The following is a 137,429-nucleotide window of genomic DNA, read 5'->3' as shown; positions in this document are numbered from 1 at the left end:
CCGGTCTTTTCGCATGGTAGCCTACTCAGGGTGTACGTCTAGCAACGTTTTTGTATTTCCGAACATAAGTGGAATTCATGTATAATTCATTTTGCGACCTGTGATTTTTTTTCCCGAAGATAACGTTGTCGTACTGGGAAAATATTAGATCACATTTGACCTTATCATAGGAACACCATATATTTAGGCCCTATTCGTTTAGAGGATTTGCAAAGGAAAAGTGTAGAAATATGAAATCCTGTGAACTGTATATTATAGCAACGTTCGTTTCAAAGGAATACACCCAAGGAAAACTGTTAGGAAAATTTCCTATCTCTTCACTATTAAGGGCAAAATATAGGAAAAAAAGAATCCACTCCAACCTCATTTCACAGTACTAGAGGAAAAATTCCTATGTTTTTGAATCCTATAGGTTTGCACATACATTCATATCTTATTTCTATATTTTTCCTATTCCTACATTTTAGAAATCCTATGAACCGAATAAACCCTTACAAAGAGGTAGATCGATAACGAGGGATTTGATGAATTGACTATGGTGGCCGGCCGTGCTAGGGTTTTCACCGTGACTACTTTGGCGGTGACAATTAAGACATCAAAGAGAAAAATTGTTCTTGGGAGAATGAAGAGGGGTAGGGCTGCGTTCGGCTGGGTGAGGGTAAGTTAACTTACTCTAGCACGAAAAACATAGTAATAGATTAGTATATGATTAATTAATTATTAAAAAAATATAAAATGGATTAATATGATTTTTTAAAACAACTTTCCTATAGAAAATTTTTAAAAAAATACACCGTTTAAGAGTTCAGGAAACGTGCACGTGGAAAATGGGAGTGATAAAGTTAACTTACAGGGTGGGTGAAGAATGTGGCCTAGGAGGTGTTGTTCCTTTCGGTTGGTCATAGACATAGAAAGGTGAAAGTGAAGAAGGAAAATGGTGATAGCAGTGGCAAAGCTCAAGTAGAGGAGGTTAACTAGCGATGGCGATAGCCTGGACTTGAGTGACGCTGAATCACTAGATATATGGGATAACTCTCTCCATACCTCTTTCATATCCAGAAGCTCCCTGTAGTTACCACTGTTGACTTACCATAGTCGTTACTCGTTACTATGCACTCGAACTCTTACTCTTGTATTAGTGGGCTTCCACATATCAATCAGTGTAGGATAAATGGTAATGTCACAGTATCGCTTGGGTGCACAGTATTACAAACAACAATTAGATGATGGTCACGTAGGTACGTATCAATATCTCTGTACTCGGCTCTTACATGGCCTTTTTTGTCCGAGCAAGTGTCTACGCGAGTCCAAAGACAACAATCACCATCTATGTAAACTTATATGAACCCGTTGTAAATAATAGTGGGCACTTATAAGTGACAGTAATTATCACTGATAGTCAACTTTAAGTATGCATGACAGCAACTTAAAAGACATAGGGGCGTTGGTTTTACTAAGACCACGTTCTAAAAGGCATATCGGTTGTACTAATACATCGTTTCCTGTGAGCACATTTTTTAACTTCTAAACAGTGAATTTTATTAAAAAAAATTGCTTTTTATATATTAGTACTTTAAAGAATAAATAAATCATTTTAATTTTATAATAGTTAACATTTAATTGCATATATAATGATATTTCTCGTTTTATGTATAAAAAATAGCTCCAGCATACCGTTTATTTAGTATAAATATCGATGAGTGATGCATATGGTGCCTGGGTCTAATAACCGACACGTTTAAAAATATATAATATAATTGTTAAGTTTATTGACCAGACGACATTTACTTATGCAAGTTTAAGAACCACAATTGTATCTTACTCTTATGGAATTATTTTATGGTTTAGTTTAGAATCCGCCGAGATCACGAGAAGAAGATTAATCAACGCAGTTTGTTTCTGATGTTTCAACTATTTTCACTCCATTGTTCATGGATTTCTGAAGAACAATTGTTTCAAGAATTTTATATTATGAATAGGATCAACTTTAATTTTAATTTTATTACTAAATCTCAAAAAAAATTTCACTGTGTGACCTTGGCTACGCCAGTATCGGTGGTGTGACCAATAGATTCATACAATGGAAATAGTTTTCTTCGAGTTTTAGTAATAAAAAGGGATTTTAAAAATAAAAAAATTCATCAACTTTCATGCGGATAGTTTATCTAGCTGTGAATAAGATCGACTTTCATCCGGAATAAAACATTTTCACGGGGCGGCTATCGTTTGGTGAGCGTAGCACGGTAGCAGCGCCGCACGTTGACAGCCAGTGTGATGAGTGGAGTGGGGGTAGCAGCAACTGCGTGGGAGACAGTGAACAGTGCGAGCAATGCCGGCGAGGCCAAGACGAAAAGCAGAGGGAGTAAAAAGGCCTGGTTTAGTTCTTAATTTTTTTCAAAAACATCGTATCAAATTTTTAAATACTTAAATAAAGTATTAAATATAGATAACTAAAAAAATAATTGCACGGTTATGAAAAAAATCTCGAGATGAATTTTTTGAGCCTAATTAGTCCACGATTAGCCATAAGTGCTACAGTAACTAACATATGCTAATGGTGGATTAATTAGACTCAAAAGATTCGTCTCGCAGTTTCTAGGCTAGCCGTAAAATTTGTTTTTTCATTTGTGATAAAAACCCTTCCAACATCAGCTCAAATTCTCAATGTGACTAGCAAAATTTTTTATTTTGCTATCTAAACGCAGCCTTAAATGAGGGGTTCTGTCCTTGAGCGTAGCTCGGATTTTGAGCCTGGGAAAGCGTATGGGTACGAGACGGGGCCGAAGTAAATGTGGAGTTCAGAGACGAGTTCCTGCCTCGCTGCGATCCACTGCTCCCTGCCCGCTGCAGCGGCAGTCGGAGACGCAGACGCAGGATCGCGGGGAGGAGATGAGGGCTCGTGGTTGAAGGGCTTGGGCTGGGCGCCATGATGATCTAAGACCTGTTTGATCTCTTAAGACTTTTTTTTTTACCTATCATATCGAATATTTCGACACTAATTAGAAATATTAAATATAGATCATCAATAAAATTTACCTCAAGACTATTTCGCGAGACGAATCTATTGAACCTAATTAGTCTATGATTAGCGAATGTGATGCTAAAGTAAATATTTGCTAATCATAGATTAATTAGGCTTTAAAAAATTGTCTAGTGAAATAGCCTTTATTTATAAAATTAGTTTTATTATTAGTCTATATTTAATACTTCTAATTAACGTCCAAACATTTGATATGATAAGGGACTATAAAAAAGTCTCTGATCCAAACAGCCCCTAATCCGAACAGGTGTTTTTGAGGATCCCAGAGTGCCACTGTTCGGTTAATCTGTTGGTACATGTACCGGTGGCTGTTCCTGTTGTTGATGCTGCAGACGGGCACTGTAGCAATTCGATGCAGTGTACCCGCCCTTTTCAGTCAGACGATCCAGATGAGCCAAATGTACCACGTTTTTTTGTTCTCCAAGGCGATGCAGTGTAGTTATCTCATCATGCTGTGTGATGGGGAAGAGGGCAGGCATGGTACAGGAGGAGGGGTATAGATACATCACCCGAAGGTAGAGATGTCGCAAATAGTGCAGTGGAGTATTATCATCACGTAAGGAATCATGATCAAGTTCTCTCTTCAGTCCCCAAAATTTTCTTAGAGCAAGTTCAATAGTATAGCCAATTACAAGGTCAAATTCATTTATAGTCAGTCTAATAGTCAATTCATATAATAGTTACCTACAAAGCATTAATATATAGTCTCATATATCATACTCACAGTGTGTCTTGGAGCTCGTGCTCCAACTAGCTATAAATTAGTATTACCTCCGTCCCGAAATAAGATCATTTTTTAGTTTTTACATATAATGTTTTCACTCTTCGTCTTACTTGAATTTTTTTTGTGATTAATATTTTTATTCTTACTACATGCTAAAACATGAATAGTACTTTATACGTGACTAATTTTTTAAAGTTTTTTACAAATTTTTTAAATAAGACGAATGGTCAAACGTTAGACACAGGAAAACGAAAAATAAAGTTATTATGGGATGGAGATAGTAGTCCGCTACTTTTCTTTCTTTTTTTATCTCTTTAAAATATATTTACAGGTGGCTTAAAGCTTGCTATTGTATTGTATGATGTTGTTGTAGTAGGATCGAGGTTCTCTAGTATTGGTCATGATCTGCAACACTGTCCATTTCACATAGCGTCACTTTCCAATGCATCAATTCTGGATAAGCAATTGGTGGTCCAAAGTTCAAACTAAATATTGGTCATGATCTTTATTTTTCGCTTTTTTATATTTGTGAGCCAAAATTTAAATATTTTAACTTTAAATTTAGAGTTTATTTTAGATTTGTTTATAAAGGTTTATTTTTCAGTATTAGTTTTTAAATCATTAAGCATATGTATATATAAGTTTTATTCATAATTTTTTATTTATAAATATGTCACAAACAAATCACCCTCAGTCTTTGAACAATCTCTAGGGCTGCGTTCGGCAGCTCCCCTAGTTAACTTATCTCCTTTGTTTTTCACGCGCACGTTTCCCAAATTATTAAATGGTGTATTTTTTAAAAAAATTTCTATAAAAAGCTGTTTTAAAAAATCATATTAATTTATTTTATATTTTTTAATAATTAATAATTAAAAAATTTCTATAAAAAGCTGTTTTAAAAGTACTCTTCTGTATTTTTAGTAGATGCCAATATTTGCTTTTTTTACACATTTAACCGTTCATCTTATTAAAAAATATAAATATAATTTATTTTGTTGGGATGGGATTTATAACTAAATACAATTTTTTAGGTGCAACCAAATTATTTTGGGATGTCCATTGGGTACAAATCAAATGACTAATATTAGTTGTACCTCTCATGGGTGAGTGCCATTTATTATACCATTGAAATTGAATTAATATTACTTATTATATAATAAGAAATGTATTAGTGTTTCCTTGTTTAAAAATACAAAGATTTAGTATTGTTAAAAATATACTTGTAATTTTCAGACTTGCAATATTTAAAATTTAGAGTATCATGGCTGCAAAATAAAATTTATATTCTTTTAAAATATATAGAGCAATATAAATATTATTTTATTCTGAAAAGTCGAATATTTTCAATTTTGGTTAACACATTACACTATAGCAAATAGAGGCTTCAAATCCAATCGTAGTTTTTCTCCAAATTTTAAAAATATGGTTAATATATTTCATTTTTTTGAATATTTAAATGATTCCCATTGTTTAGAATATTTAAAAAAAAATCAAATGACATGTACGCATGCACGCATGATTTGAAAATATGAATGCATGCTAGGTGTGATTTGGTAAATGGTGTGCATGTTTAACGTAGGCTAATTATGTGTTTTAATAATTTACTTATTTAGCAATGGCATATTAATAGGAATAATTAAATATTTCTATTGAATAAAAAACCAATAATCAACGCTTAGGATTACATAGGAGTGTCTTAGGTAAGATGGGGCCCTTTAAAACACCTCTAACTAAATATATTTTAGGATAACTTACAATTTTTATGTTTGCATAAATGCTTCGAATGAGATGAATGGTTAAACATGTGAAAATATTAACATCAGCGACTACTAAAATATGAAAAGAATATACTTAACAATTTGCACGTGTACCATGCTTTACCCTTTTTTCCTCGACAAGATACATTAGACAAACTCAGTTTGTAGAACCATTAGTCTCGGTTATAATCTAAATAAAGATCAGGGCAGCAAGCTTGTACGCATGGGGGCTAAATCGGGGGAACGCTAGCTCTGGCATGCGTGCGGGCATCGGCGGTCGGGGGCAAGCCGAGGACGAAGAGCGGAGCCTGCGCGCGGTGTGAGTGTGACGCGTTCGCGACAGACGCACGAGTAGCCTTGGGTTGCCAGCTCCCCGGCGCAGCCGCGACGTCCGCGAGGAGCGTGAGGAGGCGGGACATGGAGAAGGGCTCGAGAAGTCGGGTAAATCACTTGGAGTGGTTGATTGAACCCCACCGAACAGAAATGGGCTGGATTGGTTTGGGCTGAGATAAAACACGGACTGGGTTGAATTGGATCCTAAGAGATGGCTGGTGGATTGGGCGGTGTAGGCCACTGCAGCACACTGTTGCAGTTCGGGTTGGGAATGGATTGGTTTTGAAACCTTTCTGTAGGCCTAGGTTTTGGGTGCGTAAAGCGTGCCCACACAGTTACCAACTCATTGGCTCATCGCCCCGGCATGCTCCATCTATCAAAACTTAAGCTGCACCTACCGTATTTATGTCACACATTCTTCATATCGGACACACGTGATGTGATATCTTTTAGCATCTTCATAAAAAGAGTGAATACTCATGTCTAGTCCCATTAATCCCATCAAAAATACTTTCTCCTCACATTAATTAGGCTACTCTAGCCATAAGTGTTGTGAAAAATGGCCGACTCAACTATTTAATCGGTGATGGTAGTAAAATTATCCCGTATGAATGATATGGTCATCATTTTGCGTTCACGAATGTTAAATTTTTATATTTAGTGATTAACCATCCAATTTTTCGTTTAATTGCCCAACCCCACAATAGTTAACATATCTAGGCGTAGTACATTTGGTTTTGCTATGTTTGGTATTTTTATCATTGGCAAGTAATTATACTTATATTTGTCCCTATGTTTACTACCATCTTACATTTTATTACAAGTTTTTTTTTATGATTTATAATAATAAAAAAATAAACTAAACATATTACTATTTGGTGTGAAATTGTAACCTTCATACGTCATGATTATTTCGATGGTTGCACAAATTAATAATGGTATAGATACATCTATTTTATATGATCTTAGATATTTAAATATCTCTAAAATAAATAGTAACACTAATGCATACATATATTAATACAAACGTTAAATTTTCATATAATTCCAATTAATCATTTGACAATAGCCTCTCCATCCTACACCCGCATTCTGTTTTCCACAACACTATATGTATTGAACTAAAAATCATACCCAGTCATCAACACAACAGGAACAGGGTTTTACGCTTCCGCGTGGTACTAACATATATAGACGTCATTGATCGTGGGACTTCTTCGATGAGTCCTCTTTCTCCCCCGTCTCTACACCTACGTAAAGTTTGTAACCCACGGCTTCCCCCGCGGTCCCTTGGCAGAACACAAAAAGGGGATCCACCAACCTCCCTGCTCAAGGAGTAATCCTCCAATAGCTGGCATGCTAGGTAGGGGCGCATTTAGGAGGTCGCGGGTTTTGCGACTTTTCAATTTCACCATAATATAGACTTGTACGTAACCTCAACACTGGTAAATATACCTCGCCAACGCCCAAACCCACCCTCATTGCACATTCCATATATTGTGTCATGACAAATATCCAACCCCTCACCCTTATCTATTAACGGATGGGTTTTTGCACAAAGACAAAAGCTATAGTGACGGCCTAGCCACCGTACCAAGAGATGGTATGTAGTTGTGAGCAATGCCCTAGGCGTTGCCGATTCCGTGGGTGCTCAAGCCCGCCTCACAGCTAGGCATAGCTTAGCCCCTAGTGGTGGAATATGGCATATGACATGGTCTGTCTTCTGAACATGCACCTAATGTCTCCCTCATCTCTATATGTCCATAACCCACGGCTTCCCCCGTGTTCCCTGGGCCAAACACAAAAGGAGGTCGGTACTCAAGGAGTAATTCTCCGATAGCTGGTGCGCCAAGTAGGCGGCATGTCCAGGCGGTTGTGGGCTTTTTAACTTTTTTGATGTCATCGTTATATCGACTCCTACAGGGATTCATTGACACAAAATTCGCACTGGCCAACAGTGAAGACCTGGGAAATCTGCTTAACTCCAGTGCAGGTCCTAAAGAATCGGGTCCAGGGCATGCCAGTCAATTTGACCTTTGCAACTGACAAGGAAGATGGAATCATATCAAATAGTCGATCGGTTGATCGGCCGATAGGATTCGCTGAGACCGGCTAATTGGTATAGAGTCATTGTTGTAGAGCAACCAACTATATTGTTGATATAAAAGCAATAAATATGTCAACTGGCAAGGATCATTGGTTACAACCAACTGATGATCGACCAAGATCTATAAAATATCTAACCTAGCTTAATAAGAGTAATCGTGATAGGTCGGACCAAACCGTTTACTGCACACCGATGGTCCTTCGGGTATACAGGCCCCTCGAGCACCCACAGTCCATCGAGTCTTCACACCTTAGTGCCAATCTTATTAGACATGTTGAACTAGCCTGGCTATTATACCAATCATTAGATTGTAAATGACCTTTCCTACCCAAAAGCTATCCAATGAGATGAGACTCTCTTGCTTATATTAGGTTTATTGTTCTTTCATAATTAATGTGGGACTATTCAATAAGTTTATCTTAAGAAGCTTCAATTTGCTTTATTCCCATGTATCTAGTTTATACATGACCAATGAGCGATGCATAACCATAATATGACATAAAACTTAAGTAGAAGGTAGGAAAGATCTCAGTTCTCTCTGTGAATTCATTGCTTTCAAGTTTAGAGTTGGTGATATGATATTTTAGTTGAACCTGCTAGGAATAGAAAGAGGAACGGGATATAACATGAAGGTAAGGATGATATTCTAACTTCGTAGTCCATCCAAAGCATATGAGCCCCACAAGACCCAACTTCTACTAATACATATATTTAAGAAGATGAATGTAAGAAAAAGAAATAAAAATATAGTTTTTTATTTTAAAGAAAAACGAAAATAAAGTTGTGTAGGAAGTAAAGGGAAGAAATTGGAAGCACTAACAAACTGGTTCTAAAAAAAGGGATGATGTATGCATTTCTTAATACTAGTTGGTCTTGATTCAATATTTACCAGAACACTTTTAATCATTACGACTAATGAGGAAATAAAAAAGACAAAGTCTACGTGCAAAGTCAGGGTCCTCTGATAGACCGACAGTTCATGGAGTGGAACAAAACTTGGAACTTCACAGTGGCCAGTGGGTCTGTGAAAGTGAGATCTGAATAGATTGTTCCATAATGCTACTCTCTAAGCACAAAGACAATGCTAACAATAAACAATCCAAAATAATTGCATCCATAGGTGCAATTCTCTACATCATTCTTTCTTCTTTTCCATCTTTCTGTCGGTGCCCATGCTCTTCAAAGCAAAGTGGCCAACACAATTTCTTACAGAACTAACAGAAGTGACTTTTCATGCCTCTGATCTTTTTCATATATGGTGCTAATTTAAACTGCTCTATAGATACACCGCGATAATGTACATTGCAGTAGTATTACAAACACCCCTTAATTCCATGAAACATCTATGAATTAACAAGCTCTAAACTTAAAAATCGATCCTTGATCTTTTCCATGTTCCATCACGCAGTACGGTCCAGCTCAGCCCAGAGGTCGAAGTCGTTCATGGAGAGCAGGTCGCAGAAGCCGCCGCCTACCGCTGCCTGCATCTGGTCGATGCTGTCGAACTGCTCCTGGAAGTCCCAGCAGCCGCCGCCGTTGGCACCGAACCCCTCCTGCTGCAGGGAACCGTCCGCCCCGGACGATGGCCCATCGACCTGAACTGATCCTTGGCTCATCACCTGCTGCTGCTGATCGCCTTCACCAACCGCCACCAATCCGGCAGCGCCCAGACCAGGTGCTGCTGCCACCTGCCCACTGATGTACTCCATGTTGAGCCAGTCCGCGAACATGACCTTGGGGGTCACTGGCGGATGGGCCCTTGAGGCAGGAGGATGCTCCGTGGTCACGGTCAGGCAGCTCGAGTCGGCCGACGACGACTCGTGCGCCGGCTCCGACGAGTCGGAGTTGGCCGGCTCGTGCAATGGCTTCAGGCTGTGGGAGTCGTCTGAATCGGCGGGAGTGCTCGCTGCTGACGCGGGCGTGGTTGGTGGCCCTTGGTTCTTACCGCCGCTCTCCACTCTCTTCTTCAGGTAAGAATTCCAGTAGTTCTTGACCTCGTTGTCTGTTCTCCCAGGTAGATGCCGTGCTATCCTAGACCACCTGCGGTAGAAAGATCGCTGTCAGTAAATTAAGCCAAGTTATTTGCCTTTTTGGAGTGATCGGTCTCTCTCTCTCCCTTGCAATTAGCAGTATGCCACAAGCTTAAAATTCACTAATCTTGGTTTCTGTCGGTGGTGGTTAGTGGAAAACTCAAGCTTTTGCATTGACAAGTTGAGGTTTCTTTCCAATTTATCGTTTCTTTTTCCCCTGTCGCCAGCTTAAAGAAATGTAATGTGTCACTTGTGGGTGAAAGGGACAAGCGTGTACGTAGTCTATTCATGTGGACCACTGTTCCTTTGATTTTTTTTTAGAGGAGGGCACATAATTGCGACGCCCAATAAAGAATCTAATCTTCTCGCGAGACTAGTACGTGCCACGGTGCCAGTTTCGCATTGTCAAGGCAGCTGTTTCCATTAACTCGCAACTGAGCACGGATTGGTCCAACTAGTCGACGACATGTTATCGTCGCTGTACAACTAAATGAATAGTGTCCGTTTTTCCTGTACAAAAATGAGAGAGAAAAAGAAATCGAGGAAACAAAAACAAAATAAATCATTTGAGCTAACTTATTCTAGGACGCAACTGTACTGTGTGGCATTTAGCGTTGCAAGTCCACATTATTATCCTAGCCATATCCCCTCAACTTGTTGCCCAGCCAGAGAGGCCCGCACTTTACAATAAACTAAACGTACTACTAGCGCGAAAGGAATAGGAAGAAAAAAAACCAATACAACAACGGTTTCTATAGCCATCATCGCAACGTGCACCGAAAAATCTCGTGGATTTCGAATGCGCAGGAGCGTTCTTGGAGCGTGTGCGCGTCAGCATCAGCTCCACTACGGGGAAGAAAAGGTCGCGGTGGCGGCCAGCCAGCATCACCGGTTAATTCCCCTTTCCACCACTCCATTTCTCCATCTCCGCTCCGCTCCGCTCCTCCTCTCATTTCACCCGCTCACTCAATCTGTCAATCAGCGTGTTCTAGAACCCAGACTTGCCAGCTCGGCACTAGCGACCCCGGACCGGGACAATCAGCAAGCTAGCTTTCTCACGAAAAGATAGAGCAAAGCTAGTGCTGCTGCTGCTGCGCTGGTACTGCTACTACTTGTAGCTAGCTAAGCTATTTCCGTTCTAAAACGAGGCTAGATGATGGATGATACATTATCTTAATTATTTAAGAGCACCAATGAGTAAATTAAGTATTAAAAAAATGAAAAATGGATTTTAAGGAGCACTCTAATAAATACTGACGTATAAAATTTTCTGAAAATATACCACGTTTAACAACTTAGTAAATATACTTGTGATAAACTGTAATGCAGCAGAAGACTACCACTAGCGCTTTAGAGCGGGGCAGTGTGGAGAAAGACATTAGTACTAAACTGAAAAAAGGAAAAGGCAGCATCAGCAGCAGCAGCAGCTAGCAAGCACAACGTGGAGAATTGTCTCCGGGCTCAATCATTTTGCGTGTAAAGGCGAACGAGTGCGCGCTGCCGGTGAGGTGTGTGGGGACTGGGACGGGGACGAGACTCGAGAGTGCTTAAGCTTACTTGTTGCCGAGCGCGGCGTGGAGGCTCATCACCGTCTCCTCCTCCTCCGGGGAGAACACGCCGTGCTTCAGCCCCGGCCGCAGGTAGTTGATCCACCGCAGCCGGCAGCTCTTGCCGTTCCTCTGGAGCCCTGCAATCGCCGGAGAGAATTTTTTTTCCCTTTTTCAGACACCAGCTAGTACTAAAACACAATGCGCACTTAAGTCACGAATTGATCAGGAAACGCTCAATTCACCATGCAGACAATCAGACGAGACGGCTAGAGAAATTTAGCAAGGAGAACCGCGTGCACCAGGCGAACCTAATTCACCAGTTCTGTGAGTGCCTCGGTGCATAATTCTCGGTGCAATGCGACAGGAGCACGCGAATTATGCTGGGGGAAATGCAAATGCTGCGTGCGGCGGCCGGCGCGCAGGTAGTGAATTATGCGTCGGCGGCGGCGGCGGTTTGGGGTCTTACCGGCTTTCGCAGGGAGCGCGCTCCAGCAGCCGTGGCCATGGCGGAGAATGTAGTCGCGGAGCTTCTGGTCCTCCTCCGGCGACCACAGGCCCTTCCTGTAGTTCGGCCTGGGCTTCTCGCACGACTTGCACCCCATTGCCCGAGAGTGTCGATCACGCAGCTCGCGCGCACGCGAGGAGCAGAGGGCCAACCGGCCTCAGCTCGGCTATAGGAGGAGGAAGAGGTAGGGGAGGAGAATTCGGTCACAAGCCTTCACGAATGGGATGGAGCGTGCTGTGCCGTTTCAACAGGGAGGAGACAGGTAGGTACGAGTTTTATAGGCCATCGGCGTGAACGGTGATTGATAAAAAGTGTTTGGTTTTCTCTCCTCTCCTCTTTTTTTTTTTCTTTTCTTCGGCAAATAAAAACGCAAAGGCGTATCTGGTCGAATCCTAGCTAAACTTTTTTTTTTCTCACCTTACTCGGTTACTTGTCCATTTTGTTACGAGCAAAGGCATGGGCGAATGGCACTGTTGCTATGGTGAGAGGGCGATCGAGCTATATCCAGCTTGGTCACGAGGTGAGGTCTTAAAGAAAGTTAAGCCATGTAACTTCGTACTATACTACACTTCTCATGAATCACCCGAGCCAGCTGCAGGGATGGTTTGGTTTCTCCCCGGGTCCCCGTGGTGGGGGCGAAAGCCGCGGAACGATCAAATTGTGCGATGACGTAGCCAGCCTAAAGACTACCAAACGGCACCGTTTTTCTCTTCGCCTTGCTGGCCTCTCGCGGCCGTCTAAAAAGCATTATTAGTTCGTTTACTTGTTTTTCAAACTATTGTGAGCAACACGTCTACGTCTTGTCACTCGGTAAGTGACAGCGGTTTATATATATATATATATATATCATCATCATCATCATCAAAGGTAAAATCACTCCCCATAAAGTCAGCAAGAATGCTTAATTCCGCGCATATACTCGTATAGCGTCGATTATAACTCTTTGCTTCTTTTGCATATTTTTTTCTCAAAGCGCAGCAGAGTCTAAAAAGCGAAAATATTTATTTGCGCCTTTTCTCTCTCTATATATATTCTTAGCAGAGAAAGAGGGCCTGTGACTTGTGACAGAAGCGAAGAATGATATAGCATTAGCACACACAGCAGGAACCACACCCCGTCCCGTCCTCTCCATTCAACACGCCGAACGTACAGAAAGTCCAAAAGATGGAACGAAATCGAATTGCATCCATGCATGCAACCCGCAATCAACAATCAATCAGCCATACCGGCTGATGAGCGATTATACTCATCGATCGCTGCTGTTGAAAGTTTCGGTCTTTCAGATTCGGGGCCATTTAGACCAGGAACCACGCGCACGCTTTTGTGCTGCCCCCGGACCCGTACTAATCAATCTGCCAGCAGATCGAACACCATGATGAGCACCACATCTCCGGCTACGGAGCCCGCGTTGGATGGATTTTTAACCGCTCACCCCGAAGGCGCAAAAACGCTAAAACGAGCCCATAAAAAACGTGGTCTCCGAGCGTTTCCCCCCTCGTGCCGCATGCGGAGTCTAACGATCTCCCCTCTCCTCTCCTCTCGTCTCGTCTCGTCTCGTCGTCGTCACCACCGACGCCGCCGCGGTCAATTGGAAACGCTACGTTCGTGCTAGCTAGTAGCTAGCTCCCGCGCGTCGACGTACGTGAGCAGCGCAGGAGTGCGTGGCCGTGGGTCGGGATGGGGGCGGGGGCGCGATCGATGGATGGCATGCACAGGTTACGGCTGCACGTCCGGACGTTGCCATCACTGGATTAACGTCCGACGGCGTCCGGTGTCTGCAGCGACGCAGCGCATGCGTGCGTTCGTACGTACGCGTTGGATGGCTCCGGTTTGTCCGGTGCCGGGCGCTGGAGTTGGTGCCTGCCTGCTAGGAGATAGCTAGCTAGCCGAGCTAAGCTAGGAAAGCTTATCTGTTTTGGTGGCCAGCGGAGCGGCGACGACACGGTGTACGTGGCCACCTGCAGGGACGGGAGGTGTCCAGCTGGTCGAATCGGGAAGGGGAGCACTAGGCCCCGGTTAAAATCGTGGGGATCCCTTCATGATCCCCACAAAAGAAACTGTATAAACCGCTCGATGTGAGTGGGACTTGTGCGTTTTCAATAGTGGCCTGAACAAGTACAGATTTGCACGTCGTTCACAGGATTCAGGTTAAAAATCGACACACCGACAGAAGGGTGTGAATGTACAGAGGGGTGGAGCATCCGTGGAGCGCTGCTAGAAGGCTACTAGTAGAGCTGTAGAAGAGAAGGAACCATAAAGAAATCTAAAGAGCTAGGGACAGTGAAGACGAAACGGCCTGAGGGTGCGTCGTTCGTGTGCACCGTGATGTAACCGTGCATGCATGGGCCTCAAAGCTGAGATCGTGACAGCCATATAAAAATTCAAGGCGTAGGTGCTGATCGTGCATGCATGGCGCTACGAGAGAAAAAAAAAAGGGGAGGGCCATGCTGACGACGAGATGTAGGCTGCTGCTGAGTGCACTGTCAGCAGGGGAGCTCGATCAGTCCCGCCACTTCATTTGTTCTTTTGTATTTGATGGAGGAATGGAGGATTCCCTGATAACGCCCTCTTCTCGTGCCTCTTTCCAAGGAAGATTCCCGGCATCCTGCGAAGTCTATAGCCACGGTGGGGAAATTATTTTCCTCCTTGGATACCTCTGGGCAAATTGTTTTTCACGGAAACTACGGAGGGTTTTTGTCCGTCTGAACATTTTATTGCTTTAAAATTGAGATAATTACAAATAGAATAAATAGGAGAAACTTTATACTACCTGTAAAATAGATCTGAGCTACTAACTTCGTTTCATATTATAAGACTTTCCAGCTTTGTCTATATTCATCAATCGATAAATGTATATAATATATATATATGTCTAGATTTATTAGCATCCATATGAATATAATTGTGAAACGGACAGAGTATTAGTTTATAAGGTATATCAATACTTTGCTGACTCGGTGATTAGGGGTAGTGTTGGTATTTATGAATTTATCAATTCTTCTTAAGAAGTTATTGTTCATTCATTATATCATATCATTTACTAGCACATATTTAATGATACACAATTTTAGAAGGAAATACAAATTACCTATTCATCCATATTTTTTTGGGATCATTATGCTCATCCTATGTCTACTACTGTCAAGTAAGCTGGTATGTCAAAGTGACTTGGCAGTAGAAATAAATCTGATGCCTCTAATCAAAATAGATCAATGTTTTAGATTTTTTAAATTACCAGTAGAAAGCACTATGGCGAGGCTAATAGTAGTAGTGCGACAGGAACCTTAATTGTTAAACCGAGGTCATAATGTGTCTAAATAAAAATATAAAACTTATCGGAGTAGACAGGAACCTTGTTAAACCGAGGTCATAATGTGTCATATTACTAAGGCGAGCTCACATCAAAATTTTATCTGCACATTTTCAAGAACGAGAAGTGATAATGACATATCAGTAGACGTTACAAGTAAAAAACTGTTGGGGTGATTATTTGTTCTTTTATAGAAAAACACAAACGATATATTTGTAAACGAAAAATAATTTATGGATAAAACTTTTATATACATGTTGTTAATGCTCTAAAAATGAATGCTAAAAATAAACTATGATAAAAATATCTCAAAATCAACTCTAAATTAAAAAAATATTTATAGTTTTAGCCCCTGAAGACGAGTTCGAAAAAGTAAAATTGACCACTTTTTAATTCTTTGCGCCTTGGCAAATCACATGTATGTTGAATGTCGTGGTATATAACAGTATATTATTTTAGCAAAAAGAGCCCTGCTATACGTGCGACTGTGTCGAACAACCCGCGCTCCTCAACGTGTCTCATGTTTTATTCACCAATCAATGTATTTCTAGCAAAAATTAAGTTGTGCTTTTAATTATGGGGTGATTAACCAAAAGGGAAAACGAAAAATAATTTTTAATAAAACTTTTATATACATATTCTTATTAATCTAAAAGTCAAGGCTAAAAAATAAACCTCAACAAAAAACACCAAATTCAACTCTAAATTTAAGGCTAAAATTTAATTTTTGTCTTATAAGCATAAGCATAAACAAAAAGATGAAGCTGCATATATATAAGTTTAGAAATCACGAATATTCAGAAATGTCAAAAGAAACACACACCCTCATATTTTCACTTTTCCTTCTGTTTATAAGCCAAAATTTAAATTTTTCACCATTAAATTTTGAAGAAATACTATGGTGCACTCTCAATTGATCTGGATTATTGGTTTATGTAGATATTTTAGTACTTTACTAACTTGGTGAATATGGTAATGTTGGTATTTGTGTTTTTACAATTCTTCGTAAGAAGTTTTATCCCATCCGATCGTATTGATACCTAGCACGTACTTTATGGTGCATCCTTTGGCACGGGCACAAATGTATGATTTTACCCCTTTAAATCTATATTTTTTTAACAATTATGTCCTTACATATTTCTATTGTCGTCAAGTGAGGTGATAGCAGAAATGATTTTAAACCATTCGATAGCCCAACTGTTCAGGATCATTTGTAAAGAACATAGTAGATTGCCTCTTATTTTTTGGCTTATTTAGCTCATGAATTATTTTTCCTCTTCAGGAAGCTCCTGAATTTGTTAAAACGACTCTCTTTGCTCCCAAGTCCCAACCGACTAGTGCCCTCTAATCTGTCTGAACTGTATACTAGTGAACTGCATATCTGCAGGGCACACCAAACTTTTCTCTGAAAAATGCTTATAATTCTTGCTTTTGTCGATTTCAAGAATGGGTCCTAATTCGGTTATACGTAACTTTATGGCACCACTTCCATCCCATCCTGTTAACCTGTGGGGGACATATATACAGTGGCGGCCACAAAATGCATGATTGCTCATGGGAACAAATCTTATCGCATTGTACAGAAGCTCATGATTAGTATTAGTTTATAATGGCAAAAGTGGCTTTTAAGGATGTACAGTGGCGTATCTTTTTCTGACGAGGCGAAGTACAACTGTGCAGTAGAGAATTCGTTGCTCTGTTCAACAACACCTGCAACTAGGAAATGATGGAGCATTTTTGTCAATTTTGTGGCTGGTACGAACGACCTCAGAAGAATGATACCTGCAGCCTGTTAAGCAAGAGGCTTCCCTTATCATCTGATTTTTGAAATTGCCAGTTCACATACATAAATGTGGGTTAGTTGTGGACTTGTGTGATCCACCAATACCAAGAGTACACAAAACTAGCTTATTTTTATATGATTTGTCTCTCAACAAAAGAACCACTACGTACTCAAGTATACATCTCGCCTGTCTCAAGTGAAAAACGTAATCTTTATAAATCAGAATGTATCTTATCTCAACAAATAAACAAATTTTCCACCAGTATGCCCGAAGATTGGACCTTGCATATAATAATATTGTCGAAATGTTGTGCATCTCAGTTAACCCTTACGTGGACATATGTCTTCTAGTGAAGCGAGGTCTCTTTCCTGAACTTGGTCCTTTTCTTTTCAAAGGTAAAGAAGGGGCTCAAATATTCATTAAAACTTAAAGAAAGATTATTGACAAAAACTCAAGTCTTTTATAAGGTTGAGGGTTCAATAAAATTCAACCGCAACAGCATTTGAAGCGGACACATGAACTCCAGTAGTTTGTTTTGCATGGATCCTAGCTTGTGTTGGCAAAGAACTAATTTTGCAATGACGTAGAAACACGGTAGAGTGTCCGTATCAAAGTGGTATAATAATACTGCGTATACACAGATATACTTCACGACGACCACAGCAAGAGTCCTAATATGTTGGTCTCGTAATTAAAAGCTCATGTATAGCTAACGGAACGTCAAATATTTAGCCTATGAATTGGGAGGAATTAAAATAAACCTGCTTGTGACGTTCAGAGAATTTTGTGTACACTGAACATATTTTTTTTCTGAGAATACATGAAGCAATGTTTTGTCCTTGCACGGACTAGTTTATTGAGTTAGAGCCTACGTTTATATAATTATAAACCACTTTATACGAACAAGCACGCAAGATACTTGTATAGACATGTGCAGTATTTGGTATTTTACTGTCGTAATCTGAATATCACTCTACTTAACTACAAGTTGTAGCCTGACGGAACAAAAATGTCGGCTGGCTTCTGTCGGCTACGAAGAGAGGGAGGACTTTTCGTTGTGTATGCATGAAAACAACGAGAACGCATTTTGTACTCCTTCTAGAGTCGCAGTGAGATCACGACCACGTCAAGAGAATGGATGCAAAATTGGGCCATGCAAATGCGCATGGTTGTTGATTGCAACGAAGAGAAAACAAGTAATATCGAACAAATTGTCTCAAGTTTTGAGAGCCATGGGATCATTTCTTTTGCGTTCTGGGGGAAGAGCGCAGGGGAAACGACGAAAGGCTAAGCTGCTGGTTTTGCTGACTATTGCTATCACCTCGTGGAGTAGGTGCTTGATAATAATCATTTGCATTTTTTTCTGCTGTATTTCTCTATGGAGTTAAGTATTGCAAACTATTAGTTTTTCTCTTTGACATTTCTCTACGGAGTTTAGTAGTACGTAGTATTGCACAGGACAGATCCATGCTTCTGAGAAGTACAATCCATCCCCAAGAGGGGATTTTATTAGGGTAGCAGACTAGCAGAGAAGATTTTATTAGGGTAGCAAACTGGGTTTTGGACTCTGCAGAAAGATATGCTTATGCTAGCAAGTGCTAAGAAATATACGTATGTGGTCTTCCTAAAGTCCTTTCCTGACTATGATCAATAACTTATGGTATGAGTTGTGCTATTAGGCAGTGTCAAGTTCTGGTTACCTTTTCTCACTGTTGCGTTTTCGATGTCATAAATCAATAACAGATAATGTTTGTCTTCCTTGCAAAAAAGAAAAGGATAATGCTTGGCTTAGACAAAAAGAAGTTCGAAATGGAGCCCAAATATATATGTTTGAATAGTTAGTGATTTTACACAGTATTTGACTATGTACCCCATTTTATATTGTAAAATTTAGTTTAAAATCGTAGCAAAATAAAAATGTGACTAAAACTTGAGCTCTTATCTAGGGTGGTAAGAACCAACGATAAATCCTGGCTGTTCATCTCTTATCTGTTTTGTCTAATGATGAATTAGCAGAAAAGGGAAAGTATTAATGACTATAAACATTCCTTCCAAAGATAACCACATGCAAGAAATCCAGGTCCAATAAAATTCCAAACATCCAAACTATTCAAATGGACGTGCATGTTATTATTTCAAATATGTTTGAGTGGTTATTTAAATTTTCTTGGTAATCAAAGTTCCATAGGAAATCATGGTAAGAGTATGAAATTAGTATTCATACAAACAAATTTACATTTCATAAATCAAATGGGCTGCAGTTTTAAAATTCAAAATTAGGATAGCTGCAATGAAATTAAATTTATTATGATCTCAAAGTATTTGAAAATTTTTCATAAGCATGTAAGTGATTTATAGTTTGAAATATAAACACCAAATTTGAATTATGCTAATTTGGTAATCAAATTTAAAATTCTCATTAGGGAATTAAACACGTACAAATTTGAAAAAAAAATATACAAGTAACTACATTGCTATGTTGTAATTCGAATTTGAATTATGGCAAATGAGAACATTTCATTAATTACTTACTCTATAGGCATCAATTCTCATAGGAGGCTGAAGGATTTTTATCTTTCCTTTCTTTCTGATCCCTTACCTCTAATGAGGTGAGATTAATCCTAACCATCCGATCAACACAAAATGAATGGTCTAAACAATCTTGGAACACTGTAAACGATTTCATAAAACTTATATGTTTGTGTAGGTTATTTTTTGTTATAATTTTATAATTCAATGTGAGAAATATAGACTACGATGAAAATTCTTAAAAATAAACTTTAAAATTAAGTTTCAAATTTTTAATTTTGATATAAGTTAAAAAATAGACGGTGAGAGGGCAATGCAGTATTTGTGCAGCCCAATAGGCTAATGCAGTTTATTCAGCACTAGCAGTCTCGTGATAATTGTGCCTATGTACAACTTCTATGGTTTTATCAGGGAAAAAGAAAGGGAAGATGCTGCTCATTATTTATTTGAACTTCGTTAATTAGTTCCAAATCCCCTTGTTTCCTGTCACCAGTAACAAACTGTTACTGAACTGCAGATCGAGTACCCTGCTAGTACTTCTAATTGCAAGTTTGCAACGGCAGGTACGAAGTACAAACCTGATCATCAGGCCATTATCGTGATAGATAGCAGCAGTTCACAAAGAGTAGGAAGCCTTAAAGGGGAGGCAAACTTCAGAGTTACGTGCTACCATCTCACATCATCACTGCAAGCACACAATTGAGCCACATGCATTATAAGATGTGAAGAAGTGCAACTCAAATCAGACATGCACTCTTTCTCCGAAACTGAATACACGAGGCCTGGCGGCTCAAACCCAACTTGTTCCAATCCCAGAGATTTTATATTGACAGGATGCAATTATTGGCGACGGCCGGTCTTCGTGTGTGACCCCTACGTTATCTGTGGCGATGGGGTGCCTTAAGCATCTAGGACACTTGACACTAAGTATACACGGCATTTCTCTATGCCCTCTAGCCTGGGGTGTCTATGCACGGTGGCAGATTTTTTCTTCTTTGATCTGACTTCTTGTTGGTTTATCTAGAGTGTTGTAAGTTGTAACGCATCTAACTTGCTTGACCTCCCTGAGTAACTATGATCATTGCAGTAGCACACGAGAGACTGAAACAGAAGTCACTGCACAACTTCAGGAAGCTTCAGAATTCGTGAAAGGTGGGCAAGAAATGGCAATGATAAGTCCATCAGTTATTTATTTATTTTTTTTAAAGAAAGAAATCCATCGATTTTTTTTGCTCACTATGCGAAAAGGTGGACTAATCAGGGAGATATCGCAGTAGCCAGTAGGCAATCTTCTTGTAGGCTCAGACAGTCAGACGTGCATAAGCTCCATGATCCAGAGTTCCAGACGTGTCATGTGCTGATCTGTTATGCTTATACTTTGTTCCTAGTATTGGGTTGGTAAGTAACTACTAACAACTATGACACTGACTGCTACTATGAAGTACAACTCAGACTCTCTCATGCAGAGCCTACCTAAACACCACAAGTGGCGTTTACTCACGAACACAATAGTAGCTTACTTATTTAAGGACAATTATGAGAGAAGTGATGACTTTTGAAAAATGGGAGAAATTCTGCCCATTGAGCAACTAATTCATGCATAGTTTTTTTCTCTTTTCTGAACTGTATAGTTACCAATTGGTATAGCAGGAATCGCGGATACTGACAATCAATTTTGCAGAGCCCATGGTTTTTATTGGTCAGGTATCAGTACATGCAGGGTAGGACGACCAGATCAAGATCGTGCACGTTAGAAGCCAACGGAGCTGTTATACTCGAATTCTGTACCGATGAATTTGCTTGGACTTTTTGAGGTGAGCATTTTTTCCATTCTTAGGGAGATCATGAGGTATCATTGTTTTCTATATAAAATTGATATCTTCTAGTATCTTGGTATCAAATTTTATATAGAAAACAATGATACCTCCCGATAGCTTCTCAAGAATGGTAAAATTGCTCTTTTAAGATTGTAACGAAGTAGTGACTGTTTGAAGATTGGAATAGGTAAATATCCCATTCTGGTGCTAGACTGCTAGTAACTCCACATAAGATTGAACACTACTGAGGCTGCGTTCGTTGATAAAAACACAATAATAGATTAGTACATTATTAATTAATTATTAATTATAAAAAAATAAAAATAGATTAATATGATACTGTAAAGCAATCTTTCTATAATTTTTTTTAAAAATAAACTATTTAGTAGTTTGAAAAACGTGGGTACGAAAAACGACATAATATGGATAACTTATCTCGGATATCGAATGGGCCCTGAATCGTCCTGAGAAATTAAAGTACATCTGCTTCTGGTATGAAAGAAAGACAAAACTTTATGTGAAAAAAAGGGGGATTTCATCAAACACCAGTCTGAAGTCTGAAAGGAAATGCCATTCTTAAGCATTGTCTTTAAGACTTCAATATTTCTAGTGCTACGTACTGTAATTCAGTAGTTCAAACTAGCACTGTACCCCTATCCCAATGGGCTTTGGTTGTGGTACGCTTTGAATAGAATTAAAGCATTCCAGACGTTTTTCAAAACAGTAAAAATGTACTGCGAAACCCTGCTTCTAACCAAAGCAAAAGACTGATTAGATGTAACAATCAGAAACTTATGTAGTTCCCACGGAAGGCACAAAGACTCAAATGTCCCACAAGGCCACAACTCAATAAAACGACATTAAGAGCTAAAAAATGATTGTAAAAGGAACACATACAAGGACATCAATATCATTTACCACCGCCCTATCTTCTGGCCTTGAGGGCGTTTTCCACCGATGCAACGAAGCGATGAAGTATTTTTAGCAGCGCAAAATTTACAGTAAAGTATTTCAATCATTTAATGGGCCCAAAAGTTCCTGTACGTATAATGCAGTCAGTCGTTGAGCACGTCTTAAAAGTACGGCGAAAAATAATTTGTGTCGAGACCCGGTGGTTTGCTTCAATACAGAAATCAATCTCTTTGTGGCCTTGCTTCCTCTACGTCATATCAAAATAATATTGCGTCTGTCGACGTCCTAATTAACATGAGTAATTACAAATTAAAGCTGGGTGTTATGTACCTCTCACTTGGTCACTGGCCAAGTGGCAGTATTAGAAAGTTCAGTTGTAACAGTAACTAAAATTCTTTTGAACGACTTTCTTTCACATTTTTTTGACCACCCAAAAGTACCTTGAAAAGTTTACCGTATTTCTTCTATTGGCACGAGGTCTATTAGTATTAGGTGGTGTTTAGTTGATAATTTTTTTGGTAAAAACATTACATCGAACGTTTGACTGGATGTCGGAAGGGGTTTTCGGACACGAATGAAAAAACGAATTTCACGGCTAGCCTAGAAACCGCAAGACGAATCTTTTGAGCCTAATTAATCTGTCATCAGCACATATTGGTTACCGTAGCACTTATGGCTAATCATGGACTAATTAGGCTCAAAAGATTCGTTTCAAGATTTCTTCCATAACTGTACAATTAGTTTTTTAGTTTATCTATGTTTAATGCTTTATTTAGGTGTCTAAAAATTCGATAGGATGTTTTTAGAAAAAAATTTTAAGAACTAAACAAGGCCTTACTCCCGCAGCCAAATCTGTCGGTTGGCTACGAAAGACAAATACGTAAGTATTGTCTTTGGCAGCACAATTTTTCTTACTGAATGGTAGGACGTTTTTATCGTGGAGTATAACTTTACAAAGTTTAACAACGACTAATTCAAAAAATCCAAATTAGGTTGACGTGACGCTCATGTACCCGTTGTGTTGTCTTGTACAATCATCGCCCTCATGATATGACATGATGTTGGCATAATACATTGTTTTTAGTTTTATTTGCCGCCTTTTAAAAAAAGAATAAAGAACCTCCCGGCAACTTGGTAGACAGGTAGACTACAGCCTCGCGGGCTCTGGAATTTTGATATTTTGGTCCTTTTAAAATACTTATTTTATAAATAAATCTTTGAAAAAATTTATTACACAAATAGACTTTTTGTCTACACTAACGTCATTGACACCATCGCTGTATAGAACGGCTGTCCTTCAAGTGATAATGCTATATGTTCATGTGGTTGGAGGACAGTGCCAATGACATTTGTGCTGTCTTATACAGCGACGGCGTCAATAACGTTGGCGCGGTAAAAAAGGTCCATTTATACAATAAGTTTTTTAATCTATTTGTAAAATAAGTTTTTTAAAAGAACCAAAATATTAAAATTGCAGCTCGTGGGCTGGTCCTTCATAGAGCACCCTTTAAAGTTGATTTTAATTTTTATTAAAGTTTATTTTCTAATATTGACTTTTAGATCGATATGAAAGTCTTATTTCATAAATTACTTTTTATTTATAAATATGTTATTTGGATTTTTCAAAAAAAACTAAACAATGGTCCCTCGTTTCCTTTCCGAAGAAAAGAAATAGCCCTTTTTTTTTAGAACAGAAAAGGAATAGCTCTTGAGAAAACATGTCGATACATATCACGGTCAAAATCATTTTTCTATAGAGAGGCTGTCAAAAACATGCTCACGGGCCCTTTCTTTTTTAGCATCAAGAACAAAGCCCATGACTGTACATTCTATGGCCCGTTGGACCTGTCGACCATCTGGCCTGATATTTACGATGTCATGGGCCTATTCGGTCAATATTTTAATGCTATCGTGGGCCTCTCTGGGCCAGAGTTGTATGCTGCCACTCAGACAGTCATGCACACAAGCCAGCATCAAGAACGAACTGCCCGGCACGACGGTCTCGCGGCGCGGAGATCCATGGATCCACGTCGTGATTTCGCGGCTGGCACGACCTGAGCGACCCAGCAGCAGCGGCGGCGGCGGCGGCAGCCCGGAGGGGTTCCATCCAAACACGTCCTGGAAAACAGGAGGAGCGACGACGAGATTTGACATGAGCTGCCCCCTCCTCCCAAATTAAACAAGGGTGCCTCTCCGGTTTGCACGACGGCCGGGGGTCCGTCCGTCTGTGTGGCCCTGGAGCCCATGCGTCCCCTACCTTCGCTCCCCAGCGCACGCCGCCCCGCCCTGCCCTTTATAGCGTCGCCCGTTGCTGTCTGCCCATCTCCTTCTTGAACCTCTGAAACCTCCCTGTCCCCGTCCTCCGCTCGTTCTCCTCCGTCGATTCGATCCGTCGGAGGCTTGAGGTGGCGAGGGAGACGCACCGCAGGTGAGAAGGGGGCTGAGTTAAGCGCGGCTAGCCTGCCTTAGCTTGGGGGACGCGGCAGGATTTCGATCGATCGCCCGCGCGAGACCGCCGCCATGTCTTTCACCGGCACGCAGGACAAGTGCAAGGCGTGCGACAAGACCGTCCACTTCATCGACCTCCTCACCGCCGACGGCGTCTCCTACCACAAGACATGCTTCAAGTGCAGCCACTGCAAGGGGACCCTCTCGGTATGTGTATATGGGTAATATGGCATCAGCCCTGCCCCTGCTGCATCGAGCGGTGCATGAGCTATAGGGAGAAATGCATGTTCAGTTTTTCAGTGATTGAATATAGTATTAGGCAATGCTTTAAATACATTTATGCACCACCTCTAGATGTGCAACTACTCTTCCATGGATGGTGTCCTGTACTGCAAGACGCACTTTGAGCAGCTCTTCAAGGAGACCGGGAGCTTCTCAAAGAAATTCTCCCAAGGTAATGTTGAAATACACTTTCTTGACGAGATGGTTGGACATTAACAAGAAGTGATCTTGTTCTGAACTTTCTTTCTATTCCGGTTCTCAGGTGGCAAATCTTCAGACAAGAACGACCAGGTACAGTCCCGTGGACCTGTTTATAGCCGAATTCAGCCTTATACATTTATTGGTTAGATCTCATCAAATGTGATAAACCGCAAATTATTTACACTGCAAAATTGGAAAAATTTCCAGGGGAAAGCTCCAAGCAAGCTTTCTTCAGCATTCTCTGGAACTCAAGATAAATGTGCAGCCTGCCAAAAAACTGTTTACCCACTGGAGAAGGTACAAATTTCAATCTGTCATATTTTTTAGATGATGGAAATAGTTTTACATTCCAATCTATCAAACAGCCGTTGAAATTTCAAAAACATATTATCAAACCATAACAGCATTGAACAAGTATAAATCCTTATTTGATGGAACTGATCTCTCTGTTCAGCTAACTCTGGAGGGTGAATCTTACCACAAGAGCTGTTTCAAATGCTCCCATGGAGGCTGCATCCTGACGACATCATCCTACGCGGCACTCAACGGCATCCTCTACTGCAAGATCCATTTCTCACAGCTGTTCAAGGAGAAGGGCAGCTACAACCACTTGATCCAGACCGCGCAATCGAAGCAGAAAGAGTCCGAGGAGGCTGCACCGGAGGCGGCAACAGATGCCAATGAGAAAGAACAGGAAGTGCCCCCACAAGACGCGACATAGAGCGAAGATTAGGGGGAAAGTCAACCGGATATATATACATAAGAAACTCTTCATTCTAAGCTAGTAATTCGATGTATCTCTTCCTTGCTTCGTCCTATTTTTTTTTCCCGCCTCTGAAAGACTGAAAGATTTTTTTTTCCTTTTTCTTTGACAAATTGCAACTGTTGTACTTGTTGACACGATTATTTCTGTATGAGGCTCCGGAGTCTTGACATTGGCAAATTGTCCAGAATATGTTCGCTTTCTTTCTTTTTGCATGAAATTTAATTGGAGTAATTATTCGATCATTAATATTTAATATTTCAGACAAGATTTTGTTAAGTTTTCAAAATTTTGACCATTCATAACTTCTAAAATATTAAAATTTTGTAATATAAAAATGATATATGCTTATTTGTCTTGAAAACCATATTCATAATCTTTTCTAAACTCATTTAATTTTATGAATTTAGTATGATATAAAAGTATGGTCAAAGTTAGGGCCGCCAAAAAAGCTCGAAGCTTAAGAGCTGCTCGAGCTCGGCTCGGTTTGAGCTTGGCTCGAGCTCCTAACGAGCTGAGCCCGAGCGTGATCGGAAGCTCGTGAGCTTTCTTGAGCCGAGCTCGAGCTTCTCACGAGCTTACATATGCATGTTATTTTTATTTGATAAAATAGTAGATTAATAATAAATTATTATATATTTAAATGATAAATTAATTTGTTTTAGTATTATATATTAATTTTAAATCTTATTTATAATTTATTTAATATAGTTGACTTAAAATTATTTTTTTATTTAAAAAAATCTTCAAACCAAGCTCGAGTCGAGCCTGTTTAAGAGCTCGAAGGTTTGCTAGGCTCGATTCAAGCTCCGCTCGAGCCTGGCTAGGCTAGCTCGCTCGAGCTCAGCTCGTTGACAACCCTAGTCCTAGTCAAAGTAACACATCGAAGACTACGAAAACAATTCAAATGCCATGTATATAACCGAAGGGACTGACAGTAATGTTTGTGCGAGTATGTCATCACATATCTTTTAAGTGGATCATTATACGAGCACAACATATGTGAATGTTGTAACTTTTCTTGTACTTATGCAAATCTACAACTCAATTTACTAAGCAATAATATTTTTGTTTTTGTTTTCAGATAAAATATTTTTGTTTATAATACACACGCGTTCTTGATTCAACCAATTAAAAATATTTTTACAACAGGACTTAATTTTGCTATTTCCAGTAATATGTTACAGCGCACACTGACATTTAGCTAGTTGATATGAAAAACAAGCTGCAGCCTGACGCCTTTGGAGGAATCACACGAAGGACGCCGGTTCGGTGCGGACGAAGAACACGCCCGTGGCGCCTCCCGGCGGCGAGAGGGCGACCGCGACGGGGCCAGCAGCGCCCTCCTCCACCGTCAGCTCCCCGGTGCCGAGGGTCATGTCCGTCCTGACGTACCCGGGATGCACGCAGTTGACGCGCAGCGGCGACGAGGCGTGCTTCCTCGCGAGGACCCTCGTGTAAGCGTTCTGCAGCGCCTTGGACGTCTTGTAGGCCATGAACCTGTCGGCTCTCGCCGGCCATCCGCGCGACTCCAGCTCGCCGTCCCTGAAGTCCCTGACGAACAGCTCTGCCAGCTCGTCTATCCTCTCCTCGCTTAGCCTATCGGCATTGTTGAGCTCCTCTTTGAGTTGCTCCCCGCTGAAAAACTGCACCGGATGATGGAAGAACTGGGTTAGTTCTAAGAGAACATCTGGATGCTTTCATGGAGCAATTTTACGGTACGTGAGAATGTACTATTTGAGATATTTTCTCTGTTTATAAACTTTTTTTGTTTAGTACAAAATTTAGCTAGACTTTTGACTATCAACAATTTTTCAAATACTTAGTATTAAAAGATTGCCTTAATATTAGAATATTTGTTTCTTTTTAATTGACATCAACCATGCTTATCTTATTTCGATCAATAAAAACTTTTAAATTATGATGTTTTCATGAACGCAAATAAGATAGATATATTTCACATACAAAGTATTTTGATACTACGATGTATTTTTAAATGGATATTTTTTTTATAGAAATGACGAATGATCAAAGTTTGTATATGAATAGTATCATGTGTCAATGGTAAAGTAAAAAGGAGCAAAGTTCATGTTAGGCATGGATCTAGCTCATCTTCAACCTGATCTAGGTCCATCTTCTCCTCTCCTAGAGTTGTAACCTAACCAAATGGTTTCAACTCCATACAAATTTAGAGCAGAGTGGGCTGAAGTGGTATAGAAAAATAAGGTTTCAACTCCATACAAATTTAGAGCAGAGTGGGCTGAAGTGGTATAGAAAAATAAACTAGAGAGTTGAGTTAGATTTGAGTAGCTCGATGGTTTCACTTCAGACTCTATTTCTAAAATTAAATTTAGGAGTTGATGCTACTAAAATAACCCTTATACCAATTCTAATTAAAATTGATGGTCCATAGTTTAGTTAACTAAATCTATTTCTACATAGAGAAAAAGAGCTTTTTTTATCATTTTTAAAAAATATCTTGAGGTATCATGTGTTTTATGTATAAGTTTAGTACTTTGAGATACAATGTATATTAAAGATACCAAAATTTTATACTATTTTTATCTTAAGTTATTTTAGGGATAGTAAAAAAACCCGAAGAGAAAACATATGTGTACGTACTGAAAGCTGTCCAAAAGAAGAGGAAACAGTCACGATTCTTCCGTCAGGAGAGGATTGGAGGAGAGGAAGAAGTGCCTCTATGGCATTCTTGGCACCATGGTAGTTTACTCTCAAGCATTCTTGTGCATTCTCCGAAGTCTCCACGGTGTGCTGCCCCAACCATTCCAGCGTCTCGTTTGCATTCTTGCCTTCAATCTGTTCCACAAAACACCTGCTTTAATTTCACAGTACAAACTACTTTTGATCCACGATATTAGGACCTGTTTAGTTCCTAAAAACATCACATTAAATATTTACACGAAGTATTAAATATACATAAATATTAAAACTAATTACACAGTTATGGAGAAATTGTGAGACGAATCTTTTAAACCTAATTAGTACATGATTAGGCATAAGTGCTACGATAACCAACATGTGCTAATGACATATTAATTAAACTCAAAAGATTTGTCTCATGGTTTCCAGTCGAAATCTGAAAAAAATTATTTTATAATTAAACTATGGTTAATACTTCAAATATGTGACATCTCTCCTAAATATTTTTGGGAACTGACCGCAGCCTTAACTAGGTTGTTTTGTGAGTTGTGATGTATGCAATCATGTCAACTCACCGCTTTGTCAAGGTCTAAGCCGCCAAAATCAAATGTAGCTCCCAAAATTCCTGCATTGTTGACCTACGAATCATCAGAAGTTAAGAGTACGAGTTGTAGAAATCACATATTCAATGCCAATGTTTTGTACATGGATGGCTTAATCCAAAGAATTCTTATGGTCCTTTAAAAAGATACCTAAAAGACCAAAAATATAATATTTTCTAGTACAAAATCTGAATATGGTACCTTTTTATTTCCAAAGGACTGTAAACTCACTCCAGCATAATATTTGGTTTCTCTTAATACCTAAGTTCTAAAGTTACTTAAAAATATGACATCTTCTCAAGAACAAAAACAAATATTATACGGTAAAAGCTTAAAACCTTATCCATTTTCCACAGTTGTAGTTACACCAAAATATAACTACTTTTATGGTTTTTCTTTTATCATTCTTGAAAAATATTTTGATGTACTACAAATTTTAGCGTAAATTTCCGGTAACTTAAGGTAGATATTAAACTTTTACGCTGAAAAATATGATATATCAAAATATTTTTTTCAAAAATAGTAAGAAAAAACCTTACTTTTTATATATACAATAGAGTAAGATCCAAAGCACATACCAATATGTCGAGCTTGCCAAACTTGTTCCTAACAAAATCAGCCAAGCAAGCGGCGCTGGACGGCTCAGCCACGTCTAGCTGGTGGAACAGGACCTCCGACAGCCCGAGCCGGCGAAGCGCGGCCGCTGCTCCGGCGCCTCTCTCCTCGCCCCTCGCCGTCAAAACGACGGTGACTCCATTGGCGGCCAGCTGCTTGCAGATCTCAAGCCCAATTCCTCTATTGCCTCCTGTCACCACTGCAACCCTGCAACAGCAGGAGAAATATATCGATCAACAGCTAGGAAGCTAGCTGATCATCACCACAACCAGCAGCCAAGCTCTTGCATGAAACGATGGTGGATAGATACCCAAGCCTTTACTTTACCTTTTCTCGGCCGGGAAGGAGTTGTTGCCTCCTGGTCTCATTGTGGATAGCTCCTAACACGTAGCTGTAGCTGTACAAGAAACGCAGTTCAATCGTGCATTTGCAAGAAATAGAGGTAGAAAGGTTTGCTGTTGCTGTGTGTGACACTGTGAGTTTAGGTAGAGAGGATGGATCATAGAGGTTAGAGGGTGACATGAAGCGAGAATTGCACAGAGTCATCGTCAGCTTCGATCGGTGGCGTGTCTGGTCGCCACAGGTTGATGTGTGCTCCACCTAGCTATAGAACAAGATGGTGCTGTATAGTGACGGACTTGTTCTGCAGATGTGCAGATACCGACTGTTGCAGCGTACAGGAATCCGTGCAATGCATTCCTTAAGTTCTGAACAGAATTTGGCCACGCACTAGCAGTGCATGTGCATAAAAATCAGGCAAAAGCTTTGTTATCGTTCTCTAGAAGTAGCACAAGAAAATTTAGTGTAAAATTCTATTATTAACTCAAGATACATACAATATAGTAAACAGAATTTTACACTAAAATTTTTGGTATCTTAAGTTATTTTTTAAGGATGTTAAAGAAAACCCTAAAATTTTGCACTAAAAGAATATGGTACATCAGGATATTTTACACTGAAAAATATGATAAATTGAAATATTTTTAAGGACAGTAAAAATATTCATTAATTTAAGGGTCCATTCTCCATGCTGAACCGACAATCTTATAGAATCCGATACAAGGGCTATAATATAAACTAATAGGAAAAGAAGCTTCCACGTCACGTCCTTTCAAGAACTACAAATTCTAATATTAATAATAGAAGAAAAACCAGAGAGAAAAAAAAGTGAAGATCTATCGGACATCGAACAGATCTTAACTGGTAGGCTACGGCTGATTAGTTGCAAATTAGTATTTTATATTTCTAATGGACTAAAAATTCTGAGATTAATTGAAAAAAAATAAAAGAAAAAAGATAAGATCAATCAGACATCGAACATATCTTAGGGCTATTCATTTTGAAGGAAAAACAAAGGATCCAATTCCTAAAGATTGAATTCCTTTGAAAACCATTTGGTTTGTAGAAATGCACCATAGAAAAATCAGGGTCTCATCAGGGTCTCTTCAAAACACAGAAATTTTATAGGATTTTCAGAGAAAATAGTTTAATTCCTATAATTTTTCTTCAAAACTTCTTTAAAGCGAAGAGACCCTTAAAGAAAATTTTCCCTTCCTACGAGATATAAACAGAAAGGATAGAAAAATTTTTATCCACTCAGGTCTCTTGGAAAATTTCTATGGATTAGTGTTATCATACATCTCTATTTCTTCACGTTTTTATATTCCTTCGGATTTAAAATTCCTGTAAACCGAATAAGGCCTTCATCTATAGGCTGCGGCTAGATTAGTTGCAAATTAGTATTTTATATCTTAAAGAAAAAGTAAGAGTTGGATATACCATCCGACTCGGTTTTCCAAGATAGAGTAGTACTATCTAACTTTTCCTTTTGTCTCCGGTAGCCGGTAGGTACTAGGCAGATTTTACAGTGTCGGGGCGGTCCAGTTCAGTGGCAAATAACAAATAACACTGTCATTTATTTGGAGATAAAAAAAATATGCTACGTTTAGAAATACAATTTCAGGATTAAAAATAAAGAAAAATAATAAAAAGAATCCATGTGTAAATATAATTTAGAAAAATTCAAATCTCGGATTAAACATTTTAAAATAATTGATATTGAGGGAAGTCCAGTCGCGTTCGGCATGAGCAGTATAAGGGATTAGTACATAATTAATTAATTAATAACTATAAAAATTGTAAATAGATTAATATAATTTTAAGAAGTAACTTTTCTATAGAAAACTTTTGCAAAAAATACACCGTTTAGCCGTTCGGAAAGCGTGTGTGCAAAAAATGAGAAAATTTGCGTTAGTAGTCGGTCTGCAGAACGTGACCGGATAACTATGAATACAATTTGGAAAGATATAAAATTTTGGTTAAAAATAGGAAAAAATTAAGAGAATGGGTCAATTTATAAGTACAATTTAAAAGGATCTAAAATTTGAATTATAAAGTAAATATTATACAGGAAAGAGTTTACGTACAAGTAAAATATAATTTAGAAAAATGTAAATTCGAATTAAACAATTAAAAAGAGACATACAATTTGCACGGGCGAATGGGATACAAGGACTAATTAATTCATATATGTTAATGGTAATTCGTTTTTAAGTATCCAAAACTACTGAAACGGTCGCGCAGTTCAGCCCCAAATCTTCAAACGACTTGTCCCCTTCGGGCAACTCAGAGAAAACTCCGAAGAGCAACCTCTTAATCTTGAACGCCTGCGGCTTCTCATGGAGCACCGATCTGCAGTAAGCGAATAGCGCCGCAACTCTCCGCTTGCAGCCGAACTCCTTGGTGACCACGGAGCCATCGGGGAAACGTATCCTCATCTTGTAGATCTTCTCACCCTCCATCGGCTCGTCATCGTCGTGGTCATCTGCTGCTGGTTGTGGTTGTTGCGTACTGCATCCGCCGGCGCCGGAAGTCGCAGATTCTTCAACACCGTGTTCGTCCACCGGTACAGCAGCAGTGTCAGACTCTGCTTGAACACTGCCTTCGTCCATAGGCACAGCAGTGTCAACCGTTGCCGGTTCTTGCTGCTGCTCGCCGGCGGGTTCGTTTGCAGGTGCAGACCTTACCGGCAAGGCCTTTGTTTGGAACATATAAGGTTTGGAACTCATGCTCGGCTTCGATTTGCTGTACTCTTCGATGTTCAACAGGAAAGCGTCGGGTTCTATGACGCCGGTCCACTTGGCCAGCATCTGCCCGGTGATGGGGTCAACGACGAGCACGGCAGGCAGCTGGTCATGGAGCTTGTAAAAGCAGCAAACTTTGCTGGCCTCGACGTCGTCATCGCCGGCGCCGTACCTCTCAAGCAGAGAGAAGACGAAGTTTTCGCTAACGACTTGCGCGATAAGCTCGTTGGCCCATAGGTCCCGGTTGTGCACTTGCGACGTGAACTCGCCGGTGGACTGCAGGTTGAGCAGCAGCCACCGGTCCTGCCGCGCCGCGTGCACCATGGTGCTGTGGAAGTCTGCGTGGTACATGAGCTCGTGCGGGCGGCGGTACAGCTCCGCCAGCGATTTCTTCTCCGGCTGCGACGGCGGTGGAGGTGGCGTTTCCTCTATGTCGTCCAGGTAGTCGTCGTACTCGTCGTCCGCGTCCACGTCATCCTCTCCGTCGCTGTAGATGTACTCTTCGTCGAGGCCATCGTCTTCCTCTAGGTCTTCTCCGAAGATGGCCTCCTCCTCCTCATCCCCTCTGCCGTTGGATCCCCACCCGGTCGGCTGATTTACGGGCTGAGACGGAACGTGTACGGGCACCGGCGCACGCACTGGGGGCGTCGCGGATGGCATCTGTGTATGCACCGGGGCCCCAGATGGGGTCTGCATGGGCACCGACGACGTCCAGGATGGCATCTGTATATGCACCGGCGCCACCGAGGGTTTCACCGACGGCTGCTCCTCCCCCCAAACGGATGGGGCGGGACGGACATCGCGGCTCCTGTCACGGCTGGGCATGTCGCCGTACAACGTGTCGGCGTGGGCGGGGATGGGAGCACGCACCCCGTCCTCCGACGCTGCGGGAGGGGCGGCGGCGGACTGGACCGGAGCAGGAGCGGGAGTGGCGGCTGATGCGCCGCAGAAGGCGAAGTACCGGTCGATGGCCTCCTCGAGGTCCCACTTGCTGGTGGCGAGGAACTGCTTGGCGGCCTCCTGGGAGTAGCAGGAGGTGACCTCCATGAAGGTCGCGACGACGGCGGCGATGTCCATCTTCTCCAGGCAACAATGGCACGCAGCACGAGCGTTGGTTGCTGCGCCGGCGCGGTGGACGGTGTGGCTTCCTATACGTACGACGGAAAGTACGGAACGGGAGAGAGGTTGATTGGCCTCTTGGGCTATTTATTAATCTGGATGCATACTCCGATACCGACTCCTGCAAATCCTATCTCGATCGGACGATCCAATTCAGTTTCGAAAAATATACGGAGTATATACGAGTCCAATTCGAACGCAAATTGCTACTCTGATTAGTATAGTATTTGTCGTGCCATGTTCAAAGTTCTTTTATGAGGCGAATCTGTATTTGTTCAGAACTTAGGACTCACATGGCCCATTAATCTGAGACCCATGGGCCTTGCGGCAGTGGCGTGTAATTCTGATCAAGAAAAAATTATTCCCTCCGGTCCACGTCATAAAACTTTCTGATCTTATTTAGATTTATTTATGTGCTAATAAATTTATATATATATACAAAACATATACATTAATATATGGATGAATTTAGATAAACCTAAAAAATCTTATAATATAAACGGAGTGGGTACTAGGATTCAATAAAACACGTGATTACCGTGTTACCGTTGAGGATGGTAATGGTAACCGTACGGTTTGGTTTAATACACTTTATTTCAATTCATTTTGAAAAAGAAATACCAAAATTTAAATAAATTTCTATGGGTAACGGTACAAGTTTGTGAAAATAACAAAGTTTACTTCATATTACTCCACCCAAGTTGAAAAACAAACTTAAAACACAAAATCTTGGTTAGGATATGATTTCTTCTTAAATTATGCTAAAGGTTATGCTAAAAAATTCATGCAGTGTTACATTATTTTTTAAAGCTATCTATACTTTTTTCTGAATTTTTCACAAATTTCTATAATTTTTACTACATCCTACAATTTTTTTTTATTTTTCCTTTTTAGATTCAGTGCACACTTGCCACATCAAACTACACAAAGTTCAAAAAATTAAATTTAAATTTTAAAATATAGATATGCTATGATTTTTGCATTAACTACGCTATCAACCGACAAACGGTTTTGCAAACCTGGTACCTATGACAGTATGGCCCATGAAACGGTGAATTTGCCGAAGCGATGGGTCAATGGTTCCGGACCCTTCGTTGTCTCCCATGTAAATTGACTACCTATGGTGGCCACGAGATCTGCACTGCGACGGTGGCCAATGACCGGAATGGTCGCATGGAAGTCATCGAGTGTCGCGCTGCAGGGTGGGAATGTGTGACCAACAACTCTACGGTTCCGGTGAGGTCAGCTCCCCTTTGATCCTTGGCGAGCCTTTCCTCCATAGATTTGGTAACGGTGGGGAGTGGGGGTAAGATTTTGTAATCTGGTCGGTTCTAGGTCAAAGGTTGTGATTTGGAAGTGTTGGGCCCAACAAAATGCAAGTTCTACTTCTCTAAAACCATATCTAGAATGTGAACCGAGTAACTGACTGCAGCAGCATAAATGGCAAACTTAATACTTCTACTAACTATGTTATCGAAACCTGAAAATAACAAGATACTTGTTCAAACAATATATGAAAACAAGGAAACTGTGGCGAACAGTCCTACCACGGCTACCTGGGGGACAACAACAGTCAACAGGTACTCGGAGATAGTCATTACTTGTATACCTTGGAGGAATAGTGGTCAACTATTATACAAAACAAATCAATGGCCCTTAACCTCAAGATCTTGAGAGAGGCAAAATTTATCTTATCGTGGTTTCATGAAAAATCTGAAGGTTGTGGAATAACAGGGTTTTCAAGAAAGTAGAGCCCCCGTTGGCAGGAATAGTCAACAACATCACAGAGGAGATATGGCTTTCCAACTATGGCATGGGATTCTACTTATCTTTGAGATACCAGGATCACGAACCTATAATATCTTTGAGATACCAGGATTAGGAACCTACAATGAAGACTCCAAACTTCTAAACATTTCTCAATGTTGAGCTGATATTCTTTAGGTTTTGATAAGTTGTCCTCCACATCTAATTATTTGGAATAGCACAAAGCAGATCTAAATACCAGTACTGCTTAAAAACTCTAAAAAGCTTATGCCCAGTTTATTTGGAAAATCTCAAAGTACGTAGAATCCTATACTTGCTTGTGTGCAGCTCTTGTTCAAAATTCAGCAATCTCACATTGCTCAAAGTAGAGGCACGAGTGACCACGCAGTTCCTGCAATGCTAATCTGACTGGCGCTTTCGCTCCTTCCTCTGCTGAAATTAATCCCATGCCATAGTTCATATCGGTCTTCACGAAACCTGGATTGACGCAGCACACTTCCAGCAATGGGTGCTTCTTGGCCAGAAGCCTGCTGTAGGCATTGACCAACGTTTTGGACACTGCATACGCTGATGTAACTGGTTGCCAGCCATTTGCTTCTAGATTGCCATCCTTGAAATCTTTCAAGAACATACCAGACACGTCCTTGAGCTTCTCATCTGATAGGTTGTCGATGTCACTTAGCACTTTTATAACCCCTTCATTCGAGATGAACTGTGGAAAATAATCGAGCTGTTCATTTCATTGCATAATAAGCGGTAATTGCAGAACATTCATGAATTTTAAATGCATCTGTTCAAAGTTTTCTTTTTACCAAAATCTACTAAATCACACTTTTGGTTCGCCTGAGTAGGTGCGCCATTGTGATGATATTTTTGGCAGAACTAGGTTATCTCTGTTTTGTAGTTTTCAAACTATATATGCAAATATTCGCATGGTTAATTTGTTATAAATAGTATATGGCTCTTCATAGATAAGATTACCTTGAGTTGTGAAATTTTTGAGGAAAGATTTATCACTTTTCCAGAATTTGATTGTAGGAGGAGGGGCACCAGCCAATCTGTAACATTCTTTGTGCCGTAGAAGTTTATTTCCAGACACTCCTTAGCCATCTCATAATTTTGTTGTAAGCTTCCCACATAACTATTCACAAAACCCATCATATCTTCCTATAGAGAGGAGATAACAGTATATAATTTAAAAAAAGAGAGGAGATAACAGTACAAAACTTATCTCAGTTGAATTCAGTGGCCTATATATACTTAGAGCAATTTTTTCCATTTTTAAGTAGATACTATGAGGTACACTGTTTTCTATATAAAATTTGGTATAAAACAGTAGTATCTCATGGTACCTACTCGAGAATGGAAAAAATGCTCATATATTTATGTACATTTTCAAAACCTAAGCAACTTTCCAAAGGGTTGCCTTGGTGCTCTCTTGTTCAAAAGTTTAGAAACAAAAGGTTACTTGAGAACTTGCCTTGGGATCCTGTTTTAAGAGTTCACTTAATCTTTCAGGATCAATGGTTGTTCCTCCAATGGCTGCATTATTCACCTGAGGAATCCAAAATACTGAGCAAGACTGAACTTACCTGTAAGTCTATACATTGTAAACGGAGGTAGTAACTACAAACGGCGCATGTTCTCTTTGAAGCTGCTGCACTACATAGATCAGTCCACAGTCTACTCACCAAAATGTCGAGCTTTCCAAATTTGGTTCTGACAAACTCCACTAGCAGCAGAATGCTCGATCGGTCGATCACATCCAACTGATGGAAGGTCACACCAGAAAGACCAGACTGATGTAGTGCCTTGACAGCTTGACAGCCCTTCTCTTCATCCCGAGCAGTCAGCACGACAAGGATTCCATTGCTCGCGAGTTGCCTGCATATCTCTAACCCCACTCCTCTATTACCTCCGGTGACCACTGCGACCCTGAGGTAAAGTGTGTGCTTTGCCGTTAATATGCATGCTTTCAAGCAGTACTGAATAAACGATTAGGCATTTAGAATGAGTGCGCAACAAACGCGTTTTGTTCTAATTTGATAGTTACATAATAGTAGAGATGTTAATTACCTGGTTTCCATTGCTAATGATGAAACTTGCAGTGAACCGTGAAGCCTAGCTGATAAATGGCTGACGACTATAAGAAGAGCAATGCTGCACTAGGTCTCAGACTTTCAGTAACTGATTGGATTACTAAACTATAGTTGTGTCACTTAGGTATCAACGAATACTACTTTGTTTTTGTATCTCATACACGGAACTGCTTACCTGAGCATCTCTTTGGAAGTACCAGGCTATCTATTTGTTGGTCATGGTTGCTTCTAAAGCTCCTTGTCTTGGAATACTCATCTAAGCTCGTCTAATGGGAATAATACCAATTCAAATCGTGCTGTTTTATTTGAATTCATTTTACTAGCTTGCTGTGACAATTAAAAATTCATTAGTTTCTTTTAGTTTTAAAATAAAATTGTGTTTTTTTGGCGAATGGAAAGAAAGCTGTTGCAAGCAAATGTGTCGATCGAATATTTGATAGACGATACACTTAAATCGTACAAAAACAAAGGGGAACAAAATCATGCATTGATTGTATCATACTGTATTACCATTACATGTGACATGCTGTACAGTTTCCTAGCAGAAAAATCTATGTTGACCTCGCAAGTCAAAATATTCATGCTACGAAGTATTCAGTATGCCCCCCCCCCTCCCTCTCTAATTCCACTGGAATCAAATATTTAGTATCCTGGCACGCGTTTCTTACTCTGGCAAAATTGCCACGCAAGTTTGACAAGTCAATCACTGGTACGTAATTAAATATGATAGTGATGAGGTTTTAAAATAAAGTGTACTAAGGATAAATATCAAGTGGGAGAGTGTTCAACAAAACATGATCTTCCGGGATGATCATACATCGATAACCGCATAGTTCAATTCATCAGTTTATTTGGACAAATTTATGAAAATTTTAGAGATTAATTTTCTATGTGAAAATCATGTACTCTCTCTGTTCCATATTATAAAATTTTCTGGGTTTGTCTAAATTCATCCACATATCAATGCATATATTTTTATACATGTGTCTAGATTCATTATCATATAAATAAATCTAGACAAACCAAAAGGTCTTTTAATGTAGAACAGAAGGAATAAATATTTTACGTTCCGAAGTAGCCTTCATATAATTGGATGGCAGGTCCGTTGCTTTGGCTGGTGCTAGACAAAATCGTTGTATCTGTATGATGTGTAGCACTACATCCGTTTCATAATATAAGACTTTCTAGCATTGTCTAAATTTATATGGATACTAATAAATCTAGACATAGTTAAAAGAGCAATTTTATTGAGAAGGTATCAGAAGGTACCATTGTTCCCTATGTAAAATTTAGTACCTCTTGATATCTTACATACTGGAAAGTACGAAATTTTACATAGAAAACAGTGGTACCTCATGATATCTTATTAAGAACGGAAAAAATGCTCTGGTTAAAACGTCTAGCAATACGAAATAGAAAGAAGTTAATTTTGTCATGATGCATAACATCACTACTCAAAATAGTAACATACCGAGAGTATGATAGTAAGTGAAGTTGTATATTCAAAACTAAGCGTGAGATAGAAAAAAAGAAGTATATCTTCTATTTGAAAAATTGCAACCAAATCATTCTAGTGTTTCATCTTTCAACCCAATCGTACTCGAACTTGGCATCTTCTATCTTAAGATAGCACTGAAAACCTTAAAAGTCCTGGAGTAGAATTTACACACACAAAAAAAGTCCTGGCACAATAGACAGTTTCGTTTGATTCTTCTTATTATACTAGAACTAGTAGAGCTTAACAACAGTAGCGAAGTTAGGCACAAATGCCATGCGTCGTTTGAAGCTAATCATGCAGTCCCTTCCTCTAATCCTCTTCCTGAGCCTCGAGTGTTTCCACCTCGCCGCATCCGCCGTTGACCAGTTCACCTTCGACGGCTTCGCCGGCGGGAACCTCACGCTCGACGGCACGGCCGTGGTCACGCCGGACGGCCTCCTCATGCTGACGAACGGCACGACTCTGCTGAAAGGGCATGCCTTCTACCCGTCTCCTCTGCGTTTTCACGAGGCGGCCAGCGCCGGCGGGTCCTCCTCCTCTCCCATGAGGTCCTTCTCGACGGCGTTCGTGTTCGACATCGTCAGTGAGTACGCCGACCTTAGCAGCCCCGGCCTGGCGTTCGTCGTCGCCAAGAGCGGCGACTTCTCGACGGCGCTGCAGAGCCAGTACATGGGCCTGGCCAACGCGCGCAACAACGGCAACGCCAGCAACCACTTCCTCGCCGTGGAGCTGGACACCATCGTCAACGCGGAGTTCGGGGACATGAGCGACAACCACGTCGGGATCGACGTGGACGGCCTCGCGTCCGTCGCCGCCGACAACGCGGGCTACCGCGACGACCGCACCGGCGCGTTCAGGAACATGAGCCTGCTCAACCGCACGGCGGCGCAGGTGTGGGTGGACTACGACGCGCGCACCTCGCTGGTTAACGTCACCATGGCTCCTCTCGAGCTGCCCAAGCCAAAGACGCCGCTTCTCTCCGCCGCCGTGAACCTCTCGGCCGTGATTGGAGGCGAAGCCTACGTCGGCTTCTCCTCGTCCACCGGCGTCGTCGCGAGCCGCCACTACGTGCTTGCCTGGAGCTTCAAGATGGACGGTCCAGCACCATCACTAAACCTATCAAAGCTTCCTGCACTGCCTGTCACGATCCACGGCAGGGCCCCGTCCAACATTCTAAAGATCGTATTGCCGATAGCCTCGGCCGCACTGGTGTCAGCACTGGCCATTGCTGTTTTCATCGTTCACCGGCGACGGCTGAAGTATGCGGAGCTTAAAGAGGACTGGGAGGTTGCGTTTGGGCCACACCGGTTCTCGTACAAGGATCTATTCCATGCTACCAATGGCTTCTCCGATGAGCGGCTGCTTGGCTTGGGAGGATTCGGAAGGGTGTACAAGGGAGTGCTTCCAGTATCCGGCGTGGAGATCGCGGTGAAGAAGGTGTCTCATGAGTCGAGGCTAGGAATGAAGGAGTTCATTGCTGAGGTGGTTAGCATCGGTCAGCTTCGGCACCGGAACCTTGTGCAGCTGCTAGGATATTGCCGCCGAAAAGGTGAGCTACTGCTGGTGTACGAGTATATGCCAAATGGTAGTCTTGATAAGTTTCTGTACGATCAAAACAGACCAGCTTTAAGTTGGAGCCAAAGGTTCAGGATCATCAAAGGCATCGCGTCCGGCATACTATATCTCCATGAGGATTGGGAACAGGTTGTTTTGCATCGAGACATCAAGGCAAGCAACGTGTTGTTGGATGCCGAGATGAACGGCAGGCTAGGTGACTTTGGCCTCGCAAGACTATACGACCATGGCACCGACCCGCACACCACACACGTGGTCGGCACAATGGGGTACCTCGCGCCGGAGCTAGGGCACACCGGCAGGCCGTCCAAGGCGTCCGACGTCTTCGCCTTCGGCGTGTTCATGCTAGAGGTCACCTGTGGACAGAGGCCCGTCTCGCAGGACGCGCATGGAGATCACCTCCTGCTGGTGGACACGGTGCTCGAGCATTGGCGGCGAGCGACAGTCGGTGACGCTGTGGATCCACGGCTGCAGGGCAACTTCGCTTTGGAGGAAGCAAGCATGGTGATGAAGCTGTGCTTGCTTTGCTCACATCCTCTGCCCAGTGCTCGCCCGAGCATACGGCAAGTCGTGCAGATGCTGGACGGTGGCACGCCACTCCCAGAGTTATCACAAGCTCACCTAAGCTTTAATATGTTGGATCTGATGCAAAACCAGATGGACAAGTCATGCTCTGCTGCTTCGTCGGTAGCAGGTAATATATCTGACTTTCCTCGGGCCAGATGATGAGCACAAGGTGTTCATTTCTTCTCACTACAGGATTTTATCTGAAATCTGTTGTAGATTAATTACTCTTATACAGTGTAAAAAAATAAGTTCTCAAGAGGATAGCAGCAGCAGGCTGGAATATAAAAGCCACTATGAAAAATTGGTTATTAAATAGTATTTGATCATCAAATGCTTGAGATTTTTTAAAAGGAGAATTACTTATCTCCAGCTCAAAGATAGAGGCCTACTCTAACATTTAGACAACTTTTGCAGAATTTTTATAGTAGTTACACCCTCCAGTTTGATAATTCCTACCTTTTGAACAAGTTTAAAGTCAAACTTTTAAAACTTTGACTATTAAGAACTTTTAAAATATTTAGCTTGAAGACACTCAACATCATCTTTTCGCTTCTGCTTATGCTTATAAGCCAAAATTTGAATTTTTAACCTTAAATTTAGAGTTAATTTGAGGGTTTTCGTTGTAATTTATTTTTCAGCTTTGTTTTTAGATTGATAAAAACATGTATATGAAAAAAAAAATCAAACGACGATGGCTTAGACTAATGTATAGAGATAAACCTTAAAAACACTTTAATAGAAGTAAAATTTTATTTATTTATTGTATATATTATTATAAAAACCATAGCCATTGGGAGACTGTGTCGCTGTCCAAAAGGATAGAAATTAACGAGCTAGAAAGAGTATTTTATTTTCCTCTAAAACATTTAAAGTCATGCATTCCAAAGAACTCTAGATGTACCTATCGAATCTCAGGGTTGATTGGAAAATGCAATTGACCGTAACCCTCATGAAAAAAAATAAGAATATACTCTCCTATCCTGTAATATAACAACTTCTGCACCTGCACTCTTTTTTTAACCAACCACAAGTTTTCACCACTAAATGTTTTTCATGTATTTTTCCCATCGCAACCGATCACAACCTCACATATTTAATTTTACCATCATTTTAATAAACATATATAGGTCTAAAATCCTTAAATTCTAGGATAGAGGATAGGACTAAAATCCTTAAATCTACAATATCATAGGTTTCTTGACTAATTGCCAGTACGCTACAAGATTTCCGAGTACAACACTTTGAAGCACACGCAAGTACGCAACTATGCAATGCAAATCATGTTTGGCTTCCACTCTGTGCTCTCTTACGATGTATAATTACTCTATAGTAGTTTCTTCCATGACTTGAGGTTTTCCTGCCGAATTTAAAATAACTGTTCAATGTTCAATCTTGACCATTGCATCTTCTATAAATATGATTAACTTATATAAAAATGACATAAGTGGCCTTGACTGGAAACTTATATAGTAGTAATATGGTAATTTCATGGTATAAGCGAACAAAGCATAGCTTAATTGGTATAACCCCTTGCGGTAGAAATTGCCTACCCGGCTGTCCGGGTTCAAGTCTTAGTACATACAAGTGTACAACATGGGTGTATTCAGTGATAAAGTGCATTTTTTTTGTCAGGTGAGGCATCCAATCCTTTTAGGCCTTGTTCGATTATTCCCTGAGAGGGAGAGATTGGAGAGGATTGAGAGAAATAATTCCACACCATAAAAAGTATAGAATAAATCCATTCCTAATCTCCTTGAATTTTCACGTGATTGGGATTAACCGGTCTTAGGCATTTGTTAGGAAATACCCATATGTGTGGACGTGAGTATTGTATTTGCGTATCCAACTTGTACTTGAAAAAAACCATTTAATTCGCATAACGGATAGAGTTGAATTACTAGCAAGCCCATGTGACGTTGCTTGAGAAGATGAGGCGCAAGCACAAGCAACGACCGCACGGAGCTGAAAGCTTGGAAGTTGAAACCGAGTCATGTGAGCAAACAAACCGAGACAGCCCGGGACGCACGCAGGACGTTCTAATCCTGCCCTGCAGCCTACGAGCCCATGCCATGCGGAATTTTTTTGTTGGGCCTGAACGGTTTCCCAAAAAGAAAAAGGAGGTTAGGGCTGAAGTGCTGAACAGGATTGCCACAACCGTGCGGCTCATAGGAGTTCAAACCAAAACGTCATTTCCATGAACGTATGGCCCATAGGAAGTTGGAGGTATGTCATATCCGCATACGTTAGTTAAGCCCGAGGTGATGTCGCTAGGGTATATGGCCACCTCACAGTATTTTCAACCGTTTCTCCGATCTTACTTTTTAAATGTCTATTTAGCTAACTATTTGTCAAAAAATTGGAAAGTTATATTTGTATACAACTCCAACACTTTCTCCACTCCAATCTTCAATCTAATATATGGGTCTTATATATCTGTCTTTATATAAGTTTTCTTCCTTCTTTCCTATGTATTCTCGTCTCCCTGCCATATCCCTTTTCACCCACTCCACATGTCATCTCACTTGCGGAGGCCAACGGTAGGAAGGCGTATGATATCGGCAACGACACTCGGTGACCAAGAGAGGCAATTGGATCCAAACGGCATGTCGATGGTGCTCAAAGGCCAATGGCAGCAGTGGCCTTATGATGGTGATGGTGCTCGGAGGCCGACAGAGGGGGTTCAATCCACGAGTGGCAAGGAGAGTGATGCAGTCGAGGACAACGAGGTCTAGAAAGGATGTGTTGTCATCCTGTTTGGGTGTATCACTATCATTTCTTGCTGCTGGTAGGTCGATACGGGGGCAGTGCAAGGACAGTGGGAGGGCTCGGTGTAGAGAGGGTGACAACAGTGGTGGCTCACCGATGCACTGGCAAGGGCAATGGATCTAGTGGAGATGGAGAAAGAAGCAATCAGATTCCTCGCCATCCTTTTGTGTTGATGCGCAATTTAGGAAGAGAGACGAACGGAGTCTACATCATTAATGTTTTGACAATAATGGTAGGTCCACTTTACCAAGCTTTGTGGCCATGCCAATTTTGTCCAATGAGGAAAAGATTTTGGCAATTCGGATTGCTAGACAACCCAGATGGACAGACCATTAGAGTACAACTTTTTGCTACAATTGCTAAAATTTAGCTTGGAGGGTACAGATGCTCTATGGGTTGCTATTTGGTTGTGTGGCTTGGCCATTTTCTCTCTGGTCTACCTCCACTTTTGCCATCTCCTATTCAGCTCAGGTGCTCATTGAGGATGACTAAAGGAATGTCAATAGCTATCGGTTCCATGATAAATGGACATTGAACTACAATATATATTTGTAATGAAAACTAGGTGACAGGCCAGTTCTATAATTTCGAGAGCCCTAGGCAAACTCGATCCATAGGCCCTTTAGGCTAAATATCTTATAATATATACTGTATAATTATTTGTCCTCTAAAGTAACACAAAGAAACATCACTAACCTAATAAACCAAGTATTAACTATTAAGAGTTAACTTGCAATATAGTCTCAGTTCTAAATTTTGACAAATAATGTTGACAGTAAAAATAAAGAAAATGGATGAAAAAGTGAATGAATTAACAAAACAATAATTTATTATTAATTTTTTATTTGTGTCCTTTGAGATTTAAACGACAATGTAAAAATTAAACTATAATAACAACACCTTAAAATCAACTCTAATATTAAGTTTTAAATTCAAATTTTGGCTACAACAAATAAGGCAAAAAGAAATAGAGCTACTAACCTTAACCAATAGATAATCATCATCTAACTAATTTTATAAGTTGATTAATCATCTACTTTATAGAAAAAAGATGCAAAAAACATATCACATAAACATATAAATATAATTTTGGTTGGCCCTCTCCCGGCTGGGGCTCAGGTGGACGCCCCTCTCGCCTAGGCCCTCAGCTGACCCTTTACATGATGCCACACGAAAGTCAACGATGCCATTAGTCAATCGAAATACCATCATATATCAATCTCTCACAACCAACGCTACCTACTAGCATACAGATGAATCGAAGCTTGAACACACACCATCGGGCCTTATCATTTGAAAACATCATACAATCTTATGCTAAAAATTAAATTTTAGAGATTAAATTTAGAGTTGATTTTGGAGGTTCAGCGTGTTTTATTTTAGATGTAAAAGTTTTCAAAATTGATTTTAAAATGACAAGAATGCATATATCGAAGTTTCATAAATTAATTTAATTGATAATATGTCCTTCGACATGATGTTCAACTTTACCAGGCTTACCAGACATATATTACTCCTGTGTATTTCTAATATTCAAATTTGTATGGCAATATAAACATTTTTTGCACTAATTACTATTGTTTTAATCATTTCAATAATACATTGCTAATCAAATGCTTAGAAAAAGAATCTAATCAATTAAAAAAATAATATTAAATTGACTAAAAAAAATCTTTTAACATCTACTTAGGCCTATTCATTTTGAATGAAAAACAAATAATTAAACTCCTAATTGTTAGAGATATAGATACATACGGTTAGAGATAACGGAGTCCAATAGAAACTCTAGAGATAAAGATAAAATCCTAGAGAGATGCGATAGAATATTTATCTTGTACTCCAAATTTCTATCTCCTATGTACCCTATAAATATACCCATAAGAGTCAATGCAATATACAACAGAAACAACAGATCATATGATTTCTCTTCTCTCTAATATTTTTTTACGGAGTATCAGAGTCTAGATCTCAACACTAACCATCGAATTCAAGTCAACGCCAGCACGCCGGCGACAGCTCGCCGCCGGCGAGCCATCCAACCGATCGAGCAAGGCAATCCATCATCGTCCGACGCATGCATTGCTAGCAGCAGATCGATCCTCCATCAATGCAAGCAGCAACAGCAAGCGAGTAAACGACGGCGGCGGAGGCGCATCTGTTCAGATTGGGCGTCACCGGCACGTGCATCTATTATTTTCTTCCTTTCAATTAGCCATCTTCCCGGAGATTATTCATAGATTAGATTTTCTCTAATAATTAGTATTAAATCAATTTTTTAGCCACTATATATCATCTATAAATTAGATTAGATTCTTCTCGCTACAAAATTCTCAAATTCTAGCGGTAGAAGCAGAGGTGCAGCGACATTGATCAACTTGCATTAAGCAACTGACGACTTCATCGTGTCTCCACGTCCACCACCAACATGCATTGAAGTAACACCACTGATGGTCTACATCAACATAGGATCACACCGCTACGTCCGCAACGATGGACATTCATCTCGCGTCCTCTAATAGGAATCTCTATAAGACGCTTCATTGACGACGGCATCGACCATGTCATCTACGACGGGCAAAGACTGCATCAACATGGCATCACTACGGTGGTGACCTCCTACACGACGTATGGAGTACAACCAAAAATTGATGACCCGACATCAACAGCGTTCTCTGACATCTGCAAGATGACCTAAGGACATCCTCTGACATATGTAAGACGCTTCCAATGGCATCCTCTGACATCTGTAAGGTGATGGAGAAACAAAGAAAAGATGGAGAAACACAAGATTTCAAATCAAGTCGCAATAATTCGCTTTGCTCCCGTTACGACCGAGGAGAATGTTAGAGATATAGATACATATGGTTAGAGATAACGGAGTTCAATAGAAACTCTAGAGATAAAGATAAAATCCTAGAGAGATACGATAGAATATTTATCTTGTACTCTAAATTTCTATCTCCTATGTACCATATAAATATACCTATGAGGGTCAATGCAATATACAACAGAAATAACAGATCATATGATTTCTCTTCTCTCCAATATTTTTCACAGTAATGATTGGATTCCTTTAAAACTACCCGATCCGTAGGGATAAAGTTCAGTAATATGAAAGAATATTTTCCTTTCTCTGAAAGAAAACATAGAAAAATTATTAGAGATTAATGTTACCGTATGTTAAAATTCCTTGGAATGGAATACATCGTCAATTTTGGAACGGGGTAACAAGTGTATCCATCAAAGTGATTTGACTACAGACCAATTCCCAGCATCTCGTCTCACTTTCGGGTATGGAAGGTAAAAGACGACGACAGGTGCGCGGTTTGCCGTCCCATCTCCGACGCCGACCTGCCGGCTCCCACCTCTCTGTTCTAAAATACGGAGTATATCTTAAAATATCATCCGTTCTAATATATCGTCTTATTGAAAAACTTTTTAAAAAATTAAAAAAATAATCACGCACAAAGCATTATTTATATTTTATCATCTAATAATAATAAAAATATTAATTATATTTTCTTTAAATAAGACAGACAATTGAACACAGCAGTTTAAGAAAATACAGTTACCATGGGACAGAGGAAATATATGCTACTATTAGATGTGATATTCTATGACTATGAATTTATACATGAATTGTTTCATCTTATGAGTATCTACTCATCCATCCTAAGTTGTAAGTACTTTTAGCATTAAAATTTTATTTTAAATTATAAGTATTTCTAGCAATATTCACAGTAACATTTATTCAGTTCATATCCAAGATTATTTATATTTTATTCTAACATACCATCTCACTTTTATCTATTCCTCATTTATTTATGAAAGAACATCGTGGTCTTTTATTCTCAAAATTAATTCTTAAACCTTAATAAAGAACCTAAAATTAATTATATTTCGAGATTAATATTTGGAGAACGGTGGCGGTAGGTTTTAGGACCAAAGGAGTACAACATGTAGCTCACCTCAGCCTATCAACGGAGTGTAGCAGCACATGCCGATGGATGCCGCCCGTCCAGTTCGCCTCAACCTCAACGTCACATCGAGCAAACAAAAGTGCGCTCGGCTGACACCACGAGACGCGACTCAGGCACAGCACTTGTCGGTTTCTAGAGGGCCGTCCCTCCGTGCCATGTCATCATGTCTAGGCGAGCCGTCCGTCTCGTCTCCGCCGCAGCATCCAAAAGCTGCGTCCCCTCACCCACCAATCCACCACTCCACCAGGCACCAGTTCCGCTGCCACCACCGTCCATACGCACGCGGGACGCGGCAAGCTGCGTCTTCCCTCTGCTCCTTCTCCTTTCCAGCTCGGGATCGGCTCTCGTCCTCACGGCGATGGCCGCTGCAGCGGAGTGGTGGCAGGCCACCATCGCGGCGGCGTACACAGGTCTCTCCCCCGCGGCGGCGTTCTTCACGGCCGTGGCGGTGGCCGCCGCGCTGTACGTCGCGGTGTCTGGCCTCCTCAAGCGGCCGGCGCCACCGCTACTGCCACCGAGGAGGCGGGGGGTGATGGAGGAGGAGAGGGCATCGCAGCCGCTGCCGCCGCCAGTGCAGCTAGGTGAGGTGACGGAGGAGGAGCTGAAGGTCTACGACGGGTCCGACCCCAAGAAGCCGCTGCTCATGGCCATCAAGGGCCAAATCTACGACGTAACGCAGAGCAGGTGTAGGCTTCCTCCATTTCTTTGTGATCAAAGCTTTTTTTTTTCTTAGATCCTGCCACTATCTATCCATTTCCTTTCTTTTAGAACCGATCCCTCAAGGGTCAAGGCCTCTTCATCCATGTTTCATTTTTATTTTTTTTTCATCTCTTTTTGCAGGATGTTTTATGGACCTGGCGGCCCATATGCGCTGTTTGCAGGCAGAGATGCGAGTAGGGCTTTGGCGAAGATGTCCTTCGACCCAGATGATTTAACCAGCGATATTTCTGGCTTAGGCCCTTTTGAGCTTGAGGCTTTGCAGGAATGGGAGGGCAAATTCATGGGCAAGTACGTGAAAGTTGGGACAATCAAGAAGATCACTCCGGTGTTAGAGGGAGATGCTGCAGCTCTGCCAACTCACGGTCGAGCATCTGAAAGAGGCATTGATGCAAGCACCGTAGAGAGCCACCCTGTGCCAAAACCAGAGGTGGAAAAATTAGATGTTGATGTGAGCACAAACAGCCATGAGGATATAATTGAGATGCCGGATGAGTTACCGGAATCAGGTGTGAATAATACGAACAGCCATGAAGATGCAGCGGAGAAGCCTGAAGAAACAGCAGACGCAGATGTTCAGAAAACGATCAGCACTGAAGATGCAAGTGAAGCAAATGGAACACCTGATGAAGATGAAAGGAACACGATCAGCCCTGACGATGCAATTGAGAAGCCACAGGAAGCGCCAATTGTAGATGAGGGCAATCAAACCCGCCATGAAGTTGCTGGAGAACCAAAGGAAGTTCCAGATGTGAATATAAGCAATACAAGCAGCCATCAAGATGCAGTGGATGAGCCGGAGGAAGCATCACATGAAGAAGCGAAGAATGCATATAGTTGAGGCTATTGCTGTGATAATATCTGTAGGTAGTTAGCATAATACAGTAATACAGTTTTGAATCAACGGAGAGCCAGCAGGTGAGCTTTGTTGGATTGAATGTGTATGTGTATTGTGTAGTGTGTGTGTGTGTAATACCACTATAGTGGCAGTGCAATAAGAATGTAATATGCTAAATACTACGCTGGTGCCAAACTATACATTCTACTTTATATGCTACACTCTACTACACTCTACTATATATGCGTCATCGGAACAATTATGCAGAAGTTATCTATTCCTAATACTTCTGAAAACATGCAAATCCGGTATAGTATCCAATCAGGAAATGTTTTGATCGGCATTTACGTACTCATTCTTCTCATTATCCAATGCATGGAAAATTGATCCTTGGGGGCCAATATGCACACATCACACCTATGTGAGTTCTCTTAAACTAGACGGTAGTAGCAGTGTTTGGTTAAGTAGATTGTGTTGTTGTGTAGGACTTGAGTAATCATCAGGATTGAAACATTGCGCAGGACCAAACCACAAGATTAGCTCTCACACGGACACTGTACACACGTTCAACAAGTTTCAGAAGTGAATTTTAACATCTCAAGGACATAGTAATACATAAGAAATTACATTTTCATACACTTTGCACAATTAATTTTACCACAATTCACGCTCATATTTCATGCTTCTATACTAGAAGTATATAAAGGAAAGCCTTACTAACACTTTCACATCAAGTCAGATCATGTGGGCAAAAAGGGTAGCAAACAAACTTACATGTGTGATTGATCTACTTTTGGATTCACATATTTGTTTCTGTAGTCTGCACTAGCAATTCTGAAGCTAGAGGCATCAGGGTGACCTATGTTCACTGCCAATGCTAAAACTTGCAAGCACTGACAAGTTCTTCCTAAGCATCAGCGATTGTTTCCTCATTACCCGCATTGGTACATTGCATGCAATGCTACAGATAGTAACAAAGATCATACATACACAATTGTATGATGTCAGATGAAAGAAACATACATTTCAGGTGCTCATCATGCCCTTGAATGTGATCTCAAGAGGAGAGATTCTAGATTCTGCATAAATAACAGAAACAGGAGAGTACTATCAGCATTGAAAATGTTCTTGTTCAATTATCTGGCATCACCGAGTATAAGAACAAAATTTTCTACCTTAACTGAGTGACAGACTTCTTCAAGCTTATGGAGCAAGACACCGTCACTTTCAGGAATTCTGCCCTGGGAATCCTGGAAATTATGCCCAGAGGAGGCTTTGATCTGAACATAGAGCATCATTTAATGTTATGCACACCTGAACCATTGATCTTTTTCTCACTACACCAAACTTCCTAACTTAAAATATATATATATGTGCCCTTGGGAAGTAAAGCCTGAAAACGCTACCAAACCTCATTCTCATGTTCTAGAACCAACCACAAGCTAGACTAAAAGTGAAAGTAGATATATGATTAATAAAGAGAACTATGGTAAATTCGTAATTGCAAAGCAATCATGGCACAAGTTTAGTATGTGTCCATAGGACGAAACCAAGCAAGAAAATTGATAGATGACCAAAACGCCCACCCAACATGAGTAATGAAAAACCAAGAGGCAAACACAAGTTTTGGTTGAACTGAATCACCACCTTCGCATCCGGAGAGTAAAGTCTGCTGATTGGTGTAACATTAGAAGGGCCTTCTCCGGAGTACATTCTGTACTTCCAGCTTTGGACTTCTTGGATTCTCTTAGAAGCTTCTCTGATTATGACCTTCAAAAAGTAATGAACAGAGGCTGACAACAATCAGCGAGGAATGTACACACATTTTCAGACTGATGAAATTCCCAGCATTGAAATATACTTTCCGCCATAAAAGGTAATAATGGATATTGGATGGTGCAACAAGTTCGTTTTAACATCTATATGTCTTTCAAATGTACCAATAAATAAACCTATATATGGTCAGTTGATAGCAACTACAGATTACAATTAGTTACCGTCTTTAGAAGATCTGGATTGTGAACACCGTGAAATTGCAGTTCATCCATTGGAGCAGGTTTCCCTGAGGCTACAGTCTCTAATTTAAATGTATATAAGCTATAAACAGATTGCAGACAACCTGCATAATTGCAATTGTTTTGTAAATTAAAAAACACAAAGGCATAAGGTAATTCAAAAGGTCTCAGGAACAAATGTAACAATGTAAACTCTATGAATATGAAGGAAGATATTCCCGTAAGGTGTAGATGATTGAAAACTATTACAATGCACGTCATCAATGCAATAGTGAAACATTCTCCTTATGAGTGGGATTGAATTTCTGTCAATCTCACTCAAGTGTCAACAACTTTTTTGTCTATGTAAATTATTTGTAACTTGTACCTCACTTAATCTCAATGCAATTTGGTCGGTCTTTTCTTCAACTGACCCAGCAAAATAATGAATACAACTAATAGTAGCAGAATTCACAGGTTTTGATTAATACAAATTATACAGTAGATACATCAAAACTTAAAAACATTTTTCTTTTATAGAACATGCAGGAGAATTACAATTCTACATCAAAATTTAAAATGTTTTCTATAGAACATGCAGGCGAATTGCAATCTTACATCGGGTAGGGATTCACAAACAACAGGAATTAGCAACCGATATATGTTTCAGCTAAGTCACCTTGCTCTATTATAACATCAACTACAAAATGAAGAGGCACTTTTATCTCTTTGTTGACAATCCCCATGAACGGTATGTATGAAGGCCTACTAGCCTGCAAAACGAAATTGCATGAATTAATCACTAAAATGGCAATTCCAGCATAAGCTCACAGCTAACACAACCAAACCAATATGGCATGAGTACCGATACCTTGTATACTATCTTATTCTCAGTAACATACAGTTTACGGGACAAGATATCCCTCTTCAGCACATATCTTTTGTACGGCAGGTAGAGAAGCATGAGCAGGCCAACCCCCCATGCCAGAACAAGCAGCAGGGATATCATGGCCCATATGATCGTGTCATACTGCAGATAGTTGGGCATCAACTCCTGAAAAGATGCTTGGTACAGCACCTTCGTTGAAGTTTCAGATTCCTCATCGCCGTCTGCTTCATCGGACACCACATTTCCTACCAACTCGCCCGGATCGCTTATATGATGCAGCGTCACAGCGCGGCCACTCAACATCCCTACACTTAACCTATCAGGACTGCTGCATCAACACAGAACTGGTTAGCCAAAGCATTCAAATGATTAAATTGCTCCGGCACAGGCAAAATTCACATCATGGCGGATTAATTTTGTATTTCTCCATTGGAAATTGTATGCAGGTTCCAACTGCTGGGGCAAACGGAATTACCTGGAGGCAGGAAGAAGCCGAGCTCGGAGACGGAGCTGTACCGCGACCAGCGGGGAGGGAGAGGGCTCAGGCGAATCCTCCGCCGCGGATGCGTGGTCTTCTCGGCGAAGATTTCCCTCGTCTTCGTCCAAACCTCCAACCTCTCGAAGCTTCTCCCCACACCCCCACGGTCTCTCTGGGCTGGGTCACTCTCCCCTTGTCGATTTCTCGCTCGCGGTGAAGTTTCAGCGATGGCCGTTACATGGGCCGGCTGCTTAGTACGCTCTTATGCGGGCCGAGCGGCGCCGCGAGCGTGAGAGGCGATCGTGTCGAGGCTGGAGACGCAGGATCCCACCTTCCCACTGGCCCCGGCCGCGGCCTTTGGTCGCCGACTCGCGATTTTTTTGAATTTTGAATTTTATTTACTAAATAATTTATAAATTTAATTTTGTATTTCAAAAAATCACAAAACTAACCTCCTGCCGCCCTCTAGGAGGACGGAAAGGTGACGTGGCAAACCGCAACTCGGTCGCGAGCAACGGCGACAAGGTGAATTTTGTTTTTAGGCCCTTTCCGCCCTCTACAAGGGCGGCAAGTACCTAAGTGCAAAATTTGCCCGTTGTTTAAAAATTTTACGATTTAACCGTGGTTTGATACATATATCTATGATGTATGAAGTTTTCTAATCAATACTACTACTTAGCTTAGTGGTCATCCTCCTCTCCTGTCTAGGAGACCACCTAAATGAAAGAGTGAAACGATACCACTGAGCTAAGCTAGTTCTTATAATTAAACAATTACATACGATATACATATATGTATCAAACCACGGTTCAATCGAAAATTCTCGGTTCAATCATAGAATTCCTGGACAGCGCGGCAAATTTGCATTTAGGCCCTTGCCGCCCTTACAGAGGGCGGAAAGGGCTTAAATGCAAAATTCGTCGTGTCGCCGTTTACGACCGTTGCTCGCAACCGAGTGGCCGTTTGCCACGTCACCTTTCCGCCCTCCTAGAGGGCGACAGGAGATTAGTTTTATGATTTTTGAAATACAAAATTAAATTTGTAAATTATTTAATAAATAAAATTCAAAAAATTCGCCGACTCGCCTCCGCGAGGAATTTTATCTATTTATTTATTATTAAAAATTTATAAAAAATATAATTTTATAAATATTGCAAAACTATACCCAGCTCCTAACCAGTGAGGGCTATATAAATCGTCCATCCATAGTTTGACGTGGCAAATGCCAGTGGGTCTAACGATGTGCACGTTACTTTTACCGATGGCTCTAGACGTAGAATTTGACGTGACAAATGCCCATTAGAGTATCTCCAATAGAATGATCATCTCACTTACCATACTTAAATTTGTCAATTTTGCATAAAAAATGTCCTTCAAGAGAGAGACTATTTGACTTGTCATGCCATTTGAATAGTTAAACTTGAGTCCTCGATGACCAAATTTAGCAGCTCATTCTCCACTAGCAAAATTACTATCCATGGGTCCCACGTGGGTGGGGCCCCCTTGTCATCCTCCCCTTGCCAGGATTTGGCGAGTAGCGATCGAAAGTTCCTTGGAGATACTCTATAAATTTGAGTTGCTAAAACTAAAATGAATGCTAAATTTCAATTTGGATAATCAAAATTTAGCCATTCTCTTGCAGATGCTCTTAGTCCTTAATACCCATTGTCGGAGTGTGAGCTCCTCAAGCAGGGATCCGTGGGAGCCCCTTTGTGAGTTCGGCCTAAGGGTGCAGAGTTGGGGCCTAAAAGCCACAACGCGAACGTGAGAGTAAATGCTAGGGTCGGCTCTCCGCCCACGGGCTTCTGAAAGACAAAAAAATTATACAGGTTCAGGTCGTCGCGAGGCGTAATACCCTACTTCTGTTGTTTGAGCGCTATGTGAGTGAATGTGTTACAAGCTTGCTTTTTGTCGAGTCCCGTCCTAAGGTAGTTGGGGCCTTCTTTTATATGGAGAAGGGGGCACCACAATGGCTATGACCCTTATTCACAGAAACCATATAGACAATCATCCGGCCTACAGAATCAGATATTGTTCTTCCCAAGATACGCGGCAGGGCTTTTGCTGACGTCGTCCTGCCCTTCGCCCAGTCCCATCTGTCAGGGAATGGGTGAGGCATAGCAGTCACATCCCCTCTTCCAGTCTCGTCTGTCAGGGGTAGGTGAGGCGTGGCCGCCACGTCCCATTCCTCCGGTCCCGTCTGTCAGTAGGCAAGAGCATGAAGAGAGAGGGGAAGGTGTTCCTTGGAATTCGCCAACTTGGGCTGAGTAGTCGCCCCTGTCTCCTTGCAGCCGTCCGCGCATTTAACGTGATAGCGACGGTGGGAGGACATGCCATCCCTAATGCTGCCAGGACGGCATGCCCTAGCCTACCTTTTACTCGGGGGAAGATAGGGGTGAGGCGTATGCCTGCGCCGCATTTAGTAGAGCTCTGGCACGCGTCCACACCCATTATGATGATGGCACGAAGCACCCTCCTCTTGTCACAATAAATGCGGTCATGGGGCTCCCCGGCTACGCCTGGTAGGTCCAAAATCCGCTCCTCATGCGCCCGAGGGGGTCGGGGCGCCCTGATCTCCCCTCGGATCTTGCTTGCGGCCCCCACCTTTAGGGCCCAACCCTAGGGGGCACGTGGCCTCGACAGGGCCGACCCCTTTGTCTCCTCCTGTTATGGGACTCGGGTGTCGGATATATATATATATATATATATATATATATATATATATATATATATATATATATATATATATATATATATATATATTGGATTTCTTTTATTGTAAATTTTCTACTTGTTAGTTGAGCGTTGGAGGTCTAGTTTTGTAAATTTTTCATAAAAAATCTAGTTTGTAAACTTTTAATAACACAAGTTAATATTGGATTTCTTTTATTGTAGTGTATTCTTTTAGCCCTTTTATCACGTATATAAAATTTTTATTTATAATTTTTTTTATAAATATGCTGGGAAAAAAACAACCATTCTTCGAGAGCCGGTCACTTGCTGTGTCAGGCACACGGTCGCCGGTTACTATTTACGAATATGGAAAAATACCGTTTTTCGTAAGGCTCATGCCTAACCTCAAACCCATTCACCAGCCCACATGCTACAACTTGAATATCTCATTTTTTATTTGTGTATTTTCTACTTGCGTAATTTTATATTATGTATCTTATTTTATCATGGGTTATGGATCTAGTTATCGCTTAAATATTATTGAATTCTTGAATTTATTATCAATTCAATATGCATGTAGTTTATTTTCGAAATAAATTACCTGTTTGAGGTCTTTCAACCGTTATCAACATGTTTCTGAATAGATAATTCCGTCTCCGATATACTGATATTTTCGATACCATTTTCATTTCCGTTTACCATTTTCGTTTCCGTCTCCGAGAAATGATACGGACGTGAAAATGAGCTAGCTGTTTACCAAACGTTTTAATCCCTACTCTGTATCGCAACTTTTTCTTGTCACCGTCATCGGTGATAATCCTTTTGTTTTTTCTCTATTTTTCCCAATGGAACAAGTCACGAGATACAACTTCAATAACTTCCATTCTGAATATAAACAGAGGCCGAACGATGCCCAACAGAAATGTGGGCTCTGTAATCACTGAGCGTCTATCAAGAAGGACGTCCCGTCCAGTTACGCCCAGCTCATTGCAACTGCATGAAATTTTAATGGCATCAACCGGCAGCCACATAAATTGGACAGCAGCAGCAACCAATACGTATTAGTAATTCAGTACTACTCGAAACTCGATCGATCGAACACTAGCTAGACTCTAATACTCCATCGTGTTGGGGCAATTTAGAGCCGTCTGTTAGGCCGCTGTCCTTCATAAATCACTCGATTAATTATCCTCTTTTAAGCAAGCATGGAGAAGTTGTTGTTTGACTACTCACACATGCACAAGCTAGGGGTAACATGTCTGTTCTGCTACCAGCTACCACTACTACCCTGCAGGGCAGAGGATGCCTGCATCAACAGGATTCCTATGGACTTTGTGTTATGTGACAGGACCTCTCATGCGAGTTCTGTATCCCTGTAGAAGGCAATATCCCCTATGAACCACTCTGCCTGTGTAATCATATAGTCCCCATCACTGTAGATAAGTCTACTGATGGGAAGAGACCAGAGGGTTAACGTGTAGAATAGCAGTAATGTAAAGAAGCCATGCATGCAAGAAAGAAAAGAAAGCTTGGCAATGTTCAAGACAGTGTGCTGCAGAACCAGCCTCAAGTCCCCCCCCCCCCAAAACAACACTGTTTTCCACTCAAGCCGGTGCTGGTACGTGCGTGCTAATCACTGGAAAGAATCTTTGTGTTAATTTGTTATTAGTGCCACTGCTGCGCTGCACGTACAGCCAAATCCAACAGAATTAAATGGCCACTCGTCGAAGGCAAGAAGAGAGGAGCACGTTTGCATTGCGTTTGGTTTGCGTTGCTGCTGTTTCCCTTCCACCGGGTCCGCCGATTCCGCGTCCCCCTGTGCGCGCGGCTCGGCCTCACTCAGCTCAGCTCTCGCACGCACGCTCGACAGCAGCATAAATTCACCCTTGAAACGGACTGGATCGACTGACCCCATCGATCTCTCGCTGGCCTTCCCTTCCCTGGCTGGCTTGCGCCCGCCCGTGTCCGGCCGGCCACCGATCGATCGCTCGATCTCCTCCCCTACCTTCCCTACACCAGCGTCTCCTCCCTCCCTCCGATCCGTCCTCAAATCTCGGCATGCCCGCTGCGCGCACACCTGTCTCGCAGCTAGCTAGCTCAGGGGTCAGGGGCTCACCCCAGCTGGGTTTAATTGTTGTTGCGTCGCGCGTAACCGGGGCAGGGCGAGCGAACAGCTAGCGTGCGGCGGTAGACACCATGAGAAGACGCCGTGCTGGGCATCCGTTGCTGGTCACGTTCTTGGTGGCGGCGGCGCTGCTGGCGAACGAGGTGGCGACCTTCGGCTACGGCTGCAGGGTTCTCAAGGCGGACTGCGTGATGGCGGTGGCGGCGGCGGCGGTGGCCACGCCGAAGCGCGGGGGTACGACGGTGCTGATGCGCGCGGCGCCGCCCGGCCCCGGAGAGGGGAGGGTGTACGGTGAGTCCAAGAGGCTGGTTCCACAGGGCCCCAATCCGCTGCACAACTAGCTCGGGTGCCGTCCCCCCTGCACCCCTGCAAGGCTGCAACACGTACGTTTCCATGCGTGCATACGGCTAGCTTCTCGATCGGTTCTATGTTTTTTTTTTCCTTTCCTTTTTTCTTCTTCTGCTCTCGTTTTGCTTGTGTAGAAGAGCACACATATCATACAAGTTTGACCAGTGCTGTAATTAGTTAGCACGGCAGAGGTCACAACTCCCGTTCTCACGGCATCCAACACAACATTGTTGTTCTAGTGCCATTGTAATGTTACACAGTAGGAGAAACAGTGCAGTTCATCTTTCTTTCAAGTTTCAAGAACTTCAAAGCTGCAAGTACCTTTTGTTTTATTTTATTTCAAGATCAGCATGAGAGAAAAAAACGCGGGCGTTCCTCTGCTCCTACACCATGCAGGAATAGAGGATCGGTGCAGAATGCCAGAATCCATGAACCTAGCTATCGCCTCAGCTTGTGCAGCTGTTTGTGGGTGTTGTTCCGCTAGGACGCCAGGCCATGAGGCAAGGATGCCGACGTATCGTATCTGGAGATGTCCCATGCCGGCAGCGGCATGCAGCGACAATGTGTATGGGACGAAGAGATGATCACAAATCTCCGGGGCGGCGGAGCAGAGGGGCACACCGGCCCCCGTCGTCGATCAAGGTTGTCCGCCGTCACACAAGCTGCCATTGTTTCTTTAATAATTTTGTTTGGAAGTTGGAAGAGGCCAACGAGTACGATCAGATATAACGGGCTCTAGATATTAATAGGTCATTTTTATGTTTATATGGAAAAGGGAGAAAATGAGATATGAAAAAACGTAGCCAGCTACAATAAAACACTAAATGTGTGAGAGATACTACTGTACATATGGATAATATAGTATATACTATGAGCAATTTTACGGTTCGATTAGTTACCATGGTGGTTAAAGTATTATGAAAGACGGAAAAAAATCATTGGCTCATCAAATTCTCTATCGAGCCGTGAAAAAGATTCAACAAAAGACAGAAACAAATCCACTATTGGTTTTACGTCATGGCACTGAAAAATACCAAAATTTTAGTGTAAAAAATGGTACCTCATAGTATCTAGATATCAAGGGGTACCAAAACCTCATGGTACATTCTTAAGTACTATAAAATTACTCATATATTATAGTATATAACTGTTGTATAAGTTAATTCTTTTTAGCTCTTCTATTGATTTTGTTTGAAGAGTCCGAGATATAGTTAAGAAAAGAGGCACATGAAATGGTCCTTTTTTGTGATAATGTGTAGTGTGGTTTTGAGGGTCAATGGTGTCATTTTCGCGTATGGTAAGCAGGAAGCATGCACTAACCAACCTTTTGTTTCTGTCGTGCGCATGCCTCCTACACCGCTGAGGAAATTTGTTTTATGTGCCTTGGATTGGATAGACGTGCTTCCTCGAAAAAATAGTTGCAGAGATTTTCTTTTGAATCCGCGTTGGCGAACTCGTGGTACTGGGTTCATGATTCTATTCGCGGTCTAAATTTTGATGTTCGCGAATATTACGTACATCTAATTTCTTTTCTACAAAAATTAAAAGATCAGGATTCACGAACCATTCTATTTGAACAGGGCGGAGCTGCTTCATTCAAGGGGTCCCAGGAACCACCTTTAAAAAAATTAGTTAAAGGTTATCAATTTTCACTATATAGTATATGCATCATCTCAATCCAAATTCAGACACCAATAACAGTCTAAATCTAATTCAAAGCACTAAAAACAAATGAGTGTCACCCTCTCTATTTCGCTCTATGTCCACCCCTGTCTTTAAACATAGGGTGGAGATCACAATCATGGGAGCGATGTGTGGGGCTGATTCTGAAGGCGAGATAAAAATGAAAACCTTATGTAGAACATCTTATGTAGTATGTATAATATATATATGTGCAATGATTTTTTAACAACGATGAAGGAAATATTTACATATCATGAAATGCAAAATATTAATCGGTGATAATCAAATATCATCAATAAGTAATACGGAATAAATGCACTTGATTTTAATGATTGGGTAGAAACTAATAGATACTAGGAATGATCATTGAAACCAAATTAATTAATCAATATATATAACCTATGAGACGATTATTAAAATAAAAGCACCTCAACTGTCGAAAAATGGTAAGCTAAAAAAATGATTCAACTAAAGGAGATAGTGTTTGCTAGAGATAGAGTCTTATAGAAACTCTAGAGTACAACAAATTTTTATCTTCTATATACGCTACAAATACACACGTGGATCAATACAATACACAATAGATCATAAGATTTCTACGTATTCCATATTTTCTATGGTGTTGATGATTAACGTGAGCTGCTCGCAATACAATTCATTATGGTATTTTTTAGAACACAGTACAATACACACACTAGAGATGGCAACGGAAATTCACCGTCAGGTTTTAGTACCGCGTCCCTGTCCCCGTTCCCATCAATCACGACGGGGCTATGTTTTAACCCATCCCCGATCCCCGCAGGGAAAAATTTCCAGTGGTTTTCCCCGGCACCGTGCTACGCTTGATGAATGAGGCAGCACCGATGAGCAATGGCGCAGATATTGGCGCGTGCCGGAGAGGGGCAACGGTGGAGCAGCCAGAGGCCCAGGCGGAGGTCGGTGGAGAGTCAAGGCACCGGCGTGTAGAGCAGGCGGCAGGGCGGCGCGTCGCCGAGAGGGGCGGCGCGGACGAACAGCGACGCATCGCGTGAGGGGCGGCGTGGGCGGACGGGCGGCGCGTCGGCGGGAGGGGCGCCTGGTGGCGCGTCGCCTCGGGGCTGGCTGGACTGTGGTATACATCTAGGTTTTGCTTTATATACCATGATGATGGGACTTAATTTGTTTGGACCAAAATATACATAAGTCTATATTAGGTCCTTGCACAGTATACAAACAGGTCACCGCGGGAACGGGAACAGGGAGTGGTGCACCGTCCCCATCCCCGCCATCCCCGACAGGAATGAGTTTCTGACTATATGATTCTCCATAGGGGTGGATATTAACCATCCACGTTCCCTAATAGGTGAATTTACCGCGGAGAATCGGTGATCGGGTCCCCGTTGCCATCTCTGACACACACTCTCCATCTCCAAAGCCTAGTCGGCACATCCTGGAGAGATTGACAAAGTCACCACAGACGTCTCGCTGTTGACAGGTACGTCGCCTATCACTGAAAGCACAAAATTGTTATAATCCTAGATTATTCGTTTTAACAAGTAGTCAAATCCAGGACCTCAAGTATTATAAGACTCTTATAACCACTAGGCTATAGACCATTTCGCGGATTAATGGTACCTGGGATCCCACGGCAAGCAGCGAAGTTATGTTGGTGTTTGTTTTGGGAGTGGATGTGAGGTCGAGAACTCGAGATGAAAAACGTAAAATGAAGCGGCTTCAATAGCGATGTTTCGTCATCTTATTATATTATTGTATTATCCCTATCCCAATAACAGGTAAATTGCATCAGCGACCAGCTCAAGGGCGAGTCAAGAAAATTAGCAGGGGCAGCATTACTGCATTCAATATGTTGAACTGAACACATGACAAACATACACTGATATACACAGGTCAGGGGATCACCAATTCACCACTCACTGCAGGGGAGAGGGGGACATGGACATTCTGCAACTTCCGTTACCTCGCAGAGAAGGCGAAGTAGGTTCGCATCGTTTGAATCTCTGATATTTTTTACGTTTTCATTTTTACCAACCTGCGAGTTTTACATGCAAGTTGGGAATAGGGATAACCCAATGTGATGATATCTTCATCAGTGTCATGTCAGGGGAGCATGAGCGGAGCATTTGTTACTGATGCAATTGTCTTGAGGACCACAGACAAAGATGCTGCTGCAAACCTGCGAGATTCTGTTTCTCAAACGCAAAATTATTCCAACCATTTAACCCCCCAAAGTGAATAACCCATTCTACTATCTTCAAGCATTCAATGGAAAAAACACTGAAAGTAAAATAATAAGAGATTTTTTTTATCATCCTTAAAAAAATACCTTTAAGTATCATATTTTTTAGTGTAAAAGTTTAGTGCCTTGTGGAACCTCAAGGTATTTTTCAAGAATGATAAAAAAAAACTATAAATATCTGATGAAACCGATTTTCATTGTACTTAAATTCCTGATTTTTTCTTTTCGCAGAAAAACATGTAAGAATGGTCTTTTATATCTTGAGACTAAGTTTAATTGTGAAATTAGCATTCATCTTGAGACTAAGTTTTCTTTTCCCTGCCACGTGTAGTAAGTTCTAAAAAATAGTAGAAAATTGTAAGATACAATTTTCATCAGATAAACTGCAAGAGTTACCGCGTATCAGTCATGTGAACAAGAAAAATACAGTTCCTCCAGTTATATTCACGAGAAGTAACAACAAACTGTATCATATACTTCGAGTAATAAGAAAGTATACCAACACTCTAAATCAGCTAGCTTTAGACAAATGGTACTTTTTTAAACATGATTGATGAAGCCTGATAAACTGACATGTAATTGCACGGGGTTTCAATGTTTGATGAACATGATGTATCATAGGACTGTAGAAACCTGAAAGCATCTGCCTTCCTTAACGAGATTGTCTCCATCCACCAAAGTCCTCAGGAAGACCACGCTGGCGAACGTCCTGCATACAGCATAAAAGTTACATACTATCTGAACGGCACTGGAACATTTGTTTTTCAGCGTATTGAGGTTGAAGCAACGCAATCAAGGTGCCGTCCAAACAGGCTTCAAGCCTTTAGTTTGCAAGAGCAAGTATAGATGGTAATGGAAATAGAAAAGAACAGAAAACATTACTACATGTCAGTGATTCATCTATATCAGTTGCATTTTCTAAACGTGGGAGGTAAAAAAGTAGAAATGAGAAATGTTCAGATAATTACAGGCTGCATATCCCACATTCCCACAGAAATTTTTGGAGCAAATGGTTCTTAGCTATTTAGCTGTACTACTACAGTATACAACTCTATCCCAAGTTCCCAGCAAGATGTACAATTGCATTTGAAAAAGGAGGACGAGCACCTTCAAAACGTAAACCACTTGCCGGCATTGGCATGGGTGTAAAAGATGTAGCTTATGCTATGTTAAACCTTAGGCCTTAAAAGTAGAAAATTATCGTTGTCTGGATCAATTGTATCATGGATGCCAGAACATAAGCAACTACTCTTTAAAAGCCATTAAGGAAGGATGCTTGCAGCTTGCAGAAGTATTGGCATCCAGCTGTACACTCATAGCCCTCAATGCTCAAGCACACAAGAACAGAGAAACTGAACAGGGGTGTCATATCACCTGCCCGCATAGGGAACCTTGGTGGTTTGTGGGTCATGCACACACCAGAGTAAGGAGTGGACTTTTTTTTCCTTCACCAACTAATTTAACCTCAGAAACTTATGAAGAGCAATTTTACCATCTTTGAAGAGGTACCATGAGGTACCATTTTTTTCTATGTACTAGAAGGGTGAAAAAAGTGGTACCTCATGATACCTCCTTAAGAATGAAAAAAAAACTCACTTATGAAAGGTGGTCAATATACATTACAATTTTATTTTATTTGTTAGCAGTCACCAATAACCAAAGTAATGATTTGAACGCTAGATTTAAGAATGCACCAAAACTATATATTTTTAGCCAGTCTTTTAGAAACTACCTCAGGAGTGAATGTGAGACCAACTTTGATTTCTCCGCAGTAGTGTTCATCCTTCACAACATTATACAGAGTTGGTGGAATACTTCCTTCAGTATACACTGCTTCCAAAGGAATCCTGCAAGAACCAGTTCAATTGAGCGCTATAAGGGCCAAGAGTAAGGTAATAATTTTAAGAGGATAGACTATGAAATGATTTTGAAACAATTGATTTAACAACATCAATATTAGGATTGTAGACATGGATGCTAGATATGCATACGTTGCTTCACCAACAAAGTCATCGGCCGAGCCAGTATCACTGTCCAAGAGCTTGATCAACAGCTCTGTAGCTCGGTCAGACACAGTGAAGACAAAGTTTTCATTCCATTCAGGATTACTTCCTTTGCCTGCATATGTGGATCATGTTACAGTCACTAAAGCAAATGCAAGGTGCAGAATATTAGAATCAAACAGTTGATCAAGGAAGTATATATGCACTCGAAACAGGTTCTAAGTGGTAGCAGCAGGAAAAAAAATATCTTAGAACAACATGCATTTCTAGCAGCCCACAATCCACATAACAGAAGTTGCACATGGCATGCCTTGTTTCGATATAATTTTGAGAAACAAATCACTCCATTCATCCGCAATGTATCACAAGATTACTGCAAAAGATGTCACATTTCAATAATGCATAAGCAGAATGGTTGAAAAATACTCTCTCCAGACAAAAATATTTGCCGCTTAGGACAAGATTTGGTTAAACTTCTAAAATTTCGACTATTATAATGCCATAAGCAAGACAAATGATACACTTAGATTTCTCCTTGAAAAGTACTATCATAATGCCATAAACTTATTAGATTTTATAAATTTATTGTAACATAAAATTGATTGTCAGATTTTTTGAAATATGACCAAATCTTGTCCTAAACCACAAATATTTTTGACTGGAGGGAGTAATACAAAAATGAAAAAAAAAAACTGATAAGAGTATCCACCTGATGCTATACTGCTTCTCTGCTCCTGTGAGCGACACTTGAGAACTGCATACGGATCCATGTTGCCTGCGGTCATTGCCAAAGAGAAAATTCATAACCAGGAACTTTTCCCAACTTCAGGAATAGAATGTCAAAACGACCAACGAATGTAACCAATTTAATCACGCTCGTGATCAGCAGCTCTATGCCATCCTGATTCAGCCATCTATACATACCATTTCACAGTTAGCAGCAAGAAACATTCATGGGAACAGTAAGGTTGAACTGTTGAAACCATGAGCAACACATACACGACAAATCCTGAAACTTAATTACGTACAAATTTTATGGAAAATCAAGATAAGGCGATAGGCCCACTCTAGTAGGACTTCATGTTTTTAAGGACTTGAACCATTGGCGATGAGCGCCATACCGCAAATCTCCCCATACCAGCACACCACCTGAAATCTGTTTAGTTAATAACCTAATTAAAAATCCAAGATATCATTTCCCTACTGAGGCACCATAGCATTAAGTGCCGATTGCTGAAGAAATGATATGATGTGCTTAATCAATCGATCGATCAAGATTAGCAGCTCAATTAGTAGCCCCATTGGCCCGGTCCCCATCGATAGAGAAGAGAATGGACCTCATTAGTCATTACAGATACATCACCCGGAGGTAAGCAGCTAGTACTAGTACTAGGACCATGTTCCTCATTCCAAAATGTTAGGCCACATTAAGCGATCGAACGATCAAGATTAGCAACGCAATTAATACTCCAAATCATCCAGAAGTATATTATTTCCTCTAACCAAGTAAACGCGTTAAGGATTAGCAGTAATAGGTAAGCCGATGCGTACACAGGTAATCGGTGTTCTCGAGGCCCTTGGCCCCGATGAGCAGCACCTCCAGCGTCCCGTGCACCATCTCCGCTTCCTCCTCCTCCCTTCGTCCGCTGCTCCGGCTGCAAGGCGCTGTCCCTGTGCCTGTGGCGCGAGCAGATTGACGGTACGCGGGCGCGGAGATCCGGATCTCCGGGATGGGGGGGTGTTTGGCTGCCCTTAACTTGTGCGCGGTTGGCTGCTCGCCTCGCTCGCCGGCGTCCTCGGGGGGGTGCCCCTCCTCTCAGCACGAAGAAGCCGGAGGCGGCGTACGGCATGGGTGGCCATCGCCCTTCTCCCGCCGCTTCTCGCGCCGCTCCCAGCGCAGGGGACCCCCTCCCAAAACGAGGCCCTGACGCGCGCCGGCAACGAGCCAGGTAGTGAGTTGATGGGCCTCGTTTGGCCTTTCTCCCGTAATGGGCCGCACAATTTGTCGCCCAAGGCCGCAGCGCCGAGCACGTCGTCCACGTCGGCAGAACGCGACGCCGCCGCACGTCTCTGGCCGGGCCCCGGGGGACCCGCATCACCTGCTTATCTGTCCACCTCACTCCTCCTCAGTCCCATCCCCACCGGCCTCCTCCTCTTCCTCCCCACTTCCCCACCGAACCCGCAACTGCCACCGCCCCCCGTCGCCCCGGCCGTCCCCATCCGCCGTCGTTGCCGATGGCCTCCTCCCCGCTCGCCGTCCCCGTCGCCAAGGCCGCGTCGACCCCTCCCTTCGCCGTCTCCGTCGCCGCCGCGGTAGCCCCGCAGCGTCGCCTCCTCCCGCAGTGCCGGGGAGTCCGCGCTGCCCCGCTCCGGCTCCGCTCGGGACGCGGCCGCGGCCGCGGCGCGTCCGTGGTGCGCGCTGCCCAGGGCCAGGAGACCTCCTTCCAAGGTAATTGGCGGGCGGCTTGCGTGTTGTGGGAGTGTATAGAGCTGTTGTTGCCTTGCTCGCGTTAGATTCATGCATCGATCGATCTACGGGTGGAGTGGTGCTGATCTAATTAGGTAATTAGGTTATCGCACTGGTCGCGTGGTTACTTACTTTCGGAATTATCCGTCCAGAGAATTCGGATGGCGATCTGCTAGGTTTGTGGAGTTTACGTGGAGTTAGGGCTTTTGGGATTATTTTGACTTAAGGTTGATTTCTGTAGTTGACTCGGCGTTGAGGATTACTGGATGAGAGAGTGCAGCACTTTAGCGCAGTATTATGATACCAGGTTGAAAGTAGCATTGTGTAATATCGACACACAAAGGCACAATTATGCTTGCTCTACTGCATTCATCTGTGCATACACACTGCATAGCCACCGTGTTCTCGTGAGATGGACAATCTGTACAACAATGCATGCACGCAATTGTGCTTGCGTGTGTGTTGATATCAACAATATATTTATTACACGTGTGGACAAGTAGTAAATCACATAATTAAGGCATGTTTAATTGTTTATATATGTCGTTTTAAGTCGTGCCTAGATCTAGACATGTCCTTCATGTCCATCTGTATGTGTGCAAAACTGAGCAACTTGTGTTGGATCTAGTAACAACACATAGCATTTGTTTTGCTGTACGCTGTATAGAAAGTTAGAGGACATTCCTATGTTCATCTCTTCAGAGTGCCATTTTTTTATCATGGTTGTTTGTAACTATAGTGCACAAGGATCTATCAAGGTAACATGTGTATTTCTTTCCTCTATATCCATGGTTGCAGCTAATAAGCCACCAGTTGCATGGCAATTTAATTCCAGCTTCAATAGCAATTACTCCAGCAGCTTGCTATTACATGCTGAGGTTCTCAACAAGCATGTATATTGCTTCTAATATCAAGGAGGTTTAGCTCAGCATTTTACACATGAGCACCTTTTTTTTTGCAAAAATGTGCAAAAGGTTTGCAACTCTTTGTATTAAATGGAGAAGTGATGTACAATTGTACAAGAATCCAATGGGTTGCTCAAGACCTACATAAACCATAACATTAACATAAGTTAGCTTACAAGATTAAGAATTTTCCTACAACCAGGCTGATTGCATGGCTGGAAATTACTGTGACTTTCGCCTTCCTCTGCAGTTGCCACTCTTGCCTCATGTTCTCCACAAATCTTCGGTAGGTGTTAAGAATTTGGTTAGAGATGCAATTGTTATGCTCCAGCTAAACTGTTCTAGCTATCAGTGTGACAGTGGAATTTGGACCAACTACTTTGGATCTAAGAACTGCTACTTTAATGGGCCATCAATCATGTAAGGTGATTTGCAGTAACAGCAGTCACCATTTCTGCTAACCCAATTGACTGAAGATCTTTCAAGTTTCAACCATACCTGTCCCGCCTACACATGTTAGACCAACAAATGAGGCATCCTTATAGATTTTCTCATTGTTAGCACAAAGCAAGTATGCATAATTCAATTGAATGAAAGTAGTACAAATAGCTATTTATGACACTCTGCTAACACAGATTTGTCCTCGAAAGTCTGGGTGCACTTCAATTTCACTAAAGGGACGATGCACAAAAAAAAAAATTAGAATACATCATTTCTAGATTCCAATGATGGATTGATGGTGCAATATGTTCATCATGTCATATATGTTGGACTTAATAAATGTTCCATTTTAGTCTTAGTACTAGCTGTTGTACTGAAACATTACTTTATTCAGAGTGACGTTCACTGTTCCATTGAGGGAGGCATGATTGGAGAGGTATCCAGATATAGGTCTAATATCTTGAAAGAAGATGGGAGTGACAATGTCGCTTAGCGGAAGTACTGGAACCTTTCCTGAATCTTGAGATATTGCCCCCCCCCCCGGGGGGAGGGGTAGATGCTTTATTATGTTTTGAGGGACATTAGTACCAGGATTTGGCTATATGTTCTTGTACACACACAAGGCTTTCAAGAAATTATGGTGTAGCATAACTTTGATTCTATTATAATAATGTCCATGCTATTTGTGTCAATTTGCAGTAGTTGTTTAGAACTTTAGGTGGACTTATGCTTGCCCAGTACCTCATATGTTCTTTTCTGACAAAATTAAAGGAGGTTTACAAGCTGGAAATAGAAAATAGAAATCCATGGAAGCAAATTTAACAGCAGCTTGCATATACTCAGATGTCTTGTACTTTCTCCATCCTTAAATGTAATTATTTCTAGAATTTGAATCTTGTAACACTATATAAGCATTTCTGACACTATTTACAATACTACTTGTCCCATCAATCACTTCCCATTCAAAATTCTTCCCATTTATCCCCACCTATCTTCCCACCCCCATCCATTTCATATTTATTAAGGGGCACATACTTTTTTCTTCTCAACCTTAATCTTATAACCTAGAAATGCTTAAATTTTGGAATGGAGGGAATAATGCTGTACGGTGCTTAGATGACTTGTAAAAGAGGTTATCTAAGATGGTATCTGTTTTGTAAAGCTGCCACTTAAAGGTTCCTTGGTAAATCCATGAAGAAAGGTTTCCTTACTAAAGTCCTAAAAAAGAGTTCCCTTACCAAGCCCTCAAAATTTTCCTTTCTAAGGCATTATGATCAACAATTCTGGACTTAAAAAGTTAAAATTAAATAACCTCCAATGGTTATGCAGTTATGGTTTTCGAAATGTATGCCTCCGTCAATGTTTTAGTTTCCGTATTTCATTTCTATATTGTGGGACTTTTCCATGACAACATTTTCTAGATGATGGTGTGGTTAATTATGTCTGAAAATGTAGAATACTATGGACGAGCTTTCAGGCCCAGGAATACATTCCTCGAGTCCTTGACTGATTTTCTGATAACAGAGAGGAGCATCCCCCAAATTTTATACGTTGATCTGGGCCTACTCAATTTCATTGAACAGATTTTATGCATTCCCATATTTGGTGATTATTATGCTAGCTAATATGCACTTAATCTAATTCTTTTGCAGTTCCTGATGTAACTAAGTCAACGTGGCAGTCACTTGTGGTGGAGAGTGAGCTTCCGGTTCTCGTTGAGTTTTGGGCTTCATGGTGCGGGCCATGCAAAATGATAGATCCTGTCATCGGCAAACTTTCAAAAGAATATGAAGGAAAGCTGAACTGCTACAAGCTCAACACTGATGAAAACCCCGACATAACAACACAGTTTGGGATAAGAAGCATTCCGACAATGATGATATTCAAGAACGGTGAGAAGAAAGACACGGTGATCGGAGCTGTGCCCGAGAGCACCCTGGTTAGCAGCATCGACAAGTATGTTGGGAGGTGAAACCTCAGATGAATATTTTCTAGGCAGTTGGGCTTCAACCTTCACGCACAGATGGATATATTGTCATCTATGAACTCTTTTTCTTTTCGAGAATAGTCAAGAGAATCGAATATTATGGAACCCCAGCTTGGTAGTTGTATGTACATAATAATGTGATAACCTCCAATAAATGCAATTGAAAGCTGAGCCCTGAGTGACCTCTGGAGGAAAGGTATGGGAAGGTTATTTCGAGTTGCTTGTTTCATTTACTATATTGTAGTATACTACTACTAAATGTCGATATGAGAACCGTATTTTGCCAAATGGTCGTTATCAGATTTTGATGGATTAATGTTTGCCAGGTGTGTGCGCATGAATGCATGGTCATGCATGTGTTTGATTAGGCCTTGACGTTGGAAGTAACAACCAAGTTCAACTAGGCCATTCACCCATTCAGTTGTTCCAGCGAGATCAAATCAGCAAAGTCCTATCATATAGACCCTTCCACTCAAGACTTGGCTGGACAAGTGGACATGGAAATCAACCGGCTGCCAGGATATGTCGATCTCCTCCCCGTGAACAGTACCTCCATAGTACTCTGAAACTCTTGAGGACATGGGAAAGTGACCACAGATCACATAGACCAAGCTAATGGAGCTGGGCCATTGCGATCGGACTTTCACATGCTGTTCTTTCGACATGAGTTTGCATCACAGCACACATACCGCGGGGCTGCCCCAGGGCCAGGTACCGCGACCACGGACGGACCCGATCGGTGTGTCGCCCACTCGTGAAATTTTTCACGTCGGCAGTTCGGCACGCGCGCGCGAGGCGGGGCGAAAGATTTGCGTCCTTGCCGCACCGGCCCGGTAGTAATTCGCTGTCTCCTCCTGCCTGCGTGCTGTAGCGACATGCGATCTACTCCACCTGACCTGACACGGGCCAAACCGATGTGCTCCCGGAATGATTGCTCGGCCCTCACATAGGTCGATCCGCTGCAGTCGGCCACCCGCGAATGCGAGACTGCCACCGCGGCTACGACGAGCGTGTCGCTGCGCCGGTGCTCGCGTTGATGAGGATCGGGTGAGCTGTCGTTTGCTACCTGGCTATTGGTCCTTATCCTGCGAGCCGACGGTTTCTTTTTTTTTAAAATCCTTTTTTCACTTCTTCAGGTGTTCTTGGGAGAAATGGTTGTATGTATAGCTTATCCCTGTGACCGTCGTGATTATGGTGTAGAGTACACGAAACGGAATGGCTATATCTAGTGCAATAATTCAGGTCGATCAAAAGTGTGGCACGTTAACTTCTGCTGAGTGGCGCCTACAGCCGGGGGTCATTCACGTCGTGATCAACATGAGTGCTGCCGCAGCAAACGCAATTAGTGGACAAAGAAAGGCACGCATAATCGCACGGTTTGGTCGCCGGGGGCTGTTCCGAGTGTGTGGCGCATACGGAAGGGGTCGCTCTCGAGATGCGGCAGATACTAGCGCACCGTGACGCGGCGGGCCACGCAGCCGTTGTGGCGACGCGAGGAGCTCATCGTGACGCGCGAACCGCGCCGTGCCGTGCCGTTGCCGTGTCGCGACCATTTGGCAACGGTGGCGCAGCGCCGATGTGGCCAAAACGCGCGGCTCGTGGCTACACGATTGAGAACGATCGGTTTTCCCTACGTAAGCGCGAATATATCGGGTAGCAAAAAATACGTGCGAGGAAACGGACTCGACTCGATGATTGACACCGGATAAGATCTCCCCACCACATCCCAACGAACTCCAAAATCTTTGATGGCGCGCGCGTACGTGTGCGCAGGAGAAGGATTGCATTTGTTGTTTCCACTCCCTTTTGTTTGCCCTTACTCTTCTTTTTTTTGTTGCCTTGTGTGGCCCACAGCTTGAGGCTTTCAGCCAATGGACCAACCCTACACTCCTATACCCCTATAAAAGGATCATCATTTGCTCGACATTCTTCGAGTAAAAAAAAAAAAAGCTATCCTTATACTTCATTCTCGTAGGATGATTATTAAGTTCATGGTCAAGAAATCTATGGTTATGTTTACCATTTAAAAATATCAGAGACGACCTTATGACCCACCAAACAGGAAGGGAAAAAAAAGCAGGGGAACCACTTTCCCTTGGGCAGTGAAAGCTCTCCGCTTCACGGTGAGTGAGGGAAAAGAAAAGAGAAAAGAAATCTCCTCGCCTCGTCGCTCCCCGCGAGGAAGGCAAGGGCCTTCGCCGTTCCATCCCGCACCGGCCACTGACGTCGACGGTGAACTGGTCGCCTCGTCGTCTCTTCTTTACCCCCAGCTGCTCCGAGTCATCGAGCTCTGCACTGTAGGGAACTAGAGAGAGACAAGGAAGAGGCGGACGTCTGGCGTGCAGTACAGCTGCGCCTGCTAGCTTGCTAGCCAGTGTAGGTCAGCCACCAAACGTACTCCTGTTGATGATTGATCCGCGTGCTTGTTGATTCTTGGTGATGCGATGGTGTAATGAACTAGCGATCTGATCGCGTTCTTGGTTTGGGCCGCCGCCTCTGGTTTCTTCTGCTGTTGTCTCTCAACCGTTTAGGTGAATTCTTGCAAGTCTGGGTACATGATTCTATGTTTGCTTAGTTCAAGGTTGTAGCTCTACTTTTCTGGATTTTCTTCATCTTTTTTCATAATTTGTTTTCAATCATAATTCTAGATCATTTAAAAAGAAGGGACGGAAATAAATCGCTGAATCGCAATGGCCGGTTCAGTTCTTGCTGGGCATCCGTGTTATTTTACCTTTTTTTTTTTTTGAAATATACTCTTTTACCTTGTTGAGGCAGTTGTTTATATGATGCTTGTCTTTGAGCCACACGCCGTTTTCTGATTCTTATAAATACAGAACTTTGGTCAACTATTGTTCGCAGTAGGCAGATTTGAAATTTTAAACCATCCTAGTTTCTTGTTTTTTTTATATCGACTTCTGTATGTGTTAGGAATATCTTTGTTCATGGTTTCCATTTAATAAATCAAGTACCACTCTTTTATTATAGTGAAGGTGGCAACTATATGCCTTGGTTTCTCTATCTTTTTGCATGCTAGTTGTAACAGATGTATTATAATTCATCGATTTGTTCTTGTGACTTATATCAAGGTCCTTTTCATGTGTGATTATACTTCTTTTGATGAGAAGTGTAACACTATAACCGACTGTTTGTAATCTGATAATTAGGATGCTGCCTCCACTCTTTATTCTTACACGTCGATTTAGCATACCTGATAAATGTGTAGTGGAATAATTCTGGTTGCTAGGAGTAAGTTGATCCGAATGATCTATCTGTCTAAGTTTAGTCGTATTGGTACTGAGGCGCACAAACAATTTGACAATAAAAAGATGCACCAATGCAACTAGGCTTTGCATATCTCTACTTAACTTTTATGTTTCTCCAGTTTTATTTGTAGCCTTCGGGTACCGTTAGCAATTTTATGAAATCTCTTTGTTGATGATCACATTTTCAAGATTCGTACTATTCATCGGTACTTGATTTCTTGGCCACAAAAACGCTGGCTGGACAACTGTAGAAAAACGACGTGCTTGGAGCTGTATGATAAGGAAAGGAGAAGAAATGCATATATGCAAATTAGTTTTGGCTGCACGTATCTTCTGTGGATATTGGGCCATATGATTTACGAAAAAACGACAAGTTGTTGGCCGAATATTTGTTGCTTCCTGATCTTATCACAAGATAGAATCATCATCGTTTTCCCTGGTCACTAGATATGCTTTAAAACACACACGTATATATATAATAACAAAAGGTAGGCTTTTAAATATTTTTTTTCTGTCCAGCCGAGATGAATAGGTCAATTGTTATGGGCTCTGGAATCTAGTTAACTCATCATGTTATTACACCATTTCGTCGTTTGCATTTCAGTTTATTAACCTATAGAAGGAACCGATTGACGGCTGATGAAAAAAAAAAGTAATCATACTTTTGCATCGAACAAGGTCAGGTTTGGGGTGGGCAAGCTGTCTTCTTCTCTCCGTACTAGTACTACTATTCGTTTGTGTAGTCACTGGTCATCTCTTTTTTTTTTCTTGAGAAAAAAAAAGTTGCTAATCCGGTCAGTGTTTCAGCGACCTGGTGGCGTTGTCCAAATTAAATTGAGTGTAGGAAGCAGATTATAAATGCCAGATTTCTTAACTGCTTTCTACTTGCTTTTCTGCCAAGGCAATCACAAGCCGTTTTCTCTCTAAATAAAGACATTTTTAATAGATAAACAAAGGCAAATTCGGGTTGATAGTTACGTGTTTGGACTTGGTGTTCGTTGTATCCACCTCAAGTTGGGCAATCAGACTTAACACTGGAGAGGTGATTGGTAAATCCGCGATGCAATCAATCATCAATTACATTTCTGCAATTCGCTAACCACTGCAGTAGATGAGGATGTGAATATGTGATAGCAACATACTATAGATCTAAGGTAGACTGGAAGTATACTTGGTTGTTTTCTCTTCTACAATTTGCCCTATAGCTATTTATATTTGGTATGGATGCACGGAGCTTTAGGCAAGCCTTCTATGCTTATCTGAAATATCTTGTCTGATGTGGGACCTTCTGGATTTGGGCAGACTAATTAGGACTAAACAATATTCTCGGACACAAAGCCCTACGGTTTTGGTCTTTCTTGTAGTTCCACTGTCCATTTTGCTGCTAGCAGCGTATCACCGGCACATGAACCGGTCGTACAGGCAACCGGTACAACTTGCTTTGCTGAATTCTGACCGGTCATCTTACACATTTCGGTGACCAATCATAAATTCTTTATTGGTGCGAGATTGGTGTAGACACCGTGCTCGTTTCCTCTCTTGCGGATCGTTTTCCTTTGGTCGTCGGCAAGGGTCTGACATTCCTGTTGGTTTTGCAGCCCGGTTAGTCATCAAGAGGGCTTTTTTGGCGACCGCAGTCGATCGAAGGCGCAGGAGAGAGATGGATCAGCTTTGCACGAGTGGGAGCAGCGACAACGGCAAGTCTTTGGTGGCCGGCGATGAGCCACGGGTGAGAATCAGCGGTGAAGTGCAGGCGGAGGCGGCGGCTGCTGCTGCCTCAGGCGGTGGCTGCTTCGACTGCAACATCTGCCTGGACTTCGCCGCGGAGCCGGTGGTCACCCTCTGCGGCCACCTCTACTGCTGGGCCTGCATCTACGAGTGGCTGCACACCGATGGCCACGGAGCAGACGACAGCAGCGGCGACGCGAGCTCGACGAGGCGTCCCTGCCCCATGTGCAAGGCCGCAGTTTCGCCGGACACGCTCGTGCCGCTCTACGGCCGTGGCGGCGGAAGATCCAGGAAGGCGCGATCAGGCTCGGCCATCCCGTGCCGACCGACCGTACACCGGCAGCCGCCCGTCGAGCGGCGGAGCGATCAGAGCATCGACTACAGCGGCGGCGACCACCGGCACGAGAGCGCGGGACCCAGCCCACCAGGTCGGCCACCGTGGCGCGCTACTCACCACGCCGCGGTCGCAAGCGCGCCGGCGCGGTTCGACGTACTCTACCCTCCACCACCTGCTGCCGTGGGCGGCTTGAGCATGTTCCACTCGACGACGACGACCACCGGAGGGATGCTCGGAGGGACGGCCCTGGCGGTGCTCCCGTGGGTGTCGCGCGGGCAGGCGCCGGCGGCGAGCACGTACTACACCAGCCCCTACCACATGAGCCCCCGGCTAAGACGGCGGCACATGGAGGTGGAGAGGTCCCTGCACCAGATATGGTTCTTCCTCGTCGTGTTCGCGGTGCTCTGCCTGCTCCTGTTCTGAAGCGGGACACGAGATGCTCTGAACCTTCCAGGAGATCCGAGTTGTACTCCCAACATGTCAGTGTACATAGAGGTAAAAAGGGTGTAATGTACTAGGCATGTAGCACAGTAGCAGTGCCATGTCGTCCAAAGCAAACATGTTCCACTCCCTTCTCACAATTCCAGCCAACACCTCCATCTCCATGGCATGCTCTCCCAAGCTCCAAGCCTCCAACCACACGGGTGAGTCGGTGATTCACGGTTCCAGAAATGCAGCCTGCCATTTTTGTGCATATCGGTGTACGGTGTTGAATGAGGCCAGCGCCCCAGGCGTTCATTCGTCTGCCAAGCAGACGCTGTTAATTAGTGACACGACGCAATATTTAAAGATTAAAAGAATGTTAGTACTATAGCATTTCTGTCGGACCATCATCTCAGCCATCTCTTCCTTTTAACACTAGCAAAGTGGCAACGATGAGTTCGAATTGCCTGCAATGTGCAGGAGAAAAGAATGCAATGCACGTAACTTCCATGGTTCAGATGCCCAAAAGAAAGGGAGAGGACCAAGGTGCAAAGTGGAAACTAATGATGCAGCAGCTATGAACATCGACTTCTGTCAGTTTGTGTGCCACCAGCTCTGTATGAACCTAAGCCTGCTGGTCCTGCATCTGATTAATTGGGATGAGGATGGTTCCGTGGTTCGCTTCCTCTTCAGTCCACACAATCGATTTCTTCTCCAGATATTTTATCACCTGGCCAAATTTAAATTCATCAGATAAAGACGTACTAGTTAACATTCTAAAGTCGTGGCGATTTGTACAATAGGATATTGCAGTCAAAAGGAACCACTTTGATTCCTCCAAAGCCCTAACTTCACAAAAAGATTCGAGAGTTCAAGAGTAGCACATTTGCAAAACCTCTTAACAAAGTTCAGCTGGAGATTCAAATATATTAGGCACTATATACCAACGAACGTTGTAGTGTTATGACCACAACGGAAAATAAGCCCTACACAGTGCACACCCTGCACACTGATAAATAAAGAATCCATTAAATTTTAGGCCCAAATCTGAAAACCATGCTGCCAGAAAAACAGACAAGAATGAAGCAAAGGACAATGAACATTGAACATATGAAAGCATGAAAGCTTCCGCATCTTCAAAACGGCTGAGAAAACCACCCTGTATCACCCCTACTTTTAAACCTCCATTTTAAAGTTTAGCATGCCCTTGGTATACTTCAGTTTTTCTTTTACATTTGTAGTTTTAAATCTCCTGTTCCATAATTTGGCTAGAGGACTTGTCATTAGCATTACTGAGTTGACAGGTGGATCTAACTGAATAAATTTGCAAAGATGAGCCGCAGTAAATGAAGTGGAATAAAATAATGATGTGAAGTCTGTTTAGTAGAATGCCAATAAATGGTTTTATTAGAAAAGATAACCAGGTGAGTATCTGTAGTTTGGATAAATAAAGTCGTACAGCCTAATAACCAGCGTTGGAATCATGCATACAGATAAGTAGCAGATGAAGCGGAAATTCGGTAGTAATAAGGAAACTTTTGAGAAATTTACCTTTCTTCTTCTTTGTCCTGATTTGAAACTGCCATCCTCAGCACCAGTAATGACTTTTAAGTACTCAAGAACTAAATGTCAGGTAGATTAGATAACAGTAAAGAAAAATAAGGAAATTATAAGATTTATTATTTGCTCATCTCACATGGGATGTTAGACAACTGTCTAAGATGAAGTCTCACAAGATTTGCTACGTTGGCTGGATCTTGTCCACGCAGATCAAGACACAACTCATTCTTTGACTCTACTTTTCTACAATAAGACCATAAACTTAGTAATGTAAGATTTCCAAAAAGAAATAGCAAATGTTAAGTATTAATTTCAGCTAATACGCAGGAAGGAAGTGCACTTACTTCGACCTGACAATCTCCCCAGAAGATCTTTCATCAGCCAGTCGAGCCATCTTGTAATAGTGTTTGCCCTTGATATCCAACAAAGGATAACCAGTTAGTCAAATTTTGTTAAATTAAAAGTGGCCATCACATTAAAAAATGGTCAGAAGCATATACAAGCCGAGAAATGTTCTTATATTTGATTTTTCACTTAGAAACTAGAAGCAGCTCAAAGACAGGCCTGATAGTCATGCATTCATACTCCCTTCATTCCCAAATATAAGCATTTATAGGTTGTTTAGCAAAGGTTAAGGTAGTCACTAAATTAGGGATTGTTGGGAGTGGGAAAGTGGTTGGGGATAAGATGGGAAGAAATTTAAATGTATTTGGCTATCGATTGACCTACAGGTTCATTTTTTGAGAAAAAAATACATAAGACCCCAGGTTCAAAACCACCATAGTATTACATGATGTCCTCTTAATTGTTGCTCAAGAAAATGATTATTTTTTATCAATGCATCTCCTTAAAAAGACTTAACACACTATAAATGCATATTTCAAATCACATACTTTTCCCAAATATAAGAGTAACACTTACTTCCCCAAGAAGATACTCGACTTCTTTCTGGTTACCCTCCCTAAAAGCATCAACAGCCTGGAATTTTCAGTGAAAAATCTTCAACTAAAGCACATCTGTTCGCTGAAAACAGAATAATCATTGAAGCATAAAGAATCATCATGGAGCCCCCCTTACCTTTTCATAGTATTGCTTCATCATATCCCAATGCTGCTTCGCAGCCCTACGATAGTTCTGGTAATCATCCTCGTTATCTGCAACTGGTTCTAGATACAAACCAAAACAATTACCAAACAATGTATCATAATTTTCTATGGAATACAGGATGATCTGAATCTGACAAACATCTTGCATTGATGCAGAGTAAGACTTAAGAGACCAATCAATGAGAGGATTCATGTTCCCCACAAAAGAAGAAAAGGAGTCTTCATGTTAGCAGTTTTTATCAACAAATTATCAAAAGGTTACATTAGTTCAGACCATATTTTCTGCTTGTAAACACAAGGATGTCCTTCATATTCTTCCGGAAAATGTAAAACACAATTGAAATCACTTGCTGACTTGCATAGTCTGATAAGATTTCCTTAAGAAAAAAAAATGCAGTTCCACAGTTATCCTTGCCTTAGTGCAAACATGTCAGATAATATCAGTATCAAGCTGCAAAACCTTTACAAACTGACTAATAGCAACAAATCCAGTGGATACATTACTGCAAATCTGCAATTCTATCATTCTTTAAGTCTATAGTCATCCAGAATAACCACACAGTTATAATACTGTGGTGGAGTGGTGGACATGATACTCCTTTGTCCAAAGTCCAAACAAGTCTACTGGCTCAACATACAACAGGTAAACTACATTTATAGTTCAACCCATCCTGTTTGAGTGTGAATAACAATGATAATTTCTTCCACCACATATTATCAAAAGAGAGGACTTGTGAAACAGAATTCTGCCACAAATGTCCAGTACAGGCTACAGAAATGTGATATGAAGTAGGAATATAAGTGAGAGCTTGGTATTGATGTTGCTCCTGATTATGCATTAAGAATACACGCCATATCATCTTGACTAATTTTGACAGATATCTCACATAATGCAGTCTCAGCAGTACATTTAGTTACAGAATACAATGCTGATGTAAAAAGTAAAGAAATTACAGCAGCAGATGAAGCAGAAGCGCATAATTTAGCATACAGTTTTAAAATGTGAAGCAGAAGCACATAACAATACCTTTGCTAACTAGGGTAACTTTCCCTGCAAAACTTGTAGAATATGATGAGATGTCCTCAAGAGGTCCTACAACTGGTTTCTGATCTAGAACTCTGTTTCGATTTGCACCCAGTTCGTATCGTTTTCTTACTGGTTCCTCCTCGGATCTTTCAGGTACAGTGAAGATCGACTCTAGCAGCTCTCCTGGAGAAATCTGACTTGAGCTATGTCTCTCACCTCGCAAAGAATAGGCACTGCCATTCCTACAAGTAGAGTGTCAATGTAAGTAAAATAGATGTAACCTTTGCAATGGAAAGATAGGAACAAACCAATTGTAAAGAGAGGAAGTAAAAACCTAAAGGTGGACTGTGATTCTAGGCAGCTTCCCTTGGATAAGGGGTATTCTACTGCTGCATCCTGCAACATCAATACATTATGGGGTAGGTGTCATTTAAATGCTTATAACCATATGAAACACATGAAAAAAATGCTTTCTTGCTTAAAAGAGAGAATCTCTTATATACCATCGACTTTGCTCTAGTTCCATATTTTGCCACCAACTATGTTCAGTTCTATAATATACCATCGACTTTTGCCTAACTTCTACGATTTACCATCGCCATCCAGTTAGTCTCCGTTTGTACTGTTCATTTTTGTTCTTGTGACTGAACTACCCCAGGGACAAAAACTTTCAAAATTTGTCCAAATATTCTGAAATTTCATATTGTAAATATTAGATAGTAAAACGTCTAAATTTGGCCAGAAACTTAGAATTTGATATTTTGGATTTTTCTCCAAAATTTGGAAGCTTTCGACCCCAGGTGTATTTTGGTCACTATAACAAAAATGAACAGTACTAATGGAGGCTAAATGGACAGTGATGGCAAATCGTAGAAGTTAAGCAAAAGTCGATGACATATTGTAGAACTAAACAAAGTTAGTGGTAAATCATGGAATTGGGCTAAAGTCAGTGGTACACAATGTATTTTATCTAATATATATAGGGCTGTAACTTCCTTCACATACAAGTACAATATCAGCTGTGTAGGGAAATTTCAAAGCATTAACCAATAAACAAAACTCAATTATTGCTCAATTACCAATTGGAACTAATGATATAGCATATTAACTGATGCAGCACATGAAGTTCTATGTTAATCGGGAAGGGCTGTGCCATAAAAAAATCCATGAGAACTAACTATATTAAGTACATAAGTAGATAAGTACAACACTTTTGCAATTGGTGTTGTAGAATGGAATAGTAAAAGATCTGTATAGAAAAATAAGTCAAAAGGAAGTTATGCATATAAACATTTGAACATGTGTAATGGTGCATAGATACTACTTAATAATTAACCAGCATTCCTTCATCATATTTCAGTCAAGTAGCATGGAGAAATTAACATGTTATATAGATACAGAAGCTCAATCCATAAGTAATAAAGGAAGAACAAAGTCATATAACCCTGTCGAAGTAGTAAAAATAAAAGTTAAGCTTACCTGTACTACATTATGTTTTTCTTCTGCCTTTTTGCCTGTATCTTTTGCAGAACCCGACATTAGTTCCTCCATGCTCTGCATAAAACATCACGGTACTGTGAGGTGTGCAAATGAGAAGGTACATTAAAAGAAATATGCACACTATAACCTAACTCTAAACATTATTTATGCACATGTGACAATCAGTGTCAATAGTCAACACAAAAATACATGATCTTTCACAATGGTGGTCGATTACTACCTTCTTAATGTCATATCCACAGCTGCCTGCATAAGAAATTATAGGATAATTAAAAATGACTTGAAGCAAGCAAATGGAATATGGGAAATGGCCTCACATAGCACACTAGTGTTTACCTAGAACCTCACGGATCATGTCCATGCTGAGCTTAAATCCTTCTCCAAGCATAGAAAATAGAAACTCCTCAATATCTCTATTATTCAAAGTATCTCTCTGTGATGCAGACTCAGATTTATCAGTTTTCACATTAAAATCATCCCGCATGTACTCTGGTAGCTCAACCATTGGAGGTTTTTCTTTTCCTGGTGCTCTATGCAAAGATACAGTAGCCCTCGTAGATCCCTTTACCAACATGCTGGATACAGTGCCAAATGAAGCACTAGACTTCTGCACCTTTTCGCGTAATCTTGCTTGGCCTGAATCCTCTGTACAGTTTTCTTTACTTGCCTTACCACTCGGGGGAAGAATAGTCCCAACACTTGAGTCAACTTCATCACTCTTAGCCATCGGAAGTTCAAGTTCAGTCAACAGATCGCCGGCTCTGTTGAGATCACCATTTGCTCTGCAATATGCCGTAGCTATATCTTCAAGTGAAAAGGCAGAACCAAAAGCATCAAGCAATGCATTAAGTGCCGTTGTCTCATTGTCGCCGGATGAAGTTAGTGAATTGGGAAGATCCATAGTGAGAACACTTAATGCTGTCGAACCTGCCCAAAAACAATCTGGTATTCATCAAATAAAGGAGAAAATAAAATAACTAATTCCTGCAGTTAGGCTGTGACCTGTGAATACTTAATACAAGGGACTGCTGTGAACTTTGAACAGAAAAGGTGATACCCCGAAGCAGGAAGGTGGTGTGTGTGTGTGTGGGGGGGGGGGGGGGGGGGGGGGGGGGATAACACAGTGCAATTTTAGATATAACCAGGGCCAGGTGGTTCACCATAAACACATCTGAACAAAGGTGTAAGAGAACACTCATAAAAAAAAATGTAAGAGCACAGGATAAGTGCGGTTCTCAGTAGGAACTGCAGCTGATCTCAATCCTGTAATCCTGGTTCCCGTAAAAAATTCAACGAAGACCCTTAAATGTTTCATTCACGCCTATGTGATCAGCACAAAACATTTGAGATAGACATAAGGAAGTGTAGAATTATATTATTTCAATAATTGACAGGATCTGAGCACAAAAAGGCAGAAACACATGAAGGGTCATGATAATATCATGATGTACATCCTCCAAGCACCACAAAAACAATGCGGCTGCAATCCTGACGCTACTGATCAAAAAGCCAAAAACCATTTGACAGAAGGTAAGCACCTCTGCAGATCAAACAGAAGGCAAGCGCACATCATATATCAAACTAGTAGCCTCCAAACGACACGGAGCCACGGAGGCATCAAATCGAACAACCGATCAAAAAGCCAAAAACCATTTGAGACAGATGGGAGCAAATCGAAGCATAGAGCAACGACATTATCAAACATCGGCTTTCCACTGCAGGAAAAACTCATCATGAATATCCTATAAACTGGAATTTTAGAATATGCCCGCTCGCATCCACCGTAGAAAACAACCGCAAAACCCCCCGAAATGGCGAACCGAATCGCCGCTGGTTAACGAATGAAACGAACCAAAATCTGCAAACAAGCTCAGAAAGCACAGGGGGCCTGATCGCACGCAGATGCGCCGCCCCTCGGCTGATGAAGGATCAAACTACTCTATCAATCAAAGCACAAAAACCCACTGAACCACCCACCCGTCTCCCCCAACCCAAGGCAGCGGAAAGCACCAGACCAGACGAAGCGCGCGACGGAGCAGGAGTTTGCTAGGGTTATCGAAAGCGCTAGAAGGTTCTGGAAGAGGGGGGGGGAGCTTACGGTTCGCGGAGGCGGCCGCCTGGGCGCCGCCGTGGAGGGGAGGGGAGTAGGAGGCGAGGCGACACGCGGCTGGGAGCCTGGGAGGACGACGCGGAGGACGGGGTTTAAAGGAGGGAGAAATGGTGGGTCCCACCTGGAGGTCTCATATATGCTGTGGTTCGTGTCTAATGGATCGAGTTAATCACGCGTCCTCGAGAAGGCATTGGCGTGGTTAATCAGGACGTGTCTACGGATTGAGCGTTCAACCGTTGCTAGTGCAACTACAACTTATTAAGCTGTTGCATTATCACGGTACTAATTAAGATGAAAAACGAATAGTCCAGATCAACACGTTTCGGTAGCAACGGTTTAGTGTAGAAAAATATTATTTTATACATCTTACAATAACAAATCTGAACCATTGGATTTTATGTAGTACTTATTGTGCAGCTATAGTACTAACTGCAATCGATCTCATTCATCATCCCTGTCGTCGTATCTCAACGACACCACTCTGGTTAGGGATAAAAACAATAACGGTAATTATCGGAAGACCAACTATGGTTCGTGAATTTTTTGGACCGAAAAATACGAAAATGATGAAAAAAACATATAGAAACGACACGATTAATTACCGCCTATGTTGCTCAATTAGCTTATTTTGGTAATTAGCTTTTATATAATATGGTAAATTAATGTCTAAAAGGGCCAAGACGTAAGAGGCTAGAATGGCAAAGGACATAGTCAACCCATCAACTAGCCATCTAGTACAATTTATTAAATGCACCTCCAACTTTTTACACTAGTAAAAGCGGCAAATATGATATAAAGGGTAAAAAATTGTAGACGATAATTATACAGTCGTTTCTAACTTGAGTTAGTGGTCTACGACCGATACCATCATGTTTCCAATCAAATAGTTACATTTATGATTTTTTTATATCGTTTTCGTTTCCGGTTTATTATTCTTGGTTTTATTTTCAAGGAAACAAATATGGTTGAGGAAATGATTTATGATGTTTTCCGATCATTTTTATCCCTAATTCTAGTTGTTCTATTGTTGTCTCGTGCATCGTCATCGCCTGAAACACAAAAAAGAGCATGTTGTGTGTGTCTTCTTATGAGGCGGTGTGTGAGACACGCCGCTACCCCCGTTCACTGTAGTCATTCCACCTTTCTATCCCTCATGTTTTGAAAACCATGACAATATCAAATAGCAAAGAGATCTCACATCAATAATTGTTGAAATTTTGGTCAGAACAAGTGACAATGCATAACTAATGAGTACAATGATACTAAACCGTTCATTGGTGTGCCACCAATAAACAAGTTAAGGCTCAACGCGTTGTGTAGAAATATAATGGATCTAGTTTCATATGTATGTGTGAGTGAAAACATGTACTTAATAATTTCTAATCAGATTCAGAATTTACTAACATTGATTACAACATCCTAGCATGAGAATACAAATGATAGACAAGATATTGTGTCAAGTTAAGAGCATCAAACATAGCTAAAGTTCTTGCTAAAAGAGTAAAAGAGGAAGCCCAACAGAGAAGGTAGAAATGATAAAACCAATAAAATAAATTGTTGACGATAAGACCAAAAGTAAGAAAAAAAATTACACACATATATGCATGCATTCGTACGTACGTACGTACATACATACATATATATACATATATTGCAAACAAAATTTGCACAATATAAAACTTGTATGTATCTAAAATTGGCAAAAATGCACGAAGCTCTAATAAATCAAAATATGGCTAGAGGTACAAAATTGAGTTTGTAAAATAAAGGTGAAGTTAAAGATGATACGAAGTTGTAGGTATTTTTTATAATTTGGTGCATGAAATAATCTTGAAAGGTTAAATAAATATCGAAATTATGCTTTCTGAAACAGTATCACTTATATGGTTCCAACAGTTTATATTTGTTTATTTATAATGAGTTTATGTAACATTGTGCTGGAACCGTTATGGACCAATTATCTAAAACATGATCTATGATGGAATAATTGTTTCATGTTTGATTGAATTTTTTTAGGATGTTAGCATGATTGTATGCATTCCACCTAATATTTAAATATCTCATTGAAAATTTAGTGTGTAACATGCAAATGATTATGACTGAAACATTGTAATATGGTTTTATGGAACACCTTTGCCACCTTCTCTTCCTTTGTTGTTGCCTGGGTCTTCCCACCCACGTGGTCCAATTGGGACGTCTTTAGGTGAGAGATTGAGAATGATCCCTGGAGGATTAATCGGCACAAGTTGGGGTGGCTTCAATCCTTGAAAAACTAAAAGTATGAAAATGGGTGTGATTCACCCGTAGCTCCTTCCGTTCCAGAAGAACTCATTGTTATTATATAATCACGAGTTATTCAACCGATCATGGTAATCTAGCCCTTTCCTTGAAGTTAGGAAGAAGGAAGAACGGCTGCGAGTGAGGAATGCACCCCTCACGTCTATACAAAGGATGGAGATGTTGCTCCCATCTAGTAGAGCTTTGTTGTTCTTCACATTCTTCTTGATTATGATAAAATTCTTTCTTCTTCTAACAGTATAACTGTAGTAGGCCCATCTATTATTCATTACCACTAAAATGTGGACCAAAGTTTCGAAATTGGTAAGAGTTGTTACGGAAAAAACATCCCGATACAAATGAGTATCAATGAAGGCTCCATGGTTCGACATAAAACATAGTTGGATTCAACATCGTTGCAACTTTCTATTCAATAACTAATCATAGCCTCTCTTGGTTTGCCAAGGTAAGAAGATTAACGAGTTCACCCACGATATTGAATCCAGTGATCAAGGAATCGTTTAGTTGCAAAAAAAACTAGACCCACATCAAATATGGATTTGTAGTAGATTGAACACAGACATATGTGTTCATTTAGATCAAAATCAATATGAACCCTAGTTTTCAACATTATTGTTTTTAAGTATATTAAAAACACAATATTATAATTTAATGAAACATTAATTCTATGCTTTGTGAAACATACACACAAATTCAATCATCTAGTGATAGTGAAGAAGAAATAGAAGGGTGATTCATCTTGGATATAGTGATGGTCAACCACACACGGTAGTGGAACAGAAGTGGATGAGCAAGAAGAAGTAAAAGAATGTGTAGATGGAGAAGAACAAGTTCATATTGTTTGTGCTAGAATAGTTAGGAACAAATTAGTTAAAATTTGCTCTATGATGGGATGATTGTTGTATGTTTGTATTGATTTTTTTAGAATTAGGTGATTGTGTGCATTTCACATAATATTTAAAGATTGAAATGTGAAACATTTAGATGATTATACATGAAACATCATGATATGATTTGTGAAACACTGCATGATAGTGTTATGGGATAGGTTCAAGCTGGTACGCTTGCTTTCTTTCATGTAACAACCCTGATAACAAAAGTAATTCGACGCATGGAATTTGTTTCCAATAAATCACCGTAGATCAAACTACATAGCACATACAACAAAAAAACAAAAACCAACAAAATACAATTTGTTGTTCTGGGTGTATTTCACAATGGTATCGTCCTCCAAAAAACATATCCAAAACCCTATGAGTATTGTCTACTTATTCATTGCAACATTAAGTAAAGTGTGTTCCATTGAGAAAATATGCGATTATAATATTATACATGTCATGATTTTACTGTGTCCATAGAAGTGTTCCCAAAGTTCTTCAACTTCTTTCCAACTCAGTTATCAATATACCTCATAACAAAGAATATCCACACGCACTTACCCCTATGAATGTTCACACGCGCACCTAACTCCTATGAACACTTCTGGAGACTAAGCCAACATAAAAAGTGGGATTTAAAACCCTCATAAATAAAGTCATACACACTCACGACTACGCTGTCGCACCAACCATGCTTCCCTGATCAAAACACTTTTCTACACCACTTTCAAGTGCAATACATTGCTGATGGAGAACTACAAAATTTTCAACCGGTACCACGGTTACAACTTAATGAGTTATAGTAAACACAGCACACCTGCGGTGTAACTGTGTCTAGGGTGGTCTGAGCCCACTGCATACAGGCACACACGGCATGTCTAGCAACCATATGATAAGAATTCGCCTATCCCATTACAAACAAACCTGACCTAAACGATTATGTATTAAGAGCAAAATTAGAACATGCGCACAGAAAAATGTCATCTGAAACAAACCAATCCAAATGGATGAATCTACGATTCCTTTTTCGGTGCCTTTCTCTTCATCCGGCTGAAAGGACCAACAGTTTGGTCCATGATGTACATGTATATCACCTGGCTCCAGGATTTGTACGATTTCAGGTCGTTGTAGTACTCTGGCGCGATTTCCTTTACCCTGTAAAGTCTAGTTCCTGGTATTCTCGGAAAATCATGGTGCTCATTGTGGTATCCAACATGCCATGTCATCAGATTCAGGGGTCCATAATACGAATAGGTTTCCTGGTCTGGATTGAATACATAGTGCTCTGAAATGAAATGACCAGCCATAGGATGCATGCCACCACCAACAAACGTTGAGAGTATCAGATAAGCGAGTGATCTCCAACCAAAGAAGTACACCATGCTGGCATCTAGTCCAATCTGGATTGTTAGATTGGTAAATTCCCACAAGCCAGGAGGTTTTGGTTTGAGAAATAGCGGTCTAAGTGCATAAAAGAACAGCTGGAAGACAACCCATATAGATTTGCTTAGGGCATTCTTGACAGCATGTGCCTCTGCTTGGCTGGGGATATCCATATCAATTCCATCAACACCTTGGAAGCGGTGGTGCTCCAAGTGGTACTTCTGGAAAGTAATGGACATGGGGACACCAATTGGAAGGTTAGCAAATATACCTAGCCAGCGATTGTAGCTTGGAGTTGTGAAGGCAAGATTGTGACTGAGTTCATGGATTGCAAGGAAGAGATTGTGGTTCAGAAAAGAGCCAAAAAAATATGCAATTGTCAAAATCTTAACCCAACTAGCGTCTCGGAGGAGTGTAGCAGTCCATAGCTGAAGTGATACAACTGCAGCAATCTGCATCAAAGTTATAACGAAGTGAAAACATATTAGCATTGATTAAAACATGGGAAGTTGTTCTAGAATTTAGAGAAAAAATAATAAGATACACATCTAAATGGATAATCTTGAAGATAATTCTGAATAGACAGGTACCACACTCCAATCAGTTTCATAAGAGATAAGACCACAACTATTTCAAATTTCCAGTGGAGAATATTATGTCCATAGTGAGTAACTAAAAGGAAAACACCATGAAGGGCCATGAAAGCCAAGGCATCACCTCTTTTAGCAACAACAGAGAACCAGATAACAGAGCACACTAGTCCACTACAATTCAAATGACAACGATCAAAACTATGAAAGGATGCCTAGAATGTGGTGTTTATAGCATCCAGATAGCTTGTCAGGTATCGTAAAGAATATGCTAATATGAGAACTTGGGTTTCCTCGAGCACATTTATCTCCCCATAAATTCATGACATCATGGTGCAGAGATTCTGGATCTTGAATGTCCAAAAGGACCAATGCTTATACTTTCAAGTACTCTTCCTATTATAGCAGGACAGGATTAGAGAAGGATTTAATTAGTAATCTTCTAAGATGTATATGCCAACACTGTGCAGAGCAGTACACTGTTAGGTGTTATTTATGTTTGCTAGTGATGACACATTTATTTAAGAAATGGAGGAGGATGAGTACATTTAAAGAAACTTGAACCAGAACCAGTTTGCTACCACAGACCATCTGCAGTATACATAGGAAATTTGCCAACAATTGGTAGCTTACAATAGAGCACTCAAAGGAACTGGCTTGAGTAGATTCATGGAAAATGTTGAACGTTTATGATCTGAGTAGGCTCGTGGTGAGATGAAATAGATAAAACTAAACACAGTTAGTGGGAGATCAACTGTATGAGTATACTAGACAAGACGACATATAGTTCTACATAGGGTAGTCATTTACCATGGCACGTTATGCCTATGCCTATGTTGACAGCACGAGGTATGCTGGAACTATGGGGGATTTACAATTGGAAATTTTAGGTCAATCCTTCACACTTAATGAGTTAGTTAGATACATCTAGTTGGAGGGTACCAAATAATCCCCCTTTGTTGAAGGAAGCCTTAACTCTTTTCATGACTAATACGTATAATACAGGTTTAGAACCTAGGATATACTACAGCTCCAAAATTCCTATTCCAGTCCCCACCAGCAAGAAAACATTCTGGTAGGACAATCTGCGTAATAATAGCTAAACTCATAGAGACTTCATGGTGCCATGCTGCAATACAATTGGAAGCCACGGTGTATTTAGGCAGGACAATGTCCTGAAAAGTTTTGGTGTTCCGGGTCTATGAGAATATGAATGAGAGTTTGCTTATTATCCCAACTATTATGTGGTTGTAAGTCATTCGATATGACGATATGTATGCAACGAAATACACATATTCCGTAACTATGTAAGTAAATGTAACCACCCATCTTCAAGCACGAACTTGAACTGCATGACCGCGCTAATAGAATCATCTGATGTAGAGATAGACAGTAAAGGCTCAGAAAAGTTGCTAGAGTAGAAAATAATAAACTTATAATAATAATTCATGAATGAATTGTGAGATCTGAGAATTCAAGCGTAACATACAGATACATGCGAGTAAAACGCGTTAGTGCCTGATTGAAAAGGTGCAAGGAACTAAATTCAATAGATGAATCAATCGTATGTAGGGTACAGAGTTGTTCCTAGATTAAGAAAAGCGGAAATACTTGAATACTTGATCCAGGATCAAATTGGGAGGGGGGGGGGGTGGGAGGGGATCAAGCAATGACAGTACGACACCAAAGCAAAGCTCCGCTGCTATGAGCGCGTCAGTTGAGCAAGCAACGAGACGACGCACATTGCATCAAATTTTGACCCCCCAAAAAAGCAATGCAGATCACAAAATAGGAAGAGAATCGAGAGAAGAGATCGCTACCGCACCTTGAGAAAAGCGAGCGGGTCCGGGCCGAACAGCTCCTTGATCTGGGGGTGCTTGGCCAGGATCTCCCTTCGCCGCGACGCGTGCGGCTCGTCCGTGTAAGACCAGAAGAAGTCCGTCGCCATCACCCCCTCATCCTCCTCCTCCCGGCCATCCCCCACCGCGGCGCCCATTGCCACCCACCCTCCCGCGAGGATCCGTCAAACGGCGGCGGCGGCCACTCCCACCTCCACCTACACCCCCTCGGAGACGGAGACAGCGGCAATGCCGGGACGGGTGTCTGCCGCAACGGCTCGCGCACGAGGGGATTCTTGTCGATTTTTGTGCCAGAGGGAGGGGGTCTTCCGGTTTCCCGATACGATGTGCCGCCGCCGCCTGCCGAGATGGGAGGAGGTTTCCTGTTCGGCTATTCCGGGGTCGCGGGGTAGGGAGGGAGGAACGAGCACGCACGCACCTGGCACGTTCTCTCCAGAATGTTGCCGCACTAACGTGGGGGTGGGACCCAGATGTCGGTGGCAGGAGTTGCGTGCGGTGAATATGGGCCGTCAGATCGTGTACTGGCCGTTTTGGCCCGTCCATCGCATGCCGATCTGGCCCGTCACATGTCAGGTTGTCGGGTAGCGTGCACATGGCGAACCGTCGCGCCCGTGAATTCGTGATCGCGATGATTTGAAGGGCATTATCAACTCTTGTTTGAATGAACTAGTAACCACGGGCTAGCTCGATATGTTACCTACTTGCTCTAAAAAATCATATATTTTTCCATGTACTAGTTGAATATCTGCTTTGTTATGGATAAAAGAAAATATTAATATTTTCTAAAATAAATAAAAATATATTTTCCATTAAATCTGTTATACATCTTTTTTATAAGAAATATTCACCTTAATTCGATTTTATATCTAGCAATCTAAGATTTGATTGTTTTTTAATATTAATAAGTTTAATGGAAAATTTGTAAACTTTATAATGGGGTAGGTGGCACCACCACAATATTATTTTAAAGAGTATTGAATAGTTAAATAAGTATACACAGTGTAATATTAATGGATTGTCATGTATCGTTTATCGTTCTTCGTTAGAGTTTATGCTACAACTATCTATTTTTCTCTACTATTCATCTAAGCATGAATATAATGCGTCAATACTTATAATCTATCACCTTGTCTTATTGTACTTTGTGCTCACTCTATGATTATCCTCCTTTACGGCACAGGTTGTGTTTCTTTTATAGAGCTTTTAATATCTTTGAAAAGGTATCTTGAGATGTCATATTTTTAATGTAAAATTTTAGTACCTTAAGTTATCATAATTTTACACTAAAATTCTTAGTACATCTTTTAAGGATAGTAAAAAAACTCTTCTTTTTAATTTGATAATTTCTTGGCTTTTTGCGTACACGATTCTTAAACAGCTAAATGATGTATTTTTTATAAAAACTTCTACATAGAAATTGATCGACTCTTCTTTCTAAAGTAAACTTTAAACTTTATGATAGTTAACTCCATTGTTTATATCATGAAATAGTTATAAAAGATAATTTTTATCTTCAACTAAAAAAACACAGCTTAACAAGTTGACAGATTCATCATTATTCATTCATATGCCAATGTAAGTTGGGACGCTACATCTACCACATCGCCGCACTAAATCCATGAATCCCGCGCTATCAATGTGCAAGTGCTAAACCACATTGTTTTTATTTTACTATCACTAATTTATGATGAGTGAATATTGGTATTTAACAATAGGTAAGGAAAGCCATTGTTTTATTTTATGTTTTATATAATTGCTAGTACCTCCATCCCATAATAACTTTATTTTTCGTTTATCTATGTCCAACGTTTGACCATTCATTTTATTTGAATTTTTTTAAAAAAACTTTAAAAAAATTAGTCACGTATAAAGTATTATTCATGTTTTATCATCTAGTAAGAATAAAAATATTAATCGTAAAAAAATTTAAATAAGATAAAGAGTCAAAACATTATATTAAAAGACTGTAAAATGATCTTATTTCGGGACAGAGTTAGTACTGTCTTATGAGCTTTGGTTTTGAAATGTGTGGTCCTCGTTTATGGGAACCAAAACTAATGATAGATATGAAGAAGGAAATTTGGTGAACTGCTCTCCGTTCGGCAGCAGTACAAAGAGAGAACTCTCTCGTCGCCAACGTGATCCACATGCGCGCCTTCTGAACTTTTGTAAAGTAATGCATTTGTAAAGTTTAAAATAAGTAAAACTCAATTAATCATACATTAATAGCTCAGCTCATTTTATCAATCTTCTTCTTCATTTTCCTTTGCTCTCTCAAACTCTCAAATAATTAAAACTCACGAAATGAGCTTAGTGTTTTAGACTTTTTTAGGCTCGGAATCACGGGGTTATGATTATCATGTTCTTTTCAACTTATTTATTGGAGTATTGAAAGAATAATAACACTTCTAAAAATGTATTTTCTAAAAAAAACTATCTTCTAATGCTATTTTTAGACAACTTGTTCTAAGCTATCGTTAAGCTTATTTATGGTAATATTGACTATTCCTAAAATTAAGTAATAATTCAATTATCCGTTCAATAATTTGTTTCAAACACTACCAGCTGTTATCACCTTTTGGTTTTGGTCCAAACAAGCGAATAACCCTGTTTTAACTCAGGTATGGTCCGAAATACCAATTTGTGTAAAATTAATAACCCCAAATTTGATAAATGTCCACCGAAACTCAATCTTTTCTCTTCTATTTATGCTTATAAACCAAAATTTAAATTTTCAGCCTTAAATTTAATTTATGATTTTCATCGAAGTTTATTTTACAGTCTTGACTTTTATATTACTAAGAATATGTATATAAATATTTTATTCATAAATTATTTTTTATTTGCAAATATGTCATTTGACTTTTCTTTATGAAAAAACCAAACAATAATCACCCCCTAGCTAGAACTAAGTTCCAAAATTAAAGTTTAGATGGGTTATACCCTCTTGTAACCATCCCATAACTAGTCCCATTAGTTACAAATAGATCTCCAACTTGAGAATGGATAAAATAAACTAGTTACTAGAAGTAAGGGTTAGAAAAGGACAGAACCGAAAAGACCAAGACTCAGACCAAGAAATTCGATCATTAGTTCGGTCCTAGGCAAGGAAAAGACAAATTTAATTTGGTTCATTCGGTTAGCCGACTTGGTTTACCGAAAAGACCATTAACAAAAAATTGTTTAAATACAACCTACAATCTACTAAGTTATTTTCTCATCTTTGCTCTTTTAGGCATGCAACCCAATAAAAGTCTTTACCTTGGCGTTCTTGCAAATTTTTGTTATGAGTTTTGTATTGAAAATTTGTGTGATTTCTCATTTCAGTCATGACCAAGATCGAGACCGAATTGTTAGGTCATTTTTTTTTTCTGTAGACCGATCAATTCTGAGTTTCTAGTGACCTAACTTTAATTTAAGACAGAAGAAGGAGACCAAATTGATTGAAATAATCGAATGATCATCCCTAACTAGAAGTAACTTGCAACTTGGCAAACCTTTTTTTATTAATTACCATATAGGCACATCATGTGATTGTGTAGGCCTAGTGCAAGTCAATGAATGGTCATAAAGCTAGTAAAAAAAATTGCCATTGTTAGCTCCATTGCAATAGCACGGTAAATTATGGATGAAAACAATTACTTTAGTTAGATAATTTAGAAATCACGTTGGGGTTGAATAACCCCGATGAGCAGAGCTAGCTCCATCTTTAGAGTAGCAAATTGTTATATTACCTAGGATTAATTGTCTGAAAATAATTTAATTTAGGAAGGAAAAAACTATATGGATCGCATGCATAACTTCAAAACGACTCACATCAATATGGGAACATCTGTTTAGGATCACATTTAATACATTAATTGGCAACAAATCAATAATCATGCACAAGATCAGATTTCAGGGTGCACAGGGAAGAAGTAGGGAACACGACACAAAGTTCATCTACCGTTGGCACAACATTTAACCATACAACATACAACACACACATGCAACTATGCAAGTATATATGCACTTAACTATAGTCCCTGAGGATCAGCACAATCCTTGTCCTTGCAACCGATCTTCACCGGGGTCTCCTTTTTCACAGTAATAACCACATGGGTTGATGGGATCCCAACCTTCCAGGAAGGCAAGCAAAACACCGACCAGTCACGCTCTCTCTCCGCTTTCGGAGAGGGCTACATGGGCCCACATGCCAGTCCCACGCACTGTCACCTCACTCTCACACATACATCAATACAGCTACACAAACAAAGCTGGAGTACTCCAATTTCTGCGACGAAGAAATAAATCACAACACAAATTCATCCGAAAAATAAATCCTACGCCGTACGCCGTATGGGCCGGGCCTCCTTTGGGAGCCCAGCCAACGAGACGTGGGCCGGAAGGCTTCCATCTAGGCGAAGTTGAGGCGAGAGGTGTAGGTGGCCTTGGGGGTCCAGTTCCTGGGGATGACGTCCTGGGCCGAGAGGGTCTGCTTGGTGGTCAGGGTTGTCAGCCTCACGGAGAAGGGCCCCACCAGTGGGCCCGGCGTAAGGCTCCAGGTGGCCCCCCAGATGTGCTTCATGTCCTGCCACTGTGCCGAGTTTGCCTGCATCCACGACAAGGTTGCAAATTAATCTCTGCGAGTACTTCAGAATGTACCAAGTACTAATGACACATGGAGACGTGAAAGTGTTCGCTAAGAGGATCAGAAATGTTTTGTTTTTAGAATGAAGGGTGTTAGGGTACTGTGTCTGATAATCCAACAAGCAGCGATGCTAATCTGAAAGGGGAAAAAAAGGAAGAAGAAAGAACGATGCTATGCACGGCTGGTGAGATGTGATAGCGGAGTTTATTGCGGAACTTTTGGACCAAAAGCCGAGTGCATGTGTTAGGGCACGTACAAATGTGTTTAATAGCTGACTCTCTTAATCGTCACGTAAGTAAATTTGGTGACATGGAGGAAAGAGAGGAAAAAAGAGAGAAAAGTTGTTGTCATGCATGACAACGACTTAGAGTCGACTCTTGGCATTTATTCAAGGAAACTTTCTTGCATGTAGGTGTATGAAAAGAAAACTAGCGTAATAAAAATATTTTATTGAATTAATATAGAAATCATACTTGACTCTATCTTTGTATGTATCATTATGAAATAGACTCTTGTTACTGGCGTGACTTAGGATAAAGCCACAATAAGCTTTACCATTGAACATGCCCTTATCTTAATATCTTTAGTGGTTATATGTTAAAAGGAGCAGCGTAATTAGGCGAGGAGGGGACAACCAGGCAACGTGTTTTGGGCTGTCAACTCAAATGCCACCCATGGCTGATAAATAGATATAATGGATAGCAGGAAGGAACTAGAATTTGCTAAAATATAGGGCTGAAATAGTATATTTTACATAAGTTTGTCTTTTATATTTTCTATTATATTTTTTAAAAACTTTTAAGTGTAATTTTAATGAATATTTTGTTCCCGGAGTAGTGCTATAGCCTAATCTATCCAACTCCTAGTACTGAGATACATAATGTTACATATATTCACGGTGTAAGTTTGTATTCCAATCTCACGTGGATTTAGATTTTTACAAGCATTTTTAGTGTAAAAAGTGTAGTATCTTTAAGATACTAAAATTCTTGTTATCTTGAGATACTTTTCAAGAATGATAAAAAAAACCCCATTTTGTTTGTAAATATTTAGTTTGGCTTTTTTCCATAGAAAGACAAACAATCAAACCCTACTGACTACTGTTACCGTGCAGTTTAAGAGTGGTAATATCTGCCTGGGCTCTGGCTGCAATAATGGTTTACTCGCAAGAGGACTAACTGCAAAAATTGCTCTAGACTCTAGAGTTCTTTTAGCCAATCGGTCTAGTTTCTTTTAGCGTGGCGCAGTTCTGTGAACATGTGATTCTAGAACCATAGATTGTTGCCCCAGGAACAAAAGGGAAGCAATGGGCAAAGGGCCTAGATGCAGGCATGCAGCCCCCATGCTGCCTTGTTCATCCAGGAAATCATCAGCCATGTCCCCCAATCACTGACTCACATGCCTGGATGCCCTGAAAGCAGAGCACTGCACCATACTAGCTACTATATGATATATCCCCCAATGTACACCATTTCCCCATTCTATCAGGTAAGCACACCACTATTCTATTATAATTGCAGTTGAGTAGGAGTTGAGTGCATGCAAGCGAGCAACAGTTGGGAATGCAAACAACAGAAAGCTGCATTGCAGCCAAGCCCTGAAATTGATGACGGCAATCGAGTTGGAACATTTTATTTTACCTGTTTTAGCTGCATGGATCCAATGTCGCCGTCGCCGTCCTCGAACTCCACGAGAAGCGAGAGCCAGAAGCTCGTCGAGCCCTCGTTCACGTGGAAGGCAATGTTCTTCCCCCCGTACTTGCACGCCGTCCTGAAAACGACGACGCACTCGTGAGCAGCTAAAATCGTAAAAACTGTTTCGTCGCATCCATTGAATATTGACAAAGTTTAAACTCTCTGCAGCTGCCGGCTAGTATTGGGTTTCGTTTCTATTTATACTTATAAGTTCAAATTAAAATATTTTAAATATAAAATTGCTTTTTTATTTTTGTTATTATAGATTATTTTATCGTCTTTATTTTATAATTGCTAAGAACACATAAATGTTTTATTATTAGCATTTTTTTGTGAATTTCCATTTCGGTTTTTTTCTAAATAATCAAACGGTGGCCACTTACTTTCTTCAGGCCAGGGTATCCAGATTCCAAACTAGCAAGGAATGCAGTCGATCTTTAGTTTCCCTCTACGACCCTAGCAACGTTTAGAATCATTTCCCAAATGGAGAGAAGGCATGGATGACCACACCGGGTGGGAAGTCGTGACAAGAGGGGTTTTGCGTTGCATGGCGCCTCCAAGATCCAACACTCGAACAGTCCAACTACTGCAAGCGCAGAGGCATGTGTACCGCACGGTCCCTCTCTGTACTAGTACTTGCCCTAGTTCAGATCTGACACTGTTTTTCTTCTCATTTATGCCTCGGCATTTTTAACCTTGGCCTCTACTCTAATTAATTAAGCATGACGTACCATTGTCGGCCGGGAAAAAAAATACAGCGGTAGCTGCAGGAACGTACTTTTTCGACAGAGTTTCAAGTGGCTTTCTTTTTAGTTCCAAGTGGCTGCGTCTCCAGTAAACGGATCAGGCATACCAACAACGGCAACGTACGGACCACGACGTACGCCGCCGTGCTGGATCTGCTTCCGCTCGATCGTTATAGGTACGTGTAGGATCGGAGTACTACGGTAAGCTGATCGAGTAATTAAATCTAGCTGCGCACCTGCGGTACACCACCGAGATCTCGCCTCGGTTCTGCAGCTGCCCGCCGTGGCCGGCCACCGCCAGCCTGGCGAAGGCGGCGCCGCTGAGGTCGAAGTGCGTGCGGCCGAACGCGCAGACGCCGCCGGGGCACTCGTCGGTGACGATGACTGTCACGGCGCGGCGGGAGCAGATGCCGGCGTCGAGGCACCGCACCTTGTAGCAGGCGCCGCACCCCTCCCCGCCCTTGAACAGCACCGGGCTCACCGCGCCCACCCGCGCCTTCATCGGCACCACGTCCACCAGCGTCCCGTACCCGCACGCGCCGCCTGCGAAAGAAAAATAAAAGAGCACGTTTAGACACACACACGTGTGCAGGTTCGGTTTACTACTACTACTTTCTACTCTGAAAGTCTGAATTTGCTCGAGAGTTACAGCTAGCTTAATTGCCCTGTACTCCTACTAGAAGTTTACAGCCGACCGGTCCCATAGACAGGGAGGGACGGCATGCATGCTTGCATGGACACGCAATGAACAGTTCGTTAATTTGGGCCATAGTGCCAGGTACTAGAAAACGGGAGGAAAAAGTTTACACATGGAAACATCTATCATGGACTCATGGTGGGCATGCACTGGTGACTCGGATCTGGCGAACATTTGTGTGGAGGAGCTGAGGTGTGAGCGGGCGAGTGGCTGCATAACGGACAGGGAGGTCAGTAACTTTGTGAAGATGCGTTCATCGTAAGGCGAGGCCTGAACGCCTGATGGCACGAACCCTCGTGGTAAAAGAGAACAAACCTAACGTAAGTCCAGTATTTTGTCAGGTCTCAGGTGTGCACTTTATGCAGTTCGTCCATGATAACAAACGGTGCAAATTTTGACGTGCAAGTTAGTTTCTCCCGATCCGTACACCCACTTACCTGTTACCTGTTTGCTTCTGTCCGGCGCAAAATATACCGGCAGTGTCGGTGGGATTAATTCAGCTCTTTTGTCCTCTGTTTTGTGTGTTGGTTCCTAGTCGTAAATCCGGCAAAGTTAAAGGACCCGACACAGTGGCACGACCTAGCTAGGCTCCACGCTCGTGTGCCGGCCATTATCTTTCACGCACGCGAATCTTAAAGTCTTTGGACGCACCTGTCCTCGCGTGACACCAGTGCGGGAATGCACGTAGGCCCGGCGAAATTCCGTGCCAACTACCGAGCTAGAGGCGCCAAAAATGTGCCAACGGCTATAAGGATTTTTCTTATGAAGAAAAATTGCAGCCGTAGGATGTCAACGAAGGTTAATTACCAACCTTTGATCAGCCAACATTTTTTCGATCGGTTAGTGTAATCAACGTACTCACTCCAATTTAATATTTTTTCTTGTTTTAGACAATAACATGGTTTTCTAAATTTATCTTTGGCCATATTTTTTATTAAAATTTATATACGTGATGTACAAGTAATTTCAAACTACATATTAAAAGTTATTTTAAAAATTTAAATTACACTCTTATTCAAAATAATAAGAATTATGGAATTTTTTATTCGAAATAATAAAGAATTATGAAATGCAAGGGTAGAAAATAACGAAATCCCTGTGTATCAAACGCAGCGCGCAATGCGTGCTTTCTCCAAAAATGCAGTCAGGCGACCGACCGAGGCCGCCATAGTTGAAGACTCAAGCTTTTGCGAAAGGTAAATTAAGCTTACCTACTACTCTCTCTCTCTCTCTCTCTCTCTCTTGGCAGGAAATGGCTGAGGTTAAATAATTACGTCACATAGCTGCAGTGTTTAATTAAGTGGTAGGAGCTAGTGCTCACCATCGCTGCCGTCGCCATCCGCGCTTCCGTACCAGGTGGCCGTGGCCGGGTGCCACTCCGGGTCGACCACCCTGTGCGCCGCCCCAGCCTCGCCGGAGTCGAAGAAGAACGAAGCACAAAGGAGAGAGACGAAGAGCACAGAGCGTATCAACATGGGAGCAAACGAGCGCAGGGAGAACGCTGCCATAGCGAAGAGCTGAGCAGCTGTACTGTCGCTACTGCCGTCTTGTATGCAGGAGCAGCTCACTTCACTCTCCCTGTGGTGTGGTCGCTTTTAAGCCTTCCAGAAGCCCCAGTCCCCGAAGCTCTCGGGGAGAGAGAGAGAGAGAGAGAGAGAGAGAGAGAGCTCAGGATAGCAGCTAGAGCTCTCTGAACAAATGTCATGAAAGATTAAAAGGGACACTGGGGAATGGGGATGCACGGGCCAGAGTACACTAGGGTGGTGGCTGGATTTATAATGTGTGGACAACGGTAGAAAAAAGTTGGTGATGGCACGCAGTATTTGTAGTACATGCTAGTAACATGCATGCAGGACTAGTGCTCGATCGACCTGGGTAACCCCAGCCGTCCGTTTTCTCGGTTGCTGCCATAATGGGGGTGAGCTTGACTTTTGCCACATGATTGGTCGTGGGCTTGCTTATTGTCGTACACGATAATTAATCCCACTGCTGATACTACTATATGTTTTGAGTTCTTTACGTGTAAAGTTGCACGCTGGTAACTGGGTCTGTTAATCAGTAGCAGACATATATTTCTAGCTCTGGATTTCCATGTAGTAGTATACAACGTCCAGCTATTTGGCACATATTTGTCTAACCATCCAAGGTTTGTTCGCTTATTTCTATTTATTTACATCGTTGTCCTTGAGAATTTGTATCATAAACCTTAACCAGGACCCGTAACAAAATATAGCTCAGGCTTCATCGTTTGCCTTTGCTGAGATTGTGCTATAGCCGCCTGCTACACTCCTATGAGCTGTTTAACTAGTTGCAGGGATGTAGCTGCGGGAGCCAAGGCAGCGGATCTGGCCATTTGTGATTTGTGTACGCTCCCCAGAAACGTAACTCGACAGGCTTGATCGATCACCATGAACACCAAATTAAATAACCCGCATATATGGATCTCCCCCCCCCCCCCTGCCCCCCCGCCGCCCCCCCCCCGCGTAAGCATGCCAGCGGGTCGATCGATCTACTTCCTCGGTCTTCACTATCTCAGGCTCTCAGAATTCAGCGAGGCAATGACCAAGGAGTGGCACCAATGCCGCGCGCCGCGCGTGAAGATGGTACGGTGGGGACGGAATGGACGCCACGGTCGTTGTACGCGCCGAAGCCGGAAGGCCCGGAATGCCGGGATACGGCCGCCAGAGCCGCGCTGTGTTCATCCCCCTCCTGTCCCCCTCTCGAGGTCGCCATGTGCCCGCGCGCGGCACGCACCGATCCGGCCGCGCGCCGCCCGCGACCACGAGGGTACGTACGAGTACGACACCGTGTGCGTGCGCGCATCCGTCGCTCGCGCTCGGATCGCGAGAGATCGTCGCCGTCTCGCGTGCTGCTGCTACTCCTCGCCTCGGTTCGCCGGGTGGATTCACCGTTGCGGCTTTGCGGCACCGGGCCGTACGTACTACCTGGGGACTGGAGAGAGAGGGCCGCGGGGTAGCGGACCAAAGGTACATTTGCCTCCGTAAATTAATCGTTGGTCTGTTTGCTTGTTACTCCAGTTCCAGTTGGATGGCTGTCACCGTGTTAGGCTACTTGTTGGGGTCCGAACAGTGTATATTGCCACTACACTGTGATCTGACCTACATGTTTGGTTCCTTTCTCCAAAATTTCATCAGTGATTAGATCTTACGGGCTACTTTAATTTGTATATTGCCTGCATTTTGTTGGCTTTATAGGATAAGATTCTTGCGATCACCTTGGGGTCAAGGCAGTTGATTTCCTATTTTTTTAAGTCGTATGATGAGCCGTGCATGCAGCATGCGTTAGGTGGGTTGATTTATCGTCCCATTGATTTCGACTATCACGCTTTAGCATTGCTGAAGACTAGCCTGGTTGTTACCTTGTGTGTGGCGCACAAACAGACAGGATCTCACTATTGTGATCTGTAATCTAATCGAAGCACCACGTGTTCACTGGGACCAGGGCTATAAATTTCGCTTGGAAGCCAGCGGTTCATTCAGTCCGAACAAAAACGTTAAAGTACTGCTCCAGTATAAACTATTCACAATTACGCAGATGGCGGTTACTGCTAACCTGCTGTCAGAGTTTCCAAAGTTAGTGAACCTCCAAAAGGTCCCAAGCCAGCACAGCGAAGGTCCAACCCTTCCATGGTCCACATCATTAAGGGCTCATCTCAGTGCTCCACGACGAGCTGCCCCATTACCTCTGCATGGGTTAATCCATGGTTGCAGAGTTCGGAGGTAGGCGTAAATTTTGGGTAGCGTTGCTGCTTGAGTAGTTGAGCGGCCACTGCGGTATGTACAGGCGTACATATTTCCGTACTTAAACTGTCAAGTGTGTTAATTAAGTTAAGATAATCCACTGTAGATTGCTTAGAGTAGACGCTGCCCAGTACGGACCCATGGACCCATCCTACAGTACGCTACTCGATATGCAGCATATGCTCCACCAAGTTCTTTCCTTTCTCTCTTTCCGGGCTGTTAGGCTCGATCGAATCGATGATCACCTGACTCCACGTGAAACCGAATAATGTACTAGTATTACCATCCCAAGAAATGAAAAAGAGAACAGAATAATGTAGTACAGTTACGAGCCGTTAGAGCAGATCGCGTTTTGTTGTTTTTCCCCGGTGATGTGAAAACGAGAAACCACGAGCCGGTGACAAAGGGGTTGTTTAGTTTACAAATTTTTTTTCAAAAACATCACATCAAAACTTTAAACACATTTAAAGTATTAAACTTAATCTAATTACAAAATAAATTTTAGATTCCGCCTGAAAAGCTAATTAATCTGTTATTAACACATGTTGGTTACTGTAGCACTTATGGCTAATTACGTTCTAATTAAACTCAAAAGATTTATCTTACTATTTCCTCTATAACTATATAATTAGTTTTAATATTTATATATATTTAATACTTTATTTAGATATTCAAAAATTCAATGTGTTTTTAGGAACTAGATGAGGCCAAAGTTATGCATTTTGTTCTTCGCGCGCCTAACCGAAAGCGCGGCGGCGCCTCTGGTCTGGTGTGAATCCTGATACGTACTGCTAGTCGGGCCGTGCAGGCATCCGGCGAGAGGTCAAAGACGAGACAGGGGTTAGTTGGGTTGGGGTTCGTGCCTTTGGTAGGCGGGAAAGAGCGGCGGTGACGGAGCCGGACGGGAACAGCAGCTTTACGCTTGCGCGCCCCGTGTTATGATGGGTGCCGGATCGTTGTTTATGATGGGTGTGCCGGATCAGTGTGGCGTGGCAGGGAGACCGGCTGGGCTTTCCCTATTCAAGGGAAAAGTCGTGATCTTCTGGGCGCGTTCACTTTTGTATACAAGGACTCTACAAGGATACGCACCAAAAAAGGAAAGGAACAACGACACAAAAAGGAATGTCCCACAGCCCACATTGGCCCTGCGAGCGTTTGGGGCTGGGCTTCCTTTTGAGTTATAAAATGAAGTCTATTGGGCTAAATACGGCCATTAACTGATATGGATGTGTCGAAAACTTGTTGGCAGCGGAACTAGACTTGAGTGATTGGGCCTGAATGCACTTTTGCGGGCTGGATTCTCGAAAAGGATATGTGTGACGGTGTGACTCCGCATGGGCCAAATTTATCTCTTGTTCGTATAAAACATTACACACAAGTGCAAAACTGCGAATGAACTGCTACTTGATCAGTTCATCTGCGTGGCACCTGCACGGAGATGCTCGCGGAGCACGGCTAGTACATCTGCGAAGTTCACGACTCCGGTTAGGGCGCCGCTGACCTCGTCGACAACCCAGACGTACCCGACTCGGTGCGCCAGAGCCTGCGCCATGACTGCCACTAGCGAGCTCCCAGCATGGCACGCGGCCACGTCCTCCGTCGACCGCCACCTGAAGCTTCCCGAAGAGGCCCTCCTTGCGCGCCGCGCATGACCCAAAGGTGAATCCTCGTCCGACGATGCCGACGGGGTAGACGATGGGGATAACGACAGAGAGGCAGCGTCCGCTGTGTCCATGAGGTCGGCCATGGCGTCCAGTCCCCTGTACTTGAGCTGCGCCCGGATTGAGCGAAGCAAGAACTCTGGCGGAGACAATGAGCAGTCTATGTATGTCATGACGTCGCCGGCAGAGAGCGCGGCGAAGGCCGCAGACAATGAATCGACGTCGCACGAGCCGAGAACTCCGGGAAAAATCTCGCCGACCAGGGCGTCTTCGTCGGCGACGATGGCCACGGCTGTGCCGTCTGCGATGGATCTCCGCAGAAGCGGGATAGCGTCGAGTGCGTCGTCGTCGGCATGGACGGCGCGCACGTCCTGGCGGACGAGACCGAGGGAGGCGACGGTGAGCGCCGCGACGGGGGAGAAGAGGGAGATGGAGTAGCTGAAGAGGTGGCGGACGATGTCTTCCCGCGTCAGCACGCAGTAGTGAGCGGCGCCGCCGTTGGCAGGGGAGCAGCCGGAGACGAGGTGGTGCTTCCTGCTGGCGCGCGCGTGGAGCGGGACGACCAGGCTTTGGGAGCCGTTGCTCAGCAAAGCGTCAATGGCGTCGAGCAGGCTGCAAAGTTGAACCAGAACACAGTTCAATACTTCAATTCCCTTTGTGCGTCGTAGATTTCCACGGTTAAGAGCAACAGTTCGAAACCAGAGAGGAATCACCAGCGACGGCGCCGGCTGTCACGCGCGCACTATACGTACCTCGTCTGCGAGTCGACTCGGAACGCGGCGCCGTGATCGCCTCCAGCCGCGGCCGCCGCGAGCGCGGACACGGGCCGGCCGATCGCTGCCGCGGGGTCGGTGAGGTTGTCCGCGTCGCCGCACACATAGCAGAGCACGTCCGCGATGCTGACCTTGGTGACGCACCCGGCGGGGGTCTTCTTCCCGCGGGAGTTGATCTCCGCATCGACGAACACGAAGGGGTCGGCGCCGGCAGTGGCACGGAGCGCCGCAAGGACGACCGCGACGGGAGTGGACGGCGGCATAACGCGCACCGGCGGCTTGCCGATGCAGAGGTCGGAGACGACGTGGGATAGTAGGCTCGCCGCCATGCACGCGCCGATCGATAACTGCACCTAGTACACTCCTTGAGCGCAAATGGGTGGACGTGTCGGAGAGGGTAGTATATTTCAGTGAACACGGTACTTTATAAGTGGCGATGAGCAGCTGACGCGAAGATGTGGTGTGCCCTGAGCTATAATTTTGCAGCGATGTTTGGAAATTGGAGCGCAAATATTTTTAGCCAGCAATAGTAGCCGCGCCGTTGCATGTGGAGTAACAGTTTTCCCAGCTACTGAGTCGGTTTGTATCTGTACGGAAGAAGGGGGTAGGAAGCCTGATCTACAGCCAGTGAGTGAGTCAGCCACGGCCACGAAGGTCCATGGAAGGTGATAAGCACGCCAAACAGAGCATACGACGGCATCTTGCGGCTCCATCATGCATCATCTCCTCGTCGCGTAGCGATACGGCCCCAACCGCCGCCATGTGATCTGCCATCGTCCGTCTCGATAGGTACGGCGCGTCGGCGGGCGTGACAACAGATGTGTTCTTTTTCTTTACTCAGATAATAGCTGTATTTTGGCACGGCAGGTCGACGTGTTCGTCTTCAAAAACCACGGGCTATAATAATGAGCTTTTTATCGTTCTTAAAAGATACTTATTTTTTAATGAAAAAGTTTAGTATCTTGAATTCAGTACACCATAAGGTAATAAAATTTCACGCAAAATTTTTAGTATCTTAAGATATTTCTCAAATATACTAAAAAGCCATATAGTAATAGTATCTCTATCAAAGAAAATAATACTTTATTTTTAATCTCCTTTACATATATAGATACTATAATATTATTCACTTTTTAATCCTACTTTCCAAAATGTAATCCATATATCTATAATTTACCAAACTTTAGTATAATTGCTCAAAAATAAAGAGTTGGTAAGACAAACGAGAGGGAGCTAGAAGTAAACTATTTTTTTCTTCTGAAAAGCTGTTCACGGGCTGTGCTTCTGCCTGTTCTGGAAAAGAATTGGCCTCTAATTATGTATGCTACTCTCTTCACGCTAAAATATACAAAATATAAGTATTTGTATGTTTTTTTTGTTTTGTAATATAAGCATATTAATTCTTTCTCTTATCCCAACTACCTCTACAATCATATATTTCCCATTTATTAATAAGAATTATAGTCTTTTTCATCGTAATCTTTACTAAGGGCTTATTCGGTCTGAATGTCCATATGAGTAGAAAAATGGAGAAATAGAAATACATAAACAAACAATAACACTCATGTAAATTATTTATTGAGAATCCAAAACATTTAGTTTTCCTTCGAACAGCCCTAAACTACGGATGTTTATATTTGCGTTTGAGATTTGGTTGCTAGTGGGACGTACGGGGACAGGGCGCATCTTTCTCTGACTTCGGCATCGCGTCCGTCGTGGCTGCTGATCAGGTGATGAGTCCAACCATGTGCGTCTTTCTTGCGTCCGCTCGCGTGTACATGGTAAGGAAAGGCAAATTGAACATGTATTGGTCCCATGTATGCGACAGCAGAGATGCTGAATGGTGAGACCGTTTACGAATTATCATACCACCATTTACGAATTACGAGACTAGCCATGACGACACTTGTGTGACCATTTTGTGTGCTTTGATCTCATACGGTTAAGTCGAGACTTGACAGCGGTGTATTGATAAACCAGTGCTAAACTGTTAGGGGTGATTGGTGGGTGTTTGGTAAAAAAAATGATATATTTACAAACGAAAAATAATTTGGATATAAAAAGTTTATATACGTATTCTTAGATATTTAAAAGCCAAAATTGAACAATAAACTTCCGTGAAAAACCCTAAAATCAACTTTAAATTTAAGGTTAAAAATTTAAATTTTGGCTTATAAGTATAACTAGCATGGTGGCCCGCACATAATGTGCGGTTAGCATCATTATATAGAGTATCTTATCTTGATAATAGTAAATTTAATTGTTAAATCGAAATTATTTTTTTCTAAATTTATTTTTACATCGAACATTATTTATCTATATTCTAAATTGTACTTTATATAAACTCTTTTATGGATAATAATTAATTCAAATTTTAAATACTTCTAAATTGTATTTACATGTAGACTCTTTCTATTAATTTTACTTTTTAACCGGAATTTTAGCTGTTTTCAAATTATATTTATAGATGGTCCCTTCCCTTAATATCAATTATTTTAAAATTTTTAATCCAAAATTTGGGTTTTTTTCTAAATTATATTTACATATGGACTCTTTTTTTTATTTTATTTTAATTCCAAAATTGTATTTCTAATTAGATTCTAGATGTTTCTAAATTGTATTTATAGATGGTCTTTTTTCTTAGTATCAATTATTTTAAAATTTTTAATCGAAAATTTGGATCTTTAGACCGTATGATCTAGATATATTATGATATAACGGTGTTTTTTTTAATATATAGATTGTGTTCTTGGAAACCAATTGTAGCACCATATCATCAGACTAATCACATTCGTACGTCGTTGATCCATGGCTGAAACATATCTAATTACGGTACTAATTATTTTCATTGTCCGACTGATACTTTCTTTTTCATTGTGCGATCGATACGTGCCTGATCTGATTGAGACGTACCCGTTTGTGACATGTACTTGGTAAAAATTATATTGATCGTTTCTTTATTCCAAAAGATTCGATTGAGGCGTGATATTTTCCCTGCTTGTCCGATTGATCTTTTATTTTTTTTCTTTTATTTTTCTCTGATTAATCACAGAATTTTTATCCCATAGGAAGCAACGTGAAGCTTTCTTTTCCTGTTACTTTATATATATATATAATATAATAGATAAGAAAAAAGATGGGATGCTAATATATGGTTTAGATATCTCCCTCTTTGGTAACAATATATCTTGCCTTTCAGTTCTTTTGAGCTAAATGATCATATGTACTTTTAGGCCGCATAGCTGAATGATTTAGGGTAATTATATGAGAGTAACTAAATGAATTAACCATCATTTGTACATTTTTTGTAAAAAAAAATAGGGGCGTGAGTGGTGATGCCATTTACTACCTGCTCCCTATTTTTTAGAAAAAAAAATTGAACATTGTGGACTCTATCAAGCACGCACCAACTATTTTGTCTGAAGAGAAAAAAAAAAGATAATGTAGGACCAAATGCCCCGACAATGCCGGTAACAAATCTGTTTCTATTTTATAGAGTATAATGTTTAAAATTTTAGACTCGGCGTTTGACCATAAGTCTCACTTAAAAAATAGTTTGAGTGTTCAGGAATATATGTTGTGTCTAAAATACTTGTAAAGACAAAATAAGTCACAGCAAAATAAATGGTATTTTTCAAGAAAACAAATAAAATAAATAGTCAAATTTGTGTCCAAAGTTAAAGTATCGTTCATTTAGAAATGGATGAGTATATGCAACAATTCAGAGATGACATATGTTGAAAATGATGGTAATAATATGTTAATGATATTTTTTAATTAAAATCATGTTGTAACATGTCACATGGGTAATATCATAATAAAAGTTCAAAAGATTTAAAATAGTTATATATAGAGAGAAACGTTTTAACAAAAGTCGCAACGTTTAGGAGGTCAAGAAGCATATCACCGTTCCGTTCCATTACGTTCCATTTGAAGGAAACCACCATGCCCATGGCCCCTATTCAGTTCAGCTAAAACTGATAAGCCATAAAAAATGCATAAAAGTAATTTATAGGCAAATCTTTTAATATTTATTAGCTGATAAGCCAATGAGCAGGAGTAGACAATGACAGCTGTGCGATTTACAGTAACGTTTTATGTAATTCATTAAACTCCATCGTTGTTTTGCGATTTAACCAGGCTTGTTAAAATCTTGCCACATATTTTTAGAAAGAAATATATGAATTTTATACTGTTAGGTTCACTCGAAGATTCGTATAGGCACACAGTTTGAAAAAGTTGAATTCACTCTAAGATTCGTGCAGTAGGGACGGAGCTATATCAGGGGAGACAGGTGTCCAATAACCTGTTCCAGAAATTTCTTTAGTTCTAGCTTATCTTTTTTCGTCGTATATACATCCTCTTCCTCCCTCTCGGTCCAAACTCAGATCCTCGTAGCTATCTAAACTTAATTTAAATCATTAAAAAGCAAACGAGTGATATCTTTGTCTATTTTGTTTTAACCCCGTCAATACGCACAGCCACACGAATAGAAGGCCAGTGGTTCGCAATGGGAACTCTGGTGTCTGGTTCAAAGACAGTAGGAGGGATAAATCGATCCAATTTGCACGCGAATTAGGGGGTTTGTTCTAAATTGTGAAAGTTGTCTGCACTGTTATGGTACCTCTGGTAGGAAGAGTAGTATGTAGTAAAATTTAAATGGCAAAATTTGCTACAAGGCATTGAAAAAACACGTAATTAGCCGGTGGACACCGTAAAATTATGAATTTGCTACAGGGCACCACAAAAGTGTGGTAATTAGCTATAGGGCATTCTAGCCAATTTTTTAGCCAATTTTTTTATTATTTTTAGAGTCAAAAATTCTAAAAATGACGAGATTACCCTCGGTGGCCAACCCGTTATATTGATTGGGTCCAGTCGAACCAGACCTAGTTGGTCTCGGCGCCACACCGCATCCAAACCCTAGCCTACAAAGCGACTGAGCAGGCGGCGACGGCAGCGACCCAGCGATCGACAAGGGCGTATAACGTGTTGGCCAGCGAGGGCAATCTTGTTATTTTTAAAATTTTTGACGATGAAAATAATAAAAAATTAGCCGGAGTGCCCAGTAGCGAATTATCACATTTTTGTGGTGTCCTGCAGCAAATTCGTGATCTTACGGTATCCACCGACTAATTATGTGTTTTTTCGATGCCCTGTAGCAAATTTTGCCAATTTAAATCTAACTACATGTTTTCATATGTATATTAAATATTTTATTTGAAACTCTAATAAGATGTACTCCCTCTGTTTTGCAACGTAAGACTTTCTAGTATTGATTAAATTTATATGGATGCTAATGAATTAAGACGCATATATGAATTATATACATTCATCAATAAATAAATTTAGACAAAACTAAAAAGTCTTATAATATAAAACGGAGGTAGTACTTAGCAATTTATCTATTTTAATATGAAATACTATACACAAATTTATTACAACGTTATATATTTTAGTTCTAATTTTATCCTTTTAAAATTTCTATTACACTACTACCAGTCCAGTATAGTAGGATGCGGACTACTCATGGGCACAGAAGTGTACCTAAAAAAATCCCCAATTTTGGCTAAACTGGATTCTGTTTCAGTTACACTTATGTTGGACTGGGCCTAATTCAATTAGTCAGGCCCGATTCGCCGCTCCACATGGCCCCTCGCAAGTTAAGAATAAATCAAGACTATAAACTTTTCTATTTGAACAAGGCAAAATACAGCTTTTGGTAGGATGGATATAACCTTCCGAAGAGATGTCTTCTCTTTTTTACTTGTCATTGAAATATTTATAAAAAAGCAAGATATATTAAAATATGACATATTATTTCACATACATAGATGTTAAAATTTGACATCTATAGATTATAACATAAGAACAAATTAAACTTTGATTATTACATGTATACTTGTAGTTATATTTGATTAGGTTAAATTTGATTATTTTATATAGGGAAATACCCCCACGCTGGTCTATCTTGTCATTTTTTTTAGTTTCTAAATAATAAGGAATGTCCCATCAAGAGTTTAAAAGAGCTTTCTCTTTTGTATGTTTATGTTTAAAGTTGTATTTCTAGAATTTAAATTTATATCGCAAATAGTATATTTGCAGTAGAGTACCAGTTGCTTCATCGATCATCTCCATAATCTCTCTATTTTACATCCGACTTTGTATCATTTCTTTATTTAATGCGGGAGAGTCATTGCAGTTATTTTTCTTCCCAAGTAATTTGCTTCTCAAGTGTTAGGAACATATTTATAATGAGATGGAGGTAGTACTCTGTGACAACTTTTTTCTATATTTAACCATTTATCTTATTAAAAAATATATGCAAATATATAAGTTCTACTTAAAATACATTTTGTTATAAATTCAATCATAATAAAATAAATCATAATTATGTATTTTTTTAATCAGTTGAATGGTCGTATAATAAAAAATTAACGACGTCGTCCATTGAAATACGCATATGCAAATAGGGTAGCATTTTTTTTTAGGATTGATCGGATTAAGACCTAGAAAAGGTGACTACTAGACGAGGGTGTCGCTGTTGTGACCACTGACCAGAGTACCAAACCTATATATTGATGTTGCGTGCTTGTCGCGTTTTGAATCAATTTGATTCGTGAGGTGCTGAAATTGGTGTATGGTGTGAAATTTATATAGCTTGCTATTGCTTATCCAGAAAATATATCGTTATGTTCTCTCACAAAATAACATGTCTTAAATCTACTCAGTAACGCCTAGTACAATGGCTGTGTTATTACACGTTTTTTTCTCAGTTTTCACACACACTCCAGCACTATTAAATGGTGTTTGTTTTGCAAAAAGAAATTATATATAAGTTTATTATATTATATCTTTGAAGTAGATTTTTTAACTTTATAGTAGTTAATTATATCCTTTGCACTATTAAATAGCTATCAAAGAATTAGATAATATTTTAGTTTCTTCTTTCATCGGTCAAAAGAACGTAAGCCAATGTCTCCTAGTCTCACTGTTGTTGGTAAGGTGGGATGAGATATGGCCATAGATACGGTGATACAGTTTTATGTTTGGTTAAATGGATAGGATGATTTAATTTTTTTTGTTTGGTTAGATGGACGAGGATGGATGGAATGGACATATTGAATTACTAATAAATAATAAAATAAATTAATCATCATAGATCTTATCGTAATTAGTGTAAATTATTAATAAAATATATCTATCATCATTAATTAACACTAATTTAAACATGTTAATTACTAATTAATGATAAAACAAGCTAATTACCCGTAAACAATCACTAATGATCACGGTTAGTGAGAGTGGATGAGCTCATCCGACCAATTTGGCCGGATACATCTATTCAGCATCTTCGTGGAATATTCCTTTTCTGAACCATCATATTCAATTTTGCCCACGAATCAAACACATCAAAAACCTGGACGGTCATCTCCCATGCAGGCATATTCCACCAACCAAACAAACCCTAACTTCCTGTTCATGTGAGAGTAAGCTTTTGATTTTTTTTAATACCCACTCTGTCACAAATATAGTAATTTTTTGCATTCAAATTTTATCATAAAATACATAACAACTTCTTTACCAACTTTTTTCCCCTCAATCAACCACGAACTGCTACTGTTTAATTTCTCATCTTATTTCCTTATTTAAATCAACCCCAATACTTTTTTATATAATTTCACTTACTTGAGACAATGTTCACTCTAAAACTATTTTTTCGACATAGGTACTAATTTAGATTATAATCAAAAGATTCAAACTTTAAATTTTAATCTTAAGGATGCTAGATAAATAATGTACCAGTTCTTAGCTACCCCCTCTAGCCTCAAATAGTAATTGCCACATAATATTATTCATCTTTTCGCTTCGACCATTCATCTTTTCTGCAAAAAAGACTTAAGAGTATGCCATATTTTCATTCCATATTATATCATAAATACAACTCTATAATTTTTGTTAGTAATAACCTAATCATTTAAAAGATATTGCTGGTCAAAATGGAAATAATTCTTGTCAACTGTGACAAGTACAGTGGAAAGATCGCCAAAAACCGACGCAGAAAACACAAAAAAAAATATAATCTAAAATCGAGACGCACGGATTGATGTATGTATGTACTCTGTACAGTGCGATAATCAATGAACCCTAACTAAACCTCAGTGAAGGGTTTGTCGGGGCACTTTCCAAGCACCTCCCTGCTTGCTTCAGCAGTTAGATTCTTGCTTCCTGCTTTAACCCTGTGAAGATTTAATGCTCGGGTGGAAGCCCTGTTGGCCTTCTTCAGAGAGAGAGAGAGAGAGAGAGAGAGAGAGAGAGTGGATTTCTTCAGGAATCCAAGTCACAGCTCCAGCTTGAAGATGGCACTGATGAAGAGATGCTTTTGTGGATCCGAAGAAGACTTCAAAGGTGACAAATTGGGTAGCCTCATGTAGTCCTCTTTCTCTCATATTTGCCATGTGAAGTTCTTAGCAGTCAGTATAAATTATTTCATATCTATACATCGCTGCGATTTTGGATAATCAGCAGGATTTTATCACAGACGTTTTGGTGATACATGAGAGCTTATATATCCAAATCATGTTCTGGAGAACTTGTTCTGAACGTGATCAGAGGAGCTTGTTGAACTCATGCAGTTTGTCCAAATGGTGACGCTGTTGACCTGTTGCAGTTTTTCACTGTTTCCTGTATTGTTTTGTGAACAGAGCTTCTGAGCTTGAAAAATGTCCAGCTATTCTCCTATCGAGAGATCAAAGTAGCAACAAACAACTTCGACCATGGTAACATGCTAGGCCGAGGTGGCTTTGGAACTGTCTACAAGGTAACCAAGATACGCGTTTTACACTTGATATTTTGTTCGTTTTAACTAAAATCTGAACTGCTTCACAAAAGTTGAAAAATGGACTGAATCATCAACCAAAACCCAGGATCGAAACATCGCCATATTGTACTGTGATATATCAATGGCATCATAAAAGCCCCTAATATCGGTCTCATGACGCAGGGAACTTTTCAAGATGGTACTGCATTTGCTGCAAAGGTTCTGTCCGTTGAATCTGAACAAGGGATCAAGGAATTCCTGACTGAAATCGAGAGCATTACTGAAGCTAAACATGCAAACCTTGTCAGTTTGCTGGGCTGCTGTGTTCAGAGGCAAAAAAAGATACTGATTTACGAGTACGTCGAGAACAACAGCCTTGATCACGCTTTGCAAGGTAACCGATCTCCATTAAATTTTTTTTCTCCTACAATTACACTCCATAGTCCATACTCATGTAACACAGCTTTAGGCTCAGCTGCTGGAGTAACTGATCTAAGCTGGAGCACAAGATCGGACATCTGTATGGGCATTGCCAAGGGACTGAGCTATCTTCACGAGGAGCACGAGCCAAGCATTGTGCACAGAGACATCAAAGCTAGCAACGTTCTCCTCGACAGAAACTACAGCCCCAAAATCGGAGACTTCGGAGTAGCCAAGCTGTTCCCGGACAATGTGACGCATGTTAGCACGCGTGTGGTTGGCACAACGTAAGCGTTTTCTTCCAGGGTTCCAGCAACGAGCGATGCATTTCGATGTTGAGGTACCTATAATTTTATTATTTCTCTGCATGCAGCGGTTACTTGGCACCTGAATATGTTGTGCACGGACAGCTGACGAAGAAGGCAGACGTCTACAGCTTCGGGGTGCTCGTTCTTGAGATCATCAGTGGGAGGAGGATCTCGCAAACCATTCGGTCAGACATGTTCCTCGTGCGGCAGGTCAGGTCTTGGATCATGGTCATTTGGGGCCTCCGTTTCTACGCTCTGTATGAACAGGGGGGGCAGTATACGTCATGGTCGTATTGTTGCAGGCGTGGGTGCTACACGAGCAGCGCAGGCTTCTTGACATGGTGGATGCGAACATGAAGGGCGGGTACCCGGAGGAGGAGGCGCTCAAGTTCATCAAGGTGGCTCTGGCCTGCACGCAGGCGACGCCGTGCAGCCGGCCGACGATGCAGCAGGTGGTGCGGCTGCTGTCGCGCCCGGTGTGCTTCGACGAGCTGCAGATGCTCCCTCCGGGCTTCGTCGGTGACGGCGACGGCGACCGTCCGTAGCCCAGGCGTTACTGTCTCGCCGGCTCTCTCGCCGAAGGCGAGGTGTCCGACGCCCGACGGTGGATGCAACGATGGGTGCTGCTGCTAACATGTTACGAGGTAGAGCAGCAGGTACGCACATGGAGTAGGTAGCTACTAGCTAGATGTGCCCGGCTTGCAATGCGATTCGCTGCACCTCGAAACCTTGTCGGACTCGCGCTTGATTGTGTGGCGGCATGTCGTAAGCGACTTCGCGAAACCGTGGACCTCCGACCACGACCTAGCAGAGATGCTGTTATCTCGCGGTTGCTGCAGCAAATTCAAATTTTAAATTTTTGAATTCAAAATCCATGGTTACCGTGGCTTTGTCAGTCAAAACCGCATGGTTTAAGCCGAAGACCACAACAAGCATGATCCAGACATAGAAAATTGTAAAAAAAAAATCTGAAAAAACCTGTAAAAGTTATTTAAAAAGTAGATAGCTTTAATTCGGACAGTCATGAAATGTTTTTGTGGAAAAAAGAATCGGAATGATCTTTACTAAATTCATGACGTACGATTTTTTATCATTAGCATGCTTTATTACTATTTTTCAGATGTTTATGCATGTGAGTAGAACATTGAAAAAGAGGGCATCCATTCTTTTTACCATTACCATTCTTTGTGTTATGAATTGGTTCGGTCGGCACGACATTGAAAACAAGTGTAGATTGTGTGTGTGTGTCCGAGACGTGTGCGAACGTGCCCGAGATGCACACTTTTTTTTTTTTTGAACTTGCACGTTTTTTGGAATTGCACATAGGCTAAATACCTGGATGTAGTTTTGTGGGCATGTCATGTATATTTGCTTGTAATGATTTGTTCCAATATAAGATTCCTAGGTATAAACTTTTAATAAATTCAAACTAGTTTTACTCTTAAAATATATTCCATCTATACGTGTCAAAATTTAGATATAGTACAACAATAACCTACTTATATTTTACATACATTTTCCAAATAGATAAATTTATTATTGTAAAAAGTTTTCTTATATAAAGATGCATTTTTATGTAAAAAGTGTGTGTGTGTATCTTTTATAAAGATGTATTTTTCCTGTATAATTTATGCACAAAGCTTATTTGTACAAAGGTATATTTTCATGAACAAAGTTTGTGTATACAATGATATATTTTTACAGTGAAAGTTTGTGCGAGCAAACTTTTACCAATATTTGTAGAAAATTTTCCTACAGTCTAATACTTGTATTAATATGTTTATTGTGTATCACATGTATTTGTTTTTATGCATGCACGAAGATAACTACCGGCATCTTTTCAATTTTTCAAACTTACATTATTGTTTTAATTTCTGGCTATCTAGTGTGGGGTCCTTCTGGATTGACGTACGAAAAAGACGGTAGTGTGGATGTGCACACGGACGCCCTCTCTTGTTACGAACTTGCTATGCATTCACGCGCGTTGCTCTACCACGAATATAACTACCGCACATCAGACCAATCTCAGTTTTGGACTGGTATTACCACGGGGAGAGGTAAAGAGTTGCACGAATCATAGTCATCAAAAGAATTAAGCGAACAGTAGATTTCCAACTGGTACCTCCGTTTCATAATATAAGATGTTTGATTTTTTTTGCTTGTAATAATTATATCTTATTAAAAAATTAAAAAAATGCTTTTTTATTTTTTTATTTTACTCATGACTTTATTTATTATAAAAATACATTATGAAACAAAGGTAGTATTATACACTCCACCCGACTCCTTGATGCAGCACCTAGCTAGGCCCAAGATGGAAAGTGATATGGGTAGGTCTATTACACGAAACGCGACCACTCGGATGAGCTCGCCACGCACGATTGTGTCTAGGATGATACCACGCGTATTGTTTTTCTTTCCACGAATAAAGCAGGGTGCCACACCATTTGTTTCTTTTCCCCACACGTGGGCTGTCATAAATTTCTAAGCCCAATTGTTTTGGCCCACATGCCAGATTCATTTTTTTTATTTCAGCCCACACGAGTGCATGTGCAACCCATAAAAATTTTTCAATATGTACTTTTTACATATATAAACTTTGTATATGTATATACTTTCCACATATAAACTGCATGCCATATTTTTTTTACTTGTAAAGTATAGAAACTTTAGACATTTAAACATCTGTATAGGATTTTTATACATGGAATAGAAACTTTATACATATAAACATTTGGTATATTACCTTTATACATAGAAATATTTAGACTATAAAGATGACTTTTCACTCATAACCTTTATACTCTATTATAATCAAATAGTAAAAAAATAGAAATCAAACAGAAGTTTGGCTTAGAAAATTAAAAACACAATCACCATCCAACCCATTTGGCCCATTAGCCTGCCTTTCTCCACCTGCAGGTTGTGTAGTGATTATAATACAACCTGCAGTACCATGCATGTTCGTGGGAAAACGCTCCCCGCGAGCGTTCGCTGATTAGTTTTCTTGAAGGTAAATGAGGTCTCCATTGAAATAAAGAACTTATAAGCTAAAATTTAAATTTTTAACCTTAAATTTAGAGTTAAATATAGAGTTTTTTTTACTGAAGTTTATTTTTCGGTCATGATTGTTAGATCGCTAAAAATGCATGTATAGAATTTTTATTTAATTATTTTTCATTGTAAATATGTTGCTTGAACAATAAAAAATGTCCAATGATTGAAATGCTACAACGTATTTCCTATGAAGCCATTTGGATTGTAAAAATGTGCTCGAAAATTCCTATAGAATTTCAACATCGGATCAAAGCTCATATTTTACCATTCCTTTGACTAGTCAAGGAAATGCCCCTTCGGCTCTCCTCTCCCATCTATTCTAATTCGTTATTTGAATCAAAATTCCCTTGATTTCCCATGGAGTAGGCACTAATGGTTAGCCAGCAGGTTTGCCTAAAGTACACTCGATACACATGGAAAATGCAAAATGTATTATAGGTGAACACACTTTCCAAACTACTAAATAATGATTTTTGTGCAACAATTTGCCATATAAAAGTTGCTTAAAAATAACAATCATTTTTCAAGTTTATAACAGCTAATAATTAATTAATTATATGCTAGTAATCTTTCTTGCTTCATGCTTTTGTTCAGATACCGTCCGATTCGATCACAGCCTAAGTTCAACAATGGCAGTGGGAAATGCACGAGTCGTCTGGGAGAACTTCGTAGTCAGGAGTCCATCGTGCAATGTGATGCGAGGTAACACCAGCAACAAACGTAAATGCTTTACAAATAATGACAAATTAACATAGTAATAAAGAATGACTCCACACATAGTGAAACAAATAATAAGCATCTAGCTTGAATTTTGTCACCACTGACCTAATGAACTAATCACGGATTTAATGTAGGCTTAATACCTACTTTCACCGCAACAAAATTGGCTATCTACTCTAAACCTACGCTACAAAGTTGTACAACAAGGGAAAAAAAAAAGGTCAAACGATCGCTGCGCCTCAGCCGCCTCTGCAACCACGGATTGCAGCAAGTGCCCCAAGTTGAGCTGAAGGCTGAAGCTGAAGAAGGCACACGGCTGAAGTAAGTTTGGATATCCACAAGGATGGCCACACTTCCAGGTCAAACATGTCAATAACGTGAGACGAGACCCAACAAGTATCAAAAACGAAGGCATGGCCGCCACCACAATTTCTTGGTGCATCCATAACCGTTCTTGTTTTCAGCAGCAACCGATGCCGGAAGGAGCCTCGTAAGATCACCAGATGGCAGGATTTTATTCTCTGCAAAGTTGATAGGTCTCGTCTAGCTAAAAGATCCCAGAGTTGAGAACCAATGCATCCATGTAACCGTCAAGGAACATGGCCTTCAATTCGGGAATATCTACCATAAGGAACCCGTTGCACTGCCCGTGGAAAATCTGGCTTGAAGCGCTTGTCAAAAGTGGGTGCCAGTGATCTGAGCAAATAATAAACACATCTGAGGCATAATAAAACAGAACAAACAATGGATAAACTAAAAAAAGCAAAAGAAGAAACCAAGTACAATCTGACAACAGGAGAATATTTGTAAGCTTTGCAAAAGTCGTACCCCTGCTGTGTCACGCTAATTTTAAATTAGAAGCTAAGGCCAGGCACAATAATTTTTTTCTCGCATTCCTCTAGGCCTAAATGAATATTAACCCTGCATTAGCACTTCCAGACTTAAAATCAAGCTACCAAACTCAATTTATATTTTCCCATTCACCTAGCAAAACTGGGGTTTGGACTACAACTTCCTCACTCAAATGGTACACAGAAGGCATGTAAAAAGAGGGTGTAGAAATGATTTGGGCTCAGTAATGCCAATGAAAAAATAAAAATAGTCCCCATGGTTGGTATGCTAGAAATATTAGTTAACACCAACAGAATTAACACCATATGGTGGAAGAATTTGGTGCAAATTGGTTTGCTACAATATTTCGCAGCACCAACGGTATTCCTTACAAAAATTTGGGCAAGTTCAACTACGCTTTTTAGTTTGTCAAGATAAAGCCATAACAACTCTGTTCATTTCAATGCCAAATTTAGCACCAATGGTTTAAGGTGTTAAGCAAGAAGCACTCAAATCATGCTACCCAAGTGATTCCCACCAACTATTATGAATGGCAATGGATATGGAAATTGGATACATTTTGGTTTCCTATAAAAAAATTGGTGACGAATTCAACATGACAAGAGAGTGAGTAAATCTCTTGCAAGATTTTAGCTACGCAAACATGATCCAACTCTCTCTTTACCAAATATTAGCACTGGCCAGTTTTGCATAAGCTAAAATCTTGGTTAACTTAATGGGGCAAAATTGACACACTGCTACTGAGTACTTAATAGTGTTGGAATATCTGAGCTGAAAAAATATGCCATCAAATATGTTCTTGGAAAACAAAGCTATTATATTGATCACCAAGCATTTCGTATTTAATTCATGCATAAAGCCAGTAACAATCACCTTGGTGAACTAGATCTTTTCTGAGCAAGTGGACCAAGCATGGATCTCAACATTCCAAGAGCTTCATCAGCAGCCTACAGAGTGAAAAACAGACTTCAGTTCAGATATACGAAATGTTTACAATTAGCACCTTGTTTGTTAAGAAAAATCCACTCAGAACTTTTATTCCTCAGGCACACCTCAAACACAAATAAAGATATTATACTCCAATGTCAGAACTACATTATTAATTGGATTCACTTCCAAAAGCTAGAAAATGGTTTAGTGGAACAGGAATTGAATGTGAAACATAACTACTGTTATTACACACTGCAAAAGTGAATAGAGCCCTCCTCGATTCCTCAACAGTCCGTCAAAAGCAAAACAGGCTAAAGTAGTGAACTAAAGCAACAAAGGAAGACAGTTGCTTAAGTATGAGGGTAGCTTGTAACCTGAAGCTTAGCTTCTTCCCATGTTATTCCCATTCCATTGCCTAGAATTTGCCCACAAACTTCTACCTGAACAGCAAAAGGTTAGCAGCATTATAATGATGCAGTTACAGGATGTTTGGTCAAATACCTTAACTTCTGTAAATAAATTAAGCAAGGTCTGCCAGAGTTCATGTCATCAAGAGTAATGACAATGCAGGTATTGTGTTTATGGCACAATTAATTTTAGAGAACTCAATCATGTAAATGGTAGATTAGAGGAACATATTCTATACAAGAAGTAAAATGTCCAATAATCTTAGTGAGTGCCAACAGATCCCACAACAATACTATTAATACATCATTGTTCATCATATACATGCCCAGAAAAAGGTTTGATCCAACATTCAAGACACTATCCCCAGCATTATAACATGTTTAAGTAATCTACAAGACTATACAATTTCTATATACTACGGCTACCAAGTTAAATACATAAAGAAACGGAGTTGCAAACTGACCTCGGCATAAGTTTCTTTGCCAGCTGAGCTATCGGATGTTCGAGCTTGAAAAACTAAGTTATATCCCTCAGCCGTGCACTGAAACACAATTTCAAATATGTTATACATTACAATTCCCTACATGCCCTTGAGAATTTGCTCAATCCCCTCATCCCTTGTATGCCTCTGAGTTTTTATCTTGATTCCATCTATGCCCATTCCATTAGTTGGCAATTATTTTTTTTAAATTGACAATATTGCCACTCATACTTATGTGCTACCTACTCCATAAATCTCCATGTGAAAAAAATTAACTTGTAATAAAATAGATGGGGCAGTAATTTAATGCCAAATTTGAAACCAAAATATTTTTTTAAATGTGATTAAATCCATAAATTTGAAATTTACTTAAAAAATTCAAATATATTTTTTTCAAATTTGTGATCAAATAATTTTACCCCTTTGTTATCCTTTTCATGACGTATTCGTTAAAAAAGTACTTTTTAGATTTGTGTAGAGTTTGATTTATTTTAAAATTTCAATGAAATTTTGTTTCATTTTTTTAAATTCATAACAAATATTCAGTAATTAATTTCTTGTTGTTTTACACAATCCAAATAATTCATACATGAAACATTTCTAACTTTCAGCAATATACCAAGGGCATTTCTACACAAACTAACGGACAAACTAATTGACAACTAACAGAATGGGTATGTAAGGCATCCAAATATTAACTGAGGGGTATATAAGAGGATTGAGAAAATCTCTGGCGAGTAGAAGGGATCACGTGAAATTTCAGGGGCGGACATGGAATTGACTCAAAAGAGTCAAACTACCAACAACATCAGATACTTACAAGTTCCTTTAGAGCAGCAATAGAACCTCCTGCTTTTCTTGAATTGTTCTCCCCCATCTTCACAAAGCGAGTTTCTTCTGAAGTACTTGCAATTGGCAGCACATCATCTCTAGTACTTGCAGGGTATCCAAAAATGTTTGTATTGCTACCAAAACCATTTTCTTTCATATCAGTCGTCTTATTTGGATCAGATGATAAATATTTATCTGCAAGTAATGTTGAAATGGCAAATTAATACAAAATACCGTACAAAACAAGTTTCAAAGAGACGAAAAATAATACAAAGTTACAGTGTTTTGCTTCTTTTGATCTAAAGATTACATGAAATATAGCCTGACCCAGATGTTTTCATCCAAGAAACGAAAAGGAAAACTGACTGCTTGAATTCTTGGTTGAGACAAAATAGACGATTTAAATCATTAGGTTATATGTGCACTTGTCTAGTAAGGAAAGTAGAAAGCTGAGTAGACTAAGCAGGCAAAACAGGCTTACTAGCTAAATTTCTTAATGAAATGTCTGCAGCTTGACACAACGCTTCTTTCCTTGTCCTGCCAATGCCTTCACCAACTTTTTCTCCAACAATCCAAACCTGAAAGAGATAATAGAAATAAGAAAGGTATATAAAGAAGGAAAGCATATAGAAATACTAAAAACACAATAACTTGATAGTATGTTTCTTCCAGAAATTTCGCTTCAAGCTATCTGTGACTTCATTCATTGGTCAACATTCTGATATCTGTCTTAATTGAAAGATATTGGGTTATATAATTATATTGCCACTATAGGCAATCCAACCAAGAGAACTTCCCAAAATGCTGATCTGACAACTTCCAACTAATCCAGTAGAGGAGTTTTACAGAACTAAATATAAAAAATGTAAGCTAAATAAGGTGATAATTCACATTGAATAGAAGTTCCAATCTACCTCGATTGAGAACAGTAGATCTGCAGTATCACATTGTGCTGACCTGTACTCCACCTAAAAGCAAGAAAAAAAATGTCAATGACTAATAAAAAGAAGTTTCATCAATAGTGAGAGTTCAAAACTACCTTAGACCCACACTTCACCGCAATTTCCTCTAGTATGCCAGCAGAGCTCCCTGCATGCCGGGCAAATTGTTGTCCTGGTACTATCTGTCTCTGGTTTGAAGAAACATGCCGAGTTGCTGGCTCCTCACCTTCAGGATTTAGATATAGTTAAGCATAAAAAAGTAATCAGTCTCTATACTATGCTAAACTTTGCAAAGGTCAAAAGTTTTTCAATGTACTTATTGAATTTTATTGCAATTTCCACTCATGGAAGTTAACGTTTACATGAGAATAATCTAGGCAAAATATTTGAGTAATCATTTAAGTGAGATGTGCACAGACCATCATGAGTGCACCTGTACTTACATATTCAACTGCATACATAGCATAAAACAAGCAAAGCTATCTTACTGTAACACAATAACAGCAAAGCACCACTAATATGGTCATACAGATAGTATAGCAAGCCAAAATACCAAGACCTTAAAACAAAATTACAGCCTAAACCTTAGGTTCATTGTAAATTTTTTGAAGGGAACATCTCATTTTTGTCTGTTGGTGAATTTAGCTAGAAAAACTTCTCTCTCTCTCTCTCTCTCTCTCTCTCTTTTATATTAACAAATGTGTCTCCATTCTTAGGACTACCCTTAAAGATCAACATCAGAATTTCAAATGGAAATATTAAGAATACCAGGAAAGGATCTGTATCTTGGCGGTGCATGGTTCTGAAGAATGCGATGATCCTCAGTATGTGGCAGCTGAGTCAAGAAAATGTTTGTTACAAAGTGGTATAGAAACGCCTTGATACCAAGTGCAGAAATTCCAAAAGCTCCATTTGAATAACCTACCTGAGAGGGAAGCCTCTGGTTCTGATAACTAAATCTATCAGAGGATATAGGATTTTCCCCACCATGAAAGAATGGGTGCGGTGGTTGTTTTTTATCATAGTGCATAGTTTCGGATTCTATAGGGAATCCAGCAGAACCCCTGTTTAGATTATTTTGATTTATGCCATCCTCTGCAGGAAACCAATTTCCATGAGGTTGGACTGGGGGAACTGGGACTTGAACTGGAGGTATTGCTGGAAGAGGAGGTGTAGGGTCTCTGGTGTCTTGACCATGTTGCAATATGAGAAGTCTTCTCCTCGTGTCAGGATCTAACTCAGATTCAGGAACTTCACCCTCTTCCCTAGCTGGAGAGCCTTGCAATGGATCTGAGAGACTCTGTTGAGCAACTGGTTGGGTGAATGGAGGTGGAGCCTGATTATTACTCAAAGGTACTATGCCAATGGGTGGGGCTACCGGTGGTACTGAAGATGAAACAAAATTTTGACCAGGGAGTACTGGCATCACAAAGTTAGCTCCTGTTGAATTGAAAGCTTGAGCATTTCCAGAGGCTTCCTGAAAGTTTAAATGCAATGTGAGAGGGAGAAATGATGCAAAATTTGAAATCAGATGTACATGTAAAGAAACACATGTTTTACTAAATAAACAACAGCTTTCTATAAACTATGTTTGGATGTCTTCTGTTTGTGATATTGTCAATCCATAATCAAACATCCAGATAAAAATGAAAAGATCTCAAACCTTCATTCTCCTCTCAACCTCAGCATCAGCCATACCATCAAAAGCCAATGAATCCCTGTTCCCATTCACTGTGGCAACAGTCTCATCCTAATGAAGATTGGAAAAAAGTTGATTAATTACTGATGAGTGAACATGGAAGCATCGTATTTTACCAAACTTACCTCCGAAATCAAATAATTGCCAACATCTGGAGCAGCTGGGATTTCATTGATCTCATCCTCATAAGAAACATTGCTAATTCTTGGTAAAAGACCATCATCAAAGTCCCTGCAAATAGAACCATGGAAGTTATATGTGAATCAGTTGAAACTAAGTTCGATTGTAGTGTACCATGAACTAATATGTAAACAATAATAGCAAAAATAGTAATCTTACTTAAAGAAGCCCCCTCTAACATTGCATGCGACATTCCTGGCAACACAGAGAACTGGGATAGAACAGTTTGCCTGTAAGTTGGAAGGAGATTCTTTAGTACCCAAGCAATAAGATATTGTCTGCAGTGGTATGGAGCATGGCTGTTACCTCTGCTTGAGGTGCATAATAAGGAGTAAATGCAGGAACCACATGAACTCTACATTGATCCTTCTCATCCCAAACTTTAAGTCGATCATCAATTACTAGTGCCATTCCAGGATGGCAGGATCCATCATGGAAAACATTCAATAAGGATTTTCTTAAACCTAGAAAAAACAAGTTTGTTGTCAGTATGAATCAAAGAACCAACCAACATACAGTATGCATAAAGGGGTATGGAAGCATTGAAGCTGCAATTTTGACCAACAGTCTAGTTGTGGGGCATTTGAAAATCACACTGTACTAAGTTCTTGTCATATTTGTTCATAAACAAGGCACATACCGGATTTTACACACACCATTCTGTCATTGAGTTGAACAGAGTTGATCAATCTTGAGTCTGGATCAAGCAACCTCCACATTTCTAAGGCATAGTCTCTCTCAGCCATTGTACACACGTAGACCTCAAAACGCTTGCGACTTCTAGCAATCAAGTAGCTCCGAAGATCCTCCCATGCTGGCCTTAACCGTACAAGAACACTGGTGTCCCTTATCTACAAAAGATAAAAGAACACCTTAGCCCAGAGGTTTTGAACAAAACTTATGCAACCAAGATCAGGTGACATCAAACCAATACAGGAAATTTTAGAAACTTTCATGTTTAATGAGAGAGATCACATAAACAAGTCCTCCGCATTCTAGACCTTACAAATACAAGAAATTCAAAAATACATCTAGCATAAAATGGAGTCATAATGTATTTATCCGGTGATGATATATTATGCTCGTAAAAAACAATTGCAATGCAAATTCAACCAATTAATCACATACCAAAGGGTTTATTCTTGTCAAGATAATATTCTTCTCTTGTAATCTTATTACTGGACGTGTCATTGGTTGATGATTATCAGACAATGGCGGAACTACTTCAGGTTGCACTTTATACACTTTTCCATCATCATAGACCTGATCACCTTCAATGTACTGCTTTAGGATAGACTTGTCATCTTGGTACCTCTTGATCTCTGCTATCATACCATTTATGCGCTGTGGATCAGTCTCATTGCTCAGCTTTCTCTGAAGTGCATCAATTCTGTCCTCAAAAGACCGTGTAGTATTGGCGACAATCAATGTCTCGTCAAGGTCAAACACGATCCCAAGGCACCGAAGATTTAACATGGTCAAGCAAGAATTGTACAGACCAAATGGCACTTTATACCCCCAGAAACATGCATGATTTGTCAGGTTTCTCCTGGATGTCATAGCCACTAAATGCAATTCTTCGTCTCCTAGTGGAACAACTGCAGTCTGCAAGAATGAATTGAAAGCTGCAGTATAAATATTTCTTTTCGATAACAAGATGAAGAAGAAAGTTTTGTAAGAAAAAAATGAAGTTCGGTGGTCTAATATATATTATGTGTTTTAACAGGGAAAGAAGGAGCAGAAGAAACTACTAAAAGGTATGAACTGTGGTTCTAAAGTATGTAAACTAAATCTGCTTTATAAACCACACTCCCAAGTTCTAAAAAAGAAAAATTAAAATTGGAAAAGTTCATGCCAGAGTAAAATCAATTTATCTTGAAAATAGTAAAAGTAGCTCATTAAATACAAATTATTTGGAACCACAAAAGCCAATAAATAAAAGATCAAGAAAACCATCAGCACAGCTGCTCTTCAAGTATATTCCTGTGAAAAATCATAATTCAAACAGCACATGACAGTGATAGTAAATTGGCATGTTAGACCTGTTACCTGTCTGCACCCATTAAACTTTATATGTTCCTTGAACTTGGTATCAGAAATTAGGATCTAAGTTCCAGTTCAGTTAGAGTAAAACCAACTGTGGGAATTAACAACTAACATTATGCTTACTGTTTTAAGTCCAGAAATATCAATCAGAAACCATCGTTCATAAATTGAGAGTACCAGCTCCTAAACACCAAAACACTCAGTATTAATAATCTGGTTTCTGAAATTTTAATCTCTACTCCTCTCAGTCAATCCCATAAACAAGTTCAAATTCTATTAATGAGATGACAATGGATTAAAAGCAAATTCAAGTCATCATGTATATAAAGTGATTTCTTGTGTAAGTTTAAGTCAGTATCAGCACTGAACAAATATCAGCACATTCAGTCATCCGTCCACATCCTTCAAAATTCCTCGTCCAAGTGATTGTTCATATAAAATTAACATGCTTATTAATACAGCAGATCTCAAGATTATGTCCTGGTAAACTTGTCCAAGTAAGATTAGAAAGATTCCTTCAAACTGACCATGTAAAATTAGCGTGATTCCTTACAAATGTCCATGTAAAATTAGAGATTCCTTTATTTGTTGAATTTGTTCCTTTTCACTGTGTGAATCTCTTTTTTTTATATCAGGAATAATTTATATACCTTGTTTTCCTTGAGGCAAGCAGCATGCATGGCGACGAGAGGCTGGGGTGGCTCATCGGCTGCCTTGGGCGGTCTGGACTCCATGACGAGGCAGCGAGCACCGATGGCCACGGTATGCATCACGGCGAGCGGCTGGCACCGCTCGCTGGGCGGGGAAAGGCGGTCAACGCGGATCTCTCGCGCCCACGCCGCCGCGGCCAGGCTCGTCTCGCCGCTGGGCCACACCTCCACCTCGCCGATGGAAGTGTTCCCGAAATATACCATCGACTTGATCATTCTCTCGAAACCAACAGAACAGCAAACAGATCTCAAACGAATCCTTAGGTCAAAGTTCGTTCGGATCGTCCAAAAAAACAAGGGGTCGGGTCTGGTCCTCACACAGATAGATAGATCTGCGAACTTGCTCGCAGATCTGTTCTTATGAAGCGTCCGAAACAAGAAAAAAAATCTAGAAACAATCAGGGTGGAGAAATCAGGTGTAGCATGTGTCTGGTCTTAGTGACGACAGCGATTCAGATTGTGTTCGAACTCTTCGCCGTTCCAGGCGAGATTCGGTGTGCGTCAGGCGAGGGTTTCGCAGGGTGGATTGGTCAGATCTGGGGGAGAGTTCGTGCGCCCGCCGCGTCAATGGCGACGGCGTGCGGGAGGAAGGGGGCGAGGGAGAGGTGGGAAGAATCCCTGAAACCCTAAGCTAGGCGTCTGATCGGATTGGGGGCGGAGGGGACGGATTTATTTTGCGTCCATCAATTTTGGTAGGTGGTGGGGAGGGGAGGCGCGCGTTGGCTGTGGACGCGGGCGGTTACGTTTTTTTTTATCAATTTATATTTGTTTATTATTCACCACGTAATTAGCGGGTATATGGTATTTCCCTTTTTAAAAAATATTTTCCTATTCCGTCTCTGGATGGGTGATGGGCGGGCCAGTCGTCGAAGTGCGAGACTGGCACGTCTCGTGTGGTGTATGATAGTGGCTCTCGAGCTCTCGTGTGGTTCGGCCTTAGTAGGTGGGAGGTTGGCCACCTGGCCCGACCGACACGTCCCGTCGGAAGTTTGATCATTAAATCGATAATATCACATCATTGTTTGGCTAAACATCGAAGACGAGTGGAAACCGGAAAGATAATACTGAAAAGGCGTATTATTTTGTTTTTCTGTATTTTTAGGCTTACTTGTAACCTGTCTGCCTCAGCATGTTTGATAGTGTCAAGCAATTTTTATTTTTATTTTGATGTGTATGGAAGTATGGAACTCTACACAGGTTATGTTCTTATCTCCCTCCTGCTAACCAAAATTCCTTTGTTTTCCAAACACATGCTTCACGAACCGTTAAACGGTGTGTTTTTAAAGATTTTTTTATAGGAAGGTTGTTTTAAAAAAATCATATTAATTCATCTTATAATTTTTAATAACTATTGTAATAATTAATTAATCTATATTGATATATTACCATGTTTTCCGTATCACATAACTAACCCTTATCCGAATGCGGCCACGGTGTCGATAGTTTTCTTGTTTGCTAGCGTGCATGAGTGCATCTTAGATGAAATTTCACAAAATCCTCCCATATCTTAGCCTGCTTGCTATACTCGTGCATTGGTATGTTCACTCATATCTTACATCATACAGACGCTCATTTGTTGGTTTTTAGGTGAAAAGTTAAACAACATAATTTTAAATGAAAAATAATTTTGAAGAACCAAATTGTGTTTTAGTGTTTCTGGGATGGAAAATTGGCGGTACCAGTATGCGTGTATTGGACTAACCCAGGGTCAGTTTTGAACCATATGTGCTCGTACCATTGTAGTTTTTCATTCATACACAGTGTTAAAGGTCAACCTTGGTTATCGGCGAATTAGGACTAAACTCGTGAAGTAGTTGAGGACTGGAATGATCAGGATGTCGGTTGACAATAGGGATGGCAACTTCCCGTCGGGCCAAGGATCCATCGGGCCCCACTTAGACGGGGCCGGGGATGGGCAAAGCAATCCCCCGCGGGGCCCCGAAATAGCCCACTAAGCAATCAACCCAATAGACCCAATACTAGTGCACATATAAATCCAAACACTAATTTTTCAATCAATACCTACTCCTCTCTGCTCAGCCATCGTCACCACCCACAAATCAACATCTCCTCACTCCTCACATGTTCGCTCACCGCAGGCCCATCGCCTCTCCCCCAGCGTCGGCGCTACCTCCACGCCTATTCCCATGTCCATTGTCCCACATGTCCCTATTCCAATCGCTGGCGCGTGTGGCCTTCGCATATTGTCACTACCGGTGCGGTCTTCTCATTGGTCGCATCATCCCCACACTTGTCGCTGATGACCACTGTCTCTAGGGTCATCGCTACTGCACCACGTCCTCGGCCTCGCCGTACACCCGCGAGGGCCCCGCTAGGGTCGGGGTTGTTCTTGCCCAACCAGACCCCGACATGCCTCGTTGCCAACTCTAGTTGACAAAGTTAGGTTCAAGATGATGTACAATGAGCGAACATCGTATGGAGGAAGATTTTGCAACGGTTTTCAAGGTGTGGAAATGTTGAATTTGTAAATGAGAAAGAATGAAGAGAAAAAGGGAGAATGAGATAAGAGGGAAAAAGGGAGGAGGCCTAGGTCGACTCTTCTCTTTTTTTGTTCGGCCTAACAAAGTTAGGTAGGTATGTCAGCCGACGACTGAAGCGGTGGTGGCCTAGCCAGGCACATGGAACAACACATCAGGTCGACCCATCTAGAGGAGCATAACACACACAACAGCAAGCCAAAAGAGGTGAGTGATGGCTAGCGTGTGCACGTAGCGGCCTAAAAAAATACAACGTTGGTAGGGAGGCCTGGGTCGACTTCTCCTCTCCCTTTCACTCTATGCCAAGTAAGTGCATGGGTGAGACTGAAGGGCCATAGGCATGGTCTAGTGACAGGCATGCGATAACCTAGCTAGGGACATAGTCCAAGGCGGCCCAAGCGGTGGCGACCTGGTTGGGGTAGCACGCAGGCCAACCCAGGCGATCGGTGCCTTGGGAGGAAGGCTAGCAAGACGAAGGAGGCCCACTATGGCGCATGTGCCTAGTGGTTGGAGGGCACAGGCGTGTGGCCCACTCAAAGTAGTGCAACCCTCAAACGGTGAGGCGACCCACAAGCCAGCGCACAAAGTAGCCAAGTAGGTCAGAGCAAGCAGCCCAAAAGTTGCTCGCACGTGCGTTGGAGCTGACCAGCACATAGGGTCCTCCTGGACACGTGGCGTCCACTTATTTGGGGGCACTAATGGCGGCAGATTCTTTGTGGAGGGAGTCCATCCTTGTGGCCTCCCATGTGTTTTGCTGTTGTGGCACAAATCTAAGTCACGGAGATCCAATCGAAGGTTTGTGAGTTCATTTGAGCTAGGGTTTCACCCTAGGAACACTTAGGACATCTTGTAAGGGTGCCCGGGCTATAAACAGAGAGGTGAGAACTAGAGTTTTACTTACCCCTTGAGATATTAGGGATGCCCATAGCGCTTATGTTTTGAGAGGAGGAACATGACTATGGATCTTTTGGGAGAGAGTAGTTTGTAATATGATATCACTCCTCGTTGTTCTAAATCTTTCATATTCACTTGTATTTGCTCCTTATGTGAACTTTCTAAGTTGAAATAATTATTGGAGCAATTTCTGTGTCGAGTGATTTTTATTTCCTCGCATTTAATTTTTGTAATTTAAATACCGCAATTTAATGCCCGCGCGAGTTGCTACCTCCTTCTAAAATTCCAAGATGTGTGCTTTTATATTTGGATTTGTTTGCGATGAGTCAAAAGACCCCCCCCTAAATTGTGTAGCGCAATTCTATTTGAGGTTATCAGAATCTTCGGGACTAACAAGGTCCCGTTTAGTTCCCAAATTATTTTTCTCATAAACATCACTCAAATTTTTGGACATTTCAATGGAGCATTCAATATAGATGAATAATCCACAAGTACAGCTCCAAATATAGTTACATTTTAGGATGAATAAGCAGATTGTTTCCTAAAAAACATGTCACAATAATTTTTGCAATTCTATTTGTTTCCCCTTTGTTTTACATTAAAAAAACACATGTTAATTTTTCGCGTAAATATACACATGTCGTCAACCAGTCTAACAAAAGAGACATCCCGGGTGCCTTTGTGCATGTCAATTACTCTAGCTAAATGTGCCCTTATCGCTTGACTATTCGGTGATTTAACCATTGTGGCTGATCGGACATACGGTACAGTTTATAAACATAAAAATATGGTTAATTCAAGGAAAACTAATATTTTGAAGAAAGAAAATAAACCGAGTATATATGATGGCATTAGCTATATCGATCGATAGATTAGTCCCGGCTAGCTATGACTGAATGGCCGGTAATATGGTATTCCAGTACTACAAAGAGAAGACGACTTTCAATTTGGTTGGCCGGCAGCTACCAATACCGAAGGACCGCGCGGAATTCGCCCGCGTCGTACCATAACACTGGGAGATTATTTCACTCAGTTCCGAAGTTTACAAATTGTGGCCTGCGGCCTGCTGACCGGCCAGATCCCTGATCTCTAGCTAAGATACAACGCGAAGCTAAGCTACAACGTGACGTGCGTTACGTCCGTCGGGCGAGGAACGGACGCGCGCCATGCTAGCTCCTACGTACGTACGGTACGTCAAAACCATTGAAAAATTCTTCCCGTGCATATTTGTCCAGCGACCGAAGAGGCGAAGAAATAATCATCGGTCCGCTACGTCTTCTTCACCTTTTCTTTTATTTCCGTCCTCACTGTGGTACACGACGTCCTGGTGGTTTCCGTCGGAGGCATGAAGCATCTAGTACCCCCGTCCTATCTCCACCTCTCTTTTATTCTCTGTAACTTTTGACGCTGCTGCTTCTTTTTTGTTGCTAGCTGTTTCTGCACAGTGACGATCCTCCAAACAGCCAGTGTAATTTCTCTTTCAGTTAGATCGTCCAAATTCTTTCTCGTTGTTTTTTTTCGTTTTTCTAACCCTTTTTTTCCTACGAATTTGTAAAACGTCCGCCTATATAGTTAACATGTATTATTGGATCGCTTACACTGGATCTAGAATAGTAGAAATCAATCCCATTTTCCATTTTGTGTCATCGTCAGGGTTCAATATTCAGGCATGTGACGTTGTGTTTTTCGGTTGAAGAGATCAAGGGTAAACTAGAGGCCAGAGGAATTTAGGCCTTGGTCTTGAAAATAAAAAAAGGCCTTAGGACAAAGCCTACTGTTCAGAGGCCTATCTTCGGCCCAATGCGTAATGCTTTAGTGATGTTTGCAAAGCCTGCAGTCGAACCTCTATAAGTCCAGCGCTTGCGATCTCGTTTTATGAGCCCAGCAGGAGATGATGAATTTCGCAAATTCTCACAAATTTCGATGAACTTCTCATGAAATCTGATGAATTTCGAGTGAAATTCGTCACAAATCAAATAGTTTGGGGGAGCTCAGAAATTCGGATGAAATTGTTAACATGCTTCAATCTTCTTCCCTTGCAACTTGCAAGCTGCTACGTACGCATGTACCTTAATTATGGTTTGGACATCCATTAGCTAGTGATTGACCACAACTAACAAATGAAGACATCACTGCACCAATCCTGATGTTGAGTGCTCGACCATTAGTATTTGTTGCTTTGAAGTGCTAGCCGGCGAGCTATACTTTTTTTTTTGGCAAATTAAAACACAAATGTTACTAGCTTATTAGAATTTGCTTCAGGTGAGTGAATGTGATATTGAGTGATTATCAAAGACGATCGCCCAAATCTTGCAAAGGCGTCTTGGAGCCATTGTGACGTACGATGTATTTTGTAGCTTGCTACTGACGCTGAAACTAAACACTGCATCTGAAAGATCTCTCTCATCTAATGTTGTTCTTTTGTGCGTCTGCATTTATCAGTATGTATATGTGTTGATCTGTTAGTGTTGTCATGGTTAGGTTAACTATCAATCCTATCATACAAACATTGTACTGTACAAAAATTGTAAAGCATGCCGACCTTTTCACGGAAGATCTGTTGATATATATCTTTTGACCAAGACACACAACCTACGTCGGTCTAACAATATTTTTTTTTCTTGAAAAAACAACTACGAATGGTACTCGCATTCAAAGTATAAATTATCCATTAAAAAATTACCCGGGTATAACTATATTCGTAGAGAAATATCACACTTGAGAAGTAAGGTACTTACTGGTCAAGTATATGGAGAGATTTTATGCAGAAAATTTATCGCCACTAATTCTGAGAAATAGGGTGTTAGTTACTCTTACAAGACAAGTTTCATCGGTGGGGTTAAATTGTACTCGCTCAATTCCAAAATAAAGCTATCTAATATGGGGTGTAATGTATCCAAAGATTATAAATCTAGATAGATATATGTTTAGATTCATGATCTTAGAACATGTCTTATTTTATTATATAGCTATATTTTAGGATAGAGGAAAAAAAAGAGAAGGATAACTCCGTAGCACCATTGCACTCAATCATTATCGCTCTTTGTTGCAAGCCAAGGAATCACACTAGCGATCGTGCCTGCATGTCAGTCATATTCGCATCGCTAACTAAATATCTACAAGCTAACGCACGATATTCTCCGTCCTAAAATAAGTTGATTTTTTAGTTATAAGTTGAATTTTTAGTTTTATGGATATAATGTTTGACTTTTTATCTTATTTAATTTTTTTACGATTGATATTTTTATTGTTATAAACATGAATATTATTTTACGCGTTATTTTTTTGAGTTTTTAATGATTTTTTAAAATAAGACGTATGATCAAACACTACTGGTATAGACGAAAAGATGAATTTTTTTTATGGCGGAGGTAGTACTACAACTAAATGCAGCGTGCTTTACAAAACCAAGATCTTTTTGGCAGTACAGGTTCCATGTTCGCATTGCAGGAAAGAAGTCAAAGAGATGAGTACAAAGCATGGTGACGCCAACTCCGCCACCCCCCGCACTAAGGGTTGACTCGTCGTCATCGCATTATAGCAACACAGGCGAATGAGAGGCGAGCGATTGCTTTCCAGAAAGCACCTGCTATTCTAATTAGAGCATTAAACAAATCACCCGTGCTAATCCGTTCTAGCTACAACACGCCATTGATCAACGTACTCACAAGCCCATATAACGACACCTGTTTGATACTTACGCACCCCGTGCTGCCGTGCAGGCCACATGAGCTCTGAGGCGTCTCGATAAGGTCGTTAAGTATGGGTGTGGCTGGCTAGCCTGGTGACTAGCGAGGAATTAATTAATGAATTGGATGATTGTAAATTATCGTATTTAGGACATAATCATTGTGCTGTATTATATTATGTATGATTGCGTAATGCCTAATCTGGATAGTTAAATTGAGGCCTGAGGTAATATGACGGCTAACCTGACGTTTATTGTACATATCCTTACGTATAATACAACACGCCTCGAATTCGCTATTCAAGTAGCTTAGTAGCGCAACGTGGATCGATGAGTCTGTGTAAATATCTATCTATTTATTCGTCCATTTTTATATTATAAGAATCTCTGAAACCTTATAAATAGAAGCTACCCTATCTGTTTCTAACTGTTTCTAAAGCCTTGGTTAAATTCATCAGGATGAATATATATAATTTATATATATATATATAGATTTATTAGCATCCATATAAATCTAAACCAGATTAGAAAGTCTTACGTTATAAAACGGATAGAGTAAGAGTTATGTATAAAATCTAAATCTATATAAATAAATAGAATATAACAGTTATATGTAATTTGTAAAACATAAACTTAATTGTAAATGAGATCCAAATATACTTGTGTCTATAGAAATAATATTTGAGAATTGCGTATTGAGTCTAACTCGTGAATTGTCTTGCTCCGGGCGAAATTGCGTAGGGAAGCCTCTGCTTAATATTTAAATCCCAAATCCAAGTGTCGATAAATACAATCATGTGCATCTTTACTTGGTGTACAAGCCCGAGGTTTTTTTTTGGATTTAAGAAAATATTGTAGGAACTCAAACTAATTAAAATAGTTTTTAATATCTTGAATGGTATTTTATCTAGTTTGAAGAAAAACTAGAAGACTTTGCGATATTTTTAATTGTATGTTCTGTTTAACACAAATGTCGAATTAATATACAATCGCCTTATTAAAGATCAAAATTTTCACACGAGTTTCTTCAAAGTTTCCAATAATTAGAAGAGCTGTACTTCCAATTCTAAATGGGTATATTTACATTGTTCTTAACCGGTACTAGTATTCTTCTACTACTACTGTTGCTACTTAAAAAAACTATCACCATTGGTTTATGAGTTACATTATCAGTAGAATAATATTATAGTAATAGTATACTTGAGACATGATCCATTACGTTGAAAAACCAAAACATCTAGAATAGTTTTATCACCAACAGAGAGCATCGTAAAAAAGACTCTAAATTAGATTTGAATAGAAAGAATAGATATTTTGATTTGGAAAACATTTTATAAAAAACAGTTTCTACATATAATCAAAAAATTATAGACAAAACACTAAAGGGAGTACAATAATATGACCACCAACCATAAAACGGATTACGCTAAGCAGTTCCACCCGGAACCAGTAGTTCGCAGATTTTTGTATGGCTCACATGGGCAACACATATGGAATTGTTTAGCAACTCTTTCGGTTATTGGCATGGAAGGTTCTCGACTCTGGATAGCCCGCGCACTTGTCCGATACTATGCGCACGCTAGTTTGTGCGCCTTTTTAGAGTAATCACTGAACATACGTCTTTTTGTCTTGTTTATGTTTATGAGGTAATTTTAAATTTTAAATTTAAAGTTTTTTTAATTATCAAAGTTTATTTTTAAGTCTTAAATTTTAGATACATATATAAATTTTTTATTCACAATTACTTTTTAATTGTAAATATGTCATTTGTTTTTTTAAAGAAAAAACCAAGCAATCAACCGTTGCCGTCCCCTGCCATTTGCAAAAAGAAGAAAAACACGCGCGGCAACGTCCGAGTTCGGAGTCCCAGAATCATTAGCGCGTAGCGTAGGTGCGTCGCCAGGGCACGTGTCGGAGCGTCCACGCGCCGGCCGGCCGGCCGCCGTGGCTCGTGCCATCGTGTGGCCAGCCGCGCCCCGCGGCGTCGCCGTCGGCCACCATGCGAAAAAGTCTCCGCGCCATTTAACCCTCGCGACGGCACGGCGCTGGCCAGCCTGCACGGGCGATTGGCGAGTCGATCGCGGGCGCGCGGGTGTGGGGAGGGAGAGCCGGAGAGGGGGAGCGAGCGGGGTTTGGTTGGTGGGTGGGGCCAAGGCGGTGGTCGCCGGCCGGCTGTGGCGGTGGCGGGGGCCCTGGCCCCTGGCTTGTCGCCGTGGACTTTGGACTTGTAATACTACTAAACGTGTACGTGGTGGAGGGGGGAGGAAGAGATAATGCGGGGGGTGCAGTTTTCGGATTCGTGCGTGCCGAAAGCGAGAAGGGGCGGGCCTGGCCCCGCTCGGCAGCCGATGCGGGGTCGCGCGATAGTTTCTGGGTTTGTCACGGACTCACGGTGCGTCGTGCTGCTCGCATAAATGCGCCAAAAAGGTCACGGCGACCCGCGGCTCCCTCCCTGTGACTTGTGTCGTATTTTCGGGAAACATATCAACTGATGAACAGATATTTGCCAAAAAGGAAAAAAAATTGATAATGTAATACTCCTACCCTCTTATCAAATGAATGAACATAGGGAGTGCAAAATAGGTTTTCCCCCCTGGTTTTCTGCTTTACTGTAGCGAGTTCTTTTACCGACGTCTCAACCGTACGAGGACAATCCTTTCGTTTTCGGGTTTGATTGCAAAGAACAGTTGGATGTGATTTTATTATTCTATTTTCTCTTTATAAAAGGGTGGAGATGGAGATTTCGCGAACGAACCTGATAAAAGTTTGTATGATTCGTCCGGAAGCTTGGTTCTGTCCTCGAGTATCTGGCTGCAAGGGTATGGCTGTTAGTTCATAAACCTGATTATTCGGAAACTGCCAAATGGGAAAGGTTCTACTCATACATACATTGCTTAGGTAGCTCAATAGTAGTATAGTTAGTAGGAGTAATTTATCGATACAATCTGCCTTATTTTGTCAATATGATGGGTAGGGGAAAAAAAGGTCAGTGACGTTCTCCATTCAGAATAATGAAATGAAAAAAGAACTAAAATAAAAGAACACCATCACCCCATCTTTTCAATTTTGTTATACTTATATGCCAAAGAATAAATTTTAAAACTTAAATTTGAAGTTGATTTAAAAATTTTTACCGAAGTTTATTTTCTAGCATTGATTTTTATATCACTAAGAGTGCATCTATAAAAGTTTTATTTATAAATTATTTTTTATTTATAAACATATCATTTGTTTTTCTTTAAAAAAACCAAACAATCATAACATGTTTTTAAGCCCCCTCAGGTATATTAATTAATAGGGGGATAACAGGAGGAGAAGAAAAAACAATTACAGAAGATCAGAGTTACAGAGGGATGAAGAAAGGAAACAACAAGCGGCTCCGATACGGCGCCTTTTTTTTTTTTGTTACGGTCAGCGCATTTGTGCACATGAGAAAAGTAAGGTCTGATCACTTCAGACCTTGAGGGCGTGGATAACATTATATATAGGGTCTGATCAAGCAGAAAGGAAGTACATAATACTCCTACATTGGTAGATTGATATGCTTCAGGAACAGATAGAGATCACCGATAAGGCCGTCGAATTATATTACTCCGTACGAGTTGTTCCATTCATTGTCCCGGCAGCAACGCGCGCACCGTGACCTCATGTCTCGTTAATTCTTAATGGTGCACGGATTAGAGGGGATAGTTTATTTGCCAAACTAAACTATT

General features: G+C 41.0%; 17 protein-coding genes across 22 annotated transcripts; 6 read left to right on the top strand and 11 right to left on the bottom strand.

Moving 5' to 3' along the window:
• Positions 1–9,047: 9,047 nt before the first annotated feature.
• On the bottom strand, positions 9,048–12,275 carry LOC102708408 (myb-related protein 308). Its single transcript, XM_015833535.1, has 3 exons — positions 12,008–12,275; positions 11,549–11,678; positions 9,048–10,001 (listed from the first exon to the last, which is right to left on the bottom strand). Exons 1-3 carry the CDS (start codon positions 12,141–12,143, stop codon positions 9,362–9,364), a joined length of 906 nt encoding a protein of 301 aa, XP_015689021.1. The 5' UTR covers positions 12,144–12,275; the 3' UTR covers positions 9,048–9,361.
• A 12,431-nt stretch (positions 12,276–24,706) lies between these two features.
• On the top strand, positions 24,707–26,294 carry LOC102708125 (LIM domain-containing protein PLIM2b-like). The gene is made up of 5 exons (XM_006647529.2): positions 24,707–25,053; positions 25,201–25,300; positions 25,391–25,419; positions 25,537–25,626; positions 25,784–26,294. The coding sequence occupies exons 1-5, from the start codon at positions 24,919–24,921 to the stop codon at positions 26,048–26,050; spliced, it is 621 nt and encodes a 206-aa protein (XP_006647592.1). The 5' UTR covers positions 24,707–24,918; the 3' UTR covers positions 26,051–26,294.
• A 747-nt stretch (positions 26,295–27,041) lies between these two features.
• LOC102707839 ((+)-neomenthol dehydrogenase-like) lies at positions 27,042–30,425 on the bottom strand. The gene is made up of 5 exons (XM_006647528.3): positions 30,298–30,425; positions 29,934–30,177; positions 29,329–29,391; positions 28,715–28,909; positions 27,042–27,738 (listed from the first exon to the last, which is right to left on the bottom strand). Exons 1-5 carry the CDS (start codon positions 30,336–30,338, stop codon positions 27,343–27,345), a joined length of 939 nt encoding a protein of 312 aa, XP_006647591.2. The 5' UTR covers positions 30,339–30,425; the 3' UTR covers positions 27,042–27,342.
• Positions 30,426–32,466: 2,041 nt separating this feature from the next.
• On the bottom strand, positions 32,467–34,213 carry LOC102707554 (plant UBX domain-containing protein 7-like). Its single transcript, XM_040521377.1, has one exon. It carries the CDS (start codon positions 34,128–34,130, stop codon positions 32,520–32,522), a length of 1,611 nt encoding a protein of 536 aa, XP_040377311.1. The 5' UTR covers positions 34,131–34,213; the 3' UTR covers positions 32,467–32,519.
• Positions 34,214–36,273: 2,060 nt separating this feature from the next.
• On the bottom strand, positions 36,274–38,026 carry LOC102722744 ((+)-neomenthol dehydrogenase-like). The gene is made up of 4 exons (XM_040520632.1): positions 38,016–38,026; positions 37,631–37,874; positions 37,408–37,494; positions 36,274–36,669 (listed from the first exon to the last, which is right to left on the bottom strand). Exons 1-4 carry the CDS (start codon positions 38,024–38,026, stop codon positions 36,274–36,276), a joined length of 738 nt encoding a protein of 245 aa, XP_040376566.1.
• A 1,773-nt stretch (positions 38,027–39,799) lies between these two features.
• LOC102707279 (L-type lectin-domain containing receptor kinase SIT1) lies at positions 39,800–41,962 on the top strand. Its single transcript, XM_006647526.1, has one exon. It carries the CDS (start codon positions 39,810–39,812, stop codon positions 41,835–41,837), a length of 2,028 nt encoding a protein of 675 aa, XP_006647589.1. The 5' UTR covers positions 39,800–39,809; the 3' UTR covers positions 41,838–41,962.
• A 6,800-nt stretch (positions 41,963–48,762) lies between these two features.
• LOC102706533 (membrane steroid-binding protein 1) lies at positions 48,763–50,193 on the top strand. Its single transcript, XM_006647523.3, has 2 exons — positions 48,763–49,108; positions 49,265–50,193. Exons 1-2 carry the CDS (start codon positions 48,783–48,785, stop codon positions 49,980–49,982), a joined length of 1,044 nt encoding a protein of 347 aa, XP_006647586.2. The 5' UTR covers positions 48,763–48,782; the 3' UTR covers positions 49,983–50,193.
• Positions 50,194–50,261: 68 nt separating this feature from the next.
• Positions 50,262–53,552, bottom strand: LOC102706813. Of its 3 annotated transcripts, none has more exons than XM_015833894.2 (7): positions 53,338–53,552; positions 52,845–53,206; positions 52,653–52,746; positions 51,977–52,098; positions 51,627–51,749; positions 51,155–51,259; positions 50,262–51,058 (listed from the first exon to the last, which is right to left on the bottom strand). In XM_015833894.2, exons 2-7 carry the CDS (start codon positions 53,163–53,165, stop codon positions 51,017–51,019), a joined length of 807 nt encoding a protein of 268 aa, XP_015689380.1. In that variant the 5' UTR covers positions 53,166–53,206; positions 53,338–53,552; the 3' UTR covers positions 50,262–51,016. The 3 variants fall into 3 exon arrangements, with proteins under 3 accessions (XP_015689380.1, XP_015689379.1, XP_006647587.1); XM_015833893.2 differs by having other exon boundaries at positions 52,845–53,190; XM_006647524.3 differs by having other exon boundaries at positions 52,845–53,187.
• A 9,224-nt stretch (positions 53,553–62,776) lies between these two features.
• LOC102706255 (elicitor-responsive protein 3-like) lies at positions 62,777–66,314 on the bottom strand. Its single transcript, XM_006647522.3, has 5 exons — positions 65,960–66,314; positions 65,118–65,183; positions 64,397–64,523; positions 64,138–64,252; positions 62,777–63,114 (listed from the first exon to the last, which is right to left on the bottom strand). Exons 1-5 carry the CDS (start codon positions 66,024–66,026, stop codon positions 63,058–63,060), a joined length of 432 nt encoding a protein of 143 aa, XP_006647585.1. The 5' UTR covers positions 66,027–66,314; the 3' UTR covers positions 62,777–63,057.
• A 240-nt stretch (positions 66,315–66,554) lies between these two features.
• Positions 66,555–70,398, top strand: LOC102722466 (thioredoxin M1, chloroplastic). Its single transcript, XM_006648814.2, has 2 exons — positions 66,555–66,857; positions 69,874–70,398. Exons 1-2 carry the CDS (start codon positions 66,644–66,646, stop codon positions 70,191–70,193), a joined length of 534 nt encoding a protein of 177 aa, XP_006648877.2. The 5' UTR covers positions 66,555–66,643; the 3' UTR covers positions 70,194–70,398.
• A 1,755-nt stretch (positions 70,399–72,153) lies between these two features.
• On the top strand, positions 72,154–76,141 carry LOC102722189 (E3 ubiquitin-protein ligase RMA1H1-like). Of its 4 annotated transcripts, none has more exons than XM_040520763.1 (2): positions 72,154–72,584; positions 75,070–76,141. In XM_040520763.1, exon 2 carries the CDS (start codon positions 75,132–75,134, stop codon positions 75,957–75,959), a length of 828 nt encoding a protein of 275 aa, XP_040376697.1. In that variant the 5' UTR covers positions 72,154–72,584; positions 75,070–75,131; the 3' UTR covers positions 75,960–76,141. The 4 variants fall into 4 exon arrangements, with proteins under 4 accessions (XP_040376697.1, XP_040376695.1, XP_040376696.1 ...); XM_040520761.1 differs by having other exon boundaries at positions 72,154–72,588; XM_040520762.1 differs by lacking the exon at positions 72,154–72,584 and adding an exon at positions 74,665–74,900.
• A 275-nt stretch (positions 76,142–76,416) lies between these two features.
• LOC102705978 (putative nuclear RNA export factor SDE5) lies at positions 76,417–83,346 on the bottom strand. Its single transcript, XM_006647521.2, has 12 exons — positions 83,251–83,346; positions 81,489–82,079; positions 81,373–81,398; positions 81,132–81,206; positions 79,987–80,048; positions 79,653–79,894; positions 78,597–78,685; positions 78,441–78,497; positions 77,864–77,931; positions 77,656–77,762; positions 77,511–77,581; positions 76,417–76,689 (listed from the first exon to the last, which is right to left on the bottom strand). The coding sequence occupies exons 2-12, from the start codon at positions 82,051–82,053 to the stop codon at positions 76,585–76,587; spliced, it is 1,467 nt and encodes a 488-aa protein (XP_006647584.1). The 5' UTR covers positions 82,054–82,079; positions 83,251–83,346; the 3' UTR covers positions 76,417–76,584.
• A 3,510-nt stretch (positions 83,347–86,856) lies between these two features.
• On the bottom strand, positions 86,857–90,687 carry LOC102705693 (sphingolipid delta(4)-desaturase DES1-like). Its single transcript, XM_006647520.3, has 2 exons — positions 90,237–90,687; positions 86,857–88,273 (listed from the first exon to the last, which is right to left on the bottom strand). The coding sequence occupies exons 1-2, from the start codon at positions 90,405–90,407 to the stop codon at positions 87,452–87,454; spliced, it is 993 nt and encodes a 330-aa protein (XP_006647583.1). The 5' UTR covers positions 90,408–90,687; the 3' UTR covers positions 86,857–87,451.
• A 3,412-nt stretch (positions 90,688–94,099) lies between these two features.
• Positions 94,100–99,767, bottom strand: LOC102721903 (expansin-B16). Its single transcript, XM_040520900.1, has 4 exons — positions 99,359–99,767; positions 97,577–97,883; positions 96,541–96,670; positions 94,100–94,861 (listed from the first exon to the last, which is right to left on the bottom strand). Exons 1-4 carry the CDS (start codon positions 99,543–99,545, stop codon positions 94,667–94,669), a joined length of 819 nt encoding a protein of 272 aa, XP_040376834.1. The 5' UTR covers positions 99,546–99,767; the 3' UTR covers positions 94,100–94,666.
• A 3,375-nt stretch (positions 99,768–103,142) lies between these two features.
• On the bottom strand, positions 103,143–104,561 carry LOC102721620 (CBS domain-containing protein CBSX5-like). Its single transcript, XM_015833645.1, has 2 exons — positions 104,212–104,561; positions 103,143–104,071 (listed from the first exon to the last, which is right to left on the bottom strand). The coding sequence occupies exons 1-2, from the start codon at positions 104,559–104,561 to the stop codon at positions 103,207–103,209; spliced, it is 1,215 nt and encodes a 404-aa protein (XP_015689131.1). The 3' UTR covers positions 103,143–103,206.
• An 8,010-nt stretch (positions 104,562–112,571) lies between these two features.
• LOC102705405 (cold-responsive protein kinase 1-like) lies at positions 112,572–114,326 on the top strand. The gene is made up of 6 exons (XM_006647519.3): positions 112,572–112,641; positions 112,938–113,053; positions 113,237–113,447; positions 113,523–113,760; positions 113,847–113,991; positions 114,084–114,326. Exons 1-6 carry the CDS (start codon positions 112,593–112,595, stop codon positions 114,324–114,326), a joined length of 1,002 nt encoding a protein of 333 aa, XP_006647582.1. The 5' UTR covers positions 112,572–112,592.
• Positions 114,327–117,500: 3,174 nt separating this feature from the next.
• On the bottom strand, positions 117,501–127,294 carry LOC102705133 (RNA polymerase II C-terminal domain phosphatase-like 1). The gene is made up of 17 exons (XM_006647518.3): positions 126,577–127,294; positions 125,009–125,485; positions 124,521–124,731; positions 124,187–124,344; positions 124,040–124,110; positions 123,826–123,931; positions 123,665–123,751; positions 122,927–123,478; positions 122,770–122,836; positions 122,100–122,227; positions 121,975–122,028; positions 121,542–121,638; positions 121,050–121,255; positions 120,212–120,289; positions 119,715–119,780; positions 119,284–119,357; positions 117,501–118,254 (listed from the first exon to the last, which is right to left on the bottom strand). The coding sequence occupies exons 1-17, from the start codon at positions 126,850–126,852 to the stop codon at positions 118,149–118,151; spliced, it is 2,814 nt and encodes a 937-aa protein (XP_006647581.1). The 5' UTR covers positions 126,853–127,294; the 3' UTR covers positions 117,501–118,148.
• Positions 127,295–137,429: the final 10,135 nt, after the last annotated feature.

Source organism: Oryza brachyantha, chromosome 2 (genome assembly GCF_000231095.2).
Source record: "Oryza brachyantha chromosome 2, ObraRS2, whole genome shotgun sequence".
NCBI lineage: Eukaryota > Viridiplantae > Streptophyta > Magnoliopsida > Poales > Poaceae > Oryza > Oryza brachyantha.
This window is presented reverse-complemented; position numbering and strand designations above follow the sequence as displayed.

What these genes read in the sequence shown, in the direction of transcription:
- LOC102708408 (XM_015833535.1), bottom strand. Translation starts at nt 12,143, where the DNA reads ATGGGGTGCAAGTCGTGCGAGAAGCCCAGGCCGAACTACAGGAAGGGC. An exon ending in CGCGCTCCCTGCGAAAGCCG is followed by an intron (nt 11,679 to 12,007) that starts GTAAGACCCCAA and finishes CGGCGATTGCAG; the next exon opens with GGCTCCAGAGGAACGGCAAG. An exon ending in CACGCCGCGCTCGGCAACAA is followed by an intron (nt 10,002 to 11,548) that starts GTAAGCTTAAGC and finishes TTTCTACCGCAG; the next exon opens with GTGGTCTAGGATAGCACGGC.
- LOC102708125 (XM_006647529.2), top strand. Translation starts at nt 24,919, where the DNA reads ATGTCTTTCACCGGCACGCAGGACAAGTGCAAGGCGTGCGACAAGACC. An exon ending in CTCAAAGAAATTCTCCCAAG is followed by an intron (nt 25,301 to 25,390) that starts GTAATGTTGAAA and finishes TCCGGTTCTCAG; the next exon opens with GTGGCAAATCTTCAGACAAG. An exon ending in CTTCAGACAAGAACGACCAG is followed by an intron (nt 25,420 to 25,536) that starts GTACAGTCCCGT and finishes AAAAATTTCCAG; the next exon opens with GGGAAAGCTCCAAGCAAGCT.
- LOC102707839 (XM_006647528.3), bottom strand. Translation starts at nt 30,338, where the DNA reads ATGAGACCAGGAGGCAACAACTCCTTCCCGGCCGAGAAAAG. An exon ending in GCTTAGACCTTGACAAAGCG is followed by an intron (nt 28,910 to 29,328) that starts GTGAGTTGACAT and finishes TTTGTGGAACAG; the next exon opens with ATTGAAGGCAAGAATGCAAA. An exon ending in CTTCTTTTGGACAGCTTTCA is followed by an intron (nt 27,739 to 28,714) that starts GTACGTACACAT and finishes CATCCGGTGCAG; the next exon opens with TTTTTCAGCGGGGAGCAACT.
- LOC102707554 (XM_040521377.1), bottom strand. Translation starts at nt 34,130, where the DNA reads ATGGACATCGCCGCCGTCGTCGCGACCTTCATGGAGGTCACCTCCTGC.
- LOC102722744 (XM_040520632.1), bottom strand. An exon ending in TTGGAAAGCTCGACATTTTG is followed by an intron (nt 37,495 to 37,630) that starts GTGAGTAGACTG and finishes TGGATTCCTCAG; the next exon opens with GTGAATAATGCAGCCATTGG. An exon ending in ATCCCAAGGCAAGTTCTCAA is followed by an intron (nt 36,670 to 37,407) that starts GTAACCTTTTGT and finishes TGAAATGAACAG; the next exon opens with CTCGATTATTTTCCACAGTT.
- LOC102707279 (XM_006647526.1), top strand. Translation starts at nt 39,810, where the DNA reads ATGCGTCGTTTGAAGCTAATCATGCAGTCCCTTCCTCTAATCCTCTTC.
- LOC102706533 (XM_006647523.3), top strand. Translation starts at nt 48,783, where the DNA reads ATGGCCGCTGCAGCGGAGTGGTGGCAGGCCACCATCGCGGCGGCGTAC. An exon ending in TACGACGTAACGCAGAGCAG is followed by an intron (nt 49,109 to 49,264) that starts GTGTAGGCTTCC and finishes CTCTTTTTGCAG; the next exon opens with GATGTTTTATGGACCTGGCG.
- LOC102706813 (XM_015833894.2), bottom strand. Translation starts at nt 53,165, where the DNA reads ATGTTGAGTGGCCGCGCTGTGACGCTGCATCATATAAGCGATCCGGGC. An exon ending in TTTACTCTCCGGATGCGAAG is followed by an intron (nt 51,260 to 51,626) that starts GTGGTGATTCAG and finishes CTCTATGTTCAG; the next exon opens with ATCAAAGCCTCCTCTGGGCA. An exon ending in AAGTCTGTCACTCAGTTAAG is followed by an intron (nt 51,059 to 51,154) that starts GTAGAAAATTTT and finishes TTATTTATGCAG; the next exon opens with AATCTAGAATCTCTCCTCTT.
- LOC102706255 (XM_006647522.3), bottom strand. Translation starts at nt 66,026, where the DNA reads ATGGTGCACGGGACGCTGGAGGTGCTGCTCATCGGGGCCAAGGGCCTC. An exon ending in GAGAAGCAGTATAGCATCAG is followed by an intron (nt 64,524 to 65,117) that starts GTGGATACTCTT and finishes CCACATATGCAG; the next exon opens with GCAAAGGAAGTAATCCTGAA. An exon ending in GTCTCACATTCACTCCTGAG is followed by an intron (nt 63,115 to 64,137) that starts GTAGTTTCTAAA and finishes TGCTGTATGCAG; the next exon opens with GACGTTCGCCAGCGTGGTCT.
- LOC102722466 (XM_006648814.2), top strand. Translation starts at nt 66,644, where the DNA reads ATGGCCTCCTCCCCGCTCGCCGTCCCCGTCGCCAAGGCCGCGTCGACC. An exon ending in CCAGGAGACCTCCTTCCAAG is followed by an intron (nt 66,858 to 69,873) that starts GTAATTGGCGGG and finishes ATTCTTTTGCAG; the next exon opens with TTCCTGATGTAACTAAGTCA.
- LOC102722189 (XM_040520763.1), top strand. Translation starts at nt 75,132, where the DNA reads ATGGATCAGCTTTGCACGAGTGGGAGCAGCGACAACGGCAAGTCTTTG.
- LOC102705978 (XM_006647521.2), bottom strand. Translation starts at nt 82,053, where the DNA reads ATGGATCTTCCCAATTCACTAACTTCATCCGGCGACAATGAGACAACG. An exon ending in CATGATCCGTGAGGTTCTAG is followed by an intron (nt 81,399 to 81,488) that starts GTAAACACTAGT and finishes TTTCTTATGCAG; the next exon opens with GCAGCTGTGGATATGACATT. An exon ending in GTGGATATGACATTAAGAAG is followed by an intron (nt 81,207 to 81,372) that starts GTAGTAATCGAC and finishes TGTTTTATGCAG; the next exon opens with AGCATGGAGGAACTAATGTC.
- LOC102705693 (XM_006647520.3), bottom strand. Translation starts at nt 90,407, where the DNA reads ATGGGCGCCGCGGTGGGGGATGGCCGGGAGGAGGAGGATGAGGGGGTG. An exon ending in ACCCGCTCGCTTTTCTCAAG is followed by an intron (nt 88,274 to 90,236) that starts GTGCGGTAGCGA and finishes ACTTTGATGCAG; the next exon opens with ATTGCTGCAGTTGTATCACT.
- LOC102721903 (XM_040520900.1), bottom strand. Translation starts at nt 99,545, where the DNA reads ATGGCAGCGTTCTCCCTGCGCTCGTTTGCTCCCATGTTGATACGCTCT. An exon ending in GGATGGCGACGGCAGCGATG is followed by an intron (nt 97,884 to 99,358) that starts GTGAGCACTAGC and finishes TTTCTTTCGCAG; the next exon opens with GCGGCGCGTGCGGGTACGGG. An exon ending in GATCCATGCAGCTAAAACAG is followed by an intron (nt 94,862 to 96,540) that starts GTAAAATAAAAT and finishes TCGTGGATGCAG; the next exon opens with GCAAACTCGGCACAGTGGCA.
- LOC102721620 (XM_015833645.1), bottom strand. Translation starts at nt 104,561, where the DNA reads ATGGCGGCGAGCCTACTATCCCACGTCGTCTCCGACCTCTGCATCGGC. An exon ending in CGAGTCGACTCGCAGACGAG is followed by an intron (nt 104,072 to 104,211) that starts GTACGTATAGTG and finishes TCAACTTTGCAG; the next exon opens with CCTGCTCGACGCCATTGACG.
- LOC102705405 (XM_006647519.3), top strand. Translation starts at nt 112,593, where the DNA reads ATGGCACTGATGAAGAGATGCTTTTGTGGATCCGAAGAAGACTTCAAA. An exon ending in GCTTTGGAACTGTCTACAAG is followed by an intron (nt 113,054 to 113,236) that starts GTAACCAAGATA and finishes CTCATGACGCAG; the next exon opens with GGAACTTTTCAAGATGGTAC. An exon ending in CCTTGATCACGCTTTGCAAG is followed by an intron (nt 113,448 to 113,522) that starts GTAACCGATCTC and finishes ACACAGCTTTAG; the next exon opens with GCTCAGCTGCTGGAGTAACT.
- LOC102705133 (XM_006647518.3), bottom strand. Translation starts at nt 126,852, where the DNA reads ATGATCAAGTCGATGGTATATTTCGGGAACACTTCCATCGGCGAGGTG. An exon ending in TGACAAGAATAAACCCTTTG is followed by an intron (nt 124,732 to 125,008) that starts GTATGTGATTAA and finishes TATCTTTTGTAG; the next exon opens with ATAAGGGACACCAGTGTTCT. An exon ending in GCAATTATTTGATTTCGGAG is followed by an intron (nt 123,752 to 123,825) that starts GTAAGTTTGGTA and finishes AATCTTCATTAG; the next exon opens with GATGAGACTGTTGCCACAGT.